This window comes from Saccopteryx bilineata, chromosome 10, assembly GCF_036850765.1.
Source record: "Saccopteryx bilineata isolate mSacBil1 chromosome 10, mSacBil1_pri_phased_curated, whole genome shotgun sequence".
NCBI lineage: Eukaryota > Metazoa > Chordata > Mammalia > Chiroptera > Emballonuridae > Saccopteryx > Saccopteryx bilineata.
In genome coordinates, this window is record NC_089499.1 from 75263033 (window position 1) to 75407211 (window position 144179).

The following is a 144179-nucleotide window of genomic DNA, read 5'->3' on the forward strand; positions in this document are numbered from 1 at the left end:
CTCACTAATTCTTGTCACCAGGTTTACCAAGAATTGGGAGGCCTTTCCATGTAGAGGAATATGAATTGTGAATTTCCCCCTCATTCAAGCTGATCTCCTTACTGTAGCTTTTGTCCTTTAGAGAGAAGAGGGTGTCACTTTACCGATCACTTAGCAAGAATTGTGTCATAAGAAAGTGTATACGGGGCACCTAGAGACGGACTGTTTCTCTGGAGATGACTCCTGACCACGAGGGTGCCACTCCCCGGAGTCGGCGAAGGCGAGGGCTGAGACAGAGTGTTTCTGAAGAGGCCAACGCTGACCATGCAGGATGCCTTTTCTACACTTGTTTTTGGTGTTGGCTGCTGGCCCAGGTTGGTATCTTTAACTCTGGGTTTCTATCATGTTGCTTTGCAATAGTCATTTGGTTTGCTTTTAAATGCTGCTCCTGGAAGTTGTCAAGGGCGCTGGGCTGTGCCATCTTGGAAAGTCTACATTTCAATCAAACGTCCTCTCAGACCCACTTGGTCTGTAGACTGATGCATGTTATCATTTGGAGGGCACTTTGGCAATATTGACCAGGTCTTGGAGGCAGCAGTCCACCCTGGGCACCTATTCTATGGAAATACATAAAGACAAAAAAACACATGTGGACTTATTTGTAATAGCAAACCAGAGGCAACTCACATGTTCAGCAATACAGGGTTAATTAAATGGTCCTCCAGGCATACAGTGGACATTAGCGCCATTCAAAGGGAGAGGCAGAACTATGTGCAGATAAACGATGTGGTCCATGCTGCCCTGTGGAATGGAGACAGGATGTCCTAAACTTCTGAACATGAGAAGAACCCTTCAAAAAACTCTACATTCACATGCACACAGGCATAGAAAGTTCTGGAAGAATTTATACACAATTTTAACAGTGTTAATGTTTGGAGATTGGGAGTAGAGTGGTAGTTAGGGCAGCAAATAACCACACCTGGATGATGGTCACCACACTGGGCAGCACCACTCTAGAATCTCAGTGTTGTTTTTGCAAATATGATCATTTATTTTTATTGGAAACACCAAATCTAATCATGCTTACTAAGAATTTGAAAATTAGAGGGCTCTTTCAGATACTCGTCATTTAGTCTTAGAATATTAAACTTATTTTACATAGTTTTTTGTTGGCTTGTACCCAATTGTAGATGTGACTAGTGCTAAAGTTAATGGCTAAATTCATCAGTTATTTTATGAAATCAGTTCATGTAACAGTAAAAAAAAAAATCACTTAAACAAACACCTTAATGTTATGAGTTCAAAATTTGGATAACTAATTTTTAAATTCTTGGGTTTGATTTTTTTAGTTTAATATAATACATATTACTATTAATCTTATGATTAAGGTAATGATTTAATGTAATACATTAAACTAAAGAATCAAACTTATATTAAATTTAAAAACCAAGCTCATATTAATATGTTATATTAAAAAAGTCAAACTTACATTAAACTAAAAAAATCAAAACCAAGAATTTAAAAATTAATTACCCAAAGTTTGAATGTATAATATTAAGATGTTGGTTTAGCCTGACCTGTGGTGGCACAGTGGATAAAGCATTGACCTGGAAATGCTGAGGTCACCAGTTTGAAACCCTGGGCTTGCCTGGTCAAGGCACATATGGGAGTTGATGCTTCCAGCTCCTCCCCCCTTCTCTCTCTCTGTTTCTTCTCTCTCTCTCTCTCTCTCTCTCTCTCTCTCTCTCTCTCTCTCCTCTCTCTGTCTCTCCCTCTCCTCTCTAAAATGAAAAAAAAAAAGAAATGTAAGATGTTGGTTTAAGTGATTTTCCTTTTTTACCTGTTACATGGACTGATTTCACAAATAAATCAACTAATGAATTTAACCATTAACTTTAGAACTAGTCACATCTACAATTGGGTACAGCCATGCTGTTATTGTTGCTAACAAAAAGCTATGTAAAATATGTTTAATATTCTAAGACTAAATGAGGGTATCTTTTAAAATATTTTATTTATTGATTTTTTAGAGAGAGAGGAGTGAAAGAGAGAGACAGAGAGAGAGAGAGAGAAGGGGGAGGAGCAGGAAGCATCAACTCCCATATGTGCCTTGACCAGGCAAGCCCAGGGTTTCGAACCAGCGACCTCAGTGTTCCAGGTCGACGCTTTATCCCACTGCGCCACCACAGGTCAGGCCCAAATGAGGGTATCTTAAAATTGAAAGATCCCTCTAATTTCCAAATTCTTAGTAAGCATGATTAGATTTGTGTTTCCAATGAAAATAAATGATAATATTTGTAAAAACAACACTGAGATTCTAGAGTGGTGCTGTCCAGTGTGGACAGCACTGCTCAAGTGTGGTTATTCACCACTTGAATGTGGCCAGTCTGAATTGAGATTTCTTGTAAATGTAAAACACATACTGGATTTTGAAGATTTCATATGAATAAAGCAATGTAAACTATCTCATTAATATAAAGTTCTTATTAAAAATATTTATCACATTTTGAAATAATATATTAAATACAATGGGTTAAGTAAAATATAATTTTAAAATTAATTTCACCTTAAAAAACTTTTTAAATATGGTTACTAAAAAATTTTAAATTACATATTAGACAGGTCTGTTCCACAGTCCTACATAGTCTTGAACAGATTTCTTCTCAGGCACAAGCACTCTGCCTGAGTCCACTGCTCTAGTTTTGTGTATGCAGCTGTCTCTTTGACACTGAAATAACTGGTGAATTGATCACATCAAATCAATGGGTGAGACATTTAGTAAAGATATAATGAAATTTAATAAAGATTTTATTTAAATTTAATTTATTTGCTTTTTTCATGGCTAAAGATTTTAATCTTAAACCTGAGGTCACACACTAGAGACTCTCAATGTGTTTGGTATACCAGATGTTTTGAGTAGCAGAATATTTCACCAAAACATTTCCATTTTAGGATCCTCACAAAAAAATAAGAAGATCGGCAACTCAGACCACACTCCTGTGTGGGCAAGTCGTGGCTGCCCCATTAGGTAGAAACAAGTTTTCGGTTTCACCACAGTCCCCACTGATGTCTTATACACAGTTATCGGGCACTGTTTCACTAACTCCATTAAAAGAGTGCAACCAGTTTTTTTCAAATCTCCTTTTGTCTTTGGGTACAAAGGCACACCCTCCCTATCTCCAACATCCTATGAGACTACCATCATTTTGATCCTTTTTATTTTGACTTGATTTAATTTCAGAAGGTACAGAGTTTATTGTGGAACTATTGTGACAGGAAATGCAAAATAAAATGTCAATTTATGTAGATAACAGTTTGGTAGATGGGTTTATATACTCTGAAAATTATTCTCCTTCCTAGGGATTATTATATGTTCAGGTATTAAGCTGTTTTTCAGAATACACCTTCTAATGGAAAACTTAAGTATTCCCAAATTTCTCAGCACTTAAAAATAAATTGAAGAAAATCTAATATCAGTTCATTCTTTAATGCATTGTCAACAAGATATCATCAAATGCAGAAGTCACTCTTGACATGGCTCAACTTAGAGCACCTATTAGAAAGTCTGAACCAGCAAAATGGAATGTAGTTGCAACCTTTCAAATTTATATCATGTCACAACCTAATAGGTCAATATTATGTAATTGATCTACTGCAGTTAGAAGAAAAGAAAAATTTTATTCATTTATTTATTCACTTATTCATTCAACAAATATTTATTAAGATCCTACTATGGCCAGGAACTGTTCTTGGTCCTGAGGATTTAGCAGGGACCTAGCAGACGGAAGTTTTCAATTTCATAAAACTTGAATTTGAAGTGGGAGGGAGGAGGCAGAAAATGAACATAAAATATTAATAAATGAAATAAAAATAAACAAATAATATATGACATTTTATAATTTCCACCTGCAGGAGTGAGAGATGCTGTAACTTTATGGAAGGGTGGTCTAGGAAGACCTCACTGACACAGGGACATTATGTCAGAATCCTGAAGGGCGTGCTGAAAAGAGTGTGGATGTGGGGGGGGGGTGTGATTTGGGACAGGGAGAATGACAAGGGCAAAGGCCCTGAGGCAAAGTCTGCTTGACATGTTAAAAGGAACAGGAATGTGTGTGGCTGGAGCAGAGGGAGGGAGAGCAAGAGTTTGGAACATGAGGCCAGATAAACAAAAGGGTGGTTTTGTCTGCCACATGGGGCCTGTAGGCCAGCATGTAAACTTGGCTTTCACTCCTTTCACTCAGTGTGAGATGAGAAGCTGCTAAAAGATTTTGAGAAAAAGAGTGATGTTACTTGATTTCAGTTTTAGCATATTGTGGGTAGCTCAATCGTGTAAAAGTGGCTCATTAAATTTTCTTATCTAATCTAAATAATCCCTGTATTAGTTTTCTTTTGCTGCTGTAACAAATTACCACAAACTTGGTGGTAACTTAAGTCAATATACATTATGAACTTCAGTTCTGCAGTTAAAAATCTGACATGAGTCTCACTGTGCTGAAGTCAAAGCACTGGCACAGCTGTGCTTTCTTCCGGATTCTCAGGGGTGCGCCCATATCCTTGCCTTTTCCAGCATCTAGAGGCCACCCACATTCCTAGGTTAGTCACACCCTTCCTGCAGATGAAAAGCCATGCAATTTGCATCTTTCTGATAATTCTTCATATCTCCTTCTGACTCTCTTCTGCCTCCCTCTTCCACTTTTAAGGACCCCTGTGATTACATTGGGTTCATCCAGATAATTCAGGTTAATCTCCCCATCTCAAGATCATCACATTTGGCCCTGGCTGGTTGGCTCAGTGGACAGAACATGGGCCTGGCATATAGATGTCCCGAGTTTGATTCTCGGTCAGGGCACACAGAAGCAAGTATCTGCTTCTCTTCCCCTCCGTCTCCCTCTTTTCTCTCTCTTTCCTTCCCATAGCCAGGGCTTGAATGTCTGTCCCGAATGCTGAGGATAGTTCGGTTGATTCAAGTATCAGTCCAAGACAGGGGTTCAGGTGGATCTTGGTTGGGGTGCATACAGGAGTCTGTCTCACTATCTCCCCTCCTCTCACTTAAAAAAAAAATCATCATATTTGCAAGGTGTATTTTGCCATGTACTGTAACATAATCAGAGGTTCTGGGAATTGGAAAGTAAACATCTTTGGGGTGGGGCCATTCTATTATAACCCCAAAGCATCATACTTTGCTCAATAACCACAATACCCCACCCCAACCTACACATGTCCCTAGGAGAATGCAAATTTCAACTCTGGAGAAAAAGTTCTGAATAAGACTTTGAAATGCAGTTCCAGAGGGAAATCAATGAGCAGAAATTAAAATTTTCCATTTACAAACTTCATGGTTCAGAAATCTTCAGATCATTTCCTCAACAGAAAGGATGTATTGGGACCTTAAGCATACCTTTAGAAGCAGAAGAGAATTTGTTGATTCAGGATAGAGGATGATGAAAATATTCATTACTGGAGAGAGTGCTTGCAGTCATCTTTAGAAACAAATTCATGAAATAACTCAGATAAGAAGGATCTTTAGATGGAAGAAAAAAGAAAAAGAAAAAAGAAAGAAGTATTAATTCTCTAGTATTCATTCAGTACTAGAGGATACCATCAGGCCAAAAGGTGTAGGTATCAGCAGATGGAGTTGGTCCTGTATGCCCTGAAATGATACAGTGTGGGCTTCATCCCTCATCTGGCTACCTCACGCCTCCTACTAGACTGGGCATGTCTGAGGTGGGAGAGAAACAACAAGCATGTGGCCTTATTCATCATTGTATAAGAGCACATCTGTATCACTTTACTGTGAATGGCCATTGCAATGCTCTTTGTGTTTTGTTGTACATTGCAAAAAAAAAATCATAAAACAATACCAGACTTACCTTAGCACTCAATAATTGCTTGACCAACTAAATTGGAATAAAATTTTCTCTTGAGAATGGAGAGGACACAAGACTTGAATTCAGGGCACTGTCTTAATATTGGCTTTTTCCAGAGAAGTTTTGAGAGTCTCTAGACTTAGTTCACCTTAGCTAAAATCTCCTCTGCAAAGTCCAGCTGAAATTCAAGGGAAGCAGAGGACAAATAAAAGAGAAGAAAAGAAAGAAAGAAAGAGTCAAAGTAGGACAGCCCAATAGGGCATATGACTTTTATCTCCAAATGCATTGTGATTTTGAGTAATGAGTAATTTCAGAACACTGCAGGGTTAGACAGGAGTTACATGGAATATTGTCATTTAGGCAATGATTTTTATCCCCATTTTATGAATTTTGTATACTAAAACTTATAGTGCATTGATGTAAAAAGAAATACTACATTTCCCATGAGAGTGAATGGCAATTCTTTATTAATATCATAACCAATAATCTAAATTGCTTATATATTAATACAGTAATCTGTTCCCCGGTGTAGTTCAGACAAAGAGGCTTCTTATCAAGCAGCAGTGGACATCTAGTTTCAGAGAAGATTAATTGCTTGCACAAGTGCTCATGTGGCCAGAATGATGCAGAATTAATATCTAAGTCAGGGTCTGTTTGATTCCCAAGTCCATTACTGATGTGGTCTCCTTCCTCAGTGCAGTTACTGTTAACAGTTTGACAAGAGCTTTTCAAATTTGAAATTCTGAAGACTTTTGCTTCCCACTTTTTATACCAAAGGACAACACTCTGAATCATGAACTCTTTCTTATCTATCCTTTAAGAAAATGCGATTTGGATTCAGCATGTTTGGGGTTAAAATCCTGGCTCTACTATTTATGAGCTGTGTAATTTAAGGCCATTGGGCCTTTCTTTTCCTTTATTGGTTTAACATTTTTTATTACTTAATTTATTTAAAAAATTTATTTTTAATTTACGTGTTGACATGGTTTCAAGTGTCCCACTCAATATAACACGCTCTACCCACTGCATCGTGTTCCCCATGCCCCAGGCAAAGCCTCCTCCACCCCCATTTCACCCCCTTTGACCTTTCACCCTCTACCCACCACATTGTGCTCCTCATGCCCCAGGCAAAGCCTCTTCCACTCCCATTTCACCCCCTTTGACCTTTCACCCTCTACCCACTGCATCGTGCTTTCCATGCCCCAGGCAAAGCCTCTTCCACCCCCATTTCACCCCCTTTGACCTTTCTCCCCCTACCTCCATCCCATTTTTCTTTTGGGAATTGCTACCCTGTTGTTTGTATCTATCTGTTTTGTAAATATAATTTGGCTAATTCCTTCACCTTCTTTGATCTTGTTCCCTCTTCTCCCTTCTCTCTGACAGCTCTCCATCTGTTTCCTGTGACTGTGCCTCTGTTTCTATTTTGTTCCTCTGTTTATTGTGTTCATTAGATTCCACATACAAGGATATTGTATGGCATTTGCCTTTCTCTGCCTGGCTTATTTCACTTAGCATAATAACCTTCAAGTCCATCCATGTTGTTGCAAAAGGTAAGATATTCTTCTTTTTCACAGTCATGTAGTATATTCATTCCATTGTATAAGTGTACCAAAGCTTTTTTATACACTCACCCCTGATGGATATCTGGGCTTTTTCCAGATCTTGGCTATTGCAAACAATGCTGCAATAAACATGGGGGTGCATATCTTTTTCTGAATTATTGGTTAGGGATTCTTAGGATATATTCCTAAAAGTGGAGTAGCTGGGTCTTCATACTGTTTTCCACAGTGGCTGCACCAGTCTGCATTTCCATCAGTAGAGCAGGAGAGTTCCCTTTTGTTCACACCCTCACCAGCACTTGTTGTTTGTTGATTTATTAATGAAAGCCATTCTAGGAGGTATGGAGTGGTATCTCATTGTGGTTTTAATTTGCATTTCTCTAATGATTACTGACATTGAGCATTTTTTTCATATGCCTATTGGCCATATGTATTCTCTTCAGAGAAGTGTCTATTCAGGTCCTTCGCCCATTTTTATTTTATTTTATTTTTTTATAATAATTTTATTTTTTTAATGGGGCAACATCAATAAATCAGGATACATATATTCAAAGATCAACAAGTCCAGGTTATCTTGTCTTTCAATTATGTTGCATACCCATCACCCAAAGTCAGATTGTCCTCTGTCACCTTCTATCTAGTTTTCTTTGTGCCCCTCCCCCTCCCCTTTCCCTCTCCCTTTTTCCCCTCCCCCCATAACCACCACACTCTTATCAATGTCTCTTAGTTTCACTTTTATGTCCCACCTACATATGGAATAATGCAGTTACTGGTTTTTTCTGATTTACTTATTTCACTTCGTATAATGTTATCAAGATCCCACCATTTTGCTGTAAATGATCCGATGTCATCATTTCTTATGGCTGAGTAGTATTCCATAGTGTATATGTGCCACATCTTCCTTATCCAGTCATCTATTGACGGGCTTTTTGGTTGTTTCCATGTCCTGGCCACTGTGAACAATGCTGCAATGAACATGGGGCTGCATGTGTTTTTACGTATCAATGTTTCTGAGTTTTTGGGGTATATACCCAGTAGAGGGATTGCTGGGTCATAAGGTAGTTCTATTTGCAGTTTTTTGAGGAACCACCATACTTTCTTCCATAATGGTTGTACTACTTTACATTCCCACCAACAGTGTATGAGGGTTCCTTTTTCTCCACAGCCTCTCCAACATTTGCTATTACCTGTCTTGTTAATAATAGCTAATCGAACAGGTGTGAGGTGGTATCTCATTGCAGTTTTGATTTGCATTTCTCTAATAACTAAAGAAGATGAGCATCTTTTCATATATCTGTTGGCCATTTGTACTTCCTCCTGGGAGTAGTGTCTGTTCATGTCCTCTTCCCATTTTTTTATGGGATTGTTTGTTTGTTTGTTGTTGAGTTTTATGAGTTCTTTGTATATTTTGGATATTAGGCCCTTATCTGAGCTGTTGTTTGAAAATATCATTTCCCATTTAGTTGGCTTTCTGTTTATTTTGTTATCAGTTTCCCTTGCTGAGCAAAAACTTCTTAGTCTGATGCAGTCCCATTCATTAATTTTTGCCTTCACGTCTCTTGCCATTGGAGTCAAATTCATAAAATGCTCTTTAAAACCCAGGTCCATGAGTTTAGTACCGATTTCTTCTTCTATGTACTTTATTGTTTCAGGTCTTATGTTTAGATCTTTGATCCATTTTGAGTTAATTTTAGTACAGGGGGACAAATTGTAGTCCAGTTTCATTCTTTTGCATGTGGCTTTCCAGTTTTCCCAGCACCATTTATTGAAGAGGCTTTCTTTTCTCCATTGTGTGTTCTTGGCCCCTTTATCAAAAATTATTTGACTATATATATGTGGTTTTATTTCTGGACTTTCTATTCTGTTCCATTGGTCTGAGTGTCTACTTTTCTGCCAATACCATGCTGTTTTGATTGTCGTGGCCCTATAATATAGTTTGAAGTCAGGTATTGTAATGCCCCCAACTTCATTCTTTTTCTTTAGGATTGCTTTGGCAATTCGGGTTTTTTTATAGTTCCATATAAATCTGATGATTTTTTGCTCCATTTCTTTAAAAAATGTCATTGGAGTTTTGATGGGAATTGCATTAAATTTGTATATTGCTTTGGGTAATATGGCCATCTTGATTATATTTATTCTTCCTAACCAAGAACAAGGAATATTCTTCCATCTCATTATATCTTTTTCGATTTCTCTTAACAATAGTTTATAGTTTTCATTATATAAGTCCTTTACATTCTTTGTTATGTTTATTCCTAAGTATTTTATTTTTTTTTGTTGCAATTGTGAAGGGGATTATTCTTTTGAGTTCGTTCTCAGTTGTTTCATTGTTGGCATATAGAAAGGCTATTGACTTCTATATGTTAATTTTGTATCCTGCGACCTTACTGTATTGGCTTATTGTTTCTAGTAGTCTTTTTGTGGATTCTTTGGGGTTTTCAATGTATAGGATCATATCATCTGCAAAAAGTGATACCTTTACTTCTTCTTTTCCGATATGGATGCCTTTTATTTCTTTGTCTTGTCTGATTGCTCTGGCTAGAACCTCTCATTAAATAAGAGTGGAGAGAGTGGACAACCCTGTCTTGTTCCTTATTTAAGGGGGAAAGCCTTCAGTTTAGTGCCATTTAATATGATGTTAGCTGATGGTTTATCATATATGGCCTTTATCATGTTGAGGTATTTTCCTTCTATACCCATTTTGTTGAGAGTCTTAAACATAAAATTGTGTTGTATTTCATCAAAAGCCTTTTCTGCGTCTATTGATAAGATCATGTGGTTTTTGTTCTTTGTTTTGTTGATATGGTGTATTACGTTAACCGTTTTATGTATGTTGAACCATCCTTGAGATTCTGGATGAATCCCACTTGATCATGATGTATTATTATTTTTAATATGTTGTTGTATTCGATTTGCTAGTATTTTGTTTAGTATTTTAGCATCTGTATTCATTAGAGATATTGGTCTGTAGTTTTCTTTTTTTGTGCCATCCTTGCCTGATTTTGGGATGAGGGTTATGTTGGCCTCATAAAATGTGTTTGGAAGTATTGCTTCTTCTTCAATTTTTTGGAAGACTTTCAGTAGAACAGGAACCAAGTCTTCTTTGAATGTTTGATAAAATTCGCTGGTATAGCTGTCAGGGCCTGGACTTTTATTTTTGGGGAGGTTTTTAATGGTTTTTTCTATTTCTTCTCTACTAATAGGTTTGTTTAGGCTTTATGCTTCTTCTTGACTCAGTCTAGGAAGGTTGTATTGTTCTAGGAATTTATCCATTTCTTCTAGATTGTTGAATTTAGTGGCATAAAGTTTTTCATAGTATTCTACAATAATTCTTTGTATATCTACGGTGTCCGTGGTGATTTCTCCTCTTTCATTTTGGATTTTGTTTATACGAGTTCTTTCTCTTTTTTCCTTGGTAAGTCTTGCCAAGGGTTTGTCAATTTTGTTGATCTTTTCAAAGAACCAGCTCTTTGTTCTATTAATTTTTTCTATAGTTTTACTGTTCTCTATTTCATTTATTTCTGCTCTGATTTTTATTATCTCCTTTCTTTGGCTGGTTTTGGGTTGTCTTTTTCTTCTTTTTCTAGTTCCTTCAGGTGTGAAGTTAAGTGGTTCACTTGGGCTCTTTCTTGTTTGTTCATATATGCCTGAAGTGATATAAACTTCCCTCTTATCACTGCTTTTGCTGCATCCCATAGATTCTGATATGTCGTATTGTCATTTTCATTAGTCTGTATATATCTTTTGATCTCTGCGCTTATTTCTTTTTTGACCCATTCATTTTTTAAAAGTATGTTGTTTAGTTTCCACATTTTTGTGGGATTTTTTTCCCTCTTTTTTGCAGTTGAATTCTAGTTTCAAGGCTTTATGATCAGAAAATATGCTTGGTACAACTTCGATTTTTCTGAATTTGCTGATGTTGTTTTTGTGGCCCAACATATGGTCAATTCTTGAGAATGATCCATGTACACTGGAGAAAAATGTATACTCAGTCACTTTGGGATGAAATGTCCTGTAGATGTCTATCATATCCAGGTGCTCTAGTGTTTTGTTTAAGGCCACTATATCTTTGTTGATTCTCTGTTTGGATGACCGATCTAGAGCTGTCAGTGGTGTATTGAGGTCTCCAAGTATGATTGTATTTTTGTCAGTTTTTGTTATAAGGTCAATAAGTAGCTGTCTTATATATTTTGGTGCTCCTTGGTTTGGTGCATATATATTAAGAATTGTTATGTCTTCTTGATTCAGTGTCCCCTTAGCCATTACGAAATGGCCATTTTTGTCTCTGAGTAATTTTGTTGTATTGTAGTCAGCATTATCAGATATGAGTATTGCTACACCTGCTTTTTTTTGGATGTTATTTGCTTGGAGTATTGTTTTCCAGCCTTTCACTTTGAATTTGTTTTTATCCTTGTTATTTAGATGAGTTTCCTGTAGGCAGCATACAGTTGGATTTTCTTTTTTAATTCATTCTGCTACTCTGTGTCTTTTTATTGGTGAGTTTAATCCGTTTACATTTAGTGTAATTATTGACACTTGTGAGTTCCCTATTGCCATTTTATAGATTGCTTTCTGTTAGTTTTGTGTCTTGTTTGATCCTTCTCTTTTGTCTTTCTATCTTTTGTTTTTATTTGGTTGTATTCCATACATCTTTCCTCTGTTGCTATCTTTTTTATCTCATGTGCTTCTGTGGTGGATTTTTCCATGGTGGCTACCTTTGAGTAATGAAAAGGGTTCCTACCCTGTTCATTGTAGCACACTATTTTGTGAGTACTTTTGCACTCCATTGTCCTTTGCTACTGTTAATCTCCATCCTCTCCCCCCTTTCTTTTTGTTGTTGTCACAGTTTAAATTTGGTTTTATTGTGTTTTTCTTGGAGCTTTTACTTGTGGCTTTATTATTTTTTTTGTTCTTTGTATCTGATTGGAGAACCCCTTTTATTAATTCCTGAAGTGGGGGTTTTCTGATGATAAATTCCCTCCTCTTTTCTATATCTGTGAATGTTTTTATTTCTCCTTCATATTTGAAGGATAGCTTTGATGGGTATAGTATTCATGGCTGAAAGTTCCTCTCTTTCAGGACTTTAAATATTGGGGTCCACTCTCTTCTAGCTTGTAGAGTTTCGGCTGAGAAATCTGATGATAATCTAATGGGCCTTCCTTTATATGTTGTATTCTTCTTTTCCCTGGCTGCCTTGAGAATTTTTTCTTTGCCATTGGTTTGTGCCAATTTCATTATGATGTGCCTTGGAGTAGGTTTTTTGGGGTTAAGAAAACTCGGAGTTCTGTTTGCTTCATGAATTTGAGGCTTTAGTTCTTTCCACAGGCTTGGGAAGTTCTCATCTATTATTTGTTTGAGTATGTTCTCCATTCCATTTTCTCTCTCTTCTCCCTCTGATATACCTATTATTCTTATGTTATTCTTTCTGATGGAGTCAGATAATTCTTGTAGGGCTATCTCATTTTTTTAAATTTTTGAGTCTCTTTCTTCTTCTCTCTGTTGTGCCTCAAGTTGCTTGTCTTCTATTTCACTAATCCTCTCTTCTATCTGGCCTATTCTATTAGCTAAGCTTGTTACCTCATTTTTCAGCTCGTGAATTGAGTTTTTCATCTCTGTTTGATTTGTTTTTATAGTTTCAATTTCCTTGGACATATATTCTTTGTGTTCATTGAGTTGTTTTTTGAGCTCCCTAAATTGTCTTTCTGTGTTTTCTTGTATATCTCTGAGTATTTTTAGGATTTCTATCTTGAATTCTCTGTCATTTAGCTCCAAGGTTTCCAATATATTAAATTTTTTCTCCATAGATTTTTCCTCATCTATCTGTGTTACCTCTCTTTCTTTTGTATCCATGATATTCGATTTTCTCTTCCTTAATGGTATCTGAGGGTGGTTTTGTTGATAGTATTAATGAGATTTAATAAAGAATAAAAAGTTAAAAAAATAAAAAATCGAAAAAAGTTGTGTTTTTTTAAATTAATAATGAAATAAAGAAAATAAAATAAAAATTAAAAAAGGAAATTATTCCCCCCCTCCTTTTCCCCTCTCCTCTCCTCTCCCCTCTTTCTTGAGAAAATCTTGTGGTGAATTATATTGTATTTAATAGAACAAACAATGCCTGTAATGGAGGGCCTGAATTGGGGAAAAGTAATAAAGAGGCAAGAAAAAATAAATAAATTAAAAAAAATAAAGAAAAAAAGGGGGGTATGGACCCACAAAAAGCAAATAATGAAAAAATTTGGATCAAGAATAAAATGATTTGTGTTTAGGTGTTGGTTGACTAAGAGTTATGATGAGAGGAATAAGAGGGAAACAGGAAAATGGGGGGCAAATTAAAAAATTACTATTATATTTAGTGGAATAAGAACTAGATAAAGTGGAGAGCCAGGGATGGGAGCACTGCTAGTGAGTTAAAAAGGTGAAGTAAAAACCCCCCAAAATGCCACAAACATAAGTTTGAGTCCCAGATAAGATAATTTGTTTGTTATTGAGGTTTGAAGGAGAGGAGACATAAAGGAGAAAGGAAGAAACTAATATAGAGGGAGAAAAGAAAGAGAGAGAGAGAGAAAAAAAGAGGGAACCACTGAAAGAAGAAAAAGAAAAAAGAGGAGAGAGAGAGAGAGAAAGAGAGAGTTAAGGGTTTTGGAGTGCAACCCTCATAGAGAGAAAGGAAGAGGAAAGAAAAGATAATGGGAGATGTAACACTTATGGGTAGTGTAGTTCAAGGAGAGGAGAGAGTAAGACGGGTAGAGAGTTAAATGACAAAATTGGAGGAGAAGAAAAAAATCAAGGATGAAAATAAGAGAAACAAAAGAACAAATATAATAAAATGGGATAGGTTATAAAGTCTGCAGATTATTCTTGATTTTGAGAGGTTATCTTCTTGCTTTTTCTTTTCTCTCCCTCTTCCTGGTCGGTGACTCTGTACCCTGGGTTCTGCCTCTTTGGCACGCTCAGGTAGAGGTTTGCAGTTGATAAGTCTCTATGGTGATGTCATGTATTGTGCTTTAGTCACATTGGCAGTCGAGGCTCATTAGCATTTATAGGCTCTGACAGTGAGAGAGTCCGTGTTCCTGGAGTCTCTCTCCTAGTCTTTTCTTCCTCAATTAGTAGCTTGATAATCCAGCTATGGGGTTGCTGCTGCCTCTGCCTGGATAGTTAGAGGCTCAAAGAGCTGGCCACTCCCCACTCTATTCCCACTCAGCACAGGGCTCTGGGTAAGGCTCAGTCAGTCAGAGCTGCGAGCATAATCAGGCGGGGCTTCTGCCCACTCAAAAACCTCTGGCTCTGCCACTCTGTCCGGTAACACGGGCGGGCACCCACTCCCGGGGCGCATGGAGGAAACTCTCGCTCACTATCTGCGCGTGCAGACCAGGATGTCAGGCCAGAAGTCTCGCCCTCTGAGTGAAACCCCCCGCCCGCACTGAAAAGTTCCAGCGTTGGAATTGGCTCTCGCTCCGTCCCCGTGTGCGGCTTTTTCAAGGTGCTGGGACGGCCTGAGATTCCGCTTTCGGCCCCCACAAAGGCCCCTGACTCTGCCCCTCTGTGGGATAACATGGGCAGGCACTGCCGAGGCACTCGGAGGAATCTCTTGCTCACTATCTGCATGCGCAGACCAGGATAGCAGACCAGCAGCCTCACCCTCTGAGTGAAACCCCCTTCCGCACGGAAAAGTTCCAGCGTTGGAATTAGTTCTCGCTCCCTCCCCATGCGCTGCTCCCCCAGGGTGCTGGGGCGGCACGGAGATTCCACTTTCGGCCCACGCAAATGCCTCTGACTCTGCCTCTCTGTGGGACAACACGGGCGCACACTCCCGGGGCTTTGGAAGGAATCTCTCGCCCACTATCTGCGCGCGCCAACCAGGAGATCAGGTAAAATGGCTGCCCTGCTTGTCTTTCTTTGTCTGGGTTTGGCGCGAGTGTTAGCTGTATTGCCCGGGTTGTCACAGGAACAGTTTTTCCTTGGCTTGGATCTCCGTGCCACAGCCTGGTTCAGCCGTTTGTGCCGCGGCCTGGATCTATTCACCCCCTTTGCCCGCCTTAGTTTCTATATTTTCAGTTTCCAGTGAAAGCCGCCCTGTTTAGGTTAGTGAGGAAGGCAGAGCATTTCTTACTCCCTATTTCCTTCGGGGTTTGGTTATATATTTAGCCAATTTTTCACTTGATCATACCTTCGGGTGTATTGCGAAACATCTGGAGGCTCCAAGGATAGGTTTTTCTGTTTCTGGTTGAAGATCTTGTTGAGTTTTGGGGGAGATTTATCGGTATCACTTCCTACCCCGCCATTACTCTGACATCACCCCTCCATTTTTATTTTTATTTTACAGGGACAGAGAGAGAGAGTCAGAGAGAGAGATAGATAAAAACAGATAGACAGGAACAGAGAGAGATGAGAAGCATCAATAATCAGTTTTTTGTTGCGACACCTTAGTTGTTCATTGATTGCTTTCTCATATGTGCCTTGACCGCGGGCCTTCAGCAGACCGAGTAACCCCTTGCTTGAGCCAGCGACCTTGGGTCTAAGCTGGTGAGCATTTTTTTTTTTATTTTGCTCAAGCCAGATGAGCCCGGGCTCAAGCTGGTGACCTCAAGGTCTCGAACCTGAGTCCTCGGCATCCCAGTCCAACGCTCTATCCACTGCATCACAGCCTGGTCAGGCCCTTCGCCCATTTTAAAATTAGACTGTTGACCTTCTTGGTGTTGAGTTTTATAAGTTCTTTATAAATGTTGGTTATTAATCCCTTATCAGATATAATGGTGAATATGTTCTCTCATTGAATGGGTTGTCTTTTTACTTTGTCAATGGTGTCTTTTGTTGTGCAAAAGCTTTTTATTTGATATAGTACCATTTGTTAATTTTGTCCTTTATTTCACTTGTCCTAGGAGATATATCAGCAAAAATATTGCTTCAAGAGTTGTCTGAGAATCTACTGCTTATGATTTCTTTTAGCATTTTTATAATTTTGTAACTTACATTTAAGTTTTTTATCCATTTGTAGTTTATTTTTGTGGGTGGTATAATTTGGTAGTCTAGTTATATATTTTTTCATATACTTGTCCAATATTTCCAACATCATTTATTGAAGAGACTGTTTTTACTCTATTGTATACTCTTGACTCCTTGTCAAATATTAATTGGCCATAAGGATGTGGGCTTATTTCTGGGTTCTCTGTTCTGTTCCCTTGACCTGTATGCCTGTTCTCATGCCAATACCAGGCAGTTTTTACTACAGTGGCCTTGTAGTATAGCTTGATATCAGGAAGTGTGATACTACCCACTTTGTTTTTCATTTTCAAGATTTCTGAGGCTATAAAGTTTTTTGTTTAGTTCCACATAAAATTTTAAAATATTGGTTCTAGATCTGAAATACACCATTGGTATTTTAATAGGAGAAATTGCATTGACTCTATAGATGGCTTTGGGTAGTATAGACATTTGAATGATGTTAGTTCTTTCCAGTCCATGGCCATACCACCCTGAATGTACCCAAAATCCTCTGATCTAAACAAAAATTCTTATCTATGAACTTGAGCATATGCTTCTACTTGTTTGTATCTTTCTCGATTTCTTTTTTCAATGTCTTATAATTTTCTGAGTACAAATCTTTTACCTCCTTAGTTAAATTTATTCTAGGTACTTTATATTTTTGTTGCAATAGTGAATGGGTATGATTTCTTAATTTCTCTTTTACACAGTTTATTATTGATGTATAAAAATGCCACCGATTTCTAAATATTAATTTTATATCCTGCCACTTTGCCAAATTCATTTAATAGGCCTAGTAGTTTTTTAGCTGAGACTTTAGGGTTTTCTATGTACAGCATCATGTCATCAGCAAATCATGACAGTTTTACTTTTTCTTTTCCAATTTGTATGCCTTTTATTTCTTCTTCTTGTCTGATTGCTGTGGCTAAGACTTCTAGAACTATGTTGAATAAGAGTGGTGAAAGGGGGCACCCCTGCCTTGTTCCTGATCTTAAGGGGATTGCTTTTAATTTTTGTCCTTTAAGTATAATGTTGGCTGTTGGTTGTAATATATGGCGTTTATTAGGTTCCCTGTATTCCCACTTTGCTGAGAATTTTGATCATAAATGGGTGCTGAATTTTATCAAATGCTTTTTATCAAATGTATCTATTGATATGACCATGTGATTTTTATCCTTCATTTTGTGTATGTGATGAACCACGATTATTGGTTTGTAAATATTATACTAAGCCTTGCCTCTCCAGAATAAATCTCAATTGATCATGATGTATGATCTTTTTAATTTATTGCTGGATCTGGTTTGCTAATATTTTGTTGAGAATTTTAACATCTATGTTCATCAGGGATATTGGCCTATAGTTTTCTTTCTTTGTAGTGTCTTAATCTGGTTGTGGAATTAGGATAATACTTGTGTCATAAAATAAACTTGGAAGTCTTCCCTCCTCTTGAATGTTTTGGAATAGCTTGGGAAGGGTAGGTGTTAGTTCTTTGAATGTTTGTTAAAATTCACCTGTGAAACCATCTGGTTCAGAAATTTTATTTCCTGGGAGGGTTTTTTTTTTGGGATAACTGCTTCAATTTTTTTTTTTTTTTTTTGCATTTTCTTTTCTGAAGCTGGAAACAGGGAGAGACAGTCAGACAGACTCCCGCATGCGCCCGACCGGGATCCACCCGGCACGCCCACCATGGGGCGACGCTCTGCCCACCAGGGGGCGATGCTCTGCCCATCCTGGGCGTCGCCATGTTGCGACCCTCCTGGGCGTCGCCATATTGCAACCAGAGCCACTCTAGCGCCTGGGGCAGAGGCCACAGAGCCATCCCCAGCGCCCGGGCCATCTTTGCTCCAATGGAGCCTCGGCTGCGGGAGGGGAAGAGAGAGACAGAGAGGAAGGCGCGGCGGAGGGGTGGAGAAGCAAATGGGCGCTTCTCCTATGTGCCCTGGCCGGGAATCGAACCCGGGTCCTCCGCACGCTAGGCCGTAACTGCTTCAATTTTATTTGTTGTAATCAGTCTGCTCAGATTTTTTGATTCTTCCAGATTCAGTTTTGGAAGATTGTATGTTTCTAGGAATTTACACATTTTCTCCTGGTTGTCCAATTTTCTGGCATATATGTATTCTCTTAGAATCTTTTGTATTTCTGTGATGTCAGTTGTTACGTCTCTTCTTTCATTTCTAATTTTATTTATTTGGGTCCTCTCAGAGGCAAATTACGGTCAGTTGAGTCCCTGGGCACAGTTGAGTCCCTGGGCTCAGAAGAAAATATTGGGCCCCTTACATTAGAAAAGATTGTAAAGTTGGAGTTTTGTGGGGCCCTTCAGAAGTTGGGGTCCACCGTTAAATCTGCCTCTGGGTCCTTTCTGGTTTTTTTTCTAGATAAATCTGGTTAAAGTTTCATCAATCTTATTTACCTTTTCAAAGAATCAGTTCTTGGTTTCATTGATCATTTGTATTTTTTTTTAGGCTCTATACCATTTGTTTCTACTCATCTTTATTATGTCCTTTCTACTTCCTCTGGGCTTTATTTGTTGTTCTTTTTCTAGTTCTTTTAGGTGCAGAATAAGGTTGTTTATTTGAGATTTTTCTGGCTTTTTAGGTATGCCTGAAATGCTATGAATTTCCCTCTCAGGACTGTTTTCACCGTGTTCCATAAATTTTGGGTATTTGTGTGGTCACTTTCATTTCTTTTGAAGAAATTTTTTATTTCTTCCTTGATCTCATTGTTAACCCATTTGTTATTTAATAACATGCTATTTAGCCTCCAAGTGTTTGAATGTTTTTCAGTTTTTCTACTGTAGTTGATTTCTAGTCTCATGCTATTGGGATCAGAAAAGATGCTTGATATGATTTCAATCTACTTAAATTTATTGAGACTTGTTTTGTGTCCTTACATGTGGTCTATCCTTAAAAATGTACTAGGAGCACCTGAGAAGAATGTATATTCTACTGCTTTGGGGTAAAATGTTCTGAAAAAGTCAAACATTAGTTGATTAGTATGTCATTTAAAACCTCTGTTTCTTTGTTGATTATCTGTCTGGTGGGTCTATTCATTGATGTCAGCAGGGTATTAAAATACCCTACTATTATTGTATTATTGTTAATATCTCTCTTTATGTCCATCAAAATCTGATTTATGTATTTAGGTGCTCCTATATTGAGTGCATAAATATCTACAAGGGTTATATTTTCTTGTTAGATTGCTCCCTTTATCATTATGTAGTGACCTTCCTTACTATAGCCTTTGTTTTAAAGGTTATTTTGTCAGATATAAGTATTACTACCCTAGTTTTTTTATTCAATTCTATTTGCATGGAACATTTTTTTCCCATCCCTTTACTTTCAGTTTATGTGTACCTTTTGTTCTGAGGTGGATCTCTTGTAGACACCATATATATGGGTCTTGTTTTCTTTTTCTTTTCTTTCTTCTTTCTTTCTTTCTTTCTTTCTTTCTTTCTTTCTTTCTTTCTTTCTTTCTTTCTTTCTTTCTTTCTTTTGACAGAGAGAGGGACAGATAGGGACAGACAGACAGGAAGGGAGAGAAACAAGAAGCAACAATTCTTTGTTGCAGCACCTCAGTTGTTCACTAATTGCTTTTTCATATGTGCCTTGACCAGGAGGCTACAGCAGACCAAGTGACCCCTTGCTCAAGCCAGTGACCTTGGGCTGAAGCTGGTAAGCCTTGCTCAAACCAGATGAGCTCGTGCTCAAGCTGTTGACCTTGGTGTCTTGAACGTGGGTCCTCCATATCCTAGTTCGATGCTCTATCCACTGTGTCACTGCCTGGTCAGACTAGGTTTTGTTTTCTTATCCATGAAGTTACTCTATGTCTTTTTCTTTTTTTTTTTTTTTACAGAGGCAGAGATAGACAGGGACAGACAGACAGGAACAGAGAGAGATGAGAAGCATCAATCATCAGTTTCTCGTTGCGCATTGCGACTTCTTAGTTGTTCATTGATTGCTTTCTCACATGTGCCTTGACCGTGGGCCTTCAGCAGACCGAGTAACCCCTTGCTGGAGCCAGCGACCTTGGGTCCAAGCTGGCGAGCTCTTTGCTCAAGCCAGATGAACCCGCGCGTGACCTCGGAGTCTCGAACCTGGGTACTTCCGCATCCCAGTCCAACGCTCTATCCACTGCGCCACCGCCTGGTCAGGCACTCTATGTCTTTTTATTGGCGCATTTAATCCATTTATATTAAGGTTGTTGTTATTATTATTATGATGATGAGAGGAGGGGAGATAGTGAGATAGACTCCTGCATGTGCCACAACTGGGATCCACCTGGCAACCTTTGCCTAGGGATGATGCTTGACTAAATTGAGCTATTTTTAGCACCTGACGCTTATGCATTTGAACTGAGCTATCCTCACTGCCTGGGGCCAACGTTTGAACCAATTGAGACACTGGCTATGGGAAAGGAGAAGGGAGGGAAGGGGGAGACAGAGGAGGAGAGAAGCAGATGGTTGCTTCTCTTCTATGCCCTGACCAGGAATCAATTCTGGAATGTCCATATGCCAGGCCAATGTTCTACCCACTTAGCAAACTGTCCAGGTCTGAGGTTTTTATTGATATGTACCTATTTATTGTCATTTTATTCCTTAAACCTATAATCCTCTTTTTTTTAATTTCTTTTTTGCTTTACTCTTCTTATAGTAGGCCCTTTAACATTTCTTGCAATACTGATATGATGGTAATAAACACTTTGAGCTTCTTTTTGGTCTGAGGAGTTCTTTATTTCTATTTAAATTTTAAATGATAGCTTTACTGGATAGAATAGTCTTGGTTGTAGTTTCTTGTTTTGCATCACTTTGAATATTTCTTGCTAACTCCTTCTATCCTGAAGTGTTTCTGTTGAAAAGTAGATGTCAGCCTTATGGGGCCTTCTTTGTAGATAATTAATTGCTTTTCTCTTACAGCTTTTAGAATTCTTTTTTTGTCTCTTATCTTTGGCATTTTAATTATGATGTGTATTGGTGTGGGCCTCTTTAGGTTCATCTTTAATGGGACTCTCTGTGCTTCTTGAACTTGTGTGACTTTATGAATTTAGGGAAGTTTTCAGCTATCATTTCTTCAAACAAGTTCTTTATCCCTTTTTCTTTCTTTTCTTCTTTAGGAACCCCTATGATGTTGATGTTGTTTCTCTTCATGTTGTCACAGAGATCTCTTAGAGTTTTCTCAGCTTTTTTGAGCTTCTCTTCTTTTTGCTGTTCTGCTTCTATGCTTACATTTATCTTGTCCTTTAAATCATTGATGTGATCCTCTGTTTCATCCATCCTACTGTTGAATCCTTCTAGTGCAGTTTTCATTTCAGCTATTGTATTTGCCATTTCTGACTGGCTCCTATTTATGGTTTTAATGTCCTTTTAAGTGCTTACTAAGTTCTCATTGTGATGATCCATTCTTACTCTAAGATCCTGGAGCATCCTAATAACCATTATTTTAAACTCTGCATCTGTTAGCTTGGTTACTTCCATTTCATTTAATTCTTTTTTGGGGGGTTTCTCTTGTTGATTAATTTGGGTCATGTTTCTTTGTCTACCCATTTTGTCTGTGTATTAGGTAGCTCTGCTCTGATTCCCAAATTTGTTGTGACTTATTTATTTATTTATTTATTTATTTATTTATTTATTTTCTGAAGCTGGAAACGGGGAGAGACAGTCAGACAGACTCCCGCATGCGCCCGACCGGGATCCACCCGGCACGCCCACCAGGGGCGACGCTCTGCCCACCAGGGGGCGATGCTCTGCCCCTCTGGGTCGTCGCTCTGCCACGACCAGAGCCACTCTAGCGCCTGGGGCAGCGGCCAAGGAGCCATCCCCAGCGCTATCTTTGCTCCAATGGAGCCTTGGCTGCGAGAGGGGAAGAGAGAGACAGAGAGAAAGGAGGGGTGGGGGTGGAGAAGCAAATGGGCGCTTCTCCTATGTGCCCTGGCCAGGAATCGAACCCGGGTCCCCCGCATGCCAGGCCAACACTCTACCGTTGAGCCAACCGGCCAGGGCCTGTTGTGACATCTTTATGAGGAAGGTGTGTTCAGTGGTATTAACCTCTAGGCCACCTGAGCTCCTTGCTCTAGGAATGTTTCTTGAGTGTTATATTTACCCTCTTTTTATATGTGAATGTTGTTGGCCCTTTCCTGGGTGGAGTTAATTCTTCAAACTGGCTGTCTCTAAGGGTCAACCTTGATCACGTGTATTAGACACTGTGCAGTATCTGTCCTGTGAAGCATAGTTATTCTCAGCAGGGTCTTGTGCTTGTTGGACTCCTCCTTTGGTCATACTGCTTATGTGGCTAGTTGAATCTAGTGTTGGTGTGGTCTACCACCTACTACTGGCTGTGTTGGTTCTGGGTTCTCTTGGGCAGGGTTCAGCTATGAGTTGATGTCAGACATTGTTTATAACCCACCATGGGCTACCTGTCTGAAGGTACTATTCTGTTTGCTGTTTGTGTCAGCATTTTCTGTGCCTGGGTGTGTGTGGGAGGGGCTAACCTGTGTATAAGAATCAGCTTCTTCCTGCTTCGAGCTGATAACAGCTCCAAAGAAGGATCCAAGTTCCATAAGATTTGCTTCCACTTCTCAGCTGCTCTACCTCCTCTTATAGCTGCCTGGTCTTCCCACAGAATATTCTATAGAAAAACTGTAGAGTGGGTACAACCCTCCACAGGTTGCAAGATTGGTGGGTTCAGGCAGTTGAGGTTAGGATGACAACATTAGGGGGACCCCTACTTTGAGGGTCTCTAAGTAAGGAGCTCAGTATGGGGAAAGTGGCCTGTACTTTAGAGCCTAATCCCTTAGCCACTGTTGGATACTCTAATTCCATTTCTCCCCAGCAATATGAGTAGCAGGTTCAGATTCGGTGGGGCTGACAGTCTCCTCTGCAAAAGTTCTTTCAGCTGGGGAGAACCTGGTCTCCGGAAGGAAGATTGAGGAGAGGGTCTTCCACTGATTTTGCCCCCTCCCAAAATGTGGCTAAGCCTCTTGACAAATCTCAACAATAAGCTCCAAGGAACTCACACTATGAGTGTCTGTGCTCTAAGCCTCTCTCCCTTCCCCCTGTGGAACTTGGTCCAGTGGGGCAGGGTATTTGGGACTTGGGCTGGCTGACTGTGAAGTTCTTTCTCTTCCAATCCATCTGAACTATGGCACAAGTGTTGACTTCAGAAAGCAGAATTTGCCTCAGCTGGGTTTGGTGTCTGAAGGGCTCTTCCTTTGGATATGCTGCTAGTAAGGGTAGTTGGGTCCTGCTCTGATTTTCTCTGTAGCTGGCCACTGGGTGTATTGGTTCTGGGTTTCTTAGGAGGAAACCTGGTGTAATCCAGTGTAAGACACTTCCTGTGACTGGCCCTCGGCAATCTTTTTGGAGCTATATGCAAACCAGAGTTTGTGGCTGCCTCTACTAGGCTTAGGTGCACATGGAAGGACCAAGATGTACACCTGTGCTGGCTTTTACCCACACTGGGCCTGGAGGCAAGTCAGCAAAAGGCCCAAGGTTCTCTGAGTTCTGCCTTCTGCTGCCTCTCTGTGTTAGCTGCTTGTTGGGCTTCACCACTGAATAAAACCTCCGGTAGAATCTAGAGGCTGAGGCAATTTAGGTATTAAGAAAGGTGGTGGGTGTGGGTCTCACCACAGGGCCCCAGGTGTCAGTCTGTCCTGAAGTTTTTCACAGACCTCAGGTGGGTATGGCCACTAGGAGTTCAGTGGGCATGGCCTCTGAAACTCAGAGATTTGGTCTGCCTGCAGTCTGGACAGTTTCTACTGAATTTCCCATGAGGCAGAAGCACTAGTCACATTCTTGGGAAAGTAGGAAGAAAGCTCCAGCCTCAATGCCAGACAACTGGGTCCCTGTCCCACTCCCTGCTTCCTGGTCAGGCTTCTTACTCTTCAGCAGAGCCCAGTCTCCGTCGGGTAGTGCAAGAGAGATTCTTAAGGGTGCAGCAGTTGCTTTCCCCCAGAGTGGCGCCTCACAGAGGGGACTGCTCTACCCAAAAAAGACTGTGACTACAGTATTGAAGAATGAGTTAGCACAGGGCCTCCAGTAGCAGTCTCCCACTGCATCTCTCCCTGGGCCTCCAATTTCATATGCTTTCATGCAACTCTAGTCCTCTCAGTCCTCCCTCTGCTGGGACCCTGGGTAAGTGGCTGTGAACAAGATTTTCTGCACTGGTCTTTTAAGACAGTACTTGCATCTATAACATCTATCTCTTTCTTGCAGACAGAAACCTAACTCTTCTCATAGCCAAATGCTATGTAGGCACCTCTTCTAGCTAGTCTCTGGTGCTCTAGGCTGGGGTGCGTGGCCCAGGGCTTCGGGCTTACAGCTCTCAAGGAAAGCCTTTCAGGTAACCCTCCCCACAGTGAGAGTCCGTCCAGCCCCTCAGGCAGTGCTTGCTCCTGGGAGCAGGGCAACTCTTTTCTCATCTCCACCCTTCCTACCAGTCTCAGGGTAGCTTCTTCTGTGACTCCTGGTTATAGACTCTTCACTTAGTCCTAAGTTGGTTTTTCAGAATGATTCTTCCTAAATTTAGTTATAACTCCAGTTTGGTCCTGGGAAGTGGCAATTGGAACATCCACCTACTACATTTCCATCTAGGAATCCCTCAGGGCCTTTCTGTACCTTAGTTTTCTAATAAGCAAGTGATGATAATTGTACCCCTCATCCCAGAGCTATGGTGAGGATTTAATAAAAAATTTCAAGGAAAAAGTGTCCTATAAATGGTCATTGCTATTATTTGTTATTCATTGAACAAATGTGTGTTATGTGCTCTTCTTTAGTGTTTAAAATAAATACATTCTTTGCAGTTAGAGTTTGTGGTTCTCTGGTGAGTCACCCACATAGAAGGCAATAATATCATACAATGTCAAATGGTCAAATGTCATGATGGGGGACATGGAGACACTGAGAAGGAATATCTAATCCAACCTCAGCAGCAGGTCAGGGCAGTGACATTGAAGAGGCAATGATGGATAGAATTTTGGAAAGCAAAAAAATCCTCCCAAACAATTTAGTGACAACTTATATAAGTGTCCAGAGATGCACTGGAGGAATGAGAAGCAGATCAGGAACAGAGAGTGTGCAGGGAAGAGAATGGAGAGATCAGGCCAGAGAAGTGTACAGGGATCTGACCCAGCAGGACCAGAGACCTTTCCAAACTTCAGTGTTAACCTAAGACAGCTGCCCGATTTTGCTGATTCTCATTGCTCTGAAGACCATTGCAATCCTTTGTTTTATTGTACATCGCAAAAAATGGTTATATTAGACCATCTTAGTGTGGATTCTACTGGAAGTAGATGCCAAGAGAAGGGTTCAAGTATGAGTAATATATTTGGGAGGTTATCCCAGGAAACACCACTATGGGGATAAGGAAATAAAACAGTGAGTGGAAAGTAGCCAATAATGGGTGTGTTTACAACATGTGAGCACTGAGGTCAACGGGAGCTCCGTCCCACTGCAGCCTCAGGGGTCCAGTGTAGACACCCATCTTGAGTTCCTGAGTCACCCACGCTGAAGGGTGGGCGAGGAGGTCGAGATCTTTAACTACCAGGTCCTTGTTGGTCATCAGTTGAGGACTACTTCCAGAGAGGTGACTCTGGCACCCACCCCAGCATAGCTGTGCATGCTCTCAAGAAGTACCTTCTGCATACGGAGGTGAGTATGAACCGAGTGAAGGTGCGGCACTGAGCACTGGCTACAATTTTCTAATCCAGTTTGGAAAAACAATAAAATAAAAAGAGAGAGAGAAAATAATCTAGAGATATTTTCTCTCAACATATGTACCCTGATTTATCAATGTCACTGCATTAAATTTAATAAAAAAAAAAAAGAGAGAGAGAGAGAGAGAAAGACCAACTCTGCCTGAAGACAACTCTGCTTGGTCTCTTGCATTCCTGTGCGTCACGTGCGCAGAGGCCCTGGCCGCCGGGGTGCCAGTGTCTGCGTTCCTGTGCGTCCCGTGCGCAGAGGCCCTGGCCGCCGGAGTGCCAGTGTCTGAGTTCCTGTGCGTCATGTGCGCAGAGGCCCTGGCCGCCGGAGTGCCAGTGTCTGAGTTCCTGTGCGTCATGTGCGCAGAGGCCCTGGCCGCCGGGGTGCCAGTGTCTGCGTTCCTGTGCGTCACGTGCGCAGAGGCCCTGGCCGCCGGGGTGCCAGTGTCTGCGTTCCTGTGCGTCCCGTGCGCAGAGGCCCTGGCCGCTGGGGTGCCAGTGTTGGGATTGTCTTTCCAAGGGTATTTAAATAGTGGTGAAGATAGTGCCTCTCTGTGTGAGAGAGTGGTTTGTATTCCACATACTAAACAAAGCTCTGTTCTCCCTTCAGGGCAAGGTTCAGGCAGGCTCATGGCTCATTTAAAAAGATTTGGGTTCCCTAAGCTCAGGGTTTCTCAAATGTGACGTGAGGTGCACACACAGCATCCAGCAGGTCCACTGTGTGGTTTTCAGGGGCTGCGGAGCAAGGGAGGCCTGTGTGAATGTGGAGCTTGGGCTGCTTGTTGTGCCAGAAGTGATGAAGTCCTCTCTCTGGATTAGTCAGCGTGGGCTGCCATAACCAAGTGGCAACAACAAAGGGCTGACCCAGCAGATCTTGATTCTTACAACTCTGGAGGCTGCAACTCTGAGATCAGGGTGTCAGCATGGTCAGACTCTGGTGAGGGCTCTCTTCCTGGCCTTCTCACTGTGTCCTCATGTGGCAGAGAACACGAGAGAGAGGGAGGGAAAGAGAGAGAGAGAGATCTGCCTCTTTGTGGGGGGCAGATTCTGTATAATTTTATTTATTTTTTCCAAAGTAAAAGAAATATAAACTTTAATAGAAGTCATATATCAAGTACAGGGGCTCCTTGGGTTTAAACAGTTTTGACATATGATGTTTCAAGTTTATGACACTCACTCCCATAAAAACTTTAAAAAATTGAAATGCGAGTGTTTTGGCTTATGCCATTAGTGTTGTACTTGTGGAATATGTGGGCAAACTAGTTTGGTTGCACGCAGTGGGAGAATACACTGTACAGTGTACAGTATAGTATATTTATGTACTTTTCCTTTTTTGTGGCTTCGTTGTGTTTTTATGATCTAGATTTTGATTTTATAACTGTGTTATGATAGGTAAGTAACTTAGGCTAGGGTGTGTTTCAACTTACACCAAAATCTGGGTTATGTCATTGTTGTAGGAATTGAACTGTGCTGTCACCTGAGGACCCCTGCATAAAGGAGAGATCTGCCTCTTCATATAAGGGCACAGTCCTATCATTTATGGGTCCCCCCTATAACCTCATCTAACATTAATTATCTACTAAATATCCTCTCTCCAGATAGTCACATTGGAGGTTAGAGTTTCAACATATGAATTTTGGGGGCACACAAATCAGCCCACTGCATTTTGCCCAAATTCAAGAGCCCTGATTCAAATGTTCATTTCATTCAGAATCATGCTCACAGGTACACCCACAATAATGTTTGGTCAAATGTCTGGGTACCTTGTAGTCCAGTCAGATTGACACATATTATATAATTAACCCTCACAGTCTCTGACCAAAGAGTCTGTGTGTTCTACCAGCATCTGTGAAACCGGAAACTGTTAACTGGAAATTAGGGTAAAGTCTCAGATCCTTCACAGTTTTTAATGATCCTACTAAGCCTCCTCAGCCAATTTTATCACTTTTAATAAAAAAGTAACTGTAAGTATTTATTGTGCTTTTCCTTTGTGGTTTTAAAATATGAAAGAGGTTGGGAAACATTGCAAAAACCCTTATAAAAGTAATATTTGTGTTTTCTTTAAGATGTTCTAGCTTTTCCAAATATTGTCATTGAAAATGCCAGCCTTCTTCTGGAGAATGTCTCTGAACATACACAGGCTGCATTAATCACGGTGTCTGTCTCACCTCCTGCTTCTTTGCTTGGAGATCCTGTTATCATTAATGCCGATCCTGTAGTTCATCCATTTGTGCTGTCTCGTCGAGCCACACATCAGTGGGAAGTGAGTACCTAGGCAAATGGCACCATCACTTAGTACCACAAAGGTTCTAAAATGAAACTATCGTTCTTGCCCTTCTTACTTTCTACTGAATATTATTTAGTATCCACTCATTGGGACCTCATTATGTGCCAGACCCTTTAAATATTCTTGAGGTTATCAAGATGCATTTATTTACAGAAATCTACTGAAGAGCTTCTCAGATACAGGGCAAAGCACTGGGGCTCTCATGGTAGGAGATGGTCCTTTCCTTCATGGTGTTTACTGGTTCATAGGGAATTCTATTAATCAAGTGAATACTCACACAAGTATAAAAGTGTAAGTGTAATAAGAGCCATGAAAGCTCCACAGGTCTGTGAACACACCTAAAGGGGACATTGAACTTATCCAGCTTCCCTGAGGAAGAGCTACATGAGAATCAATCTTCAGAATGAATAGAAATTCAGTGATGAAGAGAGAGGAGAACTCCCAGTAGAGCATGTGCAAAAGCACTGTGACAAGGAGGAGTATAGTGAGGAGATGGGACCAAGAGGAGGTCAAAGTGTCAGGAGCTGGTGGGGAAGTGTAGTGAGAAGTTAGAGTGTAAAGGAGTGGGGAAGCAGAGCCTGCAGGGCCTCTGAGCTATGTTAGGAAGTTTTGTTTACCATCCAGTATAATAAAGTTTATTTTCTCCTCTGGGGTAATGCTCAGGCAGGATTACTGCTCATTTTAGAAGATTTGGGTTTCCTAAACTCAGAGTTTCTCCAATCTGATACAAGCCCACTACCTGCATAGCATCCACCTGGGTCTCTCTGCATCCTCCAAAGTGACCCGGAGCAAGGGGAACCATATGGACATGAAACTCATGTTGCTTGCTGTGTTATGAATAATAAAATTCTTAAAAGCAATGTGTGATTTCCAGCAATGATCTTATGAAGGGGAATCTGAATTAGCTCCTGATTTTAAGAGACTCTGAAACTGGTAGAGTGGACAGATACCTAACTGACCATTGTGGTGTATCATGAAAAGCAGTAGAAAATAGTGGTTAAGAGCCAGAGACTCCACAGCTAAATCACCTGGGTTCAGATCCTGGTGTTGTATTTATTGATTTGGGAAAATGACTTAACCTCTCTGACTGGTCATATGTCCATGACACGGGGATGAAGATATACACACTGCTTTTAGCAGGGGAACTGGGAAGTCCATGGTTAAGGACACGATTATAAGGACAGCTAAAGGGTTGGGACATTCAATTTACTGCCACATCTAAGAAACCACTTATGGAAAAAAGATATGATTTGCATACATTTTACAGGAACACTTCTGCAGCTGTGAGGAGCACAGACAATAGAGGGGCAAAACATATCTGTCAGGACGTTACCAAATACCCTTGCCAAGCTTGGTATTGTCAGATTTTAAATTTGCTTCCAACTTCAGTGAGATGCAAAATCTTATTCATGAATTTATTAGATTTTTAAAACAAGTCTAAGCAGGAAAATGGCAGCAAAGAATGTTCAATAGATAAGCTTATTGAGCTTTTTTTTTTTAGTTTACCTAAATCTTTTCTCCTGTGGGGTCGTAAATCACAAGTTTTGGGGTCTGACAAAGCTAGGATTAAACCACAGCTCTCCAACTAGTAGCAACATGACCTAGTAGTAAGTTACTTGACTTTTCTGCACTTTGGTTTTATTTTCTGTGCAAAGAGATTAATAGTAATAATATAGCTCACTCAGAGCTTGGGAAGAAGACCCTCTGAGATAACGTATGCAAAGTGCTACCTCAGTGCTTGGCCTGCAATGAGGGATGAACACAGAGTGGTGGTCAATATAATCAATATGCTTTTACTTCAATATTCAGCACTAGCATAGTCCAACTACAGGTAATAAAAGCTGTAAGAAAGATAGTCACATTATAATAACTGTATCATAGACCATCTCTAGAGAGCTTTAGAAACAGCTTAATTATAAAAGTTTCTTATCATGGAAATAAATCTGCAGATAAAGGCAGAACTGAATGGATGTCTCCCTCTATGACTTTCCAGTATAAAAGGGCATATACTTTTCTGAGGTTTAGCATATCATTATCCTTTGTTGAATTTCCTTCCTGGAAGGATATAGGCTTGTTCAGTTTGTAAAAGAGAGGTGACTGGGCAGGTAGTCAAAGAAATTTGCCAGAACCAAACCAGCCTCCTAGAGCAACAACAGCATGGCTTGAAGTGAACTGATTATCAAGATAAATCAGACTCTCATGGATATGCTCAAGGTGCGCTCTGCTTACATAATCTTCAAATTGCTACCTGTCACTGAGCAACATAAATGGCTTGCACTGGTAGATGGAAAAGGGATCCAGACTACCCTTCCCTTTCCTGGACAGGGGTGGTCACCAGGGGACGGGGTCACCTCACACCTTCATGTCTTCTTCCACTGACAAGTGCGAAGCGTAAGATTTGTGTTTTTAAAAATTCAACGTGTTTGTTGAGAACCTGATAACTGCATAAAGTGCTAGGGAGCAAGAAGGACACAGTGCTACCCCCACAGGCTTCCAGGGCAGAGGGGACCACAGCAGCAGGGCCAGCCCCATCCTGGGGCTGGGTTCCTGGGTAAGAAAGTCCTTGGAAACGGAATGTGCTTAATGACAGCTTGAAAATGCTATATATTTTTAAATCAGGCTCTAGTATCGAAGTCAATTATCAGAAACATCAGGCTGTGATGAAAAAAAAAAAAGATTTTATAGTCAGGAAAACCTGGCTTTAAATCTGAGCTCTGTCACTTACTAGCTTTATTGCTCAGGCTTCTAACTTCTGAGCCTCAATTTTCTCATTTGGTAGCACGAAGAGGATAATGGCATAGCTCTATGAATCAAAGAGAAGTGTCCATTCTGTGTTAAGTGTTTGGTAGTGCAGAGCTGTCAAATATGAATGTATTACTGACTTATGGCAGTGGAAGGGTAACACTCAGGTGTTACTGCCAGTCATAGTGCTGGTCAGTGCAAGGGTCCTGGGGTCTACTGGCAGGGATCAGGTCCAGGTCTTCTTCCTGCAGCATGACTTTTCTACCTGTCTATATAATCTAAGCTTAAGTTGCCTCAGCTGTGAAATAGTGGCAATAATAGTATCTGCCTCACAGTTTATTTTTTTCATGTTTATATAAGGTAAAGAACTGCCTGGCTCCCTTTCCCTCCATTTTTAGGTGTGAGGCAATTTAGGCCTTTGATTGAGAGCATGAGCTTGAAGTCAAATAAAATCAGAGCCACTGTGTTTTTTTGTGAAAACTTGGCCAAACTGCTTAACCTCTTCAGTTTCAATTTCTGCATTGTAAAATGCATCCAGTAATATAATTTTCAATAAAAAAGGATAGAATGACATGTTTGTTAAGTGCATGGGATAATTCCTGAGAAATCAGAGTTGGGAGAGGGACTCCATAAACTCTGTTATCAGGAAAAATAGAATAGAAAGGTGGGAAGGGTAAGATGGAGACCACATGTGGGAACTCTGTTCACAGCGGTTTTCAGTAAGTTTGGTCACACTTTTTCCACATTTTATATACAAAACTTTTATCTCTTTCTAAAAAAGATAAAAAAGATAAAATGTGGGGATTAAAGATCTAAAATATTTTATCTACATCTTTATGAGGCTAGTCACTCACTCCATTATTCTGCATTTCCTTGTTTAATTTAGCTATTCTACAGTGGAGTACCCAAGCTGGACTTTGAGATGGTGAATCTCTACTCCTTGATAATCTATGCCAAAGACAGCCAAGGGGCAACAGCCTCACAGACCATTGTAACGCAGATTGCGGATGTGAATGAGCCGCCCACCTTCACTGGAACCCTTGCTCAGAGAACCCAAGGTACAGAGAACTCTTTTCTCAGGGGAAGAAGGTCCAGTGGATACATGTGTGTGGACTCTGTCTCCTGTATCCTATGTGCTCTCATAGTGTTATGGCTATCTGAGTAATAAAGAGAATAATGATAACAAAACTAATGATAAAGAGCTGCCACTTATTGAATGCTAACTATGTAGCTGGCACTGTCTTAAAAGTGCCAATGGATTAGTTTATGAAATGCTCATACCAGTGGAGGTGTGTGCTATTCATATTTGTATAGTATAGGTGAGCTAACAGATTTAGAAAGGTGAAGCAGCTTGTTCAGTGTTAAAAAAATTGATTTTTCTGTTTGGTTATTATGTACTAAAGTCATTCTTGTATTTGTGTGATTATTTAATTAGCAGTGTGTCTATATCATTAAATGGCAACTTTGTGAGGGCAGAGGTCAGGCATGTTTTGCATGCTTTCTTGGTCTCTGTTGGTCAAATAAGGTTGTAAATATGATATATATGTTTGCTCACTTATAGTTTGCATTGGGTGTTGGGGACAGGCTGTAAGTAGGCAGGGTCCTTATAGCCTAAGGCTTAGTTTTAAAACTAAGCTTTTCCCCACACCCTTGACTGTTGCATGAGGTGGGGTGGTACACTCTCATGAGGAATCCCATTTATGCCTCAGATAACTGACTTTGTATCAGAGACTTCCTTCTTTGTATATTGGATTAAAGGTTTTGATTTCTACACTATAAGATGGGGCAGAGGAGCCCATGCTGGAGGACAGCAGAGAAAGGTCACATGAAGGAGAAGCCAGTTTGTACAGAGTTTGTGCAGAGAGAAGGAGATGGGGAACAGAGGTGAATAAGTGAGGTAGAAACCTTTGATTCTAGGAAACTTGGATAAGTCAGTGGCTTTGGGAGCCCTGAATGGAAAGGGAAGTGTTTCCCACTGTATGTATTTCTTGCCCACCAGGTGCAAGCTAGGATTAAAGCTAATGACCCACCAGTTCTTGGCTCCGTTGTTTCATTACTGTCTGTCCGAATCAAATGCGAACCTGCACGGGCCAGGTGGCTTTGATGGTGGCCGTGGCTTCTGGTTTACAGTCTCTCTTTGATTTTCACCTCATGTGAATCCTTCTCACTCTTGTCTCTGTATTCCTCATCTCTGCCTTTTTCTCTGTAGTCAAATATTTTCGAACTGCATCTGGATGATTCATGTTCCCTGTTGAAAACAAACACTTGAGGTTTAGATGTTGCAGTGCCCATAAACTGGAGAGAGTTACTAATCTTGTCTGAGCCTCAGTTTCCTCATTGTTTAAACTGAGATATTAATCTCCTTTTGATGAAACTCACTTGAGATAATGTATTAACATGGCAACCTGCTATTGTGCTGGGCATGCAGTAGTGCTGAATAAATGTTAGTCTTCTTCATCCCCTTCCCTAACAGATGATAAACACCTCAAGGGCAGATTCAAGGTGAAATTCTGTGCTTTCAACTTCTAAAACAGTGAAGTCAGGTTGCTTGTGGATGCTACATAGCATTTTCTCATGGGATGGCCATGCCAGGGTCTTAGCTAAGGGTCAGGCAGGCCTGCGGACTCCTTTGTTATCCGCAAAGCCTGCCTTCTGGAAAATGGAGGCACAGCTTCTCTAGGGGTGCATTGTTCCCTCAGGCCTCAGCTCCTGATCCCAGAAGAGTGATCTGACCAGTACATTGGCAAGTTTGTGGTCCCTGCTGTTTTCAAAATGGCTTAGAAAGAGGACAAACTTGAGGAAAAGACAGACAATAAAATCATCACACAATAGTAATGTATTACTTGTGTAACTGTGAGTCAGTTACTCAATCTTTCGAAACTGTAGAGGCCCTGAATAGGAACATAAAACAGGGAATTCAGTGCCCTGAGGCAAAGACCATAGTGGCTTTACTGGTAAAAGTACTGAACACAGCACTGTGCTGAATGCAGCACAATAAGGAGAGAACCAGCAATTCTGATTAATCAATGGGTGAGGACATCTGAGCCACTTGCTTACCCTTCAATCAACTCTAAAGAGTTCCCCTTCCTGACTTCCTCGTTTTCTTCTCTGCTTCCTGAGTTCTTCATTCTTTCCCTGCTTCTATTTTGTGTGTATCAATAAATACCTGTAAGGCCTGGGGGTTCAGGGACTTCTCATGAAACCTGTAGAGGGGACTGTGAGGTGGTCTCCTCTCGGTCCCTCAGTGCACACCATGTGGTTTCTGAGTAATCATTGTTTCCATGACACTAAACCTCAGTAAAATAGAAATAATAACATCACCAATGATGTCAAGTGCTTAGCAATCAGAAAATGTTTAATATTGTTATTGTTTAAATGTATAAATCTCTTTTGTTAAAAGAGATTTAACATTTATTGTTAAATGTATAAATCTTCTCTACTTGACACGATACTTTACAAATGGTGTTATTAGTATTATTATGCCTGTGATTACTACAATTAATGAGAATCACCTTATAAAAATGTCTGTGCTGAGCAAAATGCCTTAAGTTTTATCTAAAGTCCAGGAGTGGATGAGGGTTTTTTGGCTTATGATACCTATTACACATTTTCTGACAGGTACTGAGATTTATATCCTAGAAGACATTGTCCCGGGCACGGGCATTTACAGAGCAATGGCCAAGGATCCAGAGGACGCTGTTTTGGAGGTAATTTACTGTTTGGGGCAGAGAAGATCAGTGCCTGGTAGTTTTTTTACATGTGACTGCATTCATATATAAAGCCACAGGCATAAGCAGTGCATTATACCACAATTCAGGTCCCAAACATCAGGACATTTCAGGTGAAAATTATTTAGGGCTGGACTGTGAGTAATTGCTTCTGTTCTAGTGCATTCTGTTGTAATGTAACCAGCGCGTTCCACCAAGGCACCAAGTCCAGATGCATTTTTGAGGAGTTTATTAATTATTTGGCTAGCTACAAGGGGCGCAATCCCAAATCATGTAGGCCCTCATACAGTTCTGAGCCTGCTTGTAAAGCCAGTAGCCAGCCTGCCCTTTGGTGGCACAGTGGATAAAGCGTCAACCTGGGAATGCTGAGGTCGCCGGTTCGAAACCCTGGGCTTGCCTGGTCAAGGCACATATGGGATTTGATGCTTCCAGCTCCTCCCCCCTTCTCTCTCTCTGTCTCTCTCTCCTCTCTAAAAATGAATAAATAAAATATAAAAAATAAAATTTAAAAAAAAATTAAAAAAAAAAAAAGCCAGTAGCCATGGCCACCATCACAGCCACCTGGCCCATGCAGGTTTGCATTAGATTCGGACAGACGGTAATGAAGCAATGGAGCCAAGAACTGGTGGGCCATTAGCTTTAATCCTAGCTTGCACCCGGCGGGCAAGAAATACTCACAGTGGGAAAACACTTTCTTTTCCATTCAGGGCTCCCAAAGCCACTGACTCATCCGAGTTTCCTAAAATGAAAGGTTTCTAACCTCACCAATTTCATTCACCTCTGTTCCCCATCTCCTTCTCTCTGCACAAACTCTGTACAAACTGGCTTCTCCTTCAGCACTCTGCCATCTTGGCTGCCTCTCCTCTCCTCCATGTGGCCTTTCTCTGCTCTCCTCTAATGCTAATCTCAGGAACCGAGCAAGAGCAAGCTCCTAGTCTGCCCCATTTTATAGTGTAGAAATCAAAACCTTTAATCCAATATACAAACAAGGAAGTCTCTGATACAAAGTCATTTAGGGTGGAAAAGGCTTAGTCTTAAAACTAAGCCTTAGGGTATAACAACCCTACCTGCTTACAGCCTGTCTCCCACACCCAATGCAAACTATAAGCGAGCAAACCTATATATCATATTTATAAACTTATTTTACCAACACTGCTTTTATACAAAATCAAGTACTGGTTGGAGTGGGTAAGAAGGGGTTTATGATTCCTTTGTCTGGGCAGTGGTCAGCAAACTCATTAGTCAACAGAGCCAAATATCAACAGTACAACAATTGAAATTTCTTTTGAGAGCCACATTTTTTTAACTTAAATTCTATGGGTAGGTACGTTCCTTATTGAGGTAGCGCCCACACGTGGTATTTTGTGGAAGAGCCACACTCAAGGAGCCAAAGAACTGCATTTGGCTCACGAGCTGCAGTTTGCTGACCAGGGGTCTAGAGGTATACATTACTCTCATGACTTTAGGATGAGTCCAAGTATAGGAATTCTTTTTTATTTTATTTTTTATTTTTATTTATTTATTTATTCATTCATTCATTCATTTTTAGAGGAGACAGAGAGAGAGAAGGGGGGAAGAGCAGGAAGCATCAAATCCCATATGTGCCTTGACCGGGCAAGCCCAGGGTTTTGATTTTGCGACCTCAGCATTCCAGGTTGATGCTTTATCCACTGCACCACCACAGGTCAGGCAGGAATTCTTTTTTTTTTAATAAATAAATTTTTATTAATTTTAATGGGGTGACATCAATAAGTCAGGGTACATATATTCAAAGAAAACATGTCCAGGTTATCTTGTCATTCAATTCTGTTGCATACCCATCACCCAAAGTCAGATTGTGCTCCGTCACCTTCTATCTGGTTTTCTTTGTGTCCCTCCCCCTCCCCCTTTCCCTTTCCCCCCTTCCTCCCCCCCCCATAACCACCACACTCTTGTCCATGTCTCTTAGTCTCGTTTTTATCTCCCATCAATGTATGGAATCCTGCAGTTCTTTTTTTTTTTTCTGATTTACTTATTTCACTCCATATGTTATCAAGATCCCACCATTTTGTTGTAAGTTGTAAGTGATCCGATGTCATCATTTCTTATGGCTGAATAGTATACCATGGTGTATATGTGCCATATCTTCTTTATCCAGTCTTCTATTTTTTTTTACAGTGATTAAAGCCTTTAAGCAAACTCTTGGCCAATACAGCAAGAATCCATAAAAGAGTAGTGTCCTTAACATGTTCACCAAGTCCAAGTTGGGCCCATCACCATGCCAAATCCCTGAAAAATGCAACCCAACCACAGTTGACTCTGTTAGGAGCTGTCACAAGGAGCAGGAGTCCAGGAAAAGTCCACCTCCAGCAAAAGTCCACATGGCACTGGAATTGTTGTCACAATTCTATACTTTGCAGCTCACGTCCACATCCCAATGACCGCTGCTTCTAGCTGGTAATGATTCAGGCAGACTGGAAAAGCCATCTGTAGCATGTGTGGAGATGGAGCTTCTGTTCTCCTCTGCCTGGAGAGATGAGACCAGGTTGCTTTTCCCTGGAGCTCTGTGACTGTGGCATGGTAAAGAGAACCTTGGGATACACTAAGCTGGGTGGCAAAGGTAGATTCATAATAGAAGTTGGCAAAAGGGGGAAAGAGAGGTCTAAATTAGGAGTAGGTTCCAGCCTGAAATATGAGTGGGGCATTGAGGTAGGAGGAAGAAAAGAAACACTATATATTAAACAAAGCAGCAGAAAATAGGACTATCAACACCCACAACAGAGATCTTCGAGGGAAGAATAAAAAAACTGACTATTCAGGCAAGACATAGTTAAATGGCCCTTGTGCAAATGAGATCAGTTTACCTGCTTCTTGGAAGAAATACCCTAGGCTCATCCACAGTGTCATAGATGGGGCTGATGGCCCTGGGCACCTTCAGCCTTCAGTGGCAAACCCCAGCATTCTGGGCAAGGTTAGGTCATAGGTGGCTGGAGCAGGGCTGGAAGAGACTGAACCCTCCCTTAGAGGAGCGAGGGGGAAGCCTACCTTCCAGTGTCCCTGTTTCCTCACAGCAGAGGCATGTAACTCTGGCAGGCTTTAGCTCAATTACCTTCCTTTCCACTATTGAAGCAGGACCCAGATGGCATCCTATGAGACCCCTTTGGGGCGTTGGAGCCTTTAAGGGTGTATCCTAAAAGCTGGTAGTTCCCCTGATCTCTATTGGGCTTTTTCTGCCTCCTGGTATCTTCAAGGCCATGCTCAGAAGATCTCACTGAGGGGTTTGAGGATCCCCATCCGCCTATATAAATCTTTTCCATATATCTGGAGCTATTTGCAAAAGACAAAGCAGTGTTATTAGCTGGATCAAATAAAGAAGGTAGTAGTTTGCAAGAGAAAAAATATTTGTTCATCAGCATTCAAAAGAAATTTTTAAAATTTTTAAGTAAAAAGCATGATATGGTAGACCCGTAGGATAGGAATTTTTGAGTAAGGTACATAAACATTGTTTTCTAAGGTTTTTAGATAAGTTCTATCTTCTTTGCTCTGTGTGGCAAGTGGTCCCAGTCACCCTCTCAGAGAATTCTAGGAATCAGCTAAACTATGACTAGATGACCCAGTTGCCCTTGTAAGCCAGGAAGCTCCTGCATTCTTCTCTTTCCTTTATCTACAGAAAGGAGGGGTTAAGAGGCCTGACACTTTAAAATGGCCTTGCTAGTGCTAAATTTTACAGTTCCTTGGCACCTTATCACAATTCCACCTGCACAAGCAGGCCCAGAGAATCCTTGGGTATTGAGAAAAGATGCCAAGCCATGTTGTTCTTGGGGATCTTGAACAAGAACAGGAGCTACCACACACTGTTGAGAGACAATATAGCTCTCTGGTAGAATTAATTTGTATTTTGAAGTGCTGGGTCTCATCCTCAGGCTTTAAATAAATGCCCCAGGAAGGCACTTATTTTCAGGATAGGTATCTTCCAGTTACCAACAGTGGGAGGGGGAGGAAATTAGGACTGTGCCAAGAGGATTGGATTTAAATCTGAACTTCGCTGCTGAAAAGTCCTTTAACAGTTCTGCCTTTCTGTTCCAACTGAAACATTGGGGAGAGGATATCTGCTTTGTCTTCTCTCCTATTGTTTTCTTCCACATGGTAATGAACTTGAGAGTAGTTTTAAACTGTAAAATATCTTACAAGTGACAAAATTTACATTACTGTATTAATTTTTGATGCTGGATGGAATGGTTATGGCATTATTAAGGTGTAACATTTTTAGCTAGTTGCCTGATGGACAAGAATATCATGTTTTTAATTTTTAATATTGTATCAGTTTCCCAAATTGGCTAAAAATGAGAGAATAATACATGTTGATGCTATAGTTTCAACATTCACAATTTTGGTAATGTTACTTAGAGGTCATTGTTCAAGGCAACTTGCCTTTTACATTTTATTTAAACAAATAGATGGCCACTAATATTTGAAGCATTGTTCATGTGCTTTTTAAAAGCATTGAATACACTTAAGTAATTATACACAAAAAACACTGCTGTTGTCAGGGTTTCCCTTCCCCCTATCTGTCTCATCTTCCTCCCAGTAGAACAATACTACATTCAGGGTGGGACTGGAGAGGTCACAGCTCCCTTTATAAAGTGCAATTAAGCCTTCTAATCATGTATATTGCTCCAAGTCAACACATTCAAGATTACAGTACTACATCCAGCTCTGAGCAGTCCAGTCATAAGAAGATCAGATATCATAGTGCAGTGGCTTCCCTGGTGTTTTCCAGGACAGCTCACCCTCCATGTTGATATTTTAGTGTGGAATGCACATCATGGTCAAATAGAGTTGAGCAGTGCCTCTAACATGCAATATAATGACTTACTATCCAATTAATGCAAGTAGTTTATTTCAAATGAAGTCCTACCAAATGCCTGTTTATATAGATTAAATGCTTCTGGCCCTGAATCTATACTTTTCTCTGAAGATAACCGGTTCCTGGACCATACTTGGAAGGTTAATGCAGTGTTCTTTGTGAATTTTACCAAATATGGGGTGACATAGGCTGTGGAAACTTACATTTAGACACACTGCTATACACATTCTTCTGACACAGTGTATCAAACCGGATATGTTGTTCAAGTACTCATGACTGGGCAACCATATTCATTTGTCTGAGTCTTCATATTGATTCAGAAAAAAACCTTGTTTTAATCTGGACAAGAGCTTACCACTGTTTTGGGGCCTGATGTGTTATAATAACGATACAATTAATAACTGTTAAGTGTTTATCATGTGACAGGCACATACCTTCTATAACTGAATCTTCATTTAATTCCCAAAGTACATACTATTGTCTCATCTGATATTAAAAAAATGCCCCAATAAGCTAGAATATTATGTCTTTAATTCATAGATAAGGGGTATTCAGGCTAATAGAGATAAAATAATTTGCCTAAGAGTAAGTAGTGCAGTTGTGACTCAAACTCATGTCCATTTTGCTCTAAAGCTTGTATGTTTCCTATCATACCAAATATTTCTAAATTGCTTACACAAAACACAAGCTCTACCAAATGCTCCATTTGAAAAATAAAAGATCCTGTGATCAAATAATGTTGGGAAATAAGGTCTTCATATGTCTTCTCAATTCAAAATATACAGTATGTTAAATGCCCTGAGTGCTCTAATAGAGAGGTATTTATTTAATAGCATTTTCTTCTAATTATTTTCTCACAGCACTTTTAAATACAATTTAACATCTGTTAACATTTTACTTATTGACTAGCATTCCACAGAGTATAAAGATTATACTAGATCCTACTGGAAGATTGATATAATGTAACATCTCTGGGATTGTTATAATAATTGTTGGTCAAATAAGTTTGTAAATATGATATATAGGTTTGCTTGCTTATAGTTTGCATTGGGTGTGGGGGACAGATTGTAAGCAGGCAGGGTCGTTATAGCCTAAAGCTTAGTTTTAAGACTAAGCCTTTCCTACCCTAAGTGACTTTGTATCAGAGACTTCCTTGTTTGTATATTGAATTAAAGGTTTTGATTTCTACACTATATCTTTATTATTATTATTATTTTTTATTTTTCCGAAGCTGGAAATGGGGAGAGACAGTCAGACAGGCTCCCGCATGCGCCCGACCAGGATCCACCCGGCATGCCCACCAGGGGGCGACGCTCTGCCCACCAGGGGGCGATGCTCTGCCCCTCCGGGGCGTCGCTCTGCCGTGACCAGAGCCACTCAAGCACCTGGAGCAGAGGCCAAGGAGCCATCCCCAGCGCCCGGGCCATCTTTGCTCCAATGGAGCCTCGCTGTGGGAGGGGAAGAGAGAGACAGAGAGGAAGGAGAGGGGGAGGGGTGGAGAAGCAGATGGGCGCCTCTCCTGTGTGCCCTGGCCGGGAATCGAACCCGGGACTTCTGCACGCCAGGCCGACGCTCTACCACTGAGCCAACTGGCCAGGGCCTGATTTCTACACTATAAAATGAGGCAGAGGAGTCCATGCTAGAGGAGAGCAGAGAAAGGCCACATGGAGGAGAGGAGAAGCAGTCAAGATGGCAGAGTGCTGAAGGAGAAGCCAGTTTGTGCAGAAAGAAGATGGGAAACAGAGGTAAATAAGGCTGGTGAGGTAGAAATCTTTAATACAGTGTGTCCGTAAAGTCATGGTGCACTTTTGACCGGTCACAGGAAAGCAACAAAAGACGATAGAAATGTGAAATCTGCACCAAATAAAAGGAAAACCCTCCCAGTTTCTGTAGGATGATGTGGCAGCATGTGCACATGTGCAGATGATGACATAACACCGTGTATACAGCGGAGCAGCCCACGGCCATGACAATTGAGATGTGGATGGTACAGAGAAAAGTTCAGTGTGTTCCGTAGCTCGCTAAATTCAAATCCATGACCAAAGTGCAACGTGAATATCGGCGCATTTATAATAAAGCGCCACCACATAGGAATAATATCACTCGGTGGGATAAGCAGTTGAAGGAAACCGGCAGTTTGGTGGAGAAACCCTGTTCTGGTAGGCCATCAGTCAGTGAGGCTATATGGGATAGCTACCTAGGGAGCCCTCAAAAATCTGTGCATGAGCCCACATCGAACTGCACTGAATAGGTATGAAACTGGGAGAGTTTTCCTTTTATTTGGTGCAGATTTCACATTTCTATCGTCTTTTGTTGCTTTCCCATGACCAGTCAAAAGTGTACCATGACTTTATGAACACACTGTATTAGGAAACTCGGATATGCCAGTGGCTTTGGAAGCCCTGAATGGAAAGGGAAGTGTCTTCCCACTGTGTGTATTTCTTGCCTGCTGGGTGCAAGCTCGGATAAAGATGAAGGCCCACCAGTTCTTGGCTCCATTGTTTCATTACCATTTGTCCGAATCAAATGCAAACCTGCACTGGCCAGGCGGCTGTGATGATGGCCGTGGCTACTGGCTTTACAATAACAAAAGTTGAAATTTCAGGTGAGGATCTGTTTCATAGTAATTCATGTAACAAGACTGGATTTCATCCATAGATAGAACCCCTAAGTTCCAGGACTAAGACTTTTCATGAGGCACCACTATTGCTACTGCACATGTTTTAAGATCCCTGACACTCTAGTTAAGGGGGTGTTTCAAGATATAGGTGCAGTGGGACCTCTCATCATGAACGAACTAAAAATCAATTACTTTTCTTGACATACCAGAGCAAACCAGTACATCAAAACCTGGATAGTCAATTAAATACAGAGAGTAACAGAAAGTTCTTCTTACTTGATGCAGAAACTGCTAGATACATAACCTTGTATTAAGACTTATGTGGTAATTCTGATGAATTGTTGGAGTCTGAGTATGGACTAGTATGAGAGTGAGACACTTACAGGTACCACAGTCCTAGGGGCCTTATTCTTTCATTGGTTTTTACCATCAAGGACTACATTAAGTTCTCACAGGGAAGGTCTGGGAAAGATCAACTTCTGTCTCTGGAAGACAGCAGAGAAAAGATTCATTGTGAACTGAACCCAGAGCCTTTCCCATAACAAAAACCTATTCTTTAGGGAAAAAGAGTTTTCTTGAGCCTTATCTCACCTGGGACACTCCCCCACACACACCCACACCTACCTACACACTGGTACACACAGATGGCCCTAGATAAATTATATTCAAGATTCAGAACTCTCTCTGTCCCCCCAATCTCGTAGGACGTCATAGAAAAAAAACACCCTACCTGTAGAAGAACAAGCATAAGAAATGTAGGAGACTTCTCAATAGAAGCCATGCAAGCAAGAAGAGAGTAGAATGAAGTACTGAAAGTGTTGGGAAAAAACCCAATCAACCAGTAAGTCGATATCCATTGAAATTATCCTTCAAAGCAAAAGAGAAATATTTTCCCAGACAAGCAAAAACTGAAGACATTTATTACCAGCACAACTGACCTGAAAATGTTAAAGCAAGTTGGTCAGCAAGAAGGAGAATCACATAGGTCAGAAACTCAAGTCTACATAAAGAAAGAAAGAGCCTGAGAAATAAATAAAGGTAAAACAATGTTTTTATTTTTAATGTATATAAAATATAACTTTAATAGTAATAATGTTTGAAAAGATTATAGCATATGATAAATGAAATGGATGATAGCAATGTCATAAGTGACAGGAGAGGACTTGGACATACTCTGGCATAAGATATTTGCACTATAAAGTGTCATTGTGTTATTCAAACCTATACTTATATTAATTAAAAAATGTATACTAGAAAAAATGTATATTGGAAACTCTGAGACAATAACTAAAAAAATTAAAATAAGCAAAATTGATATGCCAAAAAGAGGATATAAAAATGGGATAATATAATCAGTTAAAACAAAAGAAGGAATAACCCAAAGAGTAAATGCAATGAATAGAGAACAGTTACAAACACGGTATATATTGATTCAGCTAATACAAAGGGTCTAAATGTACCAATTCAAAGACAAAGATTATCAGACTGCAAAAACCTACTTTAGATATAAAAACTCCAACAGGTTCAAAGTAAAGGCATGAAGAAAGATGTACACTGATAGCAACCATTGGAGGAAAGCTGGAGTAGCTACCTAATTTCAAACAAAAAGTGTGAGTGGTCAGCGAGGGAATGTCCCAAAGGACAAGTCAGCGATGGGATGCAGAGAGAAGACCCACCTTCTTTCCCACACTGCAGTAATGACATCCCTGAGTGACTGGGGGCTGACCGCACTCCCCGCTGCACAGGTTAGGTCCTCCTGATGCTTCCCCAGGTCTCAACTCTTCCCCTACTCTCTATGTCACACATCATTCAAAGTACAACTCTTCCCACCCCCAGTATGATCTTTTAGACATCCCTGGTTTAGTGGTGGTAGGCCTATTGGTGGTGAGGGGGTGGCATGTGTCTTTCCCTATTGTTTATTACATTGAAAGTCCGTTGTAGAAGTCTAAGTATGTTATTTCAACTCAATTCTGCTTTAAGAATCCTACTTGTTGAGGTTGAGGTTGTGTAGCTGCTACTGACTGTATTAACAAGATGTGGGCCAGAGAGTCATCTTACTCAATACGTATTTTCCTCTCTCAATGGTGACATAAACATATACCCTAAAAGTTATCTTTCTTTTTTTTTTTTGTATTTTTCTGAAGCTGGAAACGGGGAGGCAATCAGACAGATTCCCACAGGCGCCCGACAGGGATCCACCCGGCACGCCCACCAGGGGGTGACGCTCTGCCCACCAGGGGGCAATGCTCTGCCCATCCAGGGCATCGCTCTGTTGCGAACTGAGCTACTCTAGCACCTAGGGCAGAGGCCAAGGAGCCATCCTCAGCGCCCAGGCCAACTTTGCTCCAATGGAGCATCGCTGTGGGAGGGGGAGAGACAGAGAGAAGGAGAGGGGGAGGGGTGAAGAAGCAGATGGGCGCTTCTCCTGTGTGCCCTGGCCGGGAATCGAACCCGGGACTTCTGCATGCCAGGCCGATGCTCTACCACTGAGCCAACCGGCCAGGGCCAAAAGTTACCTTTCAAATAGTATGTTGTGCTTATTGTGCCTACCAAAACAGGTAATTAAGACCTTATGAAAATAAGTCCAGGTTTTGAAGACAGATAGCATGAGGAGATAGTGGAGAGGGAAGAGAATAAGATTGAGGTTAGGAAGGATGAAATTGGGATGGAATTGACATATTTTTATGAAATAAGTTTTAATATGTTCATTTCAAGGTAAACTCATTCAAGGTATCTCAAAATTTATGACAAATCTTAGCATATAGATCCTAGATATATATTTTCATTTCATTAATAAACTTTTATTTTCTTTTGGGAATTATATCATGGGCTAAGGAAAAAATGAGCTAAACCAGCATTCTAATAAATTGTTGGACAGATTTTTAAAAATTCTTTTGGCCCTGGCCGGTTGGCTCAGCAGTAGAGCGTCGGCCTGGCGTGCGGGGGAACCCGGGTTCGATTCCCGGCCAGGGCACACAGGAGAAGCGCCCATTTGCTTCTCCATCCCCCCCTCCTTCCTCTCTGTCTCTCTCTTCCCCTCCCGCAGCCGAGGCTCCATTAGAGCAAAGATGGCCCGGGCGCTGGGGATGGCTCCTTGGCCTCTGCCCCAGGCGCTAGAGTGGCTCTGGTCGCGGCAGAGCGACGCCCCGGAGGGGCAGAGCATCGCCCCCTGGTGGGCAGAGCATCGCCCCTGGTGGGTGTGCCGGGTGGATCCCGGTCGGGCGCATGCGGGAGTCTGTCTGACTGTCTCTCCCCGTTTCCAGCTTCAGAAGAAAAAATTAGGAAAAAAAAATAAATCTTTTTTTTTAATGAGAGAATCTATGTTTTTATTTATTTTCTTTTATTTATTAATTTTAGAGAGGAGAGAGACAGAGAAAGAGAGAGAGAGAGAGAGAGAGAGAGAGAGAGAGAAAGGAAGGAGAGCAGGAAGCATCAACTTCAACTCCCATATGTGCTTTGACCAGACAAGCACAGGGTATGGAACTGGCGACCTCAGTGTTCTGGGTCAATGCTTTATCCACTGCGCCACCATAGGTCAGGCAAAAAAAAAAAAAAAAATTCTAATAAAGAATAATTCATAAAAGTTTTATGGTAGCCCTTGAAAGATAAAAAAATGATCTTATTATTTTTCCCTTTTTTGATAAATTAGATTCAATGAATAAATGTAGGACACAGACTATATATGGAAATAAAAACATTTTCCATGCAGTCAAATATATTGACTGAAGGCTGACCATGATCAGATTTTATGGTAAAGTGGTATTTGGAAATTCTAAGAGGCATAATTAGTGGTGGAATTATCAAATGACTCAATAATTACACTGCATTAGAACTTATAATTATGAATATAAAGATTTTAATTATATACTCCTGCTTTATAACTTAGCTGTAAAACAAACATTAAAGGGGAAGAGATGAGTCTATTGAGTTAGAAACCAGAATATGTAAATTTTGCTTTATAGTTTTGGGTGCCTATTCTGGTTTTCATGCGTTGTTTTTAAGTATAATCATTTTAAGGAAAAGATCTATGTTGTCCTTTGAATAGCATTTACATTTTCAATTTTTGTAAGTTTTGTGTGTGGAAAAACACATCAAATAGGTAAAAATGTATCCAACTGTTGAACATATTGGGTTGGGGAATAAGTTCGTAGCGTTTTTACCGAAGACTTTTATTTAAACAAAAAACAATAATTATATCAATACGTTAATCAATTATATATTCGCCATTGCTGTTTACAACCTCTTCCCACCTCTCAACCAATTTGTTGATGCTGTTCCACCAAAAATCGCCTGGTCTGGTGTCAAAGAAGTTGTTGAGCCAGTTTTTAAGGACCTCTTTGTTATCGAAGGTAATGCCCTTCATATGGTTTGACAGGGAGCGAAAAAGATGGTAATCGGTCGGTGCAAGGTCCAGAGAATACGGCAGATGCTGAAAGACCTCCCATTCGAGCTCTTGGAGTGCGGCTTTGACGACTTGTGCAACATGGGGCCTGGCGTTGTTGTGAAGGAGTATGGTTTGACCATGTCGATCAGGTCTTTTCAGTCGAATAGCCTCATTCACGCGGTGTAGCTGGGCAATGTAGAGCTCCTTGTTGACCGTGGCATTCTTTTCGAGCATTTCCCAGTTCTTCATCGAATTCAGAAGGCCTTCCGCTGCGGCACGTGTCATTGACGTCAAAGTCGCCATTTTTGAACTTTGCAAACCATTTCCGTGCTGTAGACTCGCCTATGACACCTTCTCCATACACGTCGCAAATGTCCCGGGCTGCTTCGGCAGCTTTTTGACCTTGATGAAAAGCAAAGAAGAGCAGGTGTCGAAAATGTTGATTTTTGCCTCCTGGGTATTCCATTTCTAAGCCTCAAAACTAATAAAAAATTAAATAACTCAAAAATACAATTAACATAGTTTTGTAGAGCAGAAAGAGTTTTATCGAATGAATACTTACCCTTTGCCAAACAGCAAACAAATCACTGTAAAATAAAAGAAAATATAAAAATGCTACGAACTTATTCCCCAACCCAATATTTTGGAGGCAGAATTAATAAGTTGGAGTTTGTTTCTTTCTTTTGTAACCCTTAATCATTCAGACAGTATATTAAAATCCGAGTGGTTGGAACTAACAGAAAAGTTGATCCAAAAGAGGTTTTTGGCTGCAACGACTTAAAGGAGTGTGCTTCCAGCACAGCTGAATTCTGGGTTCACATGATGTAAGCAGGGCATGACATATGCTGGTTTACTATAGGACCCATGAACTTCAGTCTTTTCTGTCCTCCAATTTGATAACATGTAGAGGGCAAGGATCTGAGTCCTTACAGCCTACCAGTTTGAGACCTTTCTAAAACTCTCTTCCAGAGTTCAAGTCATCTTCATGGTTCTGATTGCTTCGTGTGCTAGCCCTTCAGCAATTACTGTGGCTTAGGCCTAAGCCATATGACCACCAGGAATTTTAGGTGGGAGGCATCTGGACTGCAAACTCTTAGGGAATGAGAATGAGAGAGGTTGATTCAACAAAGAGCTGCTATTATAAGTGCCCAAATAGTGCCTGAGGCTGAAGCTATGGAGCCGTCCTCAGTACCCAGTTCAGTTGGTTAGAGTGTAGTCTGGAAGCACAGAGGTTGCCAGTTCAATCCCCAGTCAGGACACATGCACGAATAGTATGATGTTCCTCTCCCTCCCTCCTTCTCCCCCCTCCCCCCTTCCTCTCTCAATAAAATGAATAAGTAAAAATTAAAAAAGGAAAAAAAAAGAGCTATCTATATAAAATGGATAAATTGAGGTTTCAAAAAAGTTCTGGCCCTGGCCAGCTTTGCTCTAATGGAGCCTTGGCTGCGGAAGGGAAAAAGAGAGATAGAGAGGAAGGAGAGGGGGAGGGGTGGAGAAATGAATGGGTGCTTCTCCTGTGTGCCCTGACTGGGAATCGAACCGGGGGTTTCCAAACACCCGGCCAACGCTCTATCGCTGAGCCAACCGGCCAGGGCCAGAACTTTTTTGAAACCTCAATTTATCCATTTTATATAGATAGCTCTTTTTTTTTCCTTTTTTAATTTTTACTTATTCATTTTATTGAGAGAGGAAGAGGGGGGGAGAAGGAGGGAGGGAGAGGAACATCATACTATTCCTGCATGTGTCCTGACTGGGGATTGAACTGGCAACCTCTGTGCTTCCAGACTACACTCTAACCAACTGAACTAACTGGCCATGATGCATCAATAGTTCTTGAGTGACTATTCTATTACAGGTGCTAAGAATAAAACATTAAATATGGCATGTAAAGTCTTGGAGTTAACAGTCTCGTGAAGAAAATTGAGAAGAATCAAAGGTATAAATAAATGATATAATGTCAGATAGTAAGTGGTTTGGAAAAGATAATAATAAAGTAGGGCAAAGGGAAAGAGAATGATGATGAGAAGAGGCAATGGTTTGTATTATTTTGAATAGGATGGTTAAGGGAGAGGAGGTGACATTTGATCAGAGACCTGAATGAAGTGAGGGAGGGAACTATGCATGTATCTTGGGATAGGATATTGCAGACAAGGACAACAATAAGTGCAAAAGCCCTGGGGCAGAAACAGGGTCAGTGTGTACTTACAGAACTACAAAGAAACCAATGTAGCTAAAAAGCAAAGAGTGAGAGGGAGAGATGATGACACTATAGCCAGCAACCATACTACAAAGGTCTTTTTAAACATTTATAAGGACTTGACTTTATTTTGATTAATGTGGTTTTTTTGGGACATTTTGGGTAGAGGGACAAATTTTATTATTTATATATTTAAAAAATCATGCTGGCTTTTGTGTGAATAAAAAAATGACTGTAAAAGGCAAGATTGGAAGCAGAGACCATTTAGAGATGACTGCCATAGTTCAGGTGAGAAATGATGGTGGCTTGGTCTAGGATGATGGCAGTTGGGGTTGTGAGAAGTAATTGGAATCTTCAATTTTTTTTCTCCAATGTTTTATTATGACAAATTTCAAACATGTTGAAAAGTCAAAAGCTAAAAAATCGAAAGGATGAACACACATATATCCATCACTATATTCTATAGTTAATATTTTACCATGTCTTTATTATCACTCAGCTACCCATCTTGTATTCATCCATCAATCATTTTATTTACTACAAAGTGAGTTACAGAGATAGTATCCTTCACTACTAAACAAGGCAAGTTGCATATATTTTAAAGGTAATATTGACAGACTTGTAGACAAATTAGACATAGGATGTAAAGGAATGAGAGAAATCAAGAAGATTTCCAGGATTTTGGCTGGAGCAACTCTTGAAGAGGAATGGGGTTGAAGAGAGTAATCAAGTGCTTTGTTTCAGACAAGTTAAGATTGGAAAGACAGGTAGACATCCAGGAAGATTAGGCAGCTTGATTAAAATTTTTGGAGCTCAGCAAAGACATGGGGCAGGAGCATCAATTTGGAGTTACCAACTAACACTTAGAATTTATTATTCAGAATGAAATGAGATCACCTAGGGAGTAAGTGTGGATACAAGAGAGAAGAGAAAAAGGTGAAGAACTGAGACTGGAAGTGTCCCAACATTTGGAAGTTAGAAAGAGGAAGAGGATTGAGAAAACTGAATAGGATCAGTAAGAAAAATATGATCAGGAGAGTAGAATGTTTCCCAGAAGCCCAGAGGATGTATTTCAAAAGAGAATTGATTGAGTTCTGCTGAGGTGATGAGAACTGAGATTACTGATCACTGAAGCTGGCAAAATGTTCATTGCTGGAACTCAGTTATGTGTCTGGCATATAGCAGGTGTTCAGTGAGTAAATAAATGGAGATCTTTGGTGACCTTGATAAATGGAGCCATTCAGTGGAGTAGTGAGAATGAAAGTTTGATGGAAGAAGCTTCAAGAGAATCAGAGGTGAGGATAATTGAGACAGTGAGCATAGATGACTTGCAACGAGTTTTCTTAAAACACAGAGCAGAGAAATTGGACTGTATCTTGAGGAAGATGTAGTATCAAGAGAAATTTTTATTTTTGAATGATGAGAAATATTATTGCATGTTGTATTTTTAGTGGTAATAATCCAGTAGAGAAGAGAAAATTAATAATGCAAGGGATAGTGGCAACAACTGCTGGAGTGACTACCTCAAGTAGGCAACCAGGGATGGCATCAGGGCATGGTGGAGTGCCTGACATTAGAAGTACAATTTTTCATCTGTAGAAACAGGGAAGAATGCAGGGTATAAGAATGCAAACGTTTAGTAGGAATAGTAGTTGCATGTTCATTCTCTTGCTCATCCAACAATTATTTACTGAGCATTTATAGTAGTCCCCCTTTGAGCTGGTGATATATTAAAGACAGCTACTGAAAAAAAAAAAAGACACCTATTGGATGCCTGAAATCACAGATAGTACTGAACCCTATAAATACTATGCTTATTTCTATACATATATTTCTATGATAAATTTAATGTATAAATAATGCACAATAAGAGATTGACAACAATGACTAATAGTAAAATAAAATAACAATAGACTAATAAAAGTTATATGAATATCATTTCTCTCAAAATATCTTATTGTAGTGTACTCATCTTTTCACTTGAAGGAATCACTTTAAGGGTTCTCTTTGACATCCAAATTGCTCTATCACTGCTCTTGGATTTAGGGGCCATTATTAAGTAAAGTAAGGGTGACTTGAACACAAACACTGCAAGCATCTAACACCCAAGAGAGCTGCTGCTGACATGTGGACAGCGAGCGTCTTGAGCGGGAGGGGCCGGGCAGAGGGATGCTTCCTGAGAGATGGCGCCAGAGTTCTTCATGCGACTCAGAACAGTGTGCAACATAAATCTTATGCATTGGTTATTTCTAGAATTTTCCATTTAATATTTCTGGACCACAGCGGGCCACTGGTAACTAAAACCACAAGAAGCTAAACCATGCATAAGGGGACTCTTGTACTAGTGTTAAGCAGTTTGTTAGGAAGTAGGGCTTCAGCAGTGATGAAAACAGATGAAAATCTCTGCCTTCATGGGGCTGGTATGTACCTAATTGGTTTGTTGTAGTGTAGACATATCAATGTTCTTATAAAATACATTGTCTGCATTTGTGTCTTTCCTTCACAAAACAAGCAGTGGTCTTATTTTTCTTGATTCATGGAAAACTCTCAGGAAGTATTGGCAGGATAACTTGAATGATTCATTTCATTTTTTTCAATTTAAGTTTTTATTGTGGCAAGAGCACTTGAGATCCACTCTGTTAAGGGATTTAAAGTGTACATTATAATACCAGCGATAAGCACAAGGTTGTACAACAGATCTCCAGAACTGTTTCACATTGCTGAAGCTTTGCATCCTTTGAATAGCACGTCTGCATTCCCCTCCTGCCTGCACCTGGTACCCGCCATGTCACTCCTCTACAAGTGAAATCATGTAGTTTGTCCTTTGTAACTGTCTTACTTCACTTAGTACATGCCCTCAAGGTTCAACCATTTTGTTGTGTATAGCAAGATTTCTTTCTTTTGAAAGGCTTAATAATATTCCATTGCATGTATATTCCACGTTTTCTTTTCTTTTTTTTTTTTTTTGTATTTTTCTGAAGTTGCAAACGGGGAGGCAGTCAGACAGACTCCTGCATGCGCCCGACCAGGATCCACCTGGCATGTTCACCAGGGGGCGATGCTCTGCCCATCTGGGGCATCGCTCTGCTGCGACCAGAGCCATTCTAGCGCCTGAGGCAGAGACCAAGGAGCCATCCTAAGTGCCCGGGCCAACTTTGCTGCAATGGAGCCTTGGCTGTGGGAGGGGAAGAGAGAGATGGAGAGGGGGAGGGGTGGAGAAGCAGATAGGCGCTTCTCCTGTGTGCCCTGGCCGGGAATCGAATCCGGGACTCCCACACGCCAGGCCGACGCTCTACCACTGAGCCAACCAGCCAGGGCCACGTTTTCTTTATCCATCTGTTAACGGACATTCTAGATTGATTGTTTCTACATTTGGCTGGTGTGAATAATGCTGGGATTTGGGAGGACTAATATGTTTTTAAGATTCTGATTTCAGTTTTACAGATTCGATGCAATCCCTATCGAAATCCCAGTTGCACTTTTTACAAAGATAGAAAAAATCAACAGAGTGAAAAGGCAACCTACAGAATGGTAGAAAGTATAAGCAAACCATCAGATATTGATAAGAGGTTACTGTCCAAAATACATAAGGGAGTTCTGCAACTCAATAGCAAAAATCTAATAACCTGATTTAAAAATGGGCTAAGGACTTGACTAGACATTTCTAAAAGGAGCTATGCTAAAGTCCAAAAAGTATATGAAAAAATGCTCATCATCACTACTATCAGGGAATCGCAAATGAAAACCACAGTGGGTATCACCTTACACTGTCAGGATGGCTATTATAAAAAACGAGACAAAACAAAACAACCCTCGCAAGTCCTGGTAAGGATGTGGAGAAACGGGAAACCCCTGAGCATTGTTGATGGGAAAGCATAATGGTGCAGCCATTATAGAAAACAAAAATGAAAACTAGAACTACAGTCTTTTGGGTATTTATCCAAAAGATTTATCTCTGAGTTGTCATCAATGTCTTGGTTTTCAACCTTAACATCAATTTAAAATTTCATCTCTTTGTCACAGCAAAGAGAAGGGGGAGAAAAGTTTGGTTCATATACTCACATTCTTGGAAAGCCTGGGGTGTGGAGAAAGGTTTGTTGAGGCATGCCCAGTGAGTTCGAGTACCAGGCGATCATCATCTGGGTTATTCAAGCAAAAGAACAATTTTGTTTGAAATAGTGCATAATTAGAGAAAAACAGATTTTTAAGAAAAACTACTTACCTAGAAAATAATCGTTAACTCTCCACACAAAAGGCAGGTATTTATAGAAAACCACAGTCAAATTTTTAATAAATATTTTTAGGAGTATTTACTTCATATTTGCACGTGTACCATCTTCCACAAGATGGCATGCAAGTTTGTAACACATGGTAGCCTGTAGCTATTGCAAAATCAACTTGTAACAAGCAATAGCACTGAACAATTACATGATATATTATTGTTGTTGTTGTTTTTGCCTTAAAAATTGCAAAGGTATACACCCAGGCAATGTTTTTCATATGTAGAGGCTATTATATTACAAAGATATGCACATCAAAATGTAATTATTTAAAGAATATGTGAAAAGTATCAATATGCATATTTACACAAGGCAAATGAAGATTTGGCAATGACAGTTCTTACAAACTGTGTTCTAACATTTATGTTAAAAAATACATCTTTATGAAATTGAGAAAGGAATTATAAATAAAATATTTGGTTTTTGGAAGATTTATTTTAATATTTTAAAGTGTGCATTAAAATGTTTCCTGGGAAATAGCATGGTAAGTCATACTGAGTATTACTGTGGTTCTTCTTATAAGATCACCTGGAATGCTTTTAATAAAACACAGATGCCAGGGTCCTTTAGACTAATTAAATCAGGATCTCTGGGGCCCAGCCATCAGTATTTAAAAAGCTCCCCAGCCATTTCAACCGTCTCTTAGGTAGCAAAGCTCTCTGATACAGCTGTGATCGCTTTCTCGTTGGCTTGTGGAAGACATCACTAATTGAATGTGGTATTTTTCCAACCTGAGCTCACAGGTTTTCTTGCTATATTGCACCAGGTAGTCCTTACCAATCAAATCAGAGTTGAAAAGCACCCGACTTACTATCAGAGTTACTAAAGAATAAAGGAAAGAACTTGGTTACTCACACATAAGGTGACAGGTGTCTTAATGTGGTAACAAACTCTGTTTTCTAGCATGATTCAGCCAAACAATAGTTTTTAGCGCTGCAACAAAGGGCACTTTAGAGATTGCAGTGGGTAATATCTGTGCTCTTCCCTGGTCTCCTTGGAAACCTTTGTAGCATTTCTGTGTGCTGCTCCCTGCGTCCAGCAAGTTCAATGTGCTTTGGTTCCTTCAGCAGGTTCCTTCAGCTGCCCTTGGACTTTCCTTGCACTTCACAGAGCAGGAAGTCCCTGGGAGTGTACCTCTCTCTGGGGTAATCCTTACCGTTGGATGAGGGGGCAAGAGTAGGAACGGCCTCTCTCCTTTCCCTGGGTGGGAACAGCTCCCAGGCCTGAGGTCCCCCCGCAGCCGCCTGGTGGGTTCAGGCTGCAATGGCCTGTATGGACGTTGGGTAGCACTCTTGCTTGGCCCCCTCCCCTTCTCTGTCCTCACTTCCTACTTCCACTCTCATTTTCCAGGATCACTTAACTAATACATCACTTGCACACAGATTTTCACCTCTGGATCTGTTTCTGAGGAAGCTTAAGACAGATGCCAAAACCTAAGGCCACTGGGCTGCAGGAGCATGTGTATAATTCAAAAAGCAGAGATGCCTGGGTTCTACCCCCAGAAAGCCTGATTTCATTAGTCCTTAAAGCTCGCCAGGTAACTGAGCTGTACACCCAAAGGTGCAGAGAAAAAAGGCGTGGGGGGAAGTGGAGGAGAGTAAAGGGGGAGGTAGATGGGGATGAGACTTGGGGTGGTGAGCACACAATGCAATATACAGATGAGGTATTGTGAGATTGTGCACCTTAATTTTAAACCTGTATAATTTTATTAACCAGTGTCAGTCACCCCAATAACTTCAATAAAAAAATCACTTTTAAAAAACCAATGTTAGAGTACATAAAAATCATTCTGGGTAGCTTATTGTTATAAACTCACATTATCAGGTTTCCCTGCCCAAAATATTCTGACTCCATTAGGTCTGTATATTTAATAAAAATGAAAATTTCACATATATAAAAGTAGACAGAACAGTATAATGAATTCCACTGAATTCTCCAGCTTCAACAATTAACTCTTGAATGAAGGCTCTTAATGTGTAGGTCATCCCTGAGAAAGGTTTGTAAAGTTAGCTTTGTAAATTCCGTAACCATAACTGTGTGTGTAGTAAACATCTGGATAAGTCCACTTGTAACATCTAGCTCAGTCAGGGATGGCAGATCAGTTTCAACTTGCATATCTATCTCATTGATGGTTAGAAGCTCAAGAGTGTTGAGGATCCTGAGACTGAGTCTGGGTTCAGTATTAAAATTGCGGGATGAATGTTTGCATAGAGGTCTCTTAACTTTAGCTAACCTTTGGAACAAGGTTAATAAGGCTTTGTTCTAGGAAGAATGAGGGCTCCAATAGTTCAGTGTAAGTGTGTAGGTAGCAAACTATTCCTTTTGTTTACAAAGTGAATGTAAGAGAGTGCCCTAATAATTGGAAGAAAGTAAAAGGATCTTGTGTGAAACTCCAAGGCTGCTCAGGGTGAGGTGCTATTACTTTTTATATGGCCTTAGGACTAAAATGCAAGGTTAATGTTTAGTTTAGGGAAGGGGTCTCAAACTCGCAGCCTGCGGGCCGCATGTGGCCCGCCGAACAATTTTGTGCGGCCCGCAGACTAATCCACGAAGTTCAAAATATTTTGGATAAAATTAAGTAAGCCTAGGGGCCTACTTGTATTTTTCATTTCTCTAGCATCCTAGCTAGATATTAGCTTAATTAACAGCAGTTGTGATGCGAACTACAGTTTCTGGTCATTTTGTGACACTGAGTAAACTGCATGTACGATTGTGCTTGTTGTACTGATTTTTTTTGTTTTCAACTACAGTGAGAAAAGTGTTGCGTAACAGTTGCCTTTTGTAGACCTAGTGCCGCCCGCCGAACTGCTGTGATCTTGCTCTGCGGCCCACATGCTGAGTTGAGTTTGAGACCCCTGGTTTAGAGTCATATCTGTGTTTATAGTTTAAAAATATTTTCTTAAAACTGTAACTAACTTACTTGCCTGACCAGGCAGTGGTGCAGTGGATAGAATGTTGGATTGGGATGTGGAGGACTCAGGTTTGAGACCTCGAGGTCGCCAGCTTGAGTGAGGGCTCATCTGGTTTGAGCAAGGCTCACCAGCTTAAGCCCAAGGTCACTGGTTCGAGCAAGGGGTTACTCAGTCTGCGGTAGCCCCATGGTCAAGACACATATGAGAAAGTAATCAATGAACAACTAAGGAGCTGCAACAAAGAATCGATGTATTGATGTTTCTGATCTCTCTTCCTTCCTGTCTGTCTGTCCCTCTCTCTGTTCCTATCTGTCACTCTCTCTGACTCTCTCTGTCTCTGTCACAAAAATAAAACCAAACAAACCCCCCCCCCCAAAACTGTAACTCACTTAAACCCTGGCTGGTTGGCTCAGTGGTAGAGTGTCAGCTCTGCATGTGGAAGTCCCAGGTTTGATTCCTGGCCAGGCACACAGGAGAAGTGCCCATCTGCTTCTCCATCCTTCCTCCTCTCCCTCTATCTCTCTCTTCTCTTCCCACAGCCAAGGCTCCACTGGAGCAAGTTGGCCTGGGTGCTGAGGATGGCTCCATGGCCTCTGCCTCCGGTGCTAAAATGGTTCCAGTTACAAAGGAACAATGGCCCCAGATAGGCAGAGCATCGCCCCCTAGTGGGCCTGCCGGGTGGATCCCCATCGGGTGCATGGAGGAGTCTGTCTCTCTGCCTCCCTGCCTCTCACTTCAGAAAAATACAACATATATATATATCTTTATTATATGTGGCTTAAGTGTCTGTTTGTCGCCAATAGCTTATTGGTTGCTTGCGTAACTATACTAGCCAATGGGGTGAAGTTGCCACAGCTGAACGCAAATTGAGTGGGTCAGGGGGAAGGTGAACATTTGTTTGCATTGGCAATCATCTGCTTTTGAAACAATTTAAGGCTGAACGCAAATTGAGCATGTCAGGGGGAAGGTGAACATTTGTTTGCATTGGCAATCATCTATTTTATATAAAAGCTATGTCTTAACGTAATTTCTTTTAAGAATGCCTCCTAGAAAATACAGCACTGAAGAGGAGAGAAGAGGAGCCAAAGCTGCACAAAAATGGCTTTCTCAACAAAAAAAAACCACTGAGCAGAGAAAGAAAAGTCTTGCTTCAGTCGCAGAGCAAATGCGTCTTTCTCGGCAAAATGAGACTGATGAGCACAGAGAAACAAGGCTTGCCTCAGATGCAAGACAAAAAAGCCTGTCTCGACAAAATGAGTCCCTTGAACAAAGGCAGGAGAGAAATGCAAAAAAAACGACAGAGTAATGCTGACCGAAACACAAAAAGGGTTAAAACAGTTTCAAACGGAGAAACTTTAATTTTTGAGCATTCCTCTGGTGACATGAATATTAAATGTGAACACTGTCAGTCCTTAAACTTCAAGTTAGAAACTAATCGATTTGACCGTGGCAAGAAAGGATTTTCTCAATGTTGCAAGTACGGAAACATTGTAGTTCCACTAATTGAGAATTATCCACCACTCTTGAATAAATTATTGACTAGTCAGCATCCAAATAGCAATCAGTACATGGATAGCATTCGATCCATTAATAGTTCGTTTGCTTTTGCGTCCATGGGAAACAAACCAATTGACTTGCTTGGACCAGGACTTTATTGCTTTAGACTTCATGGTCAAGTTTACCATCAAACTGGAACTTTGCATCCTTCTGACGGGAAAAGAAAGTTTGCTCAATTATATATACTTGATCCCTCAGAGGACACGGTCAACTTTATGTTGCCTGTTCAAGAGTTCGTGAAAGAACGGACGTAAAATTAAAAATAATTGATGGTCCTCTGCAAGGCAAGCTTAAAAATGATGGAAAGATCTACATAAGAAATGTGTACAAAGAGATCTTTGACATGTGAATTAACATTTTATTATTTAAATCACCTTTATTTATTGAGCTAGCGGTGGTTAAGAAATGTACCGCCAGTGGTTTCCTTCATTGCACTCTACTTTAAGCAATTAAGCAAGTAGAAGGGGGAAACCCCGTGGGGCACTAAGCAAAGGGGTGTCCTCGCCGCCTGCCCTGGGTAATTCAGTTTGAATTAGCAGACACCTTTGCACAAATCATTTTAATTATAATTTATAATATCTAGAACAGCGGTCATTTCATATGACTGCCGGGCTGGGCTTTCTAGTATATATATATATATATATATATATATATATATATATATATATATATATATATATACTAGAAAGCAATCTATATATCGCTTATAACAAGGATTTGTGCCTGACTAGGCAGTGGCACAGTGGATAGAGCATCGGAATGGGACGTGAAACCCCGAGGTTGCCAGCTTGAGTGTGGGCTCATCTGGTTTGAGCAAAGCTCACCAGCTTGCTGGCTTGAGCAAGAGGTCATTTGCTCTGCTGTAACCTCCCCCCACCACCTGGTCAAGGCACATATGAGAAAGCAATCAATGAACAACTAAGGTGCCACAACAAAGAATTGATGCTTCTCATCTCTCTCTCTTCCTGTCAGTCCCTATCTGCCCCTCTCTCTGTCTCTGTCACACACACAAAATAAATAAAAAGGATTTGTAGGTGATCAATGATTAGCCAGTATTTGTACTTTAGAAAAATCAGAGAATATTCTGTTATATAAAAAAAAAATTTAGCCCATATCATACTTATTTACTAATTGTTTCAAGATAATATAACTCATGCCAAACTAACAAATTAAACACAGTCTATCAGCCTAGGAGCTCAGATTCTAGTGTCAGACAGCCTAAGTTAAAATTTAGGTTTTACTTCTCTCTGGTCCTGTGATCTTGGACAAGTCTCTTAATCTTTCTGTGTCTCAGTTTTTTAATTTGTAATGGGGTGAATAATAGGAGCCTCCTCAGGGCTATTATAAAGATTAAATGAGGTAAAAAATGTAAAGGGCTTTGAATAGTGTTTGGCAGACAGTACTTAATAAATATTAGCTAATATTATTAGTATTATACTGGAATAATAAAACTCTTGCTATTTTTTTCGACGTATATGACAACTCTTTCTTATTTTCTTTCCTGATTCATCTTTCTCTGTTGATCTTTAAATTTTGAAAGTTTCTCCAGGCTTGCTCTTAGTCTCCCCTCCCTTCTTTTCCTCTATAAACAGTAACACTGCGGTGCTGTTACTCTGTCTTCAGCCACCTATGTTCCTTTAATCCCTATACAAAACATTTAAAAACAATTTTAAATATTATGTTTTAAAAAAATGCCCTGGCTAGATGGCTCAGTTGGTTAGAGCACCACTGTGAAGCACCGAGGTTGCCAGTTTGAGCCCCAGTTGGGGCTCATACAGGAGCAGATGGATGTTCCTGTCTCTCTCTCTCTCTCCCTCCCTTCCTTTCTGGCTAAAATTAATAAATAAAGAAATTAAAAAATATATATCAGCCTTCTCCCAGAAAGACAGGGAGGATAACACAACGGCTCTGGAGTCAGAAAGACCTGGGTTTGGGTTCCAGCTTAACCACTCACTGGTTATGTGTTCTTGGGCCATTTCTTTAACATTTGTGAGCCTCTGTTTCCCCACCTATAAAATGGGACTGAGAAGAGTACAACCTCAGAGCATCATTTTAAGGCTTAAATGAGATACTTCAGAAAGATGCTGAGCACAGAATCTGGGCCAGCGTAACTGGTGGACACCAGAATTGTTGCTTTTATTATCACTGATGCTATGAACATGGAGCACCCAACACTGAGGCCCCAGTTGTCCTCTCTGTGTTTGGCCTGCAGTTCAAGCTCAGACATTTCCAATTCCCAGCTCTCTGAGAGTGAATAGTTATGAACAAGCCTTTCAGAGAAACTGGGTTTTGAAAAATAAGTCCATCCAGAAGGACCAAAGACTCCCCTTTCCTCAATTTTCTCCTTTCAGCTATTGTCACATACCCTGGAGCCTGACAATAGGGCTGCCATTGTTATTCCTATGGCCCAGCTATTGCCTGAACAGCTGATGGTGTTCTTGCAGGTAAATTGGGGAATGGGGAATGAATTTAAGTTGCCGGCCCCACAGAGAGTTAATTTCTCATCCCTTGAACTGCTTTCCTATTCAGAGGATCGTTCATTTAGGTGGCTTTCCCCGCGATGGCCTTGGCTGCCTAGCAACTGCCAGCTCCAACCTTCCTGGAACAACACAGCCGCTGTGCATATCAGTGCCATCAATTTTTAAAAAAGACTATCTCATTTTATGAAAAATTAAGCATCATAAAAATACTGCTTCCCAATGTATGCTTTCCCTCCCAAACAATTGCTGTCAACCAGGTAACACTGAAATGGAATGGAGAACTGCAAATTTTTGAGTGGCTACAACATAAATTAGAGTGACCAAAAAAATGATATACATTTATATATAATCAGACCTCATGCTTGTGAGCCCTGAAACAGGCATCATTTTTCCTGTGTTTGCCTTAAAAGTAAATATGTGATAGATTTTTCTGCAGTTCCTGAATGTTAATACTATATAGCATTTTTTCTACAAAAAAAAGAAGAAATCAATTCCATCTTATCTATGTGTAGAAATGGGTGGATAGATTTAAATTAATCAGGACATGATGATTCGTCAGAAAGTTGATAAAATAAAAGGTCACTAATTTCTCCAAACAATTTTTAGTTTGCTTTGCAGACCTTCTGAGTTTAATCATCTCTATTAAATTATCTCTGGGCCTATACAATTATTAAGTCTGTAGCTCTCAGTATAATTAACTCCTGATGGTAATCCTCTAATGGATTTTTGCCCTAGACTTTTCTAATCATTTGACTCACCTAATCTGGGAACTTTGGCCTTCCCTACCCTTTTTGGCAAAAGCTCATCTCAGGCATGCAGTGTGGTAAGCAGGGAGACATTCTGTATAGTGACTAAAAGCTCAGCTCTCAGACTGGGGGCAAGCCAGTTGAATTTTCTAAACCTCAGTGTTTCTACCTGTGAAGTAGGGATAACCTATGACAGAGTTGTGACAATTAAAAGTTGTGACAATGTGTTTGAAGCGTATAACAGACTAACTAAATGACAGCATGAATGAGAGTCAATGGGACGCTAAGAGAAACAAGTTGATGAAGGGTTGCCACCATCTATCCCACAGAAAACAAGATGAACAAGTGTCCTAAGAGTTTAGTTCTCCCCTCTACAGCTCTCTGTCCCTCAACAGTCCCCCAAAGTGTATCTTCAGAACCACCAAATAAACACAATAACTTCTGAATTCCCATTATACAGTCAGCTTGTGTCTATAAATGTAACTCCTGTTCATTTCATTTTAGCTTTTAGTGGAGTGTTGTGAGAAACATTCAGATAACATACTGAATGTAAGAGATTAGGAAAATTCATTTGTAATATTTAAGGGGAGGTTGTCTGGCCTGTGGTAGTTGAATAATTTCATCATCATCCTTACTGGCAAATGTTGAATGAGCACCTATCATCCATGGGGCAAGCAGAAGGACCCAGAGCACAAAGAGATTTCAGGCCAGGTTCTTGGTGAGCACCATCTGGCTAGGAAAGCTGTTGGTGTCTCTGTAACATTTTTCCTTCTTTTTACTCTCCAATAAACAGTACTCCCTTTCTCCAGAGGGCTCTGGCTTCATAATCGACAGCATCGGAACCATTTCTACAGTAGCAGTTTTTGATTTTGAGAGGGAAGCTAGAAGGTAAATACTGCTACTGGCATTGTATTCACTCGAAATATCTGACCTCTGGTTCATATTTCTGCCTGCAAGAATGTTTCCCCACATCGGTATTAATGGGTCCCAAATGAAGGTGCTGTTGGAATTGCCTTAAATATAACCTTATCACCCAAAATGTATTTGCACAATCGCTGCTATAGGCACTCGATGTGGCTATTTTGGCCTCTCCCTGCTCATCCGCTTTCCCTAGAGGCAACCATTGGGAAGATTTCAGTGGTGCAGTTTGAAAACCGAGGTGAAAGTCAGTGGGGACCTCTCTCTGGACAGCTGGGATGCAGGATTCACTCACAGTGTAATCCAGAAACTTTCAAAAGTTAATTGACTGACATTTCTTTTTTATTTACTTCACATCTGCCAACTGGGTAGCTATTAGTTTATAGTTGTTATTCCTATTTTTATAATGGTTTTTATTACCTTTTGGTCGTATGATCTACATCAAAGTGCTTTATAGAAAAAGCAAATGGACTGTGAACCCCTTTCAATAAGCTTGCCCCTGAATCTCACAAGGAGATCCTTCCCGACCCAAAGCCACAGTTTGAGGATGATATACATCCTAAGTGTTAGTATCTTCTGTAAAATAGGTTGAGAGTTCAACAACAGGATATGCTTTCTCCTGCTGACTTGATAAAGTCTGCTGGAGAAGAGTTCTCCTAAATTTGTATTATGTTTATATATTTTGGGGGTAGAAAAATTGTCAAAATCTTTATCCATTATCCCTTATTCCAAAATCCCTCTGCCCCATGTTTATCTGGTCACAAGAATAACTCTGGGAATAATGGATAATGTCTATCACAATTTCTTTTATTTTGGCCTGGAATATCTCATGGAAAAATGATTATGCACATTCCAAGTTATTTATAAATCTTAAATGGGAGTAAAAGTCATTAATGAGAGTTTTAAAAATTAATATTTTCTTAATAAGTGAAAAGTAAGCTTTCCCTTTTATCAGTATCTTTGAAAGTAAAGAAACTGACACAAGTTGAAGCTTTCTTTGTAGACTTAAATAAATAAATATTTGGCTAAGGTTCCGGAAGGGATCCTCACTAAACTCTATTCCTTAATTTTCTCTGCAACCCTAGAGTTTTTAGGGTCATTGAGCAGCCCTTTAAGTGGGAATAAAAGATATTTTGGAATGCCTCATTGATTTTCATTAATTCCTTCACTTCAAAGGAGATATAGGGCCCTGACATTGCCTATTCAAAGCTGACGCAGGAGTCAGAGAGCTGATTCCCTCGGTACTCCCTGCAGTCAGTGCCCAGCGCCCCGCCAGATCACAGTCATTTGCAGAACCCTGACTGCGGCTCATTCCTCCCTTCTTGTAGCTTAGATGTCTCAGAATTATTTTTTAAATGTCTTTATTCTTAAAAGTGAATTGGCTTTATGATTTCTGTGAAATTATGTAAAAAACAATCATCTTCTGGTAGAAAAAATTACAAAATCGGAGAAAAATTGAGAACTGGTTCAATTTTTAGGATAACCAGAAAAAAAAAAAGAGTAGTTTGATCTCAATTATCAGTATATTTCAAGGTAGAATAGATTTATTTTGTTTTTTTTCTGAAGGGGTGACCAGCTGTCTAGTTTGCCTAGGACTTAGAAGTTTCTGGGGTCATGTGTGGGACTCTTTGCTAAAACAAGACAGTCCTATCAAATCGGGAGTGTTATCCGAGTCACAGTTTATGGGTACAAACATCATTTTTCCATTAGGGTGCAACCCCTCTACCCCCCCATTTCAAGCACTCTCATTCCTCAGACCCATACACACCTCTGTTAAAATAAAACCCCTTTGTCATCTAGCCCTCCTAATATGTCCCTGTAGTTATGACATTGCTTTGAAGTGTTCTTACTACCTTACCCCTTGCCCTTGTCATCAGTTTTCTGTATTGAAAAGTCCGTGTTTACAAAGAAAACCAGTTAGAAGGTGACAGAAGACAATTGGACTTTGGGTGATGGGAACGCAGCATAATCAAATGTCAAAATAACCTGGAGATGTTTTCTCTGAATGTATGTATCCTGATTTATCAATGTCACCCCATTAAAATTAATTTAAAAAAAGTCCATGTTTAAGGCTAAGAGCCCATAGCCATAGCTTTGCTCTACCAGGAAATTCTAAGGAATCTACTTTGCTTTTTTATTGTTGATGGGGATTAATGGACTTTTCTAAATTCCTGTCTGTTCTTTCAAGAGATTTGATTAATTTGGCTTCTAATGAAGTGTCAGCCATTTCCAACTGTTAAAATAACTGGTTTGACTGACAATTTAACTAAGTGAATCTATTGTTTTAACTGGGCAGTTAAGCCCCAGAGATTCTATCTCTGTGAAAGCCTGTTAGTTACTATGGAATCTTAACTGTCCCTCCTGTGGCTGCATGTTCAGTTTTTCCCTAGTTATTAAAGTGGTTGATCCTGGAGGACTGTTTGCTGCTGGGAATCTAAAGGTTTTCCTCATCAATGTCAACAATAAAGACCCAGTTCTTACTTGCAGGTAAGAAAATAAAACATACTCTTTTAATTAACCTTAAAAATTGGATATGAAAATGTAGCCTCTGAAATTTATTTATGAAATTTTCTTAGAATGCAATGGTTTTATTCTGAGAAGAAAAATAAGCAAGTACAATGTAAACAATCACTTAAAATGTAAATTCTAAAGAAAAGGCTTTCTTCAAAACAGCTAAAAAAAAGTTTGTTTTTGTATTTTTCCAAAGTGAGAAGCAGGGGAGGGGGAAGAGGCAGATAGAGACAGACACTCCCACATGTGCGTGACTGGGACCCACCCGGCATACCTACCAGGGGGTGATGCTTGGCCCCTCTGGGGCGTTGCTCCGTTTTGGCTGGAGTCATTCTAGTGCCTGAGGCGGAGGCCATGGAGCCATCCTCAGTGCCTGGGCCAACTTTGCTCCAATGGAGCCTCGGCTGCGGGAGGGGAAGAGAGAGATTGAGAGGAAGGAGAGGGGGAGGGGTGAGAAGCAGATGGGCGCTTCTCCTGTGTGCCCTGGCCGGGAATCGAACCCATGACTTGCACACGCTGGGCTGATGCTTTACTGCTGAGCCAACTGGCCAGGGCCAAGAAAATAGTTTTAAAGTATAAAACATGTAGAACTTGCAACAGAATAAAGTGTTTGTTATTAGTGTTAATATATTCTTAACACCTAATGGGAAGGGTTATCTCTTACTACCTTCAAGGAAAATTCTTGTTAACGGTGATCACAGGGAGTTTATAAAAACACATCGGGGGTCAGCAACTTGAAGATGCTGGTTCTCACTCTGCGGGGAGAAAGGCACAGTTTAGTTAAGCAGGCAGTCTCCAGAGTCAGATTGTCTTGGGGTCAAGTCCTATCTCAGACCATTTGATATTTACTTCAGAAAGTTACTCACTTTCTTAAAAACTCAGTTTTCACATGTGAAAAAATGTATCTACTTCCTGGGACTGTGAGAAATAAATGGGAAAAAATGTAAAAAATGCTGAGCATTGTGTTTAAACAATAGGCAAGTGCTGAATAAATGGGTTAGCTATTAACATCACTGTCTATTCCCATTGTTATCATTTAGACCTCTAGCTCCTTATTCCCCCCTCCCGCCCCCACCACAAGGGGTAGAAAAGAGTAAGAACCAAGCAAGTGCCACTCTAATGGTTCTTTCTCTTCAAATAAGTTTATTCAATATTGAAAATGGTGTCTTGAGTGTTACTTCTATAAAGTCACCTCTGCAAAATAAAGTCAACATCACACTGGATGAAGAAATTCCAATTGGCAAAGTGATTGGAGAATGCCAGGCAACTGATGAAGATAATTTGGGAGATTTAACCTTTGAACTAGATCCATGGAATGTTGACTTTGCAGTTGACAAAGGTAGGTTTGGAATTGTTTTCAGCATTATATCTCATATCCTATTGTTGTCATTTGTTTATGTCTCCTCTCTAAGACTGAGTTTTTTGAGGGTAGACATTAGATTGTCTTTATTTGCAGAACTCCTGCAAGAAGCACATAGTAGATGCTTGATAGAAATCTGTTGAATAACTCTGCAAGACCAGTTCTTTGTCCACGAGGAGCTAACACGTGGCTCTTCATGGCTGCTACAGAATGACTGCCTGAGCTCTGCAGTCTATGTGACCTGCCAGCTCATCTTCTCAAGATGTAAATCATTCAGCTCTGCTACAGGTCCAAATTTTTGTGAGAGAGAATCTAATTGGACTTTTTAGAGTCAGTCATTCACTTCTCAGCCAATCAGCTATGGCTAAGATTGGGTCAGTCAGATTATGTGGTATGTAAGACTTCTTCTGAGGCTGAGGGGAGAGGTACCGGTCATCTTTAGTACATATGCAGGTTTGAGCCACTGTAGCAGAAGCTGTCAGTGTCCCACCTGTATCTCCTCAGGCTTTAATATTTCAGTTTGACTTCCAACTGCCTATATCTGCATTTCTTTGCTTGAGGAATTACCTGGGGTATGACATCTGTCCTATTCCTCCTTCATAAATAGCAAGTTCAAAGTGTTGGAATAATACTACCCACCCCATAAGATCTCAACCAGATACTGAAGAGAATTGCTGTATAAGTAATGGGAGTTTGGCATGGAACCCTGGCATGGAACAGTGTTGAGTGTGTATTCTGCACTGGCTTCCAGAGCTTCCCAGTGCTATTAAGTTCTAGTTGTCCACAGTGGTGACTTGCTTGGTAATATATTTTTTACTGGCAGCCTTCCCCTCTCTGTCTCACTGCACCCATGCCACATTGCCTGGCTCACCTCTCAAACAATCTATTGCACACAAATCCTCATCTCCCGTCTTGCTTCCAGGAAAGCCCCAGCTGAAACAGCCACTGTCCCCTCTTATCTGAATTACTGCACAGATCTCTTAACTGGGCTTCTGTTTCCACACTTACCCCCTCCATTAGGCTCAGCAGAGCAACAAAGATGAATGTTAGGAAAAAAGGAAAATTGGGTCCTACCCCCTTCCAAGTGAAACCCTCCTGTGATTTTCCTTTGCACTTGGAATGCAATCCAGACTTCTGACCTTCGGCCCAAGAACCTGTCTTCTCTGTCTCTTGTCTCTCTCTCTCTTCAACATCTTTGTTTCTTGTCCACCCCTTGTCCATTACACTGCAGCCATAACACTAGGCTGCCTGCTTCTGGACCTTAGTCCTTGCTTCAGAATCTGACCATTAGACATTAAATTTATCATATTATAGTTTTTATTTCCTTAATAATATGTCTGTTGAATGTTTGTTACACTTGTTTAGAGATTTGACTCCAGCCCTGATTGTCAATTCCATAAGGGCAGGGACTTCATTGTGGTATATACAGAATTCAGCACAGTTCCTGGCATATAGCTGTCATTACATAAATATTTGTTGACTGAATGAGTGGGTGGGTTGGGTGGAAGGGAGTACAGTCAGTTGTGATCTTGTTGCTGTGTTTGCTGTGTATTCTTTTTGCTGGGAATGATCTCCTAATCACCACCATCTGTTTAATTTTGATGTCCTTCAAGACCTAACTTAAGTGCCTCCTCTTTTAGAAAGTTGTCCCTGGTCCCCTAAGTAAGAAAATAAAACAATTTTGTTATTTATTTATTTATTTATTTGTGTTTTTTTGTATTTTTCTGAAGCTGGAAACGGGGAGAGACAGTCAGACAGACTCCCGCATGCGCCCGACTGGGATCCACCCAGCACGCCCACCAGGGGGCGACACTCTGCCCACCAGGGGACGATGCTCTGCCCCTCCGGGGCGTCGCTCTGTCGCGACCAGAGCCAATCTAGCGCCTGGGGCAGAGGCCAAGGAGCCATCCCCAGCGCCCGGGCCATCTTTTGCTCCAGTGGAGCCTCTGCTGCGGGAGGGGAAGAGAGAGACAGAGAGGAAGGAGAGGGGCAGGGGTGGAGAAGCAGATGGGCGCCTCTCCTGTGTGCCCTGGCCGAGAATCAAACCTGGGACTTCTGCACGCCAGGCCGATGCTCTACCACTGAGCCAACCGGCCAGGGCCTTCAATTTTGTTTTTGATATCAGCTAACATAATATAATTGGTGTGGGTATTTTGGTGATACACAATTACACATTGTGCCTACATTTTAAATCAGTCTCTTAATGTTACTGAACAAGACCTAATTCATACTTTATCTCTTTAATTGCTATGTAATAAAATAATTTTGAAAATAACAGCATGGGCCAGTTTGCAGCAAGATGTGTTGTTTTCTTACAGAGTTTGGGACCGTGGTTACTGCTGCCCGCCTTGACGTGGAGAGAGCTGGGTTCACACGTGTTCAGTTCTTTTCTGTTAAGGCTTGTGACTATGACCAGCAGTGTGCAGCAATTCCAGTGATGGTCAATATCCATGGCATTAATGACAACTCCCCCTTCTGTGATCAGTATATGATTAGGTGAGCTGAGATGAGTGGATTGGCTTAACAATTCAGAGTGAGTGGAGAGTAGAGGTATTGCTATGTTTACTGGCTCAGCTAAACATGTGGTTAATCATCACACTGACTCTTGTTCAGTCTTATATTCTGGTCTTCAGAAATGACCTGTTGAGAGCTGAGCTTCCTGGATCTGATAGTAAGTTGTTAAAAGCGTATGTTTCAAAGTCACAGACTTGGCTTGGAATCCTGGTTCTATCACTTATTAGCTATGTGATCTTGGATAATTTACTTAAGCCCTTTGATCTTCAGTTTCTTTCTTTATAATATGGGATAACAATAGTACTTACTCTATAGGGTGGTTTTGAAGAATAAATGGGATAATTTCTGTAACATTCTGAGCATAGTGCTGAGCATGTGGTCTGTTTCAAAAATGTTATTTATCACAGTTCCATAATCCCTTTTCTGAAACCATGGTCACTAGATATGTTTCAGCATAAAATTTTTTTTTGAATTTTAGAAAGGTACCATATATTATGCCAATACCCCAGATTCAAATCCATGAATATCTCTGCAGTAAAATACAAGGGTGGGCAAAAGTAGGCTTATGGTTGTAAGCATAAGAAACAGAGAGTTTATTCTTGTATTTTATGTATTAATTATTATTATTATTATTATTGGTTATTAACCAATTTTTGCCCACCCCTGTATATGAATACTCCCAGTAAGTGGGACAAGAAAGAGCTGACAGTTCAGGTAATGTTTAGATGTCAACAATTTAAGGTCAGGATAGGTTTTGATGACAAAAGATTATGAGAATATTCTGAGTGTCAGAGCTTTTGGATTTTGAAATTTGAATAGGGATTATGGGGCTGTACTCCCATCAGCCTGGCTGCTTTTACTACTTGAAGCTCAGTCTCCAAACCTACATCTCTGTCACTCTTCTATGTCCCCTGAACCCCAAGCTCTTAGCAACACAGGACAGCTGCCTCATCTTTCCCAAGCTTTAATCCTAATTATCTAGCTTTTTTTGTGTGTGTGTGGGGTTTTTTTTTTTTTTTTGTATTTTTCCAGAGCTGGAAATGGGGAGACAGTCAGACAGACTCCCACATGTGCCTGACCGGGATCCACCCGGCATGCCCACCAGGGGGCGATGCTCTGCCCATCTTGGGGTGTCACTCTGCCGCAATCAGAGCCATTCTAGCTCCTGAGGCAGAGGCCATGGAGCCATCCTCAGCGTCCGGGCAAACTTTGCTCCAGTGGAGCCTCGGCTGTGGGAGGGGAAGAGAGAGACAGAGAGGAAGGAGAGGGGAAGGGGTGGAGAAGCAGATGGGCGCCTCTCCTGTGTGCCCTGGCCGGGAATCGAACCCGGGACTCCTGCACACCAGGCCGATGCTCTACCACTGCCTAATTATCTAGCTTTTGATAATTACTACCCATATGGTCTTGTTTGGACCTCCATTACTCTACCTTTTAATTGTAGATGATAATCGCATCTACCCCTCTGCCTTGTTGTAAGGATCAAAAACAACCATGCTTGGAATTTGTTCAGTATAGGGTTTGGCATATCATCAGTAACGTTATTCTTTTTTTCTCCTTCTCTTTTGCCTTTTTCTTTCCCCAGGAGATAATTAACCAAACACCTACCACACACTGTACCCAGTGCTACAGTCCCTGGAGGTGACGGGAGAAGTATTTGCTATGCACATTTGCTGTCAGGAGGTTATATCTTGTCAGGGTGTTAAGATGAATACATACAAAACAACAGTATAAAGAATAAGATGGTTTAAATTATGTGTGCTTTTTTTGTTAAGAGGAAGGACATGTGGGGTTGGAATATTCAGGGAAACTTCCTGAAGGAGTTAGATCTATGCTGGTCTTTGAAGAATGAATAGAATTTAGACTTTGAAGGCTTATGAGTGAGCTCGGGGTCAGAGAGAGCCCAGGGAACAAGTGAGTGCACACTCGGAGAAGAAGGTAAGTTCACTGTGGCTACAGAGTGGTAAGAATTGTCCCTCTTGACCATGCCACACAGGTGCTCTAGACTCAAACGTTTCCACTTGGGCGTCTCCACTCAGGTGATGTCCTTGATAGGCTGCTAAACCAGTACCTGGCTGGGTGCAGGTGAAAAACACTCCTAGAAAACGAGGAAGGTCTTACCAAGTTCATAGTGGCCTTTTGGGAAATGGCTGCCCAGATGATGCTCCAAACTTGGACTCTCTGCCCCAGGATAAATAGAGCAGTCACACACATGTGCTATTGAAAGTACTTTAAAATATTATATTTTAAAAGACTATCCATCTAAACAAATTTTTCCTCTTAAAAAAACAGGTACACAGGCAAAGAGGTGATTGCAAATAATACAGTAGTTGCAAAACTCTTGTGTCACGACCTTGATGAGCCTCCTGATATGATACATTATGTTCCACGCTCGGGACCAATTGGTTCTGGACAACTCTTTGAGCAAGTGCCAAATGCTGGATATTTCATCCAGGTGAGCACCAGCTGTATCGCCCAGGAGTTTCCTAAGGAGGTGGAGTCGGCTTATGGCCACAGTCAGGTCCTGGTAGATTCAGCAAGAGGAGCCCTGACCCCACAGAGCACGTCTGGCCCCTCTGCTGTCTTGCTGGAGAGCATATGAGCAAGTCCTTCATTAGCACACTGCCAGCTATCTTTTTCTTCTTGTAAAGTGCACAAAATAACTCATTTTTTATTTAGTTGGGGAAATGAATCAGAGGCTAAAACTTGCATGTTGATTTCCTCAGAAAGAAGCCCGTGTGGCTACGTGTGCTGTGAGGAGCAATCTCTTGGCATGGGCAGTGGTGGTTCAGCTCCTCCTCTCTCTGCCTTCTATAGAGTTTCAAATGGCGGAGGATGAAGCAATAAGCTTTTCCTCACTTTCCACGATGATGTGCTGCCTGGAAGAAATCCTTTCTTTTAACTCTTACTTTCCACAGGTCTTTACTTCAAAATGCCACTCCCTGTTAGGTTGGCATAATTGTTTCTTAACCCAACCTCACCGAACACCACCTCTTGGCCAGGAGACATGGCTCAGAGATCCACCGAAGACCTCTCTTTTACTTTGGTCCTAACCTGAAATGTTCTTGACAAACTCCAAGAAATAAACACTGAATTTTTGTATATGTTGTGAATTTTGGAAGGTTATATAATGAACCAAGAGGTTTTCTGTGTTGATGTTCATTTTGAAATGCCATGTCAAGCTGTCACTTAAAAAAAAATGGAGTTTGGGTAAAGATGGAAGTTTTGTAAACAAGATGCTAACAACTAACGTCTGGGCCTTTATAGATGCTTGCTTTGTTTATGGATGACCCCTCGACCCATCATCAACTCTAATTCATTTCTACATTTTCATACTATCCGTTAGGTCTTAACTGTCACGTATTTCTATAAGCTTCCTTTTACTACCATAATTGGCTTAGTTATCCTGGATATGAGCTCCCTCCCATTATAAGTTCTATTTCTCCTGTCAAAAATTTATTAGATTCTGTTATAACTGCCTATTTAATTGTTGTATTTTTTTCTGAGTCCATTTTGTGTATCTCCTATAGTGCTAGGTGCATACTGGGTACTCAATATACTTGAATAAATAAATGAATTAATATATGAATCAGATACTACATTTTAAAAAATGTAGTTTTTAGTGCACTTGGGTCATATTGACCCATTACAATTGAGCTTAGTGCCAATTTTATATTAGAATTGTCTTCAAGTTTCTGTTCGGGATGATATAATTTATTGTTATATTCCCTAATGTCTCTGACTCTACCTGGAACTTAATTAGTACTCAGTAAATGTTTTTTAAATTATGAGTAACTTGTCATAATAGGATTAATGCACATTTATTATAGTGCTTTATCAATTACGAAGTACTTTCCCTTTGTTCTCCCAAAATGTTTCCTTCTGTGTGTCACACTTGACCAGTCTCAGGCATATTCTGATGTCATCTTTATTGAGAAAAATGACCATACCTTTGCCTTTTTCAGAATGATTTATTACTTAAAACATGTACATTAAAAAATGTCAGGCCCTTCTACTGAAATAATTTTGTTTTAAAAGGTTGCCAAAGAAATGGATTATGAAAACCCAGGGATGGTTGCAGTTGGGCATACCTATGAAATGACAATTTCAGTATTTGATGACCTACATCCCTCCCACACAGGTAAGCTTGACAAACTTTTCAAGGAGCATTAAGTAAGGCATTCACTTTAGACTCTTTACTTTAGATTTTAAAATATAAAGAGTCATTATTTCTGGGGCAGTTTTGTTAAGTTAGGCAAAGGCAGAAGGGCAGAATTAAATACTTCCATTGGAAATTATCATTAGATCTGGGAAGTCTTATTCACCTTCTAGCAGCACCTTCAACAATACACACAGTTCTTAAACACAGCTCAGCCTAGAGATCCTTGATGTTTGAAGTGGCAGGGGATATGTAGAGACCACCCCTTATGCTTGACACATTTTAATGACTTTTTAAATGTACATGTGAGAAATAAATTTCTGTTGTTTATAAGTCATCCCAGCTAGGGTTCACTACTATAACAGAATACCCTAGATGGGATGACTTATAAAAAATAGAAATTTATTTCTCACACTCTGGAGGTGAGTAAGGGCTAGCAGATCTGGTGTCTGGTAAAATCCACTTCTAAGGTTTTCTCATTAACTTCACATGGCAGAGGAAGTGGGGGAGCTGCCTGGAGTCTTTTTTTTTTTTAATAAGGGCTTTAATTCTATACATGAGGATTCCACCCTTATAACCAAATTGTCTCTGAAGGCCTCACCTCCAAATATCATCACATTGGGGAAATAGGTTTCAACCTATAAATTTTAGAGGGACACAGGTATTCAGTCCATAGCATTTAGTAATGCCAAACATTTATTATTTGAAAAGATCCAGATATTGGTAACATGTAGTGTGAACATATAGGTAATTGGATGCTTTTTTGATATTTTATTGGAATTATTTTACATAATATAAGTACAGCTATTATTAACACAAACCACGGGACACCTGCCAGTTTCACAGCTCATTCCTTTTATGAAAGTACAAAGAACTGTCAGTCCTCTCTACCATTTGGTCTTCTCATAACTGTCATACCATTCTGGGTTAGCCTATGCCAGAACAAGCCTTTGGTGCACTGAGATTAAATCCACCCAGACTGCATGGTCATAGACCTTTGATGTGTGTAGAGTTCACAGTCACATTTTTTCTAGTTGTAAACACCCTGAGGCACAGATGTGATTGTATACTGTGGATCCAGAGCAGCGTGCTTAGCTAGTGAGTAAGTTTAACCAACCATTTGACACCTGCTTCTCTCTGCTTATTGCTGTACAAATGAGAGCTCCCATTGAGTGACTCCAGGGGTCATTTATATGTTCAATTATACATTACCACACATTAAGAGTGAATGTGTTGCTGTGAGGCATTTGTGAAAAGAGGACTTCACAAAGATACCTGAATACATCTATTATTAATGCCTGGTGTCCATTGTATCTGAAATGTGTGGTCATAAGTGATCTAGTTGGTGACTGGCATCAAAGACATTCAAGAGGACATGAGTTTTTGGGTTGTGAACACGGAGCTAGCAGTAAAATGTCAATGCTTGGTAAAGAAGAACCTAGAATAGGAAAGACAATTGGGTCTTCTCTCTTGTGCTAACTCTGATCCATTGGTGGTGTGTGCCTGGATCATTGAGTTGCACAGGATTCTGAGGTTGCATCTGGAAGCGGTGGAAAAGAACTTTGTCTTGGACATAGGAGGGCGGAATGATGGTATCTGTCTACAGCAGTGGTAGTCAACCTGGTCCCTGCTGCCCACTAGAGGGCATTCCATCTTTCATGGTGGGCGGTACTGGAGCAACCAAAGTACAAATAAAAAGATAGATTTAACTATAGTAAGTTGTTTTATAAAGATTTATTCTGGGGACAAATTCCTTGAAACATACAATCTTCCAAAAATCAATCTGGAAGAATCAGAAAACCTAAACGACCGATTATACCAAATGAGATAGAAACGGTTATTAAAAAACTCCCAACAAAGAAAAGTCCGTGGCCTGATGGTTTCACAAGTGAATTCTACCAAATATTCAAAGAAGAACTAACTCCTATCCTTCTCAAGCTATTTCAAAAAATTCAAGAGCAAGAAAGACTTCCAAGCTCCTTTTATGAGGCGAGCATAATTCTGATTGCAAAACCAGGCAAAGACAACACAAAGAAAGAAAATTATAGGCCAATATCTCTGATGAATATAGATGCTAAAATCCTCAACAAAATATTAGCAAACCGGATCCAACAATATATGGAAAAAATCATACACCATGATCAAGTGGGATTTATTCTGATGAGGCAAGGCTGGTACAATATTTGTAAATCAATCAATGTGATTCATCGCATAAACAAAAAGAAGGAGAAAAACCATATGATAATTTCAATAGATGCAGAAAAAGCATTTGATGAAATCCAGCACCAATTCATAATCAAAACTCTCAGCAAAATGGGAATACAGGGAACATACCTCAAAATGATAAAAGCCATCTATGAGAAACCCACAGTCAACATCATACTCAATAGGCAAAAATTAAAAGCAATACCCTTAAAATCAGGAACAAGGAAGGGGTATCCCCTTTCACCACTCTTATTTAACATGGTCCTGGAAGTCCTAGCCACAGCAATCAGACAAGAAGAAGAAATAAAAGGCATTCAAGTTGGAAAAGAAGAAGTAAAACTACCATTATTTGCAGATGATAGATATTGTATATAGAAAACCCTAGTCTCAGTCAAAAAACTACTGGACCTGATAAATGAATTCAGCAAAGTGGCAGGATATAAAATCAATACTCAGAAATCAGAGGCATTTTTATACGCCAACAATGAACAGTCAGAAAGAGAAATTAAAAAAACAATCCCCTTCACTGTTATAACCAAAAAAATAAAGTACCTAGGCGTAAACTTAACCAAGGAGACTAAAGACTTATACTTGGAAAATTACAAAGCATTGATAAAAGAAATCAAGGAAGATACAAACAAGTGGAAGCATATACCGTGCTCATGGTTAGAAAGAATAAACATCATTAAAATGTCTATTTTACCCAAAGCAATCTATAAATTCAATGCAATACCAATTAAAATACCAATGACATACTTCAAAGATATAGATCACATATTCCAAAAATTTATATGGAACCAAAAAAGAACACGAATAGCCTCAGCAATCTTAAAAAAGAAGAATAAAGTGGGAGGTATCACACTTCCTGATATCAAGTTATACTACAAGGCCATTGTACTCAAAACAGCCTGGTACTGGCATAAAAACAAGCATATAGATCAATGGAACAGAACAGAGAACCCAGAAATAAACCCACAGTTCTATGGACAACTGATATTTGACAAAGGAGGTAAGAAAATACAATGGAGTAAAGACAGCCTCTTTAACAAATGGTGTTGGGAAAATTGGACAGCTACCTGCAAAAAAATGAAACTAGATCACCAGCTTACACCACTCACAAAAATAAACTCAAAATGGATAAAAGACTTAAATGTAGGCCATGAAACCATAATCATCTTAGAAGAAAACATAGGCAGTAAGCTATCCGACATCTCTCGGAGCAATATATTTGCCGATTTATCTCCACGGGGAAGTGAAATAAAAGACAGGATAAATAAATGGGACTATATCAAACTAAAAAGCTTTTGCACAGCTAAAGACAATAAGAATAGAATAAAAAGACAAACTACACAACGGGAGAACATATTTGACGATACATCTGATAAGGGGTTAATAACCAAAATTTATAAAGAACTTGTAAATCTCAACACCAGGAAGACAAACAATCCAATCAAAAAATGGGAAAAAGAGGCCCTGGTCGGTTGGCTCAGTGGTAGAGCGTCGGCCTGGCGTGCAGAAGTCCTGGGTTTGATTCCTGGCCAGGGCACACAGGAGAAGCACCCATCTGCTTCTCCACCCCTCCCCCTCTCCTTCCTCTCTGTCTCTTTCTTCCCCTTCCGCAGCCGAGGCTCCATTGGAGCAAAGATGGCCCGGGCGCTGGGGATGGCTCCTTGGCCTCTGCCCCAGGCACTAGAGTGGCTCTGGTCGCAACATAGTGACACCCCGGAGGGGCAGAGCATCGCCCCCTGGTGGGCAGAGCGTCGCCCCCTGGTGGACGTGCCGGGTGGATCCCAGTCGGACGCATGCGGGAGTCTGTCTGACTGTCTCTCCCCGTTTCCAGCTTCAGAAAAATACAAAAAAAAGAAAAATGGGAAAAAGAAATGAATAGACACTTCTCCAAAGAGGACATACAGATGGCCAATAGGCATATGAAAAAATGCTCAACATCACTAATCATTAGAGAAATGCAAATTAAAACCACAATGAGATATCACCTCACACCAGCCAGAATGGCGCTCATCAACAAAACAACACAGAATAAGTGCTGGTGAAAATGTGGAGAAAAGGGAACCCTCCTGCACTGCTGGTGGGAATGCAGACTGGTGCAGCCACTGTGGAAAACAGTATGGAGATTCCTCAAAAAATTGAAAATCGAATTGCCTTTTGACCCAGCTATCCCACTTTTAGGAACATACCCCAAGAACACCATAGAACAGCTCCAAAAGGAGAAATGCACCCCCATGTTTGTGGCAGCATTGTTCACAATAGCGAAGATCTGGAAACAGCCCAAGTGTCCATCAGAGGACGAGTGGATTAAAAAGCTTTGGTACATATATAATATGGAATACTACTCAGCCATAAGAAATGATGACATTGGATCATTTACAATAACATGGATGGACCTTGATAACATTATACGAAGTGAAATAAGTAAATCAGGAAAAACTAAGAACTATATGAATCCATACATAGATGGGACATAAAAATGAGACTCAGATACATGAACAAGAATGTGATGGCAACAGGGGTGGGGGTTGGGGGGAGGGGGAATGGGTTGAAGAAGGAGAGAGGGGTTGGGGAGGGTAGGGGCACAAAGAAAACCAGATAGAAGGTGACAGAAGACAGTTTGACTTTGGGTGAGGGGTATATAGCATAATCAAATGTCAAAATAATCTGGAGATGTTTTCTCTCAACATATGTACCCTGATTTATCAATGTCATGACATTAAATTTAATTAAAAAATGGAGAAAATGATTTATTCTGCCGAACTTAGTAAAAATCCGACATAAAGTACTTCATAATTAATTATTATTATATGCTTTAACTTGCTGTAACTCTGCTTTATAAATTTTACAAAGTAAAGTTACTTCCCTACTTTATAAATCACCATTACTGTGGAACCGGTGGGCAGTTAGAAAATTTTACTACTAACAGAGATATAAAAGTGGGCAGTAGGTATAAAAAAGTTGACTCCCCCTGGTCTATAGGTTTACAACCAAAGGGAACTTAATGCTGAACTTTTAGCAACAGACCTAAAGTTCTTAAAATCACTTTTGACTCATAGATTTAAGAGTTTTAATGGGGCTTAATTTACAAGTGTGATTTGTAGACCTGAGTGACCCAACTATGTTGAAAAATGATAGGTAGGCAGGCATGCCCAGAAGTGTTCCTGTTGCATTTTCTCTGTTTCCCACTAGTGGAGTTTTATTTTTTCATGTAAAAGCCTGACTGATTTTTTAGGAAAAATGCTGGTCCTGCAGCTACTCATTCTGTTGGTTTAATTCATCAAATAAAGAATCTGTTTCCCTTACTAGATTTGAGCTTTTCTTCAATACAGAGAGAGAAATAAAAAGTCTCACTGAAATAAATCCACATCCTCTCTGGTCCTCACACACCACGTACAAAAACTGCTCAGAAGGGGTGCTTTTAACACCCCCACATGGTTCAATCTATTTTTATAAGCCAGATAATTAGCACAATTTTCTTTTAATTTTATTTAGACAATTAATTTTAATGAGGTGACATTGATCAATTAGAGTAGAAAACATCTCCAGATCATTTTGACATTTGATTATGTTGTATACCCATCACCCAAAGTCAAATTGTCTTTTGTCACCTTCTATTTAATTTTCTTTGTGCCCCTCCCCTCCCCTTGCTCCCTCCTTCTCCTTCATTCCCCTCCCCCTGGTAACCACCACACTCTTGTCCATGTCCATGAGTCTCAACTTTGTGTCCCAGCTATGTATGGAATCATACAGTTCTTAGTTTTTTCTGATTTACTTATTTTACTCAGTATAAAGTTATCAAGATCCATCCATTTTGTTGTAAATGATTTGATGTCATCATTTCTTATGGCTGAGTAGTATTCCATAGCATATATGTACCACATCTTCTTTATCCATTCATCTAGTGAAGGGCTTTTTGGTTGTTTCTATGTCTTGGCCACTGTGAATAATGCTGCAATGAACATGGGGCTGCATGTGTTTTTATGTACCAGTGTTTTTGAGTTTGGGGGCTATATACCCAGTAGAGGAATTACTGGGTCATATGGTAGTTCTATTAAATTTTTGAAGAACTACCATACTTTATTCCATAATGGTTGTATTACTTTACATTCCCATCAATAGTGAATGAGTGTTTCTTTTTCTCCACAGCGTCTCCAACACTTGTTATTACCTGTCTTGTTGATAATAGCTAATATAACAGGCGTGAGGTGTTATTGTAGTTTTGATTTGCATATCTCTAATAGCTAGTGAAGATGAGCATCTTTTCGTATATCTGTTGGCCATTTGTATTTCTTCTTGGGAAAAGTGTCTGTTTATGTCCTCTTCCCATTTTTTTATTGGATTGTTTGCCTGTTTGTTGAGTTTTGTGAGTTCTTTGTATATTTTGGATATTAGGTCCTTATCCGAGCTGTTGTTTGAAAATATCATCTTCCATTAATTTGGCTGTCTGTTTGTTTTGTTGTCAGTTTCTCTTGCTGTGCAAAAGCTTCTTTGTCTGATGTAGCCCCATTCATTTATCTTTGCCTTCACTTCCCTTGCCTTTGGAGTCAAATTCATAAAATGCTCTTTATAGCCAAAGTCCATGAGTTTAGTACCTATGTTTTCTTCTATGTAATTTATTCTTTCAGGTCTTATATTTAGGTCTTTGATGCATTTTCAATTAATTTTGGTACAAAAGGAAAAACTGTAGTTGAGTTTCATTCTTTTCCATGTGGCTCTCCAGTTTTGCCAGCACCATATATTGAAGAGGCTTTCTTTTCTCCATTGTGTGTTGTTGGCCCCTTTATCAAAGATTATCTGACCATATATATATGTGGTTTTATTTCTGGGCTCTCTATTCTGTTCCATTGATCTGAGTGTCTATTTTTATGCCAATATCATGCTGTTTTGATTATTGTGGCTCTATAATATAATTTTAAGTCAGGTATTGGAATGTCCCCACTTCATTCTTTTTCCGTAGGATTACTTTGGCTATTTGGGGTTTTTATAGTTCCATATAAACCTGATGATTTTTTGTTTCATTTCTTTAAAAAAATGACATTGGAATTTTGATTGGAATTGCATTAAATTTGTATATTGCTTTCTGTAATATGGTCATTTTGACTATATTTATTCTTCCTATCCAAGAACAGGGAATATTTTTCCATTTCATTGTATCTTTTTTGATTTCCCTTAACAATGCTTTGTAGTTTTCATTATATAGGTCCTTTACATTCTTTGTTATTTTTATTCCTAGGTATTTTTTTCTTTTTCTTGCAACCGTAAAAGGGATTATTTTTTTTTAGTTCATTTCTTTCATTATTGGCATATAGGAAGGCAATAGACTTCTATATATTAATTTTGTATCCTGCGACCTTAATGTATTGGTTTATTGTTTCTAATAGTCTTTTTGTGGAGTCTTTGGGGTTTTCGATGTACAGGATCATATCATCTGCAAAAAGTGAAACCGTTACTTCTTTTCCAATATGAATGACTTTTCTTTCTTTTCCTTCCCTTCCTTCCTTCCTTCCTTCCTTCCTTCCTTCCTTCCTTCCTTCCTTCCTTCCTTCCTTCCTTCCTTCCTTCCTTCCTTTTGTATTTTTCTGAAGTTAGAAGGGGGGAGGCAGTCAGACAGACTCCCACAAGCACCTGACTGGGATCCACTCAGCATGCCCACCAGGGAGCGATGCTCTGCCCATCTGGGCCGTTGCTCCATTGCAGCTGCAGCCATTCTAGTGCCTGAGGTGGATGGAGGTCATGGAGCTGTCCTCAGCGCCTGAGGCCAACTTTGCTCCAATGGAGCCTTGGCTTTGGGAGGGGAAGAGAGGGAGAGAGAAAGGAGAGGGGGAAGGGTGGAGAAGCAGATGGGCACATCTCCTGTGTGCTGTGACTAGGATCGAACTCGGGACTTCCACATGCTGGGCTGACGCTCTACTGATGAGCCAGCCAGCCAGGGCTGCCTTTTATTTATTTCTCTTGTCTGATTGCTCTGGTTAGAACTTCCAGCACTACGTTGAATAAGAGTGGAGAGAGTGGGCAACCTTGTCTTGTTCTTGATTTTAGAGGAAAAGTCCTCAGTTTTATGCCAGTTAATATGATGTTTGCTGATGGTTTGCCATAAATGGTCTTTATTATGTTGAGATATATATTTTCCTTCTGTACCCATTTTGTTGAGTGTTTTAAACATAAAATGATGTTGTATTTTATTGAATGCATTTTCTGCACCTATTGATAGGATCATATGGTTTTTGTTCTTTGTTTTGTTGATATGATGTATTACGTTAACTGTTTTACGTATGTTGAACCATCCTTGTGATTTCGGATGAATCTCACTTGATCATGATAAATTTTTTTTTTGTAATTTTCTGAAGTTAGAAGTGGAAAGGCAGTCAGACAGACTCCGCATGTGCCCAACTGGGATCCACCCAACATGCCCATCAGGAGGTGATGCTTGGCCCATCTTGGCACTGCTCTGCTGCAACTGAAGCCATTCTAGTGCCTAAGGCGGAGGCCATGGAGCCATCCTCAGCACCGGGGCAAACTTTGCTCCAATGGAGCCTTAGCTGCAGGAGGGGAAGAGAGAAACAAAGAGATAGGAGAGGGGGAAGAGTGGAGAAGTAGATGGGTGCTTCTCCTGTGTGCCCTGGCTGGGAATAGAATCTGAGACTTCCACATGCTAGGCCAATGCTCTACCACTGAGCCAACTGGCCAGGGCCATGATGAATTATTTTTTTAATGTGTTATTGTATTTGATTTGCTAGTATTTTGTTTAGAATTTTAGCATCTATATTCATTAGAGATATTGGTCTGTAGTTTTCTTTTGTTGTGTTCTCTTTGCCAGGTTTTGGTATGAGGGTTATGTTGGCCTCATAAAATATGTTTAGAAGTATTGCTTCTTCTTCAATTTTTTGGAAGACTTTGAGTGAAATAGGAACCAAGTCTTCTTTGAATGTTTGATAGAATTCACTAGTATAGCTGTCTGGCCCTGTACATTTATTTTTGGGGAGGTTTTTGATAGTTCTTTCTATTTCCTCCCTGCTTATTGGTCTGTTTAGGCTATCTACTTCTTCATGACTCAGTTTAGGAAGATTGTATTGTTCTAGGAATTTATTTCTTCTAGATTGTTAAATTTGGTAGTTTTTCATAGTATTCTAGGATAATTCTTTGTATATCTATGATATCTGTGGTGATTTCTCCTCTTTCATTTTGGATTTTGTTTATATGAGTCCTTTTTCTTCTTAGTGAGTTTTGCCAAGGGTTTGCCAATTTTTTTGATCTTTTCAAAGAACCAGTTCCTTGTTTTATTGATTTTTAATAGTTTTTTTGTTCTCTATTTCATTTATTTCTGCTCCAATTTTTATTATTTCCTTTCTTCTGCTGGTTTTGGGTTGCCTTTGTTCTTCTTTTTCTAGTTCCTTAACATGTGATGTTAACTTGTTTACTTGAGCTCTCTCTTGCTTGTTCATATAAGCCTGTAGTGATATGAACTTCCCTCTTATTACTGCTTTTGCTGCATCCCAGAGATTCTGATATGTCATATTGTCATTTTCATTTGTCTGTATGTATCTTTTGATTTCTGCTTTTATTTCTTCTTTGACACACTCATTTTTTTTAGAAGTATGTTGTTTAATTTCCACATTTTTGTGGGTTTGTTTACTTCTTTTTTGCAGTTAAATTCTAGTTTCAAAGCTTTATGGTCAGAGAATATGCTTGGTATAATTTCAATCTTTTTGAATTTGTTGATGTTAGTTTTGTGGCCCAACATGTGGTCAGTTCCTGGGAATGTTCCATGTACACTGGAGAAAAATGTATACTCTGGCGTTTTGGGATAAAATGTCCTGTAGATATCTATCATATCCAATTGTTCTAGTGTTTCGTTTAAGGTCCATATTTCTATATTGATTTTCTGTTTAGATGAACAATCTAGAGCCATCAGTGGTATATTGAGGTCTCCAAGTATGATTGCATTTTTAGATTAGTTAGTAGATGTCTTGTATACTTTGGTGCTCCTTGATTTGGTCATATATATGAATATTAAGAAGTGTTATGTCTTCTTGATTCAGTGTTCTCTTTATTATTATGAAATTACCATCTTTGCCTCTGATTACCTTTGTTGTCTTGTAGTCAGCATTGTTAGATATGAGTATGGCTACATCTGCTTTTCTTTGGATGTTATTTGCTTGGAGAATTGTTTTCCAACCTTTCACTTTGAATTTGTTTTTATCCTTGTAGCTTAGATGTGTTCCTTGAAAGCAGCATACAGTTGGATTTTCTTTTTTGATTCATTCTGCTACTCTGTGTCTTTTTATTGGTGAGTTCAATCCATTTACATTTAATGACACTTGAGGGTTTCCTATTGCCATTTTATATATTGCTTTCTGATAGCTCTGTATCTTGTTTGGTTCTTCTCTTTTGTTTTTCTGTTATTTGTTTTTGGTTGGTTGTATTCTATACTTCTTTTCTGTTTTTCCTTTTTTAAGTCATGTGTTTCTGTAGTGTTTTTTTCAGGGGTGGTTACCACTGAGTAATAAAAAGGATATATATCATATTCATTGTAGTACATTATTTCATGAGTGCTTCTGTACCCTATCCTCCTTTGCTACTATTAATCTTTATCCTCTCCCCCCCTTTTTTGTCACAGATTAATCTTGTTTTTGTGATCTTGATGGAGCTTTTACTTGTAATTTTGTTTTGTTTTGTTTTTTGTATCTGGTCAGATAACCCCCTTTAGTATTTCCTGAAATAGGGTTTTCTGGTGATAAATTCCCTAATCTTTTCTATATTTGTGAATGTTTTTATTTCCCCTTTGTATTTGAAGGATAGCTTTAATGGATATAGTATTCTTGGTTGGAAGTTCCTCTCTTTCAGTACTTTAAATATTGGGGTCCACTCTCTTCTGGCTTGTAGAGTTTTTGCTGAAAAATCTGATGATAACCTAATGGGCCATCCTTTATATGTTGTATTCTTCTTTTCCCTGGCTGCCTTGAGGTTTTTTTTCTTTGTCATTGGTTTGTGATAATTTCATTACGATGTGTCTTGGAGTAGGTCTGTTTTGGTTAAGGTAACTTGGTGTTCTGTTTGCTTCTTGGATTCGAGGCTCTAATTCTTTCCACAGGCTTAGGAAGTTCTCATCTATTATTTGTTTGAATTTGTTCTCCATTCCATTTTCTCTCTCTTCTCCTTCTGATATACCCATTATTCTTATGTTGCTCTTTCTAACAGAGTCAGACAATTCCTGTAGAGATTTCTCATTTTATAAAATTTGTGAGTCTTTCTCCTCTTGTCTCTGTAGTATCTCTGGTTGCCTGTCTTCTATGTCACTAATTCTCTCTTCTATCTGGCCTCTTCTATTAGCTAAGCTTGTTACCTCGTTTTTCAGTTCATGTATTGAGTTTTTCATATCTGTTTGATTCCTTTTCATAGTTTCAATTTCCTTGGTGATGTATTCTTTTTGTTCATTGAATGGTTTTTTGAGCTCTCTAAATTGCCTTTCTGTGCTTTCTTGTATTTCCCTGAGTATTTTTAGGACTTCATTTTTAATTCTCTATCATTTAACTCCAAGGTTCCAAGCAATTGAAGTTTTTTTCTAGAGATTTTTCATCATCTGTTTGAGCTACATCTCTGTCTTTTATATCCATGATATTTAATTTTTTTTTCCTTAATGGCATTTGAGAGTGGTATTTTTTATAACACTAATAATGGATGATTAAAAAATAAAATAATAATTGAAAAATTACTTTGAAAAAATGGAAATTCTATTATAATAAGTGGAACAAAAACTACATAGAATGGGAAGCCAGAGCTGGGGAAAATGACAAAGAGATAAGAAATGAAATAAAAACACACAAAATGCCACAAAGAAAAATATGAATCCAGAATAAAATAATTTGTTGATAAATGATGATCAAATGAGAGGAAAAGTAAAAGAGAAAAAAAAGATAAAAGAAGAAAGAAAAGGTTAAGATTTCTGAAATATAACCCTCATAAAAAAACAAGAATGAAAAATGTGGCCCTGGCCGGTTGGCTCAGTGGTAGAGCGTTGGCCTAGCGTGCGGAGGACCCGGGTTCGATTCCCGGCCAGGGCACACAGGAGAAGCGCCCATTTGCTTCTCCACCCCTCCGCCGCACCTTCCTCTCTGTCTCTCTCTTCCCCTCCCGCAGCCAAGGCTCCATTGGAGCAAAGATGGCCCGGGCGCTGGGGATGGCTCTGTGACCTCTGCCTCAGGCGCTAGAGTGGCTCTGGTCGCAACATGGCAATGCCCAGGATGGGCAGAGCATCGCCCCCTGGTGGGCAGAGCATCGCCCCTGGTGGGCGTGCCGGGTGGATCCCGGTCGGGCGCATGCGGGAGTCTGTCTGACTGTCTCTCCCTGTTTCCAGCTTCAGAAAAATGCAAAAAAAAAAAAAAGAATGAAAAATGTAACACCTATGGATAATGAAGTTCAAAATGAAAAGGAAAGAATAAGATGGAAAGAAGATAAAATGACCAAAGCGGGGAAAAAAAGATAAAAAAACAAGAGAAAAATGAAAAAAAGTTATAAAAAATGTAGTTTTTTCCTGGTTTTGAGAGGTAGCTTCTTATTTTTTTCTTTTTTGCTTTTTAGCCAGTGGCACTGTACTACAGGTTTTGCCCCTGTGGCGCTCTGGAGTAGAGATTTGCTGATGTGTCGCTATGGCGATGATGTAGGCTGGGCCTCAATCCTGTTTGTAGGCAGGGCTTGTTAGGGTTTTCAGGCTCCGACAATGGGAGTGTCAGTTTTCCAGATGCCTCTCCCCATGTCTCTCCCTCCTGAGCCAGCAGCCTGGGGACTCAGCTCTGAGGTTGCCTCAGCCACTGCTTGCAGAACAAGAGGCTCTAAAAGCTGCCAAGTCCTTCCTCCAGCACTGCTCAAAGCACAGTTCTGGTTAAGGCTGTGCCAAGCAGAGCCGCCAGCAAAAGCAGGCAGGGCAGGGAGCCGACTGCTGATCAGGCACCTTTCTAAGGGCCCCTGGGCATATCTACTTTGCCTCAGTGATCTGCAGGTCTAATTTCCACAGGCTTTTTTTCTTTGTGCCCTGTTTGGAAGCCCACAGCCCAGCTCCCATGACTCCCACAGTGCACTTGGAGTACTGCTCTGCAGGAATGCACTTTGTGACCTATGTCGGCAAGTGGAGGTGCCCTGCCTGGATAGGTCCAGGCCTAGGGATCTTGACCCTTGTGTACTTCCTGTGTTGTTGGTCTGGCAGCTGGGACCACACAGAAGTGCCAGCTACAGCCCATGCAGAAGTCCACTGCTGACAATCTCGGGCCTAGCCCCTCCACCCAAGAACATGGCGCACCCATGCCAGAGGCACCAGAAAGAGCCACTCACAGACCTCCCGCAATTGCAGACCAGGAGTGCACAAAGCCCAAAGCCACTCTGGTGCTGGCCTCTGTGGGCAACCTGCTCCGGCCACCTGCATTAGAGTCGCCACCCATGCTCACCCCCCGTCCATGATCTTGGGCTGAGCCGGCATGCTCTCTTCTCTGCTTGATCATCCGCCCTAGCCCAGCTTCTTCCCTCTGCCCCAAATCCTCCATTTCTCTTGGTTCCAGGCAAAAGTGGCCCTTCCTTAGGTCAGTGAGGAAAGTGGAATACTCCCGTTCTCCATCTTATTTCCTTCAGAGTGGATTATATATTCAACCACCTTTTCGCCCAGTCATACCTTTGTCTGGTGTGTGTATATTTCAGATGCTCCTGAGATTGTTTCTCTGTCTCTAGTTATTGAATTTGTTGAAATTTCAGGGGGAGATATCGGGAGCACCCCTCATGGCGCCATTTCTGTGATGTCACCCCAATTAGCACAATTTTGAGTATTTATGGATGCAATAAAAACCATAGTATAGCAGAACTGGGAATGGCACCTGCTCTTGTAGAACCTGAATGGGATTTACTGAAGGAAACATACAAGCTTTCACATAAATCATCTGTCTCTGTGAAACAATGCTTTCTAACTTTTCCTGGGGTCATAGATATATTTGAAATGCTGATGAAAACTACAGACCCTGTTCCTAGAAAAATACACATAATACTATATACCAAAATATAAAAAATGCCATAGATTCTGTGCAGTGAAGGTTCTGTAATTCCCCGAATAAGTTTTCATGTTTGACACATGTGGCATATATTTCAGGAGATATAATATACAAGTGTTCTTCAGAACATGATTTCTACAAGATACTCTACTAAAGAAGAATTTCATGGTCAAATAAGTATAGATAGTAATGCATACCCGGAGATTCAAAATACATAATATCATGCAGAAACCTCATGGAGTCTTGCCATAAAGAAATCTTTTAATCTTTATTTAACTCAACATTTTGCATTTGACATATTAAACATTTCAGAGGAGATACTGTAGGAGATGTGGGCAGGCACAACTAATTCCCATACCTACTCTGCAACTTGTCTGTGTGTTACCTAGTAAAACACTTAACTCTGAGAAACTCACTTACCTCATCTGTAAAATGCAGACAAAAAACTACTAATGACTTGTCTAGTAAATGTTAATTATTATTTCATGTTTATTACAAAATATTTATTTCTTCTTTGTAATTTGTTTGTTTTTATGTTTGATCATGAAGTTTCTTTTTTTTGACAATTTTCTAATATTCTAGTTTGAGTTTGTTGGTCTGAAATATAAAATTCTTTTTCTATGACACACTCTATACAAACATCTGGATGAGATTAGTAAAAGATACAGAGATTCACTACTTCTTACTTAACTTTTTATAGTGTAAGCAAGCTTTCTTGGGAAGAATCCCATTTTGTCCTCACACATACACTGTGAAGTGGGAGATTGAAACTGATGTTTTTCCCTTTTTATTGATGAAGAAATGGGGCCACTGAGGAGTTAAGCTAGTTCAAAGCAATAGGGCACGTATCAAAGCCAATCCTTGAACATGCATTTTCTGAGTCTCTTTCCATTTCACATCCTCAGATATACAATAAAAACAAAATGTAGAATGTCATGCAGGGTTGAGAGTGACATCCCAAGAAACACTCTAATGGAAGAGATTGTACTTCTGAAAAATACAGTAAACTTTCTTTTGTAAAATATACATCTATTTATTTATATGTGCTATACAGGACATATACACACATATATCACTACTGTATAAAATAAAATATGGCAAAGATATATGACATTATATATCTTTGACTAGTTGTTTGGCTAGAATTAATTTGTGTTCCTTGAGAATGCAGAGTCTGGAAACAGGGATTATTTGGGACCAGAGAGAATCCCATTGAAGTTTCAAAATCCTCTAGCAAGCCTGCTCCTGGGAGCACATTTAGCTTGTTTGTAGACTAAAACCACCAGCACAACAAAACATTTATTCACTGTTCAATTTCACAGTGACTGTGACGATCATTGTACAGGTTGCTCCGGCCAATGATTTCAGCCCTGTGTTTAAAGCTGCGCACTACTCATTCTCTGTCCCGGAAACATCAGGAGGTAAGAGATCCTCCTCTCCATGGTGTTGAAGCACAAGAAACTCTGATCAATCTCAAAGGAGTACCAAGGGAAAGATGACAAAACATAAGCAAGAGAGGGAACAATGTGGGGCTCCAGACCTCCTGAGAATTTATTGCCGTTGGCAACGACTTCAGTGTATCATCCTGATGGTTGCCCAAAGGCCTTCTTGCAATTTGATGTCAGAGCTCAGATTTTTTGTAATGGACAAATTGACAGGATAAAAATTTTGTTTCATTTCTGTTTTCTCTTGCCTCTGAATTAGGTCCAATGTAAAGATTGCAGGGACAACGTGGCCATTGTCCAATCATTTTATATCCTGCGAACATCTGAGGTCAGATATCAGGTCCAGAGAAAAATCCTGGTCAGGATTCTTTTTGAGTCATGAGTTAGAAATGAATTAGAACTTGTTTTTTAGCAAAAACCCTGGAAGATTAGATTTGAAAGGGATAGCAGAGATAATGCTTGTATCTTCTGTTATCCAGCATATCCCTTTCTCAGCATCTCTAGGTGGTGGGTCCTCCAGGGTTAGCTTGAGTACTTCAAGGAATGGATGAAACCAATTGTGTACTGAAGTTAAATCATACTTGCTCACAAAAGACAATTATTCAATTTTTAAGAATTTTATAAACTGATTATTACTGTCATTAAAACTTCATTTATATAAATTTAGTTATATAAATTATATTAAAAACAAAATTAATACTAAAAAAATTCAGCTCTTCTTAATTATGTTACAATATTTTACTATTATCTATAGCCTCGAGGTTGTTTATATCTATTTAATCTGCATGGTGAAATTCTGTATATGTGAAGGTTTACTATTGCACCACTCTTCCCAATTTATTATTATTATGTTGACAGGTCAACATTGGCAATAGTGAGGGTATCTACACCATGGAAATAGGCAAAAACTGCATATCAGGGCTTAATTTTTTAGCATTTTTATTTTTTTCTTGTTCTTTTAATTAGAAATTACATTTAATGGGGTGACATTGGTCAATAGGAATACATAGGTTTCAGGTAAACATCTCTATATATAGCATTTGAATTGTTGATTGCAAAATATTCTTCTGGTAATCAAAAACTTACTCAATTCAGCAAAGAGCTCATTTGCATCATCGATAAACTAGTGAAACTCTGATAGTGTTTCTCTTTCACCTTCTGCTTTAACATAAAGAAAACATTAGTTAATGTTCATGTTGGAACTACCATCATTTGTCAATTACAATCATAGTATGTGTATGGACAGGGGAGTTAGGCAAAGATCAATGAAAGTATTCTTTGGGAATCAATCGTCTATATAGAAAGTCACAATAAAAAATACTATGCATTTTATTATTATTTGTTACAATTTTATGCTATGTATTTTTTATATCAATAAAATTTATAATAAGCTTATGTATTGTATGGACATATTCACACACACACACACACATTCTTTTTTTTTTCTTCAGAGAATTGGTTGCTAATCATTTGCCAATACATTATCAAGTAAAACCCACTACATTGAGCCAGGTTATTTCCTTGACAGACTACATTGATTAGACAATTGTTTTGAGGAGAGACTAGGAAGCAAAAACCCATGTATTTGGATTTCAGTTCTTTGTTGGCCTAACTATGCAGTTTTGGACAAATCCTTAAAACTCTCTGTAAAATAAGTGCACATCTAGTACTTTTATTCTAGTTCTGGAACATAACATAGTTAACTCTTACAATTTATGACCAGACAATTCCAGAAAAATTACATATAAACAAGATCCTGCTCCCTCCACAGAATTTTGCTGTCATCTCAGAAGTACTCAATGTTGATTTCTGGGTAATCTTTTGTTGATAGAGTCTCAGTACCTTAACTACTTTCCTCTCTTTGTATTTTCCCAGGCCTAAAGTAGTCTTCTAGCTCTAGGGAGTTTTATTAAAGGAGCTTTGTAGTGGGTCCTTTGGCAGAAGTTAAATAGTTCACAATTTTCTAATTATCTTCTAGCTGATAAATTAAAATTATGAAACAGAAGATCTGAGCATTGGCTTCAAGGGTCCCTAAATAAAAGACCTATAACCTTCATTAGAATTGAAAGGTATCCATGACCCTCCAAAGTTCACAATAACCAGTCTAGATTTTAAAATAGAGACTGGCATTTTTTAATAGACTTTATGTTTTAGAGCAGTTTTAGGTTTATAGAAAAATTAAGAGAAAAGTACAGAGATTTCCCACATACCCAGTGCCCCCACACATGCACAGCCTCCTCTGTTACCAATATCTCCACCAGAATGGTACAGTTGTTACAACTGGTGAATCTATGCTGACACATCATTACCACCCACAGCCCAGAGTTTACATCAGGGCTGGTGTTGTGCATTCTACGGGTTTGGACAAATGTATAATGACATGTATCTACCATATGGTATCACATAGAATAGTTTCACTGCCCTGAAAATCTATGCTTTGCTTATTCATCTTTCTCTCCTCCTCAACCCCTGAAAACCCCAGATCTTTTCACCATCTCTACAGTTTTGCCTTTTGAGACTGGCTTTTTTTTTTTAATAGCATTTCATGGGAATCAAGTGTCTTATATCAGTTTCTTCTCCAAATATCTGAAGTTTTCCTGAAATGTAATTTTATGTTTTGAAGGTAGAACTCTCTAAATATATTGAACATTTCTATGTTTTTTAAAGCATAATTTAATACCTTCTTGATGCCTTATGGGAAGGATTTAGAATTTTTAGTTACAGTACTGTCCATTTGGAAGGGCTGAAAAGATGCAATCTCTTTATTTTACTATGAGAAAATTGGGGCTGGGTAGAGAATTGGACCACACAGCGGGAGAATGGCAGAGTCGATGGCTAAATACAAACTTCCAATCCTGGTCCAGTTCTGTTTAGTATTCCTAGCTACTTATCTTGAGTGGATTTTGATGACTGAGATCACCAGTAGTCTGAAAACAAGTTTAGAGAATTCATACCAAAAGATGAGGATCAGTTTTTGTGTGTGTGTGTATGTACTATTCTTCAAATGGTTGGCTAGCTGACCTGCTGTAGTGTAGAGAAGAGAAAAACCATGAGCATCAGAATCATATAGAACTGGATTCAGATTCTGTCTCTGCCACTGTTAGTCATATAATCACCATGTGAACTCTGGGTTCTATCTGTAGGATAGAGATTACTGTAACAATGTCATAGAGTTGAGGTGTGGATTAACTGAGAATTATTTGGATGTAAACTATATGATACATACTAACAAAAGCCACACCAGTGTTGCTAATAATAAAATAACCACTAACATTTACTGACTGCCTAGAATGTGCCATAACTTTTCCCTTGCCATTTTAAAAAAAGTGTTTCTTGATCTTCCTTATCAGAGTACCCAAGATGGTTGAAGTTAAGGGAGGGTTGGTGTTTTGAGGCGATACACCTTAAAGGAAACAAAGCTTCACAACTCAGTAACAATTTTCTTTAAAGGAGGAAATAGAAAAGTTAAAACTATTCTGAAAACAGACTTTCTTCAGAATATCTAATGTTTAGGGCCTGGAGGACATTATAAAATCTATTACTGTAGATATTTCCTTTTCATGTTGTGTTGATTAGCACAGAAGGTTTCAGTGTGCCTTAAGGACATTTGTTTTTTTATCCTAACAAAATTACGGGCATCTATAATCTTTAAAGTAAAAAAAAAAAATTCTGACAGTATGTGATGAATAACTGAATCATTGACAAATAGCTTCTGGAGAGAGGTAGGTCTAAGCAAAAAAAAATCTTTTATCAGAAATGATTTAGAAGAAAACAAATGAAAATTAAATCACACTGGGTCCCAAGGCACAAGGGAAAACATATTTCATTTCCAGTTGTTTTTAAATATTTTATTTATTAATTTTTGGAGAGAGAAAGAGGGGAGAGGAGCAGGAAGCATCAACTCCCACATGTGCCTTGACCAGGCAAGCCCAAGGTTTCGAACCCGCAACCTCAGTGTTCCAGGTCGACGCTTTACCCCACTGCGCCACCACAGGTCAGGCCACCAATTGTTTTTGATAAGGATGTCTGGCAGAGTTGCTATTTCATAATTACTCTGTTTTAAACTTTAGCTAAAGATGCTCAAGATAGCTTTTAGTTTTATTAAAAGGTTAATTATACATTTACATAAGAATAAGCTTTCATTATTCTTAACTAGATGTTAAATGTAAAAATGGCACTGTCTTCACCCAGGACCATATGACAGAGATGGCAATTTTACACTTAATCTATTATATGCAGTCGTCAATCATTTGTAACACTTTTTCTATTAGTAGTGATTCTTTCACACAAGCAATAGGTTGGACTCCTCATACTCTGAATTTGCCATAATGAAATATTATTTCTTCCCACAAATGTGTTTCTCTGTTCTTCATATTCTGAGTTGTACTCATTGCCTGCTTAATAACACATGATCAGACACGATGAACCTTCGGAAGAGGAAGTTGCAAACTGTGAGAGAAATCATGTGAGGTTGAAGGTGGTGGTCTTCCCATTAAATGCCACAAACCAGGGCAACTTGTAATTGTCCAGGTCCTGAGGGAGAACGATGGGAGATTAAGAAATAAACACAGAAAGAAAAAGAATAGGATTGGGAGGGGCCTCATTGCCAAGCTGATGACTTGCAAGAACCAAAAGGGGCAAATCCCCTGGCCAGCTTTATTATATAGTCCAGAAAACAAACCCATTTTTAAAACAAGGAAGTTTCTGATACAATGTCACATATCGAAGGTATAAACAGAAATCCTCTTAAGAGTGCACCCCCCCCCCACCACCATGCAACAGCCAAGAGTGTGGGGAAGAGCTAATTCTTAAACTAAGCCCTAGGCTGTAAGGACTTTGTCAGTTTACAGCCTGTCACCCATAATTAAATAGTTTCTTTATTGTAAGTTTTTAGTCTTTATTATCAGCAACTGAAATGTTCTATGTTGCTGAGACTAGTCATTGTGTGGTAGTATTCGCTACATGGAGGAGGTATGGTACCTGCCTGGAGTTTATAATCAGTCAGAGAAATGATTGAAGGGTAAGTTTGTTATACCTGCTATCTGCTACTGTAAGTATGGGATGTATTAACTCCACCCCCAAATTAGAGTAATACAACAGTAAATACTTATTTAGCGCATGGGTCTGAGAAGTGACAGAGCTGTCTCTTTGGTTTTGGCTGGGGTTTCTCAAAGCTGTGGCATTGGGCTGGCTTTTTGCTGCTCTAGCCTGGCTTCTCCTGAGGTCACTGAGGATTTGGCTCCTGTCTGGTCCTGCAGCAGGCTAGTCTGAATGTGTTCTGGGGCAGAGGGGGAGGGGCAAAAGTAAGGTAAGCCTAACTGCAGGGGTGCTTCTCAGCCCTCGCTCATCAGTTTTGCTAATATCCCATTGGCCAAAACAAGTCACATGGGAGGACAAAAAGCATGACAGTGGGAAGGATAAAGAATATGAGTCTATTAATCCAATTAATTTGCCACATTCATCTTTCTTCTAAAACTTTATTTGAGGGAACTACACACTAAAATCATAGCAAAGTGATTTCAAAAATGTGGGTTATAGATTCAACAGATACAGATTTGAATTCTGACTCTAACATTATTAGCTTTGTGACCTTGGGTAAGTTACTTAAGACCATTGGATGGTATTTTCTTTATCTTTAAAATGGGGACAGTAATAGTAAGTATATCATAAGGCTATTGAGAATATTCAAAAAGATAATGTGTGTAAATACATAGCATTTACTATATACCAGACATTATTCTAAATGCTTTATATATTTAATATTTAAATTTACTTAATCCTCACAACAACTCTATATAATAGCTATGGTTATTATTCCTTATTTTCAGGTAAGAAATATGAGTCCCAGAGAGGTTATAGAATTTTTCAATGAGTTACATCTAGTAAGTTGCAGAGCTGAGATTTGGAACCCAGGCACTCTGGTTCCAGAGTTTGTACTGTGAACCATTATCTGATGCTAATCTTAGCATATTGCTTGGTAGAAAATAAGCATGTAATACACGTAATTATTAATATTATGAAGTTATTGTTAACTCATATAATTTGACTTATGCCATGTGGTTTAAAGTGGAAGAAGACTGTCTATAATCCTCCTTCCATCATGTAGAGCTGGGGTTTTCAAACACATTTCATTGTCCAAAAGGGTTCAGGTTGATCCTTTGAGAAAATATGATACCATTTTGAAGGCAAAGACCTATTAAGCTTTTTAAAGTCGTGCATCTGTGTGGCAAGAATGAACCTTAATAAATGTTACTGGCAGCTTTTTACAAAGTTGGAAGAGTGACTGCTATTGATGAAGACCACCCACCAAACTGTGTGACATACAAAATAACCAATGGAGACACTCAAGTCATACAAAGATTCTGGATTCACCCTCTCTCTGGAATGATTGAGCTCGCCACACAGCCAGACTATGAGACTGTAAAGCAGTATAACCTCACTGTAGAAGGGGTGGACTGTGACAGATTTCATCCTCGCACAGCAATGACCATGGTAAGTAGAGGGCTACAGATTTTGATATAATAAAGATCTATTAAGTTCTAATATATTAACATTGAAATGGTCAAACAATAATAATGAAAAATGGTCAAGTAGTAGCAGTAATTCTCAGATTGAAAAATGGTAGTAATTGCAAATATACATCTAGAATTTATCATGGGCAAGCTCTTGTTCTTGATACATTTTATATGTTGATGTAGTTAATCTTCACATTAAATCTTCATGGGAAGAAATATCATCATTTTCACGTTATAGAAGAGAAAACTCAGGCACAGAGTTCAGGAAAATTACCTAAAGTTACTCAGGGTTTGTAGAACTGCACTCAAACCTAGGCAGTCTCTAATTGGGAGGTAATGTTTACAGTGCAGGTAGTTAATCAAGGTGCATTCTTTCATTGGTCATCATCGTGGGGAAAGTGTGTGTGGGTATCTAAATTATTTTGGAGACATCAAAGGACTTAAAAGATATCAAGAATGAATACTGCTATGTTGATGATGTGGTATGTGTTATTAATGACTATAAGGTGTTGTCATTAGAAAAGAGACAAAAATAGGATTGAAGAATTTTAAGATCCCCTGATGATTACTGTGCATTTCCTCCTACAGTACAGAGGAGGAGGCTTGCTGCACATGTGGTGATTAGGTTTCCTGAGTGTGTCATTGTGAAGAAAACATGAGGCCCATTCACATCAGCAATTAGAATGACTTTCACAGAGACTGAACTACAGTCATGTGAGCAGAATTGTGTGGCTTGTTTGTCTCAGAAAAATACCTATGAGAGTGATCTCCATACTTAGGTATCTACAGCAGTTTTTCTTTCAGACATTTATGAGCTCCCAAAATAGTATAAGATGATATCACTTGCAATTATCATTCACTTACTACAAATGAGAAGAGGGGAAAGCAGATTTAAAAAAAAAGCAACTTCAGGACTGAAAAGATGGCAGCGGAGTAGGCAGACGCACAGATGCCCAGCTCTCACCACCAAACTGGAATACAAATCAATTTAGGAAAAATAAGCATGAAAAACCAACTCTGAACTACAAGAACAGCTCTCAAAAACCAAGGAGCAAAGAAGAAGCCACAAAAAAACTGGTAGGGAAAACCTGAATCTCCTCTGCTTACAGGAACGGGGGGGGGGGGTAAGGCTGAGAGCCCAGAGGGGATCTCACACATGGGAAAAGGGCAGAAACTACTGCTCACAGCCACTTGCCTGGCGACCAGAGAGCGAGGTGTGTTGAAAAGACCAGATTATCTCCCAAGTGGAAAGGACAGGGAGAGGGACAGACTGTGAGGGGCTAGGAATGCAGGAGATGAACTAAAAAAGCTGACTCATCCATGCTGGAGGTGGCCATAGCTGGGGGAGGGACTGAACCTTTCACAAAACAGAGCTGAATTGCTTCCGGATCAGAGATCTCTGAACATCTATCCAGCTCCAATCAGTGCAACAAGACACAGCTGAAAACAAGAAGTGGGGAGGAGGGGCAGTAACTCAGGTCTCCATGGAGATCTGAGATACACCTCCCCCTACTGAAGCTGAGAAAACACCCTGCCCCCAGAGAGATTAATTGGCCAAAGAGGCCTTCAGAGTCTCAGGTTACACCCACCGCATTCCTGGATACAGTTTCAAGGAAGCCCCCTGCTGAGATCAGTAAAAAGACTATCACCTGTTAAGAAAACAAACAAATCAAGACTTCAAAGCTGCCCAAATCCAAAAGTGGATTACAGATAACAGCTGATACCAACCCAAGAAGACCTAGAAATAACGGAAAACTGGAGACAGACAACACCAAGCCTAGACTCAACAAACTCTACAAATAAAAAAACCCAAAACAGACAATGAGAAAACAAAGAAGTGCAATCCAAATGAAACCACAAGAGACACCTTCAAAAGATGAACTGAGTGATATGGAAATAATCAAACTTCCAGATGCGGAATTCAAAATAATGATTGTAAGGATGCTTAGGGATCTTAGAACAACAATGGATGGTCATTATGAACACCTAAATAAAGAAATAGCAAGTATAAAAAAAATCAGTCAGAGATGACAAATACAATATCAGAAATAAAGACCATAATGGAAGGAATTAAAAACAGGATAGATAGAGCTGAGGATCGAATCAGCAAGTTGGAGGACAACTGGAATGAAGGCATGAAAGCAGAGAAGAAAAGAGAAAAGAGACTCAAAAAGTCAGAGGAAACCCTTAGAAAGCTCTGTGACAACATGAAGAGAAATAACATCTGCATCATAGGGGTTCCTGAAGAAGAAGAAAAAGAACAAGGGATAGAGACTTTGTTCAATCATATCATAGCTGAAAACTTCCCTAAATTAATGCAAGAGAAACTCTCACAAGTCCAAGAAGCACAGAGGACTCCATTAAAGAGAAACCCAAAGAAACCTACACCAAGACACATCATAATTAAAATACCAAAGCTAAGCGATAAAGAGAAAATATTAAAAGCTGCAAGAGAAAAAAAAGTTATCACCTACAAAGGATCCGACTTCTCAACAGAAACACTTGAGGCCAGAAGGGAATGGCAAGAAATATTCAAAGTAATGCAGAACAAGAACCTACAACCAAGACTACTTTATCTAGCAAGGCTATCATTTAAAATCGAAGGAGAAATAAAAAGCTTCCCAGACAAAAAACAACTCAAGGAATTCATTACAACCAAACCAATGCTGCAGGAAATGTTAAGGGGCCTGTTGTAAACAGATCAAAGTAGGAAAAGAATATAGCAAAAAAGGAATACACCCTTAAAGAAGAAAATGGCAATAAACAACTTCATATCAATAATAACCTTAAACGTAAATGGATTAAACGATCCAATTGAAAGACATAGGGTAGCTGTGTGGATAAGAAAACAGGACCCATACATATATTGTCTACAAGAGACACACCTTAGAAAAAAAGATACACATAGATTGAAGGTAAAAGGATGGAAAAAAACATTTCATGCAAATGGAAATGAAAAAAAAGCTGGGGTAGCAATACTTATATCAGACAGATTGGACTTTAAAACAAAGGATATAGTAAGAGATAAAGAAGGCCACTACAGGCTCTGGTCGCAACATGTCGATGCCCAAGATGGGCAGAGCATCGCCCCCCTGGTGGGCAGAGCGTTGCCCCTGGTGGGCGTGCCGGGGGGATCCCGGTCGGGCACATGCGGGAGTCTGTCAGATTGTCTCTCCCTGTTTCTAGCTTCAGAAAAATGAAGAAAAAAAAAAAAAAAAAGAAGGCCACTACATAATGATAAAGGGAGTAATCCAACAGGAAGATATAACTATTATAAATATCTATGCACCTAATATAGGAGCACCCAAATATATAAAGCAGACTTTGATGGATTTAAAGGGCGAGATCAACAGCAATACTATAATAGTAGGGGATTTCAATACCCCACTAACATCACTAGATAGATCCTCAAGAAAGAAAATTAACAAAGAAACAGCAGACTTATTGGAAACACTAGATCAACTTGATTTAGTAGATATCTTCAGAACCTTTCACCCTAAAGCAGCAGAATATACATTCTTTTCAAGTGCTCATGGTACATTCTCTAGGATAGACCCCATGTTAGGGCACAAAAGTGCTCTCAACAAATTTAAGAAGACTGAAATCATATCAAGCACTTTCTCCGATCACAATGGCATGAAACTAGAAATGAATCACAACAGAAAAGCTCAAAAATTCTCAAACACATGGAAACTAAATAGCAGGTTGTTAAATAATGAATTGATTAAGAATGAGATCAAAGAAAAAATAAAAAAATTCCTAGAAACGAATGACAATGAGCATACAACAACTCAAAATTTATGGGACACAGCAAAAGCAGTACTGAGAGGGAAGTTCATAGCATTACAGGCACACTTTCAGAAGCTAGAAAAAGCTCAAATAAACAACTTAACCCTGCATCTAAAAAAATTAGAAAAAGAACAGCAAGTAAAGCCCAAATGTAGTAGAAGGAAGGAAATAATAAAGGTCAGAGCAGAAATAAATGACATAAGAGGCTAAAGAAACAATACAGAGGATCAATGAAACTAGGAGCTGGTTCTTTGAAAAGGTAAAAAAGATTGATGAACCTTTAACTAGACTCACCAAGAAAAAGAGAGAGAGAGGACTCAAATAAATAAAATTAGAAATGAGAGAGGAGAAATAACAACTGACACAACAGAAATACAAAATATTGTAAGAAAATACTATGAAGAACTGTATGCCAAAAAACTAGACAACCTAGATGAAATGGACAAATTCCTTGAAACATACAATCTTCCAAAAATCAATCTGGAAGAATCAGAAAACCTAAACAGACTGATTCCACCAAATGAGATCGAAACAGTTATCAAAAAACTCCCAACAAAGAAAAGTCCAGGACCTGATGGCTTCACAACAGAATTCTACCAAATATTCAAAGAAGAACTAACTCCTATCCTTCTCAAACTATTTCAAAAAATTCAAGAAGAAGGAAGACTTCCAAGCTCTTTTTATGAGGCGAGCATAATTCTGATTGCAAAACCAGGCAAAGACAACACAAAGAAAGAAAATTATAGGCCAATATCTCTGATGAATATAGATGCTAAAATCCTCAACAAAATATTAGCAAACCAGATCCAACAATATATGGAAAAAATCATACACCATGATCAAGTGGGATTTATTTTAGGGAGGCAAGGATGGTACAATATTTGTAAATCAATCAATGTGATTCATCACATAAACAAAAAGAAGGAGAAAAACCACATGATAATTTCAATAGATGCAGAAAAAGTATTTGATAAAATCCAGCACCCATTCATGATCAAAACTCTCAGCAAAGTGGGAATACAGGGAACATACCTCAACATGATAAAAGTCATCTATGAGAAACTCACAGCCAACATCATACTCAATGGGTAAAAATTAAAGGCAATACCCTTAAGATCAGGAACAAGGCAGGGGTACCCCCTTTCACCACTCTTATTCAACATGGTCCTGGAAGTCCTGGCCACAGCAATCAGACAAGAAGAAGAAATAAAAGGCATTCAAGTTGGAAAAGAAGAAGTAAAACTATCATTATTTGCAGATGATATGATATTGTATATAGAAAACCCTAAAGCAGGGGTCCCCAAACTTTTTACACAGGGCGGCCAGTTCACTGTCCCTCAGACCGTTGGAGGGCCGGACTATAAAAAACACTATGAACAAATCCCTATGCACACTGCACATATCTTATTTTAAAGTAAAAAAACAAAACGGGAACAAATACAATATTTAAAATAAAAAAAAAGTAAATTTAAATCAAGAAACTGACCAGTATTTCAATGGGAACTATGGGCCTGCTTTTGGCTAATGAGATGGTCAATGTGCTTCTTTCACTAACCACCAATGAAAGAGGTGCCCCTTCCGGAAGTGCAGCAGGGGCCGGATAAATGGCCTCAGGGGGCCTCATGTGGCCTGCGGGCCGTAGTTTGGGGACCCCTGCCCTAAAGTCTCAGTCAAAAAGCTACTAGACCTGATAAATGAATTCAGCAAAGTGGCAGGATATAAAATCAGTATTGACTCAGAAATCAGAGCCATTTTTATACACCAACAATGAACAGCCAGAAAGAGAAATTAAGGAAACAATCCCCTTCACAATTACAACCAAAAAAATAAAGTACCTAGGAGTAAACTTAACCAAGGAGACTAAAGACTTGTACTCGGAAAATTACAAAGCATTGATAAAAGAAATCAAGGAAGATACAAACAAGTGGAAGCATATACCGTGCTCATGGTTAGGAAGAATAAACATCATTAAAATGTCTATTTTACCCAAAGCAATCTATAAATTCAATGCAATACCAATTAAAATACCAATGACATACTTCAAAAATATAGACCACATATTTCAAAAATTTATATGGAACCAAAAGAGGACACGAATAGCCTCAGCCATCTTAAAAAAGAAGAATAAAGTGGGAGGTATCACACTTCCTGATATCAAGTTATACTACAAGGCCATTGTACTCAAAACAGCCTGATACTGGCATAAGAACAGGCATATAGATCAATGGAACAGAACAGAGAACCCAGAAATAAACCCACAGTTCTATGGACAACTGATATTTGACAAAGGAGGTAAGGAAATACAATGGAGTAAAGACAGCCTCTTTAACAAATGGTGTTGGGAAAATTGGACAGCTACCTGCAAAAAAATGAAACTAGATCACCAGTTTACACCACTCACAAAAATAAACTCAAAATGGATAAAAGACTTAAATGTAGGCCATGAAACCATAAGCATCTTAGAAGAAAACATAGGCAGTAAGCTATCCGACATCTCTCGGAGCAATATATTTGCTGATTTATCTCCACAGGGAAGTGAAATAAAAGACAGGGTAAAGAAATGGGACTATATCAAACTAAAAAGCTTTTGCACAGCTAAAGACAACAAGAACAGAATAAAAAGACAAACTACACAACGGGAGAACATATTTGACAATACGTCTGATAAGGGGTTAATAACCAAAATTTATAAAGAACTTGTAAATCTCAACACCAGGAAGACAAACAATCCAATCCAAAAATGGGCAAAAGAGATGAATAGACACTTTTCCAAAGAGGACATACAGATGGCCAATAGGCATATGAAAAAATGCTCAACATCACTAATCATTAGAGAAATGCAAATTAAAACCACAATGAGATATCACCTCACACCAGCCAGAATAGCGCTCACCAACAAAACAACACAGAATAAGTGCTGGCGAGGATGTGGAGAAAAGGGAACCCTCCTGCACTGCTGGTGGGAATGTAGACTGGTGCAGCCACTGTGGAAAACAGTATGGAGATTTCTCAAAAAACTGAAAATTGAATTGCCTTTTGACCCAGCTATCCCACTTTTAGGAATATACCCAAGGACACCATAGAACAGCTCCAAAAGGAGAAATGCACCCCCATGTTTGTGGCAGCATTGTTCACAATAACAAAGATCTAGAAACAGCCCAAGTGTCCGTCAGAGGACGAGTGGATTAAAAAGCTTAGGTACCTATATACTATGGAATACTACTCAGCCATAAGAAATGATGACATCGGATCATTTACAATAACATGGATGGACCTTGATAACATTATACGGAGTGAAATAAGTAAATCAGAAAAAAACTAAGAACTATATGAATCCATGCATAGAAGGGACATAAAAATGAGACTCAGAGACATGAACAAGAATGGGATGGCAACGGGGGGTGGGGGGGAGAGGGGGGAGGGGGCGAAGAAGGAGAGAGGGGTTGGGGGAGGGGAGGGCCACAAGAAAACCAGATAGAAGGTGACAGAAGACAATTTAACTTTGGGGGAGGAGTACACAGCACAATCAAATGTCAAAATAATCTAGAGATGTTTTTTTTCAACATATGTACCCTGATTTATCAATGTTACTGCATTAAATTTAATAAATAAATTTTTAAAAAAGACAACTTCAAGTGACTCTGTTTTTTGGGTTTTGTTTTTAATTGTTTTGACCAAAATTTTTTTTAAATTTTTTTATTTATTCATCTTTAGAGAGGAGGGAGAGGGAGAGAGAGAGAGAGAGAGAGGAGAGAGACAGAGAGAGAGAAGGGGGGAGGAGCTGGAAGCATCAACTCCCATATGTGCCTTGACCAGGCAAGCCCAGGGTTTTGAACCGGCGACCTCAGCATTTCCAGGTCGATGCTTTATCCACTGCGCCACCACAGCTCAGGCAAGGGCCAAAGTTTTAATGCAGATTTCTGATTTCAAGTCCTGTGCTGTTTTCATTATATCACAGCAATCTTCCTAAAATCTTATGAAAACACCTCGCATATTTAATAGAACAGTTAGCTATATACTATATTCAATCTATAGAAGTATCATTAAGGGGTGAATTATTTCCTGGGAATTTAGCTGTGTTGTTAAAATGTTACAGAAAACATTTAAAAAGATAACACTTGCAAATACAAGCACACCAGGGATTCTTCCCCAAACATTATTGAAAAAGTTATTACTTATCTAAGAGGTGGGCAAATAACCTTTCTAAGCTGACTTGCATTTGATCACTGACATTTTAAAATCCTTGATATTTTGATCTTTTTCCATGTAAATCACAGTTTCCTGGTTTATGGTATTTTAAATAAGAAAAGGTTGAAAACAGCTCTTGATTAAGATCAGAGCATACTTTGAAGTAATCATACTGTTACAAAAAAAATATATCGTGCCTGGGAGAATGATGCAGAGGGGGTCCTAAATTATGAACAAAGAAGTAAATGCAGGATATATTTGCCTTTGAGCATAGATATTTATAAGGTTCAAAGGATTACAATTTTTGGAAGCATTATTTTTCAGCTCTCCTTTCTTCATCATTTATGTAGTTTGTAAATTTTCCACAGGTTCTTCTAATGAGCCCAAAGCTCTCCCTAATGGCTACACTGAATGTCACAGTAGATCCAGGAATAATAAGCCAACTGAATAGTTGATTGACAGCCAGAACTCGAATCTGCAGGAATATTTCTTAAAATTCAAAATTTCAGACTTTTAATTTAATACTTCTAAGTGATCTGTTTCTACACAGATGCTTATTCTGACTTTGTGTATAAATAGTCATAGGATTTGGATGTGATGTTTCTTTCTCCCTTAATGTTGACAGGTCACTGTTGACATCGAAGATGAAAATGATGAAGCGCCTATCTGCATACCCTCTCTATATAAGGCGGTCATTTTTGACAATGTTGTTGCTGGGACAAATGTCAATGGCTTCAAACTAAATTGCCATGACAGAGATTCACAAGATTTTGAAATGCGCTTTGAGACAGTTTCTGGTGAATAATTTTATTATTTCTTTTAATCATGTGCATATGTTAAATTGATATTAGTTATACCCTCTTGGACATGATATACCCTTAGAAATAACTATGCATATAAGGTGAAGCTATTTCATATCTATGGCAATAAGTTTCATTAAGGGAGTCTTTTCACTTCTACACATCCAATCTAATCCTTCTTGTGGAACTATCAGTGATAATGATACTTGACAATGAAGAAACTTTGAAACTGCATGAGGAACACTGAAGGTTAAGCGGTAGGGAACTAAGTCTACTATCCTTGGTGCTGGCTGAAAACAGCAGCCACCTTTCCATGGGATGGTAAGACATTTTCTCTAGGACAGATGTTTTCAACTGTATTACTATTGGGTTCACAAAGATCCATATCAACTTTGGATATCATCTTGTGATATATGGAAGAAACTTATTGGAGACTAAATATGACTAAAACTATATAAGACAGAAATGGATCTTATATTCATAGAAGTCATTATTCATTAAACTAGTAGTAATATCAACAATTATAAAATTATAAAGTATGCAAAGTTCTACTAAGAAAAATTATTGAGTACCATGAGACCGTATAACAAAGAGAAATACCTAAAGTATGGAGGCAGACCTGCTGTCATGTATTTGAAAGAATAGGAGTGTACACATTTATAAACACCTTGCTAGTTAATTATCAGGACTGGTTCAATGTCTGTTTCTCTTGCTAGATCAGTGGTTCTCAATCTGTGGGTTGCGACCCTGGCGGGGTCAAATGACCAAGACACGGGGTCGCCTAAAGCCATTGGAAAATACATATTTATTATACAATACATTTTTAAATAAAATATGTATTTCCGATGGCCTTAGGCGACCCCTGTGTTTTGGTCGTTGGACCCCGCCAGGGTCGCGACCCACAGGTTGAGAACCGCTGTGCTAGATGATAGTGGGGGACTATGTGCTTGTTGTTTACAACAGTGTCTTCAGGGCTGTTGAGACCGGACTTGAAACTTAGTAGGGGCTCAATAGATATTTGTGGCCCGACTGGCACATAGACTAAGCTAAAGGTAGAAATAAAATCTCTCTAAGTGGGAGATAAAAGAAGGTGAAGCAATTAAGGTGGAATAATTTGATAATAACCTAATGTTTGTTGACCTTATATGGAGATCAGACTCATGATCTTAACCTTTAAAACAATTTTTTTTCTAACCAACTGGATTTATTACTTACTAGATTTCAATTTATTATAAACTTTGTATAGATGTAGAAATTCATAGGTTAGAAATTTTATTTATTTACATCTATTGTCTTTCACAAGCTACATATGGCTGCTGAGAAGACCTTTTAACAATACATCATAAAATAATTATAATTTTTAAATTATCCCATTTAAAGGAAATGAGAACCATCATTTTGGATTTGACCCAAGTCGAGGTTCAAATACTCCAAAATTAATTGTGAAGAATCCTTTTAACTTTGACTCTGGAGCTGACATGCAGAGGCAGTGCTACCTCGTGGTGCACGTAATTGATGACAACCTGAAATACGGCAAAGCCACCACGCCCAGGACGGGCACTGCTATTATAGATATTTATGTCTCAAGAGCCAATGTGCCACCTCTTCCAACCACCAGTGCTGAAGTAAAGAGTTACGGAATTTAATTGGGTCTCTGTGTGGGAAATGTTCTCTCGTAAATTCCAGCTTCCTCTTGAAAGGCTAAAGGCTGTAAGAGCATCCCTTCACCAAGATCCCTTTCCACTTGCTCACTGCCCCACATCCACTAGGCCACTTTTGAGAGTGTGCATCTGTGAGTATAAACTGTGAGTATAAACCATGGGGGAGAGAGAAGTTGTGACAGTTGCAGGTGGAGCATAGAGGAGCTCCAAGGAACTAATTCTGTGTGAATGGTTTGAAAGTCCTGCTCACCAGAAAGGTCCACAAGGCAGTGATATCAGTCAGTTAAAAATGTCCAGAAATGGGCACTTTTAAACATTAGTCTGTAGTGATCATGTTATTCATAGTCACGAGCACTTACCATGTGCCACACATTGGGCTACATGGCTTATATTCATCATTTCATCTAATGTTTGGTCCAATTCTGTAAAATTTAACAGACCAGTTAGTATTTTGTTATTTCAAAACTTGATAAGCAAAGCATCTTCAGGATTCCAGAATGGCTTCTGAGTCAGCCAAGGGTAGAATCTGTTCAGGAGACAGTATCTTTTATTGTCCCCTAGCCTTTAAAACAGTCTTCTTTTTCTTTTTCTTTTATAACGTGGATGATAAATTTTTCCACTAGAATATTTGATTTTCAACAACACACTGTTCTCTCATGCTACGCAAAGGGGTTTATCCTTTGTAGAGTAGATAATGGAGGCAGACAAGCCTGAAAAATCTGATGCCATCTGGTCCACCCCCTTGATTTTACGGATGACAAAACTGGAGTCAAGAGAAGAAATATTTTTGTTCAGGTTCGCTGAGCAGTCTTTGCAGTCATTGTATACAGTTCAAGTCTTCAGATCCTTAAACTGGTGCCTTCTGTGGGTTTGGGTGTTCTCAGTATCGCCCGTGGTATTTACAAAAACTCATATATCTGAGTCAGTTCCCCACTGTCTGTATAGGACCACGGCTCTATACTGATGCTACTATTTGTAAACAGATGCTCTCTGGAAACGTAAACTACTGCTCTATTTGCTTTGAAATAATATTTCTTTTCCAGCAAAGAAAAGGCCTGACCATTGTGTACACAGCCATCAACACATATACTTCCAGTGACTGGTACATTCCTTTCATCCTCACTCTGCTGGCTGTTTTCTCTGCTGGCTTGGTCTCCTTGGTGTGTTTCCTGCTTTGGAGATATGGAAACACTATGGAGTGCTGTCAGAGGATGACCAAGGAAGTCTCCAAGGCCAAACCCAAGTATGTGATTTTTCTTTTTAAGCTTCTGATGCAAAGAGTTGAAATCAGGTTAAGGTTTGATTTTTCACTGAGACCTTCTGCCTACATGCTTTTGAGGGGCACAGTGGAAAGTGCTGGGTGGTTCCCTTCACCATGGCTGCAAACCCGCTCTGTCTTTACAAAACAACAACATATCCTTGGGTTCTACCTTAGAACATCTGAGACAGATTTTCTGTAAGGATATTTTAAATAATCAATTTGTAACAGACAAAGCAAAACAATTCTCCATATTATTTTGAGCCAAGCAGTTCACAGGTGGGTGTTTGAAACCTCTGGGACTAGCCAAGAGACAGGTGATAAATCCAGGCATCCTCTCCACACATGTTTTGAATTTGTGTGACATTCGGCAGAGGCCAAAGAAATGGAGAGAAAATGCAGATGCTTTTATCACCATCCAAAAGTAGTTCTTCAAAGAACAAGTAGAATAGCACGGCCTCAAAAGTACAGTTGATTATGAGTTTTTATGAACTAAGAGATAATTTATGACTCAGTGATGAAAGATGGTGATGGTTAATAAGATCAGTTTATTATTCACCATACAACATTAAAAAAAAATTAGGAGTGAGAGCTGTGATCATAGTCATGTGCTACAAAAACTGAATTTTTTTTTTTTGCCATGTGGTAGCATAATGAAGCTTATATTTTGTTAAATTTTCTTTTTATACAGGAGAATACAGTATATTGCAGGTAAGATACAGATTGCTAATTGTCACATCATTTTTATGAATTATGTGATTTCAAAAAGCCACTCATCAGATACCTTACATTTATGTATATATTTATTTATTTACTTATTTAACAGGAGATAGAAATCAAACAGAAAAGATTGTCATGGAAAACAGAAATAAGAAACCAGAAGTACTAAGAGTAAGTTCATTTTTATAATTTTTATGATCCCACTATGATAGAAGAAGTAGGACTACATTTCCTCTGTAATTGTTCAATTAAAAGTTCCTTCACCTGCCCTGGCCGGTTGGCTCAGCGGTAGAGCGTCGGCCTAGCGTGCGGAGGACCCGGGTTCGATTCCCGGCCAGGGCACACAGGAGAAGCGCCCATTTGCTTCTCCACCCCTCCGCCGCGCCTTCCTCTCTGTCTCTCTCTTCCCCTCCTGCAGCCAAGGCTCCATTGGAGCAAAGATGGCCCGGGCGCTGGGGATGGCTCTGTGGCCTCTGCCCCAGGCGCTAGAGTGGCTCTGGTCGCAACATGGCGACGCCCCGGAGGGGCAGAGCATCGCCCCCTGGAGGGCAGAGCGTTGCCCCTGGTGGGCGTGCCGGGTGGGTCCCGGTCGGGCGCATGCGGGAGTCTGTCCAACTGTCTTTCCCTGTTTCCAGCTTCAGAAAAAAACAAAACAAACAAAAAGTTCCTTCACATAAACATATGGTAAACCTACTCAGGCATTGTAGAAAGGAAATAGAATTATTTCAATTTGTCTGTTTCTGTTGAGTGTCTGTGTATTACAAAACTAGGATTTCTGATCTTGTTTTGATCAATAGGTCAAAATATGCTGTAAATATTGTAAGTATATTAACAAAACAATAACAAAAATAAACAACTCTAGACAAGTGGAAATGCAGCATTATCTACCATTACTTAAAAATGCTATCTAGATTTAAAAATAAGTTATATATGTGAAAAACTGAGTAGGTCCTTCAACCCTGGAGTTTCTTAGAAGATGGTAAAATCTACACCCTGGAGTACTGAAATCTTGAAACTGGCTGATGCTCTTTGTAAAGCCAGTAGCCACAGCCACCATCACAGATGCCTGGCCCATGCAGGTTTGCATTTGATTCAGACAGATGATAATGAAACAATGGAGCCAAGAACGGTGGGCCATTAGCTTTAATTCTAGCTTGCACCCAGCAGGCAAGAAATATACACAGTGGGAAAACACTTCCCTTTCCATTCAGGGCTCCCAAAGCCACTGACTTTTCCGAGTTTCCTAGAATCAAAGGTTTGTATCTCACCAACCTTATTCACCTCTCTTCCCCATCTCCTTCTCTTTGCACAAACTCTGTACAAACTGGCTTCTCCATCAGCACTCCACCATCTTGGCTGCTTCTCCTCATCTTCACATGGCCTTTCTCTGCTTTCCTCCGGCATGGGCTCCTCTGCCTCACTTTATAGTGTAAAAATCAAAACCTTTAATCCAATATACAAACAAGGAAGTCTCTGATACAAAGTCACTTATCTGAGGCATAATGGGATTCCTCATGAGAGTGCACCACACCACATCATGAACAGTCAGGGGTGTGGGGAAAAGCTTAGTCTTAAAACTAAGCCTTAGGCTATAACCACCCTGCCTGATTACAGCCTGTCCCCCACACTCAATGCAAACTATAAGCGAGCAAACCTATATCATATTTACAAACTTATTTGACCCACACTCTTTCATTAAAACAACTCATGGAAACAACTGTACAAGGGTAAGGCTGTTCCAGGAAATATAAATGTGGAGCAGAATAAGAAAAGGCATTTTTAGTCTCCATCTCCCTTTTCACTCTCTACCTGCTGCCCCTTAACAACAGACATTTCTATCTGCATCCTGAATGACTGTGATGTTGTTTCAGGAGCCGGCTCTCTCTCAATGCTCCCTTCCCTTGCCTCTCCTCTCATGAAACTGATGGTGGCCAATCACCTGTATTGATGTGCTAGGGCTCTGTTGGGCAGATAAAATGTATTATGCTCACTTTGTTAAAGATAACACGAGGAGGCCTTCACCCAGGTAATATTAATGTGTGTTGGGGTGGGCTAAAGGCAGGCAGAATCCTTGTAGCCTGGGGCTTGGTTTTGGGATTAAGCCTTTCCTACCCTTTTTGATGTGGGGTGGTACAATCCAATCATGCCTCAGAAAGTGACTTTGTATTAGAGACTTCCCTATTTTGTATATTGGATTAAGGGTTTGGATTTCTACACTATAAAATGGGGACGGAGGGGAGCTTGCGCTCTTGGTTCCTGAGATTAGAAGAGAGAGCAGAGGAGAGCAGAGAAAGGCCACGTGGAGGAAGCCAGGAGAAGCAGCCAAGATGGCGGAGTGCTGAGTGAGATGCCAGTTTTTGTAGAGTTTGTATCTGGGATAAGGAAGGAGATGGGGAACTGAGGAGAATAAGGCTGGTGAGCTAGAAACCTTTGATTCTAGGAAACTCAGATAAATCAGTGGCTTTGTGAGCACTGAATGTGAGTGGGTTTTGGAGCCCAGTGTGTGTTTTTACTTGCCCGCTGGGTGCAAGCTAGAATTAAAGACTATGGCCCACCAGTTTGTGGCTCCGTAGTTTCTTTGCCGATTGTCCGAATCCAGTGCGAACCTGCATGGGCTGGGCGGCTACTTTGATAGTGACAGCCATGGCTCCTGGCTTTACAGGCTCCAAAACAAACTAGCACAGATTGGGTGGCTTAAACAACAGACATTCATTTTCCTCCAGTTCTAGAGGTGAGGAGTCTCAGGGGAAGCGTTGGCAGGCTGGGTTTCTTCTGAGGGCCCTCTCCTGGGCTTGCACAGGGCTGTCTTCTTTCTGTGTACTTACATGGTTGCTCCTCATTTGTTCTGTGTCCTCATCTCCTGTTCTTATCATGACACCAGTCGTATTTGATTGAACCCACCCATATGACCTCATTTTACCTTAATCACCTATTTACAGCCTTATCGTTAAATATCATCACATCCTGAAGTACTGAGGGTTAGGGCTTCAACATATGAAATTTGAGGGTATACAATTCAGCTCCTAACACTTCCATCTAAGATAAGAGACTTTACATCAAGAAAAAGATCTGAACCGTTGTGTGGGCTGGGGCTTGGGTGGGGCTTGGGTGGGGTGGGGGGGCTGGGGCAGGGCTGGAGCTGGGGCAGGGGCTGGGGAGGAGCTGGGGCTGAGGCGGGGCTGGGGCTGAGGTGGGGATGGGGCTGGTGTGGGGGTTGGGCGGGGCTGGGGCTGAGCTGGGGCTGGCATGGGGCAGGGCTGTGGGGGGGGGGCTGAGGCTGGGGTGGGCAGGCTGGGAGGAGACAATAATGGCAGGAAAGTTTTGAACCCAGGCCACTAGCCCTCTACGTAAGAAAAATGAAGTAATGTATAAGAAGTCACCTGTTCAAAGTATTCCACACATGTCCAAATTAATTTTATCAAGCTGAAGTTATTGCTATTATTTTTTGTTTTTCAAAAGGAAACCATGATGTATGAAACCATTTTTGATGGAGAAGCTATTGACCCAGGTACGTGCTGCATCGTCTTTTCAGTGAAGTCCACGTTACCCACTTCGATGCTAAGCTGTGTGAATAAATCACTTATTTATTACTAGAAAGCCCGGCAGTCATACGAAATGACTGCTGTTCTAGATATTATAAATTGTAATTAAAATGATTTGTGCAAAGGTGTCTGCTAATTCAAACTGAATTACCCAGGGCAGGCGGCAAGGACGCCCCTTTGCTTACTGCCCCATGGGGTTTCCCCCTTCTACTTGCTTAATTGCTTAAAGAAGAGTGCAATGAAGGAAACCACTGGTGGTACATTTCTTAAGAGCCACCACTAGCTCAATAAATAAAGGTGATTTAAATAATAAAATATTAATTCACATGTCAAAGATCTCTTTGTACACAACATTTCTTGTGTAGATCTTTCCATCATTTTTAAGCTCGCCTTGCAGAGGACCATCAATTATTTTTAATTTTATGTCCGTTCTTTCACTAACTCTTGAACAGGCAACATAAAATTGACCATGTCCAAATGCAGGCTCAGGTAAAAAATGCCAACATGCTTAAGCGTTTGGCCCTGAGACTTATTGATGGTCTAGCAAAGGCAAGTTTTATAGGAAATTGTCTATGTCTCAATTGAAACGGCAACCCTGTTTGAGATGGAGCCAAATCAATTCTTGGAATGACATGTATTTCACCTTTAGAGGAGCCAGTCAAAGACTTAGCTATTATGACATTATTTTTCAATTGGAGAACCTCTAGTCTTGTACCATTGCAAAGACCCCTTCTGGTGTTAAGATTTCTTAACAGCATAATAATTGCTCCAATCTTTAACCGCAGTTTGTGAGGTGGCATGCCAGAAGGCGGGACTATTTGAATGCCGAGGCAACTTCACCCCATTGGCTAGTACAGTTACACAAGCAACCAATAAGCTATCGGCGACAAACAGACACTTAAGCTGCATATAATAAAGATGCTGTGCATAATGAGACTCTGTCCTAAAGCAAACCATTAAAGGCTGGGCAGGTAAAATAAACGCTGAAAGGGGCCATGTAAGACAGTTCAGTTATCAATGGTAATTGAGGCTTGAAAGGCATGGCTATTTCTGGGGTTCCATCAAATTATGACCACATTGGGATAGGCCTGGAGTTGCCAGAATTCTTGACGCTTAAAAAGTGTTACATAAAGATAGAGGGTGACGGAGGACAATCTCTCTTTGGGTGATGGGTATGCAACAGAACTAAATGACAAGATATTTTCCTTGAATATATGTACCCTGATTTATTGATGTCACCCCATTAAAATAAAAATTTATTTATAAAAAATAACCAGATAGAAGGTGACGGAAGACAATTTGACTTTGAGTGAGGGGTATGCAACATAATCAAATGTCAAAATAATCTGGAGATATTTTCTCTGAACATATGTACTCTGATTTATCAATGTCACCACATTAAAATTAATTTAAAAAGTAATAAAAAAATTAAATTAAAAAAAGAAAAAAAGTGTTACATAAAATCTAAGTGTTATGTGAAATCTAAGTTCCATGAAATCTAAGGGCCACACAAAATCTAAAGTGTTATATGAAATCTGGCCCTGGCCTTTTGGCTCAGTGGTAGAGTGTCAGCCTGGAGTGCAGGAGTCCCGGATTCGATTCCTGGCCAGGGCACACAGGAGAAGCACCCATCTGCTTCTCCAACCCTTTCCCTCTCCTTCCTCTCTGTCTTTCTCTTCCCTTCCTGCAGCCAAGGCTCCATTGGAGCAAAGTTGGCCCAGGCGCTGAGGATGGCTCTATGGCCTCTGCCTCAGGCGCTAGAATGGCTCTGATTGCAACAGAGCGACTCTCCAGATGAACAGAGCATTGCCCCCTGGTGGGCATGTCAGGTGGATCCCAGTCGGGCGCATGCAGAAGTCTGTCTGACTGCCTCCCCGTTTCCAACTTCAGAAAAATACAAAAAAAAAGAAAAAGAAAAAGAAATCTGCCCATTGTTAAATGTAGGTTAGTAATTGACTTAAAACAAGCTTTGTGGTGCAGGCCAAATAAAACACATTTTTCCTCCTTGTAAAGCCAGTATCTAAGTCCAGGGCAACCATCACAGTAGCCCGGCCCATGCAGGTTCACATTGGATTCAGACAGTCAGTAAAGAAACAACGGAGCCACAAACTAGTGGGCCATAGTCTTTAATTCTAGCTTGCACCCGGCGGGCTAGTACAAACACACACTGGGCTCCAAAACCCATTCACATTCAGTGCTCACAAAGCCACTGATTTATCCGAGTTTCCCAGAATCAAAGGTTTCTAGCTCACCAGCCTTATTCTCCTCAGTTCCCCATTTCCTTTCTTATCCCAGATACAAACTCTGCACAAACTGTCTTCTCACTCAACACTCCGCCATCTTAGCTGCTTCTCCTGGCCACATGGCCTCTTTCTGCTGTCTGCTCTGCTCCCTCTGCTCTCTCATGCTAATCATCCCAGGAGCCAAGAGAGCAAACTCTCGTTCTGCCCCCATTTTATATTGTAGCTTCACAACCTCTAATCCAATATACAAAATAGGGAAGTCTCTAATACAGTCACTTCTCTGAGGCATGATTGGATTGTACCACCCCACATCAAAAAGGGTGGGAAAGGCTTAATCCCAAAACCAAGCCCCAGGCTACAAGGATTCTCAACACACATTAATATCACCTGGGCGACAGCCTCATGTGGGCAGCGCCATTTTTAACAAAGTGAGCATAATACATTTTATCTGCCCAACACTCCTGTTTCCTTTTGTTGTGTAAACTACCCCAAGATTTCCTGGCTTAGAACAACAACCATTTCATTAGATCTCAAAATGTTTTGGGTCAAAAATTTGTACGAGTATCACCTGGGCAAATCATTGCTTTTCTCTATTGAAAGGAACTTCAGTGATATTCGGTGGCGGCCGATCTGGTCTGGTGGATCCAAAGTGGCTTAACTGACAATGTGGTGGGGATAGTTGCATGAATGAGCTCAAATGGGTCCCACTTACTCTTTAAAAATTTAAAAAATATTTTTTTATTACAGTTGGCATTCAATATTACTTTATATTAGTTTTGGGTGTACTGCATTAGTGGTTAGACAATTATAGAATTTTCAAAGTGATCCCCCAATAATTCAAGTACCCACCTGACATCATACATATAAAATTCTAAAAAATTTTAGAATGAGTATTTAATAAATACCTATTTAGCATGCTTATTCAAAGCACATTATAATTTTAACCTATTTAAATTTTTATTGGGTTAAATATATATAAAATAAAATTTACTATTTTAACTATTTTTAATTGTATACTTCTATGGCATTAAACACATTTACGTTACAGCAATTACCCGCTTCTAGCTCCAGAATTTCCCACCTTCCCAATCCATGTTTCTGTACCGATGAAACACTACTGCTCATTTCCTCCTTCCCTCTGCCCCTGAAAACCACCTCTCTGTACCCATGAAACACTACTGCTCATTTCCTCCTTCCCTCTGCCCCTGAAAACCACCTTCTCTGTACCCATGAAACACTACTGCTCATTTCCTCCTTCCCTCTGCCCCTGAAAACCACCTTCTCTGTACCCATGAAACACTACTGCTCATTTCCTCCTTCCCTCTGCCCTGAAAACCACCTTCTCTGTACCCATGAAACACTACTGCTCATTTCCTCCTTCCCTCTGCCCCTGAAAACCACCTTCTCTGTACCCATGAAACACTACTGCTCATTTCCTTCTTCCCTCTGCCCCTGAAAACCACCTCTCTGTACCCATGAAACACTACTGCTCATTTCCTCCTTCTCTCTGCCCCTGAAAACCACCTTCTATTTTCCATCTCTGTGAATTTGACTACTTACTTGATTACTTTAGGTACTTCCTATAAGTGGAATCATATAATGTTTCTCCTCCGATGATGGCTTTATTCTACTAGGCATAACCTCTTCAAGGTTCATCCATGTGGTAGCATGTGCCAGAATTTCCTTTCTTTATAAGGCTAAGTAATGTTCCCTTTTCAGTGTTTACCACACTCTGTTTATTCATTCATCTGGCAGTGGACACATGGACTATTTCCACCTCTTGGCTATCAATGCTGCAATATCACCTATTTAATTTTAATATTATTTCCTTGTACTGAAAAGCTTTATATTTGACTATGCAGTTGCAGACTTATGACAGATCTTATTAGGACACTTTTAATATCTAATCATAGCAAATATTTGTTGAATTCTTACTATGGTACATCATTTGAGGGGCAATTTAAAAATAGTTTGACATGTTCTTTCTTTAAATGTTTGATTTTAAAATAATTACAGATTGACAAAGAATTGCAAAAATTGTACAAAGAGGTACTTTGTACCTATCACCTAGCTTCCCCCAAAGGTAACATTTGGTGCTATCTACAGTACCAAACCAGAACATTGACATTGGTCAATGAACTGGATTATAGATTTTACTAAGATTTGACCAGTTTGGGCATGCACTAATTTCTTTATATGTCTGTGTGAATAGTTCTACGACATTTAACCCTTTGAGTAGTGAGTTTTTTCATGCTTGCTGACTCCCAGGAGTGAGTTTTTTTTTTCAAAAAATAAAATGTTCCAGTTACAGTTCTATGAACTTAAAATCATGTTTGTTGATAACTAATTTATGGAAATAAGAAGAACATACATTTGCCTTTTTAATTTTATTTTTTTAATTATTTTTATTTATTTTAGAGAATAGAGATGAGAGAGAGAGAGAGAGAGAGAGAGAGAGAGAGAGAGAGAGAAGGGGGGAAGAGCAGGAAGTATCAACTCCCATATGCTTGACCAGGCAAGCCCAGGGTTTTGAACCAGCGACCTCAGCATTCTAGGTCGACGCTTGATACACTGCACCACCACAGGTCAGGCACATTTGCCTTTTTTAAATGTTGCCTTACACATTTTATTTTTAAAATAAAAATTTTTGTTACAATCTTACTCTGGATGGTCAGTAAGGCGTGAGGATGTACATGAATGTTCATACTCCTCTAAAGGGTTAATTACCAGTATAGATTCCTGTGACCACTACCATGGTCAAGATTGAAACCCACCTCTTCACCACAAAAGAGCTCTCTAACGGGCAATTTTTAGTTCATGTGAAATCACATACAGCTTCTAGTTTTTCCTTTGGTAACAGAGCAAGCTTGGAAAGATAACTTGTCACTATGCTGGCGATGTAGCAAATATTCAATAAACACTTTGTGAGATCAGCAAATGCTTTGTGAGGTCATCATAATTTGCTTTCTCTGTGTTTTGTGTTCTCCCCACAGTGTCCGGGAATGTATATGAATACAATAGCAGGACAGGCACAAGAAAGTGGAAGAAGCCCCCCAGGCACCAGGAGGCGCCCTTGGCAAACATGCCCTCCTTTCCAGAGTCCCACTTTTCTGAGGAGTCCACATCCGTAAAAATTCCCATGCAGAAATAGCATTTTCCTGTGTCTCTGAATAATTTATTTCTTTTTTGGTGTATGTCACTCTCAGTAATTTTTCTTGGCTATCTAAAATTGAACTATAGATGTGAGGTCAACTGCTTTGTTTATTTGTTTATAGCTCTCTATGATCTTCCAGTTCAAGGTGTCTGGGTGAGGGCAGCAGGACTGGTTGACCCTGAGCCTCTAAATATGCTTTGCTGAAAACTAGAGGCTAAATTGATCATGTTCATTGTCTGCCTTTGCCCAGTGGAGGGTGTGCTTGTTACACCTGGAGACTTTGTTTTATTCACTCCAGTAGCCCCAGCACATGCTTGGCACACAGTGGGGACTCCATACATATTTGATAAATAAATGAATTTGAATATATAAATTTAGATCTCTCTTCTTTAATTCAAATTGCTTATTACTCCTATAATGCATGAAACAGAAATGGGAATTATTTTTAGAGAACATTTTTGATTTTCAGTCATAAAAAAGGAATTCTTTTCAGCATTTTTCAACAACACAAATGATCTTTCTTTTACTTTGCTCTCTGTAGCACTATGGAGAATGAACCTTGGAAACTTTAATTATTATTACAGATGACTTGCCAAGGAAATGTAGGCATCCCACCTTTTGAGAGCTTTGTACTTAGGTAAATTTTAAATACACATGAGCTCTCTGGTGACTTCCCTGCTTGGGCATCAGAAGACACAGGATAGCAGGAGACCCGAGAGGTCTTGGTGATAAAGTCTAAATTCATGTTTAACCCAAAATAGAGTTCAACTTGGGATAATTTTTAAACTATATCTTATTCAAAGTAGAACACACTATGAGCCATGAATGTGAGTCAGAGGATAATGGATGATCAGAATGCCTTGATATGCACCCTCCTTCGCATGTGTGCAGAAGGTTTCTTTGCGGTCCTGGGACAACTCATCCCCCAGGAAGAGAGACCATCTAAACATGAACAGGCTCATTTTAAATTTTGTCTAGCTAAGATGGGTCAGTCCCCATGGGGCATTACGGTGTGGAGGACATCAGTGGGTTTTAGGTCTGGAGCCTGCACAGGCTGAAGTTCGGTTTTCTTCTAGACTACCTGTACAATACATACAATGGTCTCTGCCTCATTTCTATCTTATAATTGAGATTCTACATGTGGCAGTGCTTTATAAACCATAGGCATTATCTAAGTGTAAAAAAGGGTTAGTTTCATTAGGTCAAAACTGGCTTGTGAGAGAGCAGTGGCTTTGGAACACGGAGAGGGTCACTCCTCAGTTTTAAGCCAGCCGTTGTTGGAATTGGCTGGTAATTAGCTTCACAACTTTTGGGAAAGGAGAGTACTGTGTTGTTCCAGATGGCATGATAATTCTTCACCAGGGGAGAGACTAAAGATTGGGAAAATGCTCTTGCCTCTCTAGAAAGACTCCCACTAGACCAATTACAGTAAGATGGATGTAGACATGTGGGTCTCCATCTGCCACCACTTGAGCTTTAAAAAAAAGAAACCCAAAGCATTCATAAACTTCCTTCTCAAAATCTGCCTGTGCTGAAACAATAAAAATTGGTGAGCTATGTTAGCTTTTCTTTGTTTAGTTTTTTTTTTTTTTTTTTTACAGAGATAGGGAGAGGGATAGACGGGGACAGACAGACAAGAATGGAGCGACAGGAAGCATCAATCATCAGTTTTTCGTTTTGACACCTTAGTTGTTCATTGATTGCTTTCTCATATGTGCCTTGACCATGGGCCTTCAGCAGACTGAGTAACTCCTTGCTCGAGCCAGTGACCTTAGGTCCAAGCTAGTGAGCTTTGCTCAAACCAGATGAGCCGCGCTGAAGCTGGCGACCTTGGGGTCTCGAACCTGGGTCCTCCGCATCCCAGTCCAACACTCTATCCACTACACCACTGCCTGGTCAGGCTGTTTAGTTGTTTTGAGTTTCAGTTTCAGATCTGGATAAGAGAGAATGTATGCACTGCAGACTACAGGGAGTTTGGAAGGGAGCTAAAGAGGGCTGCACTCAGGAGCAAGATCTGGAAATCGACCTCTTTTTTGGTTCATAATCAATTTGCCTTCAAACTCTAGATGCTCTTTTCCACTTTCCCACAGGGCCTCAATTAAATAATAATGACTGTGTTCATTTTCTGAGGCTGCTGTCAGGAAAGAACACAGACTTGGTGGCTTAAACAACAGCAAATATTCTCTCACAGTTTGGAAGCTAGGATCCTCAAATGAAACTTTGGCAGGACCACGCTCTCTCGGGAGGCTTGTGGGGAGAAGCTGTTACTGGCCTTCTGCAGGTCTGGTGGCTGCCCTCATATAGCTGGCATGTGGCTACTTCCCTCTAATTTCTGTCTTTATGTCACTTTCTCTTTGAGGTGTCTATCAATTTCCCTCTACCTCACTCCTATGGGATGTCTGTTATTGGATACAGGAACCCGCTGGGTGAGACAGGAGACATCTCCTCATTTCAAGTGCCTTAACTGCTGCAAACCCATTTTTCCCCACTAAGATCATGTTCACAGGTTCTAGGAATCAAGATACAAACATATCTTTTTTGAGGGTCACCCATTCTACAAACTATAATGATTTTAAAAGTCTTTTAAATGGGTTATAAATTAATACTATCTTTCTGGAGAATAATATGATGTTTTAGTTTATTTAAAAATATTTATCAAGGCCCTGGCCAATTTGATCAGTGGTACAGTGTCAGCCCGGTGGGTGGAAGTCATGGGTTTGGTTCCTGGGTTTGATTCCTGGTCAGGGCACAGGAGAAGTGACCATCTGCTTCTTCACCGCTCTCCCCCCCCCTTTCCTCTTCCACAGTCATGGCTCAAATGGTTCAAGCAAAGTTGGCCCTGGGCACTGAGGATGGCTCCATGGCCTCACCTCAGGCACTAAAATAGCTCAGTTGCCGAGCAATGGAGCAGTGGCCCAGATGGTCAGAGCATCATCTGGTATGAGAATTGTGAGTGGATCCCAGTCGGGGCACATGCAGGAGTCTGTCTCTGCCTCCCTGCCTCTCACTTAATTAAACAAATACATTTATTGAGTGCCTACTATGTGTCAGGAATGTATTAAGGCCTTTAATCAATAAGAATATAAGGGTAAATGCATTCTCGACCTGGTAAATTCCTTGCTTGAAATGTCCCTGTAGATAGGAAAATACAAAAGATCTATGAGATTCTTTTTTTAGATGGTTCCTCATGGTAGCATTGCTAGAGAAAAACAAGTGGAATAAAATCAAAGTGTCTATTTAAAAAAGGGGTCAGCTGGAAAATTATATCATGTTCATATTGTACTCTAAGATTTTTTAAAATTAAGCCCACATCAATATGCAAGATGTATTAAGTGATCAACAATATTGTAAACTAAAGAATTTTAATTAATATAAATAAAGACAAACATCTATAGAGATATACATGTTGGTACAGGTATAAACTTGAGGGGCAATGGGCAGTCGCAGGGAACTCAATAGCTACTACCTTGTACAGACATTCTGGGGACGGGTATGCAGAGGATGAAGGCAGATTTTTTTTACTTTTCCTATCAATGTTTATGAACAATTGAATTTTCCAAACTTGTACATGTTATTTTTACTTTTTGGTAATGTTATCTGGTGATGAGAATTTGGTACATTTATTACTTTTTAAATACTTTATTCTGAAATTTTGTGAGAAGATTGAGGCTTTTCTTTCAAATCAATTTGAAATTAGGTTTAGTTCTGTCTATTGCTTGGGATATTTTCTTCCTTGATTTGTGTAATTATTGTTGCTTTCCATCTGTCTCTTTTTCTCCTTTTGCAATTGATTGTTCTCATGTTAGTTCTTCCGGACTTAGTAGCTAAATCTCTTATCCTTTCCTCTCATGACTTCTAATTATTTCTCTGCTCTTAGAGATTTCTTTCACTTGATATTCTGGGTCACTAACCTGAGTCTCACCAGAGATTGCCCTCAATTATTATATCTCATCTACTGATTTTTTTTCTTTCTTTCTTTTTTTTTTTGTATTTTTCTGAAGTTGGAAACAGGGAGGCAGTCAGACAGACTCCTTGCATGCGCCCGACCGGGATCCACCTGGCGTGCCCACCAGGGGGATATGCTCTGCCCATCTGGGGCGTTGCTCTGTTGCAACCAGGGCCAGGGTCATTCTAGCACCTGAGGCCATGGAGCCATCCTCAGCGTCCGGGCCAACTTTGCTCCAATGGAGCCTCGGCTGTGGGAGGGGAAGAGAGAGACAGAGAGGAAGGAGAGGGGGAGGGGTGGAGAAGCAGATGGGCGCCTCTCCTGTGTGCCCTGGCCGGGAATCGAACCTGGGACTTCTGCATACCAGGCCGACGCTCTACCACTGAGCCAACCAGCCAGGGCCTCTCATCTACTGATTTTTAAGTTTTAAGATCATAGTTTCAGTCGCAGGCAGGTGTGTGTGTGTGTGGCTGTGTTTTGCTCTGTTAGGCTCTTGGGCCCCTTGGACTGCTTGTCTTTTCTTTTTCTTCTTCTTTTTTTTTTTTGTCAGCTTTGGGCCAAGGTGCAGTTGCTATAGATCTTTTGGAGGCAGTGAGGGCCTCTCCCCATGTGAGCTGACGATGACGGGACAGCAGAGGAGATCATGGGCTCCCTCGTGAGGACAGGGCTTTGCTGGTCATCTCTGTTTCAGGGACAAAGGAGACTTACCCAATCCTTTTGGTACTTCCACTCATCCCTGTGGGCTGCGAGACATGGCATCTCCTTATTGGCTAGTGTCTCGTCTCTCTGGCCGTGGGGAGAGGTCCTGAGAGCTTGATCTCCAGGAGTGAGACCCAGATCCATGCATCAGGGCTCTCTGATGCTGGTCCTACCGTCTCTTCTGGTGCAGAGGGGGAAAAGCTTGGCAAGCCGTCAATCACTTTCTCCATGCCTAATCTCTGTACTGCCTGGAGCTACCCCGGCCAGCTGAGAGAAGCATGAATCTAGCCTAGCTGAGCAGAACAGCCCAGCAAGGCAGCCTCGTTCAGCAACCTTCCCCTGACACTCACACATATGAACTCCAGTAATAAACACTTGTTTCACGAAGCCTCCGGTTTGTTATACAGCAAAACCTGATACCAGAAAACAGGTGGGATGCTGTCCTTTTATATTTAATAACACAGACACAAAAATGTTATTTAAAAAATTGAGACCCAAGGAAATATTGAAAAGGTGAAAAAGAAAGAGCTGATATAAATTTCATTAAGATGAATTTGTAGAACCTCAGTTAAAAGAATTACTGAACTGTCTTTTGCTTGATGACGGGAACTGTGATCTATTTCAAGTTTCATTTTATAGTGCCTGGCCCAACAGAAGGACCAGCAAACATTTATTAAATAAATCACCTTCAAAATATTCCTAGACAAATCTTTATCTGTGGGCTAATTGAAAGAATTTCCTTTGTCCCGCCCGGATAGCTCGGTTGGTTAGAGCAGTGGTCCCCAACCCCCAGGCTACGGACAGGTACTGGTCCGTGGGCCATTTGGTACCGGTCCGCAGAGAAAGAATAACTTATATTATTTCTGTTTTATTTATATTTAAGTCTGAACGATGTTTTATTTTTTAAAAATGACCAGATTCCCTCTGTTACATCCGTCTAAGACTCACTCTTGACGCTTGTCTTGGTCACGTGATACATTTATCCATCCCACCCCTAAAGGCCAGTCCGTGAAAATATTTTCTGACATTAAACTGGTCCGTGGCCCAAAAAAGGTTGGGGACCACTGGGTTAGAGCACTGTCCCAATACACAGAGGTTGCCAGTTTGATCTGCTGTCAGGGCACATACAAGAACAGACTAATGTTCCTGTCTCTCTCCTTCTTCCTCCCTCCCTTCCTCTCTCCCTAAAAGAGAAATTTAAAAAATATATTAAAAAAGAATTTCCTTACACAGTGTTTCCAGTGTTGATTCTGGTCTGCTTAAATATCTTATGACAAGGACTTCATTACCTACCAGGCAGATCTTTCCACTGTCAAACAACAATCATCAGAATCATTTTATTGAAGAAAAAGAACATCTGGTTGACAGTATGAAATCTGAGCTAGATAATTCAGAAACACAGTTTCTCCTTATTAAGAAAGCCCAATCGATGAAGCAAGCATATTTCCACTTTCTGATAAAGAAGCTCCCATGGCCTTGGCCAGAGAGCTCGTGGGGTCATCATTCTGAAACGCAGAGGTTGCCAGTTCGATCCCCGGTCAGGGCACATACAGGAACAGATCTATGTTCCTGTCTCTCTCTCCTTCTTTCCCTTCCTCTCTCTTTCTCTCTCTAAAATCAATATAATTAATATTAAAAAAGGAAAATAAAAGAAGACACTTCTCTGGACCAGAGTGTCTGCAGAATCGCTTCCATTCAGCATCGTTACCTTATCTTTCAACCTGCTCCAAGAGCATACCACTTAGTCCATAATAAATGATTTTACTCTGGTTATAAAAAGCAAAATGATCCCTTTTGAATCAGTATTACCTTGGAATGTAATTACCAGCATCTCATTTTGTTAGCTTATCATCCAATGCTCTCAGGATGGCTTTAAATAGAAAAAATTGGCAGTTTTATTGTATTCTTGATGTCTTGCAAACATTATCTATTTGTATGACTGTAGGGTCAGTCTACACACTTCACTGGATCTAAAAAGAAATTTAAGTTGTGCTTATTGCTGTGAACTAAGATTTAAACAGTTCATTATTTAATATTATGAAGTATCTTAACAGGTAAGGCTCCAAGGCAAAAACTTACCTCTCACCCTTTAAATTTAAGAAGCCAATATGAAAGTCTGTTTTCAATTTATACAAAGTTATTAGCAAAATATATAACGCATAGTAAGTGTTTGAGAAAGGTTATAAGTTACATTTATTTTTGTATGCAACTATATACTATTACTACTCAGCAAAGAGAGGAGGAGTGACTTCTTGTCAAAATGAATGGGACGTTTCTCTCTTCAATCCAGCCCAATAGTTAACTGACGGCCGGCAGGTTCCATTCCTCTTTGACTTATATTCTTTTTTTTTTTACTTTCTCCAGATCCAGTTTATTTTTAGGTATTACCATATATTGCAATTGTACGCCTACCCCTTGGTCCTTGAGTTGCCCAGTACCTGGTACAGATGCTGTCCTGCACATGGCCGGTGGCAGACATGGCCAATGTATTGCAGCACACCTTCGTGCTGAGTGTGGATGCAGCCCATATGGACATGGAGATATGCCACCCAGATTTCCTTTCAAGGAAGGACTTGCTATCCAGCTATAGGGAGTGTGGTCAGCAGACCTTCCAGCTGTCAGCATCTTCAAGGTCAGCCTTAGCTGTACAGGCCACCTGCCTGGGTGTCGTGCTCTTTCCAGGGCAACCTTCACTAGTAACTGAGTCTGGCGTTTGGCTAAGGAAGAGGGGCTCATAAGGGCCTCACTATTTCAGCTCATTGTCAGACAATTCTGATGAGAACACCGGTTCCAGAGTGTCCCCCACCCCTGCCTTGTTGTAGAACAGAAAGTATGTCTACCCAGTGCTCACAGAGCCAAACATTAAGCACTGAGAATTACTGTGGAGAAAGATTGATTATTTTACCATGAATGGCGCAACCCAGGACAATGCAAACTCATTGATGCTCAAAAGCCTGAACTCCTTGATGGCATGTAGGTTATAGATGATATAAGGCAAACTCACAGACACCATAGGTTAAGGGTTTGGGGTCACACTGGGAGCTGACTGGTTGGAAGTGAGGTAAGGGTAATGATTCTTCAAGTCTTGAGGTCTGCTCTGGTATCCTTCTGTCTGGTCTCATGGGGTAGTAGCCAGGGGGTCATTCCACCTTAAGGCTCAGGAGCTGAAACAGACTAGGTCAAGATGTGATATTTAGGCCCTGGCTCGTGGCTTTGTGGATAGAGTGTCAGCCCAGTGTATGGATGTCCTGGGTTTGATTCCTGGTTAGTGCACACAGGAGAAGTGACCATCTGCTTTGCTCCCTCTCCCTCTCCTGCAGCCAGTGACTTGATTTGGTTCAAGTGTGACCTTGGATGCTGAGGATGGCTTGGTTGGTCTGAACATCAGCCTCAGGTGCTAATAATAGCTCAATACTTGAGCATCAGCCCAAGGCAGGGTCACTGGGTGAATCCCAGTTGGGGTGCATGTGGGAGTCTGCCTCACTATCTCCCCTCCTCTCACTTAAAAAACAAAAAAAGATGTGCCTGACCAGGTGGTGGCGCAGTGGATAAAGCGTCGGGCTGAGATGCCGAGGACCCAGGTTCGAGATCCCGAGGTTGCCAGCTTGAACGCAGGCTCATCTGGTTTGAGCAAAAAGCTCACCAGCTTGGACCCAAGGTCACTGGCTCAAACAAGGTGTTACTCTATCTGCTGAAGGCCCGCGGTCAAGGCACATATGAGAAAGCAATCAATGAACAACCAACATGTTGCAATGAGCAACGAAAAACTAACGATTGATGCTTCTCATCTCTCCATTCCTGTCTGTCTGTCCCTGTCTATCCTCTCTCTGACTCTCTCTTTGTCTCTGAAAAAATAAAGTTAAAAAAAAAAAAAAGATGTGATCTTTAGCTTAATAGAAACCCATACTTGTGACCCTTAGTAAAGGCCTGGCCATTGTTTCTGTTGGCCCTGGGGGGTTTATGACTAGTAAGGGAAAGGGCTGAGGGAAACTGACTAGAGTGCTAGATACATGTTGCATCAAAAACATACATTCAATGAGAATCATCAGTTTTACCCCCGGCCATGTTGGCTGAGGCTTGGTCAGGCCTTTGTGCTTCCTCTGCCCAATCCTGCTTCTGCTCCCTTCTCTTCAGGGTGCTAATCCCTAATAATGTGACAACTTTTTTTAATGAAAAGGAGGAACAATTTGAGGTATGGAATGATTGGGAATCTGAGCAGTTTCTTAGCTTAGGTCAATACTGAATAACAGCAGAGGCCAGAAAAAAAGAAGACAAGACCTGTTTGAAAAGGGAGGCCTCATTCTGGAACCAAGTTATAATCAGATCCTCTTCCAAGAAAGTGAGGCAGCTTGGTGTGGAGAGAGGCAGGAGGAGATATTCATTCATTTGCACAATTTGATTGTCTAGACCAGGGGTAGTCAACTTTTTTATACCTACCGCCCACTTTTGTATCTCTGTTAGTAGTAAAATTTTCTAACCGCCCACCGGTTCCACAGTAATGGTGATTTATAAAGTAAGAAAGTAACTTTACTTTATAAAATTTATAAAGCAGAGTTACAGCAAGTTAAAGCATATAATAATAATTAATTACCAAGTACTTTATTTCAGATTTTCACTAAGTTTGGCAGAATAAATCTTTATAAAACAACTTACTATAGTTAAATCTATCTTTTTATTTATACTTTGATTGCTTCGCTACCGCCCACCATGAAAGCTGGAATGCCCACTAGTGGGCGGTAGGGACCAGGTTGACTACCACTGGTCGAATACATAGGTCTACAAAAGTTTTCTGTGAAGGGTCAGAGAGTAAGTATCTGATGGAAGAGATACTTACTTTCTGACCATTTTGTGGGCCATTGTGGCCTTTGTCACAGTTATTCAACTCTGACTTTGTCGTTTGAAAATAGTCATGGAAGTTACATAAACATTTTTTGGCTATATTCCAAAAAATGTATTTATGAAAACCAGAATTTGAATTCATATAAAGTTCACATGCTATAAATAGTAATCTTTTGATTTTTTTCACCCACTAAAACATGCAAAGCACACCTGCTCCTGGGCTGGCTTTGTGTCTCAGCAGTAGCCTGCCAGCCCTGCTTGACACAGTACCAGCATGAACACACAGACATGGCCTCGATGCGCAGGGCTGGGGTGGCATTGTTCAGCTTCCTCAAAGTGTGTTTCTTGGAACACATTTTAATTAATGTCTCACCAAAAATGTATTTATGCTCAAGAAATTTTTTTTTTCATATTTTTATTCATTTTAGAGAGGGGAAAGAGAGAGATAGAAGGGTGGAGGAGCAAGAAGCATCAACTCCCATATATGTGCCTTGACCAGGCAAGCCCAGGGTTTTGAACCAGCGATGACTGTTCCAGGTAGATGCTTTATCCACTGAGCTGCCACAGGTCAGGCCTAAAAGACATTCTTAAACAAAATTCCTTTACTACAGGACTTCTCAGAGGCTTTAGTATGCTAATGTACATTGTGAATTTCCAAGAGGGGAATGTGGTAAGAGAGACTTGCGAGGTCAGATTCATTTGAGTACAGAAACTTTTTACATTTGGAACAAAGGCATTTTATGATTGGTGTCCCATGGAACACACTGTGAGAACACTCTCTTCCGTTTTGAAATAGAAAAATGAAGCCATTTGCTGATGTGCCCTCACCGCCGACTGAGAGCTGTGTCCAGAGCTGAGGTCTCTTCTTCTAGGGCTGTAATCTCTTTCCCAAAAGCCTGGCAATATTTCAGAATTACATTCACTCTTTTGGTAAAAGGATGGCAACAATGAAGGGAAAAACATATTTTGTTATTTTCTAAAGCACACTGTGTTGCTTCTCATTTGGTTATGTAAACCCTGGTGAATAGCTTGGTTGTGTCTGTGGCTCTCAGTTCTCACAGGCCCCATGACCCCTCTCAGACTCACCCCACCATCCAATGCTGGATTCATTTCCAATTTCACTCTTCTCTGTTGTATAACTGCTGCTTAAATAATTAAACTTCAAAGCGTATCTCACCCTAAGCTCTTTGGGGCCAGAGCTCGCAATGCTAAAAGCAGCGGCAATAAGACTGGAAAAACTCCTGCACATTAAACCAAAGTGGGAGTTGTTTAAAAACAAACACGAATATTAGGGTTTAGTGAGACCAGTTTCAATTAGAATCAGAGAGCCTTTCAAGAAATTTATATAATATGAATGATCTTGAGGCCTCAGGTGCTAAAGGACTTAGGAGTTGAGTCATATCTTATGTGGGAGTTACTGTGTGAAGTCAGCGCATTAGGCAAAAATTGGATAGAGTCAAAATTACCCTTGAGGCCCTGGCTGGTGGCTCAGTGGATAGAGCATTGGCCTGGCATATAGACTTCAGGGGTCCAATTCCTGGTCAGAGCACACAGGAGAAATGACCGTCTGCTTCCTCGGCTCCACTTCTCCTTCTCTCCCTCCTCCCTTCCCTCAGCCAATGACTCGATCGGTTGGAGCATGGCACCAGGTGCTGAGGATAACTCAGTTGGTGTGCACCAGCTTCAGATGCTAAAAAATAACTCAGTACTCCAGCATCAGCCTCAGACAAGGTTGCTAGGTAGAACCTGGTCAGGGTGCATGTGGAAGTCTGCCTCACTATCTCCCCTCCTCTCATCTAAGAAAAAAAAAAAAAAAAAAAAAAAAAAAAAAAAAAAATATATATATATATATATATATATATATATATATATATATATATATATGTTACCCTTGAAAATTTTTTGAGTCATCCATAAAATGCCAAAAAACCATGACTTTGTTTATATTCTGTAGTCTCTCAGTAGGTCTAAAAACCTAGTCATTTTCCCCATAGTGTTGTATGAGTTCTCTGTTTCTTAGTTTAGCATTAGATGAAGTAGTTAGGTTTGCATTTAGGGGTCTTGCTGTAAAGAAATGATCTTACCCTCCTTGTGGTTTATTTTTCCTGAGAGATACGTACCTCCCATATAGCCTGTTTGCTCTGAAATGTCTGGTCATAAATGACTTTAGATAAATCACATTGCAAAATGTGGTTTTATTTTTCATCTGTCCTGCTTGAAGGGTCCCAAATTTCTTTTGAATTTAAGTTTATGTATCACTATCACAATGTCCTTTGCGTTGTTGTGATACTTTGTGTTCACAGACTCTGGCTGGATACTCTACTCACACCAGCAAACGTCATGAAAAGGAATGGGGAAATGAAAGGATAAGAAACATTGGTAAGGTTCATTTCAGCTAAAAGGGTTTAAAAACAAGGAAATAAAACAAGATTAAATGAGTAAGATAAATACCTTAACATTCTTCTTGACCTTAGCCCCACCCCTTTCCCCATACCCATGCACAGAGTATAGCAAAGGAGAGCGGTGTCTCTTCTGAGAAGGTAAAGCCATTTCAGTGGATCTAAGCCCCAGCCTTCTGACTAGAGAGTCCATACTCTGATCCCCACTCTACAAGCATGTATACAACCTACCTCTTGGAGCCACCAAAGGGTTGACTAGATGTGGCTGCAGACATCTCTGGAGCTTCAGCCAAATGCTCCACCACCTGGTAGCCAAGGGATTTCAGGCATTGTCTCATGGACAAGGTAGTATTTGAATAGAATTTTTAGAATAAGTAGAATTAGTTGCACCAACTAATTCTAAATGGGGCTTCAAAATGTCATGTGTGGAAGCAGGAACATTTTATAACAAAAGCATGGAGGAGTCCTCTAGCTGAGACCTGCTCTAATCAGCCTTACTTTCCTGGATCGAAGAGCATAGAAGATCTTTAATCATGCGTACTGGAATGAATGGCTCATCTAGAGGAGGGCACACACTTTTGCATGGCTGACCACAAACACTATAAAGATGAATCAAGTGGTAAAAGGTTGGAAAACAGACGGGGTCATATTCTGGAGGGCATGTGGGAGACAGAATAAGGCCTTCAAAGACATCCACATCTTAATCCCTGGAACCTGTGACTACATTAGGTGACATGGCAAAGGGGAATTAACATTACGATGGAATCGGTGTTGCTAACTGACCTTAAGATGGAGATATTGCCCCGATTTATCTGGGCGGGCCAGTGTAATCACATGTTCTCACAAGTGGAACAGAGGCAGACGAGGGGTAACCAGAGACGGCAGAGTGGGGAGGACTCAGCCTGACGCTGCGGGTTTCGAAGATGGAAAAGGAGCTGCTTGCTGGCCAAGGATGGGGTACTTTGTAGAAGCTGGAAAAAAGCAATGAAGAGCATTCACTACTGGAGCTTCCAGAAAAACACAGCTCTCCTGACACTTTGGTTTTAACCCAGTGAGACCCTTTCAGACTCTGCCCCCAGAACTGGAAGAAAATCATTTTGTGGCGGTATACGGCACTAAGTTGGTGATCATTTGTTACAATAGCAATAGGAAGTGAATGCACTGTCTCAGAGAGCTGTTGTATGTCCTGTGAGGTAGGGTCTGGGATAAGTCCAAATTCTTACTAGTCATAGAATCTAGGGCAGGGGTCCCCAAACTACGGCCCGCGGGCCACATGCGGCCCCCTAAGGCCATCTATCTGGCCCCCACCGCACTTCCGGAAGGGGCACCTCTTTCATTGGTGGTCAGTAAGAGGAGCCTAGTTCCTATTGAAATACCGGTCAGTTTGTTGATTTAAATTTACTTGGTCTTTATTTTAAATATTGTATTTGTTCCCGTTTTGTTTTGTTTTTTACTTTAAAATAAGATATGTGCAGTGTGCATAGGGATTTATTCATAGTTTTTTTTTTTATAGTCCGGCCCTCCAACGGTCTGAGGGACAGTGAACTGGCCCCCTGTGTAAAAAGTTTGGGGACCCCTGATCTAAGGTAAACTGCTTTACCAATTAGAGCAACTTCACTGACAGTAACTTTCCACAATGATGATGATATTCTATATCTGTGCTGTCCACTATGGTAGCCACTAGCCACATGAATCTGGTGGGCTTTTAAACTGTGGCTTCTATGACTGAGGAACAGAATTTTTAATTTAATTTTAATTAACTTAGATTTAAAATAAAATAACCTCACCTGTCTAGTGCTTATCACACTGGAGAGCATAGCGTCAGAGTCTTTCTTGGCTTTGTCATATATATAGGAGGTAATAGCAGAACCTATCTCTTAAAGTTACTATTTACTAATAGATATGAGGTTGATAATATATAATAGCATTTGGGCTATATTCAGTAGAAATAAAAACATTTGCATCCATCCAGGTGGGCAAGGACATCTCACTTTTTGTAGGATTGGAGTTAGGTCCTACATCCTTGGAAAAGAGAACAATTTGCCATAATCTTCCATGACTTTCCTCTTTAGCAAGCTGAATAAATTTCCTGCTATACTGACATTTTTCAAACTGTTAAACCTAATCCGGAGGGACCCGAAACATAGAAGACACGAACAAAGTCCATCGATTACACACCAGAGCTTTATTGTCCAGCTTGGCCAAGTGGCAGCGACTCCAAGTGGTCCTTTGTTCTACCTAGTTTTTATAGTTTTGTAAGTGGGAAGTACAGAAGCAAAAATTGCAATTAGGAGCCCCTGACCACTATTGGTTATAGTCATATGTCCTTTAACATGATAGGACCACGTTCAATTTGCAAGCCATACATTCTTTTGGGGAAAACAAAGTTTACAAGTCAACACAATGGTAGAAAGATGTCTCTTCACATATTAAAAGGCATTCCTATATTATCTAGTGTTCATCTGCCATCTCTCTGTCTACAGTCACACGTGTTAACCACACGCATTTACATAGGAGAGGTAGTTTCTGTGGGGACAAAAGCCCGCAAATGGCTCATTGCTATAAGAAAAGGTTTGTTTTGGCTTTTCTCTTCCTGCACCTGGCTAGCCATTCACCCCTTTCCCCACAGGTGTTGTGGAATGTCTGGGGATCCATGTTTTCCTTCCCTTTGCATTTACAATACAATGCCAATCACACAGTACAGAGACTATTCTCACAATTTCTCTGCACACCTTAACCCAAATTAATAAAATGTTCTCCAAGCCTCTTAAAATATTAATATTAATTCTGTAGTTTTTGATACTTTACAATAGCGGCTCCTCAATATGTCTCCTTTTCTAACCTTTTAAATAACACTTGAAGTTTTCTTCTAACCATGTGCAACATTTCTGAATTTCTCTGCACCAGCATTAGGATCTGTCTGAGCTGACACATGTTTGTGTGCCTGTGACAGAGGCAGCTGTCCACGTGTGCACCAGCTCCGTGTCAATCTCCCAGGCTCTGGGTCTTGTTCCGCTCCACCATCTGCCACACCCGACTCTCCTTGCGCCCGAATCCCTGCTGCACCTCTGGGTCTTGTTCCGCTCCACCATCTGCCACACCCGACTCTCCTTGCACCCGAATCCCTGCTGCACCTCTGGGTCTTGTTCCGCTCCACCATCTGCCACACCCGACTCTCCTTGAGTCCGAATCCCTGCTGCACTTCTGGGTCTTGTTCCGCTCCACCATCTGCCACACCCGACTCTCCTTGCACCCGAATCCCTGCTGCACCTCTGGGTCTTGTTCCGCTCCACCATCTGCCACACCCGACTCTCCTTGCGCCCGAATCCCTGCTGCACCGCTGGCCTCCGGTCCCCATTCCAGGCAACCACGAAGAAGACAGGAATTTCATTTGGAGACTTTGCCTTTTTATTTTTGAGAAAGGCCCTTCTCGTGAGTTTTTATTTCATTTTGTGTCATTTCATATCTTTCAGAGACATGTCACCCGGGATCCACTAGGAGATAAGGATTCTGGGTGAGGAGCCACTGAGCCACTTCACCTGCAGGTGCTGTAAAGTACCAAAAGCTACAGAATTAATATTAGTATTTTTGGAGGCTTGAGAAACATTTTGTTGATTTGGGTTAAGATGTGCAGAGAAATTGTGAGAATAGTCTCTGTACTGTGTGATTGGCATAGTCAGGATGGCCCTTGGTATTGTATTGTAAAAGCAAAGGGGAGGAAAACATGGATTCCCAGACATTCCACCACGCCTGTGGGGAAAAGGGTGAATGGCTAGCCAGGTGCAGGAAGAGAAAAGCCAAAATAAACCTTTTCTCATAGCAATGAGCCATTTGCGGGCTTTTGTCCCCACAGAAACTACCTCTCCTATGTAAATGCATGTGGTTAACACATGTGACTCTGGACAGAGAGATAGCAGATGAACACTAGATAATATAGGAATGCCTTTTAATATGTAAAGAGACATCTTTCTACCATTGTGTTGGTTTATAAACTTTGTTTTCCCCAAAAGGATGCATGGCTTGCAAAGTGAATGTGGTCCTATCATGTTAAAGGACATATGACTATAACCAATAGTGGTCAGGGGCTCCTAATTGCAATTTTTGCTTCTGTACTTCCCACTTACAAAACTATAAAAACTAAGTAGAACAAAGGGCCGGCGCGCTTTCCTTCAGAATTCTGTCGGAAAAGCCGCCGCTTGGCCAAGCTAGACAATAAAGCTTTGATGTGTAACCGAGGGACCTTGTTCCTGTCTTCAATGTTATGGGTCCCTCCGAATTAGGCTTAACACTGGGAAAGTATGCATTGCACTTTCTAACCTCTAAAGAGAGGACAAGAAGATGGTTGTGTTGGGTACTGACTGAGTCAACCTACATTATCTGGCTGTGTGTTTAAACAATTATTTCAAACAACAATTCAAACCGAATACTTACTATGTATCTGAATATGCTAAGGCTAATCTCTCTCTCTCTCTCTCTCTCTCTTTGTTTTTGAGTCTAATCTCTTTAAGCCTCAGTTTTTTTATCTTAAAAAGTAGAAGGGCAGCATTTATCTGTTGGAGATACATGTGAAGATGTCTTGCAAACTATACAGTGATGGAAATGACAGGGTGGGATGATGTTGGTTCATCCCTTAAAATGTCCCTTTTTCCTGTTCTTTGGTACATTATTCTCATATGCTCTAATTAAATTCCCTTTTACAATGGCTCCATTAACCTTATTAATAGCTAATTTGACATGTCAGGAGCCAATATCTTACGTTGGGTTCCTTAAAAGCAGAGCCCAGCTGGGGATTCTTGTGCAAATGATCCACTGAGGGGGAACCTCAGCAGAGACTTGCAAGGCAGGGAGGGTGGATGAGGAAGGGGAATAGTAAGTGAGATCCATTTGTCAGGTGAAGTTCAGCCTGAGCCCAGGAGGAGCTCTGGGATATGAATTGCACCTCAGAGGCTGTCCTGCCTGGAAGCCAGGAGCCTGGGCTTATTAGTCAATCACTGACCACAGGCTGTCCTTGAGAGTGTGGCTTATAATTCCTAGGCAGCTTTAGACTAAGCAGGTCATCAGCCAAGGGCAAGGCTCTGGAGACAGGCTCAGGTGTGAGCACCAATAGCCAATGATTGCAGAAGCTGGGGGTTGGTGCAGGCCAAGTACAGGAAGACCTGGGTAAGGTGTCAATCACAGCTATTGCAAATGATGTAGAAATGGAAAAATTGCTTATTCTTTTGAGTTGAGAGAGTCAATCTTATCTTTGTTTTTCAGAGAACAATATTTATTTATTTATTTATTTATTTGCTTTTTTTCTCCTGTGATAAAAATCTCAGATTCTATTAATGGAAATTTTAGAACAAAACTGAAGATGGTGATCTAATTGCATCAGTAAATATATGATGTGCCTCATGGCAATAATCCTCCTTTCTCATTTTGCTCTCTCCTGACCTATAGGATAATGTGAGATTCAAGGGGAAAAAATATATTTTCTTATCAAGACAGTTTAGAGAATTCTTAGTATTTGATGTTAAAAGAGTTGGAGAAAATGAGAGTGAGAAACAATGAAGTCTTTTATATAAAAACTATAGTGAATCTGTGAGGAGGCTGAGTAAGGAGTTTTTTTCATGGAGGGAACACCTAGAAGTGAATACAAAGATAATCATAATAATATTAATATTACTTAACACATCTGGAACACTAAATTGGTCCAAGCCTTGTGCAAAGAACTTTACAACTTGCTCTTATTAAATATCACTACAACTTCACAAAGTAGGAAGCATTATTATCCCCATTTTACAGATGAAGAAATTGTGGTTCGAAGAGATGAAGTTGTTTGCTTAAGGTCACATGGCTGTTAAAAGGTAGAGCTGAGACTTTAACCCAAGACCCAAATGATTGTGTGGTGGGAGAACCTGAGGCTCCGAAAACGGAAGATGTGTGTGTGCCCATGGGCCCAAGGGCTATTTCTTTACCAAAAGAACAGCCAGGAAGTAACAACATAGGAAAGAGGTATTAGTATTTGATGGGGTAGGAACATTCAAAATAAGTTTGGAAATAATACTTTACACACAAACATACTATTCTTCACTTCACAATTATTTACCAAGCTCTAGTTTTGTGCCCCTCTGAAGCCAGGCACTGGTGATATGATCGTCAAATGGTTACAGCTGTTACAGCTGTCACAGAGCCTAGATTGGGAAGATGGACATTACTGTATTTCCCCATGTATAAGATGCACCCTTTTAAAAAAATTTAGGGGGTCTAAAAACTGAGTGCATTTTTTGCAGTGGTTGTAGATGTTTGTTACTTGCATTTCTTGCTTTTTCGCACTTGTTGTCTTTGCGCTCATTGTTTTGCACTTCTTACCGGTATTATGGTAAGTTACATTTGCCAGTTCTGCTCAGAAATGGCTCAGAAAAGATTTTCATACAGTGCTGAATTCAAGTTAAAAGGGATCCAGTTTGCAAAAATGAATGGAAATTGTACTGCTGAACGTAAGTTTGGTCCTCCTCCAACTGAGAAACCAATCTGAGACTGGCTACGGGAAGAAGAAACCCTACTGAAAACACCACGGCAGAAAGAGGCCATGAGAGGCAAGTCAGAAAAATGGCCTGATTTAGAGAGGAATTGAAGATACAGATTGAAGAGCAAAGGGCAATTGGAATTCCTGTGTCTACAAAGATGGTTCAGCCTGAGGCAAGAAGAATTGCTGATGATAAAGAAGTTACTGATTTCAAAGGAGGACACAATTGGTGCTTCAGGTTCATGATATGGAATGGACTAAACATGTGTACATGCACCAGACTTGCCCAAAAGATGCCTGAAAGCTATGAGCTTGAATTTCATCATTTTGTCATTCAATGTGAGAAGATACATCAGTTTGAGTTGGGACAGATTGCAAATATGGACAAAGTCCCTCTTCAATGTGATGTCCCAAGTAACAGAACTGTTGATAAGAAGGGGGTGAAAACTGTAATGGTGAAGACAAGTGGACATGAAAAGAGTTGTTATACAGTTATTCTAGCTTGTTGGCCAGGAAGTCTCGGCCACCATGGTCTCTCTCTTGTCACTACTTTCCTATGCTGATTTTCAAATGCAAAACAATGTCAAAAGAAAACATTGCCTTCTTGTCATGACAAGGGTTGGATGGATCAGGGTGGGATGAAGATCTGATTTGAGAAAGTTTGGAGGAGACCAGTTGGGCTCTTATGCAAACCTGCCCTATTGGTGCTTGATCAGTTCAGAGTACACACAACAAAAAACACAAAGAAGATTGCTGCAGAGCAAAAAACAAAATTTGCTATCATATCTGGAGGCTTGACATCCCAGCTCCTCCCACTTGATGTCAGCATTAACAAACCCTTCAAAGCTGCCATGAGAGACAAATGGAACCAATGGATGAAGCCTTCTGGGGATAATTTGACACCAGCAGGAAGAGTGAAGAAACCAACTGTAGGAGAAGGTTGTACCTGGGTCCTGGGATAATATCAAGATTCAGATTGTTGTCAAGTCACTTAAGAAGTGTGGCATTTCACATGCCATAGATGGAACTGAGGATGAGGCAATATATGACGACAGTGATTCATCATCAGACACAGATGAGGACAAACTAGTGGATGAGAGTTTTGACAGTGATGAGTCATATGAATTTTATGATGAATAAAACTTGAGTTCAATAACTTTATGTATTACTGTTGAAGCACTTGAGGCATAGAATCTGGATTTTCTAACCAATTGCTCTCTTTCCATGTTTCCCATCTTAGTAAATGCCACTGTTACCCTCTTACTTGCCCAGACAACCTGAGTGTCATCCACGACTTCTCTATTTACTTCTACACTCATAGCCAGTTCCTGCCATGACCCGAATCATCAGAATCCTGAAGGCAGCCAGGAAGTCTCGGCCACCACGGTCTCTCTCCTGTCACTACTTCCCAATGGAGCTTCCTGTTCTCAGTGTCATTCCTCCATTCAATCCTCCAACCATCCCTCTGCCCAAATGATCTCATTAAAATGTAAATCTTTATGTGCTGCTTGCCTTCCTAAAATCCCCAAATAATCCCTAACTAATATATAGCATTTATCAGGGGCCAGGCACACCTAATGGATCCATTCTTAAAATCTCGTGGTGTTACAGTAGCCTGCTTTTAAAAACACAGGGCTGGTTTATGCCAGAATTTAGGCAGAAATGCTAGAGGGAGTGATGTTTCTCTCAATATAAAAGAGAATTTTAAATTTTCTGAAGGCCTGCCTTAGTTAAGTCCTGTCTTGCGCATTTCAGAGGTGTAAGCACTGAGTCTAACCTGATCTTGTCTCCTCACTTCTTATGCCCTAGATATTCTGGAATGTAGTTTTACCTTTTTGTTAACATGTTGCCAACTTAGGTTTCTCACTGCAGATTCAGGTGTCCCATCTTCATTTTTCATCACATCCCTGAATTTTTAGGTTTTAACAGAAGAGACTGGTAAGAGAGGTGCAAACTTGGGAGAGGACTGGACTGGTCCTCTGGCTTCATTAAAATATAAATGGAGAGAGTAGCTTTTTAAAGTAGTAATTTCTCTACACATGCACACACACATGCATACACACTGATCTTCCAACTCTCTTCATCTTGCCCTATATTATTAGTTCTTTTAACTTATTAAATATTTATTATGTTCCTTTATTGGATTTATTTGTAATTGCCTGGCTATTTCCTTCCATGTATCTTCCTTAGAAATAGTAATCTTTACATTTACCAAGATCAATAGCCTCAATGTTTGGGGGTTTGGAATGAAACATAAGTCTAAAGCTCCCACTTGAAAAAAGATTCACCTTCAGGAAGGTGAAAATTAATTTTTTTTGTCTCAGATTCTGGGTTGGAGGACTGTTGGAAATATTATAGAAATTAGTTTTAGCTGATTTTCTGGGGAAAGAATATATATTCACTGGGGCCATGTGTCAAAGGCAGGAACTGGTGCACTGAAATTAAGATGAGTGAAGTCCTTTATCCTGGGCAAATCACAAGCAATCGCCAGTTTCCAGCATTCTATTAGATTTGTTACAACTTTGGTCTAGGAAGAGAGGAATTTGCTGTCCTCTGAAAGCCCTCATCATTTGCTGGGTTTATTGAGTGCTGAGTGTTCCTGAACTTCAGGCATAGGTCCTGGCTATCATCTTTAATTTACACAGTATGGATCAATGCAACACCCTGGTGAAGCGGGGTAGGCCATCACATCTCCTGCGATGATACAGAGTGAGGAGCCACTTCACCCGCAGGTGCTGTAAAGTACCAAAAGCTACAGAATTAATATTAATATTTTGGGAGGCTTGAGAAACATTTTATTAATTTGGGTTAAGGTGTGCAGAGAAATTGTGAGTAGTCTCTGTACTGTGTGATTGGCATAAAACCAAGATGGCCCTTGGCATTGTATTGTAAATGCAAAGGGAAGGAAAACATGGATTCCCAGACATTCCACCACATCTGTGAGGAAAGGGGTGAATGGCTAGCCAGGTGCAGGAAGAGAAAAGCCAAAATAAACCTTTTCTTATAGCAATGAGCCATTTGCGGGTATTTGTCCCCACAGAAACTACCTTCCTATGTAAATGCGTGCGGTTAACATGTGTGACTCTGGACAGATAGATGGCGGATAAACACTAGAAAATACAGGAATGTCTTTAATATGTAAAGAGACATCTTTCTACCATTGCGTTGACTTGTAAATTTTGTTTTCTCTAAAATGATGTATGGCTTGCAAATTGAACATGGTCCTATCATGTTAAAGGACATATGACTATAACCAATAGTGGTAAAGGGCTCCTAATTACAATTTTTGCTTCTGTACTTCCCACTTACAAGACTATAAAAACTAAGTAGAACAAAGGGCCGGTGCGCTCTCCATCAGATTTCTGTTGGAGCTGCCACTGCTTGACCAAGCTAAACAATAAAGCTTTGGCCCTGGCCGGTTGGCTCAGTGGTAGAGCGTCAGCCTGGCGTACAGAAATCCTGGGTTCGATTCCCGGCCAGGGCACACAGGAGAAGCGCCCATCTGCTTCTCCACCCCTCCCCCTCTCCTTCCTCTCTGTCTCTCTCTTCCCTCCCGCAGCCAAGGCTCCATTGGAGCAAAGATGGCCCGGGCGTTGGGGATGGCTCCTTGGCCTCTGCCCCAGGCACTAGAGTGGCTCTGGTCATGGCAGAGCGACGTCCCGGAGGGGCAGAGCATCGCCCCTGGTGGGCAGAGCGTCGTCCCCTGGTGGGTGTGCTGGGTGGATCCCGGTCAGGCGCATGCGGGAGTCTGTCTGACTGTCTCTCCCTGTTTCCAGCTTCAGAAAAATACAAAAAAAAAAAAAAAAAAAAAAAAAAAAAAGCTTTGATGTGTAAACAACGGACCTTATTCCCATCTTTCATGTTTTGGGTCCTCCGAATTTGGCTTAGCATAGAGGACCCTAGACCCAGCCTGCCCAGGTTCACACCCCAGCTCTGCCACTTGGTTATGTGACCTTGTACGAGTAGGTTAGTCCCACTTATCTTGGTTGTCTAATATGGATGACAAAAGGACAAACCTCATACAAATGTCGTGAGACTATTAGATGAGATTCTATACTTAAAGCACTTGAAATAGAAGCTGGTCTATACTAAATGCTCAATAAGTAGTTTATTATTACCAGTCTTGACTGTTAGTCTGTTAAATACTTGTCTTTTACTGTCTTTCCAGGGCCAACACTGGCATTGAGTCAGCAGTCAATAAATATTGATTGAGCAAATAAAGAAATGATTTGGTCAGAGGGAAGGACCTGAAGGGACTGAGAACCAAATGAAAACAAGAACAACAACAATAGTAAGGAGTGAGTGCTCCTCTGAGGAATGGCATTTATTTATTCACTAACTCACTCATTTCTCAGAAAACCCCAGGAGGGGTCCTATTATTACGCTCCCTGTAAAGCCAGGAGGCAAGGCCAGGGCCACCATCACAGCAGCCTGGCTCATGCAGGTTCGCATTGGATTCGGACAGTCGGCAAAGAAACAGCGGAGCCAAAAACTGGTGGGCCATAGTCTTTAATTCTAGCTTTGCACCCGGGGGGCAAGTAAAAATACACACTGGGCTCCAAAACCCAGTCACATTCAGTGCTCACAAAGCTACTGACTTATCCGAGTTTCCTAGAATCAAAGGTGTCTAGCTCACCAGACTTATTCACCTCTGTTCCCCATCTCCTTTCCTTATCCCAGATACAAACTCTACACAAACTGGCATCTCACTCAGCACTCCGCCATCTTGGCTGCTTCTCCTGGCCTCCTCCACGTGGCCTTTCTCTGCTCTCCTCTGCTCTCTCTTCTAATCTCAGGAACCAAGAGCCCAAGCTCCCACTTCGTCCCCATTTTATAGTGTAGCAATCCAAACTCTTAATCCAATATACAAAACAGGGAAGTCTCTAATACAAAGTCACTTCTCTGAGGCATGATTGGATTGTACCGCCCTACATCAAAAAGGGTAGGAAAGGCTTAATCCCAAAACCAAGCCCCAGGCTACAAGGATTCTCCCTGCCTTTAGCCCATCCCAACACACATTAATATCACCTGGGCAATGGCCTCTTTAACAAAGTGAGCATAATACATTTTATCTGCCCAACACTCCCCCTTTTACAAAGGAGGAAACTGAGACCTACAAGAGTTAAGCTAGTCACCAAGGCCATTGAGACAATAAATGCTGGGGCTATTTTTGAACTTGGGTTTGTCTGATTATGAGCAGGACTCCATTTCCAAGGCAATTGACAAGCAATAATTGAGTCTCAGATGTAAATAGGTTACATTTATTTTCAGGATCTCCTTGTCCTCCCCTCATTTTTGTCATCCTTTTTTTTAAGACATATTCTGTAGGGAATCACTCATATAACCTTGAACCCTCCATGACTTGGATTGGGGAATTTTAGTTAAAAGCCCTGAGTGAATGTCTCTTGGATGCAAACACCAAGAAACTTTGTGCAGACACAAAGGAATGCATGTAAATGGACTTTAGAAAATTAGCCTAGAGGTTCTAGATTGCCCCTTCCTTTGTGCTTGTTAATTAGCAAAAGAATGTACTGACCCAAATTAGCCCTTTCTCCAAGTCAGCAAAAAATCTATTAGTCATTCTTTCCCCTTATCACCTGATTTCCCTCCCTTGTAATCCTGTTACTCCTGTTCTGCTTCTGATCAATAGAAGCTGAGGGAGAAGGAAATTTAGAAGGACTTTGACTCCCTTGGAAGGTCTCCCCCTCTTCCTCTTGACATAATTTGTATCTTGAGTGGATTTTTTCCACGTGACACTGGTAGTTCCTAGGGGGCTGGAGTACTACCATATTCCAGTGTAAGATGCTCAGTTTTGTAGCTTTTTCTTTTGTTGATGCACTTGTGTGTATAGCTGCAGAGAAGTGGCAGTAAAAAATTGGTGATGGTTTTGCTGTGGCAGCATCTGCTCCAAATATTTGCATAAAAACAAACTATTTTCTTTAGCTTATGCCTTGGGCAGATATGTAATGCATATGTGCACATTCACATGAGGAAGGAGGTACAAACCTTCTCAGATGGTCTAGATCAGGGGTCCCCAAACAACAGCCCACAGGCCGCATGCGGCCCCCTGAGGCCATTTATCTGGCCCCCGCCGCACTTCGGAAGGGGTACCTTTTTCTTTTTTTTTCTTTCTTTTTTTTTTTTTTAAATTTTATTTTTTTAATGGGGCGGCATCAATAAATCAGGATACATATATTCAAAGATAACATGTCCAGGTTATCTTGTCGTTCAATTATGTTGCATACCCATCACCCAAAGTCAGATTGTCCTCTGTCACCTTCTATCTAGTTTTCTTTGTGCCCCTCCCCCTCCCCCTTTCCCTCTCCCTCTTCCCCCTCCCCCCGTAACCACCACACTCTTATCAATGTCTCTTAGTCTCACTTTTATGTCCCACCTACCTATGGAATAATGCAGTTCCTGGTTTTCTCTGATTTACTTATTTCACTTTGTATAATGTTATCAAGATCCCACCATTTTGCTGTAAATGATCTGATGTCATCATTTCTTATGGCTGAGTAGTATTCCATAGTGTATATGTGCCACATCTTCTTTATCCAGTTATCTATCGAGTTAAAGGGCAACAACTCTTGGATTGAACATAAGCACAAGGCAATTAATGTTTTACAAACATCACTTTTACATAATTGTAGTTGTTTTTAAATGTAAAAAATTATTATCTGATAAAAACACTCACTTATTTTGTTTTAAGATTGAATCATGGCTTCTTTGAGTAGGCGTAAATGTAAGAATAGTTCTGATACCTTCTGTTATATATGTGGCTGTTACACACTTCAAAGTCAAAGGTGCAATATTTCATCATTTGTGACACATGCATATGTTGCCTATTTTTAGCAGTTCCAATTGGTTATTCAATTCATTTGCAAGAAGACTATATTGACATAAAAATTGTCCTTGATTTTCTGAAGTATGAGGAGCATAACTGGATCATTTGTGTAGATCTTAAAATGGTAAATTTCTTGCTAGGACAACAGAGAGGTTTCACGAAGTATCCTTGCTTTCTGTGTTTGTGGGACAGCCGAGCTCGAGAGAAACACTGGATACAGAAGGAGTGGCCGAAACGTGAAGCTCTGGAAGTAGGGATGCAAAATACTGTGAATGAACCTGTAGTTAATTGACACAGGATCATTTTTCTCCCCATTTCACTTCAAACTTGGCTTAATGAAGCAGTTTGTTCAGGCTTTGAATAGAGAAAGTGAATGCTTTCAACATATTATTTCTGCTTTTCCTGCCTTGTCTTTTGAGAAGATAAAAGCAGGTGTATTTGATGGACCTCAAATTTGAACCCTCATACGTGATGAAGAATTTGCCAGGAAGATGAATAAGGAGGAGAAAGCAGCATGGCAGTCTTTTGTGGCAGTTACAAAGAACTTCCTTGGCAACGAAAAGCAGAAAACTATGAACTTCTGGTTCAAAGGATGCTGTTGGCTTTCTGCGACATTGAATGTAACATGAGCATTAAAATTCACTCCCTGAGCAGTCATTTTGATAAATTTCCCCAAAATCTTGGAGCTGTTTGTGATGAGCAGACTACTGCTGGAGCATCAAATAAGATTGTCCTCAATAAGTACACAAACGCAAGAGCTACAAATGCAAATTTTTGCCTGAATAGAATGTAAATAAGTTTTGCGCAAATTTTATGATTAAAATAAGTGTTTTAATATGTTCTATTTCAAAATTGTAGACAAATGCTGATGCAATAATATCTTTTAGTATATTAGTGTAATTACTGCATTATATAAATTATTATATTTTCACAAAGATGATGCCCAAGAAGACATTCTACTTCATTATGTTACACTAAATGTTGAAAATTTTACAATAAGATGAAAACATAAAATTTTGAATTGCAAAAAACCTGTAGCTTACAGAGAAAACCTAATGTCAGATTTGAGATGAGCACACTTGAATTAGGTAAGAACAAGTGTTTTTGTGGATGCAACAAAAATTTTGTTCCCCAGTGTTACAGATGAAAAGATAACTTCTTCTTTTTTAGTTTAATTTAGAAAATTAAATTTAAAAGGGTGTCATTGACCAATAAGAGTACATAGGTTTCAGGCAACTGTTTCTATAGCATTTGAACTGTTGCTTATATTGTGTAATCATCACCCAAAGTCAAATCATTTTCTGTCACCACCCCCTTCACCCTACCCTCTCCTCCATGTCCCTCCCTCACATCCTCCTCCCCCTAATAACCACTTCACTTTTATCTATGTCCATGAATCTCAGTTTTATGTTTGACATAAGGTGTGAAATTATACAGTTCTTAGCTTTTTCTGATTGTAGGAGATTTGTACCGAGAAAAAAGAATTTGTACAGTCAGAAAACTGGTTTTCAAAGAATGTTTAATCAGTCACCCTAGCTAACAATCCTCTACCCTCCCCACTTATTAGGACGATTCTTTCCTCCACCCTGACCATCTGGAACTCAGAAACAGGAAACAAAACCGACCCCTTGTCCTTCTATTCTCTATTCACCTCTCAGCCTGCCACACCAAATCAGGTGTGTGGGACCAACACCTATCTGCGTCTCCATACTAATTAGACAAAAACCTGTACCCTAATCTATCTCACCCTAAATATCAACCTAATCCCACCCCATGAGCCTCTTCCAGTTCCTAATACACTATCCATCAATGTAAGGACCAAACGAGCTATACAGGTAATCTCTCCTCTTATTGCTTTAGAAATCTCTACAAAAGTAGATCTAGGGACAAGGGGACTAGCCACACTGCCCTGTCTTATTCCTATTTACTCTCTCTCTCTCTCTGAAGCCCAGCGAATTCGTAAACATGGAATCAGTGGTTTCACACAAACTGGGCGTCTTACTATTGCCTTTCATTAGTTCACTCACTCTCCTATTTACTTTTCTAACTTTTAAACCCTACCTCTTACATTTGTTTACTAGTTTCTTACAGAACTGCATGCAGACCTTCGCCAATCAGACAACTGGAAAAACCTACCTAACCCTACACACCAACCCTGAAACCTGCCCTCGCAAAACAGAAAAATCTGAAACCCTATATCAGCAAACCTCCTAAATTCTACCTATCAACCCCTACAGGTCCCCTAAACCCTAAAGCTCTCCCGTATCCCTGAAGAACTAGAAGAATGAATAGCATTCACCTCTTAATGCTTTTCAGTCTTTTTACCCTTCACATAGTAAGGGGACAAGATCACTGGGTCTTCTTGGCTGAAGAAGAGCCTACAAATGGACATAAAACATTTCTTTTAGCTCAAGCTAACTGCTCTCTCCAGGGCTGCCAGGAAAAAATATCTCTGACTTTACCATGGAAGAACTTTCACACACACACCCCTATACAACCCTCCTTATCTCTGCATTGCTAATCTCCAAATACCTGCCTCTTTCTTTATTAAGTTCCTACAGGCTGGGATGAGAGAAATCTCTAGGATTACCTACAATCAAATGCTCCTACACTCCTATTCCCCAGTACCCCAAGGAGAACAATCAAATGCTCCTACAGTCCTATTCCCCAGTAACCCAAGGAGAACTTCATGAGGGAAATATCAAATAGGTAGGGATGACAGCAGGAAGAAGCTGCCCCTCAGCCCGAGAAGTTCCCTCCTGAATGTTCTCCAAACCCTATTCCTTTTAATCACACATATTCAATCCTTCTAAAAACTTACACCAACAGGTTCCCTGTCTCTACAAATCTCCACATGTCCTCTCATTTGAAAGGAACCAGACCAGCATGTCTCATGAGGCTCATCCAGGAGACCATGCATCACCATGTCACTCTGTCCACTCGGCACGCACAGCAAGCAACAGACAATTATTACCCTGCAAAATTTTTTACTTCCTCACTCAGGTTTTCAGAGACATCACCTGTTTCAGACCTTACAGCATGGAAATTGATGACCTCCTTAACTGGAT

At 40.2% G+C, this 144179-nt stretch overlaps 1 protein-coding gene across 2 annotated transcripts; it reads left to right on the top strand.

Annotated features, from left to right (window-relative positions):
• Positions 1-240: 240 nt before the first annotated feature.
• LOC136314100 (cadherin-related family member 3-like) lies at positions 241-116169 on the top strand. Of its 2 annotated transcripts, XM_066244518.1 has the most exons (19): positions 241-353; positions 28147-28343; positions 31996-32167; positions 34728-34816; positions 61653-61747; positions 64157-64264; positions 65431-65627; positions 67967-68144; positions 70452-70614; positions 72198-72300; positions 87884-87982; positions 94266-94498; positions 103124-103295; positions 104679-104923; positions 106003-106202; positions 106909-106928; positions 107044-107108; positions 110397-110445; positions 115716-116169. In XM_066244518.1, the coding sequence occupies exons 1-19, from the start codon at positions 311-313 to the stop codon at positions 115871-115873; spliced, it is 2586 nt and encodes an 861-aa protein (XP_066100615.1). In that variant the 5' UTR covers positions 241-310; the 3' UTR covers positions 115874-116169. The 2 variants fall into 2 exon arrangements, 1 of the variants encoding a protein (XP_066100615.1); XR_010727274.1 differs by lacking the exons at positions 106909-106928; positions 107044-107108; positions 110397-110445; positions 115716-116169 and having other exon boundaries at positions 104679-105103; positions 106003-106073.
• The last annotated feature ends 28010 nt before the right edge of the window (positions 116170-144179 follow it).

Bases quoted from the DNA above. Each gene is read 5' to 3' on its own strand.
- LOC136314100 (XM_066244518.1), top strand. From the start codon at position 311: ATGCCTTTTCTACACTTGTTTTTGGTGTTGGCTGCTGGCCCAG. The intron at 72,301-87,883 runs GTAAGCTTGACA...TCAATTTCACAG, and splicing joins CCTACATCCCTCCCACACAG to TGACTGTGACGATCATTGTA. The intron at 107,109-110,396 runs GTAAGTTCATTT...GTTTTTCAAAAG, and splicing joins AGAAACCAGAAGTACTAAGA to GAAACCATGATGTATGAAAC.